This window comes from Dama dama, chromosome 12 (genome assembly GCF_033118175.1).
Source record: "Dama dama isolate Ldn47 chromosome 12, ASM3311817v1, whole genome shotgun sequence".
In the NCBI taxonomy this organism is placed as follows: domain Eukaryota; kingdom Metazoa; phylum Chordata; class Mammalia; order Artiodactyla; family Cervidae; genus Dama; species Dama dama.
In genome coordinates, this window is record NC_083692.1 from 35,504,200 (window position 1) to 35,635,209 (window position 131,010).

The 131,010-nt window shown below is 36.9% G+C and overlaps 3 protein-coding genes, 1 long non-coding RNA gene and 1 other non-coding gene across 5 annotated transcripts; 1 reads left to right on the forward strand and 4 right to left on the reverse strand.

The window, feature by feature from the left end:
• Positions 1–2,385: 2,385 nt before the first annotated feature.
• MAPK1IP1L (mitogen-activated protein kinase 1 interacting protein 1 like) lies at positions 2,386–15,359 on the reverse strand. The gene is made up of 4 exons (XM_061157006.1): positions 15,227–15,359; positions 9,131–9,152; positions 7,770–8,462; positions 2,386–6,783 (listed from the first exon to the last, which is right to left on the reverse strand). Exons 2-4 carry the CDS (start codon positions 9,146–9,148, stop codon positions 6,772–6,774), a joined length of 723 nt encoding a protein of 240 aa, XP_061012989.1. The 5' UTR covers positions 9,149–9,152; positions 15,227–15,359; the 3' UTR covers positions 2,386–6,771.
• Positions 15,360–18,015: 2,656 nt separating this feature from the next.
• SOCS4 (suppressor of cytokine signaling 4) lies at positions 18,016–36,219 on the reverse strand. Its single transcript, XM_061157007.1, has 2 exons — positions 35,901–36,219; positions 18,016–24,246 (listed from the first exon to the last, which is right to left on the reverse strand). Exon 2 carries the CDS (start codon positions 24,152–24,154, stop codon positions 22,832–22,834), a length of 1,323 nt encoding a protein of 440 aa, XP_061012990.1. The 5' UTR covers positions 24,155–24,246; positions 35,901–36,219; the 3' UTR covers positions 18,016–22,831.
• Positions 36,220–36,253: 34 nt separating this feature from the next.
• WDHD1 (WD repeat and HMG-box DNA binding protein 1) lies at positions 36,254–95,291 on the forward strand. Its single transcript, XM_061157008.1, has 26 exons — positions 36,254–36,356; positions 36,587–36,679; positions 44,263–44,374; positions 49,086–49,237; positions 50,250–50,361; positions 50,534–50,584; positions 51,611–51,706; positions 54,802–54,894; positions 55,698–55,804; positions 56,022–56,163; positions 59,070–59,280; positions 66,727–66,911; positions 68,245–68,429; positions 71,260–71,501; positions 73,050–73,187; positions 74,748–74,904; positions 78,513–78,627; positions 79,522–79,653; positions 81,732–81,955; positions 82,049–82,167; positions 82,351–82,407; positions 84,365–84,408; positions 84,842–85,012; positions 85,855–85,985; positions 88,297–88,435; positions 90,447–95,291. The coding sequence occupies exons 2-26, from the start codon at positions 36,603–36,605 to the stop codon at positions 90,642–90,644; spliced, it is 3,390 nt and encodes a 1,129-aa protein (XP_061012991.1). The 5' UTR covers positions 36,254–36,356; positions 36,587–36,602; the 3' UTR covers positions 90,645–95,291.
• On the reverse strand, positions 75,197–119,271 carry LOC133066196 (uncharacterized). Its single transcript, XR_009695102.1, has 4 exons — positions 119,179–119,271; positions 115,382–115,418; positions 93,624–93,750; positions 75,197–78,378 (listed from the first exon to the last, which is right to left on the reverse strand). It is a non-coding gene; the product is annotated as an uncharacterized LOC133066196 (long non-coding RNA).
• On the reverse strand, positions 77,279–77,385 carry LOC133067487 (U6 spliceosomal RNA). Its single transcript, XR_009695279.1, has one exon. It is a non-coding gene; the product is annotated as a U6 spliceosomal RNA (small nuclear RNA).
• Positions 119,272–131,010: the final 11,739 nt, after the last annotated feature.

Below are 131,010 nucleotides of genomic sequence, written 5' to 3' on the forward strand. Positions count from 1 at the left end.
ATTTTGGAAGCAGTGCTATAGTAAGGCAACCATGGCAGGCACATGTAAAATGGAGAAGCTGTTCTTAGGAAAGCAGCATTCTGCAGCAAAGTGGAACAGAGTAAAACCTTGCTATCAGTCACACCTAAGATTATACTTAGCTCCATGACATACCAGGTTAGGTGATCTCTACCTCTTAGCTGTAGTTTCATCATCTATAAAATAGAACTAAAAACTGACTTTTAGGTTTGTTGTAACTTAAATTCCAGGTGTTAAGAATTCAGTGGGCCAAAGTATATAAAATGTACATTAGAGCTATCGTTATCAGCTCCCAGGAAATGAACGTAGGACAATACATGAAGCTTAACTTGGCCTCTTTATCTAAAAAGTTAACCAGTTGAATGTCTTCCTAACCTCCCCATAGCTTTGGAATCTACTCAGTGGTGTCTTAAGGGGACAAGAACAGGTCAGGATGTCCACTGAAAAAGGCAGAGGTCTAGACTGATAATCAAGGAACTGCATATATAAAGGTATCTGGTACTGGGTATCTGAGCAAGGTATAATCTAGTGGACACTCAGTAAGTGTTGATGCCATTCTTATTAATTAGACCTTGGGTTTACTTAACCTCTTGTACAGATATCCTTACCCCTAAAAAAGGCTCTTTTAAATTTATCTACCTGTCTTACAAAGCAAAAACTTTTCTTGTGTGACACGACACTTTAAGCATAGCTTAGAAATCTAGATAGATTGAGATTCTACTGTAATCTGATCTCAGGTAATCTCAACTAGGAGATGCGAAGAGTTGACTCATTGGAAAAGACCCTGATGCTGGGAGGGGGCAGGAGGAGAAGGGGACGACAGAGGAGATGGCTGGATGGCATCACCAACTCGATGGACAGGAGTTTGAGTAAACTCCGGGAGCTGGTGATGGACAGGGAGGCCTGGTGTGCTGCGATTCATGGGGTTGCAGTCAGACACGACTGAGCGACTAAACTGAACTGAACTGAAAATAGCTTTAAAAATTTAAAAGCAGCCAAACTTTCTGTCCCCTCAAACACCTCATCTGTGTTATGAACCAAATTGTGCCCCCTTAATCCCCCCAATCCATGTTTAAGTCACAAGCTGCAATGTGATGGTATATGGAGATGGGACCTTTACAGTGGGATGAGTGTCCATTTAAGAGACAACTGAGAGCTTTCTTCTCTATGTGGGAGGAAACAGTGAGGAGCTGTTAGCCAGGAAGAGGCTCCCATCGAGGAACCGAATTAGCTGGCATCTTGATCACGGACTTCCTAATCTCCAGATCCGTAAGAATTTCTCTTGTTTGAGCCATCCAGTCGAGGATCCTTTGTTACAGCAGCCCCACTAACCCATAGTGGAATTGTGGAACCGCTTCAGGGAAAGCAGAGAGGAACTAAGCTGAACCTGCTGTGTCCTCTTCATTCCTGGAATCCCAGAGAATTAACAGAAAAACCTGCCCCCATGAGAATAATGTTCAGATGCTGTGGGAACAAACTCTAGGAGGAGGACCAAATTCTCTTCCGGTATTAGAATTCTATTGCACTGTCTTGTCTAAAGTGTGCTTATATTAATAGTTAGGATTCTACTTTGCTTTAGAGATCTGTTGCAAAGGCACTAGTGCTAAGTTTTAATATGGTGATAAAAAAAAAGAAACTGCTTGTCAGATATTCAGGCAAGAACGTGTTTGCCAAAGGAATGTCATTTCATGATGGGAGAACCTCCCAGCCCTGCTCCAGACTGGTCTTATATTTCACTACCTATTTCACAGCTCCACTTTAAGTGGGTACTTTTAGGAGATACAAGACATCAAATGCAAATTTTTTTTCTGGTCCAAAGCAAAAAGCAGAAATCCTTTTCAAAAATAGAATATACCACAAATTATTTCACTCATTTATAGCCCCACTCATACTGGGTTTCAAGAAATGCTAGCAAACCCCCTGTGGACAGAGAACAGCAACTATAGGCCAAATTTAACAATGTGGCCCTTACTGCAGGCACAGCAGTGTCTTTTGTAGAGGGAAGCAGGGGTGTGTGGCAGCAGGGAGGCAGAGAGGGAGGGCTCCCTGATTTCATGTGCACAGATATCCTGGTTACAAAGAACAGGCCAGCCTTAAGGGAGGAGAGGAGATCCTCAGAGGGACACTGTGTGGCTGAAAGATGGGCTTGTGGAGGAGGCATTGTTCCCAGGCAGCCTTAGAGAATGCAGGTCACGTGTGGGGGGGGGGGGCGGTCCCTCAGGCTGTTTTTCTTTCTCTCTTTATGACAACAAATTTGCAGTTAATTAGGCTCTGGACTTTTTCTGGGAAGCCCAGGATTGGGCCTAAAGATTAAGTGAAAAAAACTGTGAAACCATGAAAATACATTAAAAAAAAAGTTTTCAGGTATAATACACAAAAGCAAACAAGTTTATCTTAAAAAATATCAAGTATCACATCCATAGACTATCCCTAATTATAATTACGTCTTAAAGCAACATTTGTCTTTGTTTACAAATACAGCAGCAGGTGATAAAACCTAACATCTCCAACGGATTGCTTACAGTTTATAATACAAACAAATGTATATGTGGCAAATCACATTTTAGGCAGTTTAACTTAAAATGCATAGACAATTACATACATTAAGTTTGTCATTATTAAATCAATGAAAAAAATTACAATATCAAGGAAAAAATACAAAACCTTTTTTATAGAGCACACATGAGAAAGTCAAGTTTACTTAATGGCAACAAATCAGGATCTGCTGACCAGTGGCAGGCAGTGAAAGTGCCTTTATCCAGGGGGAAACTGAAGAGGCAAAACATCCCGTTACTTTGTGAGCTTGAATAGTTGCATCAACAAACACTACAGTCTTGAAAAGCATTTTTACTTGGAAAAAAAAAAAAAAAAAGGTATTCCATACTTTGTTCTTTAAATGCCCAAAGGCTAGTCCAAAACTTCCACCAACAGGAATACTAAAATGTTTATCCAGAGAAACTAATACTGGATGTACTCATCAAATCTGTAATGCCTCCCCCTACCTAGGCTATAAGCCTCTGAAGGGCATCCTCTTCAACTCTGTATCTCTGGCATCTGACAAAAGCACCTGGATTATGGACATTTAAGTGTCTGCTGAATGAATGCCGTCTTCAGAGGCTTTCTCTTGCCAGAAGCTTGCATGGCCATTTCTTTAATACCAATTATTTTATTGGCAATTTTTGTTTTACTTGGCAGAATTGTGAAATTAAAAAGAACAGTGCCTGTCCTCAACACTAAATATTGCTCTATTAAGATAAAATTATAGTCTTCCCTGAAAGCCACCCACCACTTTCTATGCATAGTACAGTGGATCAGTGTGATCCATCTGAATTAAGCCTTATGCTTTTCAAAAACTTGAACACTTGAAGGTCTGTGCTTAGGTTTAATTTCTAAGGTTTTTAAACCAGGCATTTTATAAATCTAGCATTAGATTATTCAGGGTGAGAAAGGAAGACACTGGCACGAATCTCTTAGAAGTGTAGGCAACTGACTGACTTGCAAGCTAGGCACAGTATTTTAACTGAAACTCTTGAGTAGAGCTATGTTGATCTACACAAAGGTCCAAAAGTTGTACATCTGAGTACAATAGGTAGCACTAATAACTGTGAGGTAAAAATACCAGGGGCAAAACCGACTTGTTTCCTAGAAAATATTCCAATATCCCATTGTAGCAGTGTGACAGACCACCCCCTGTGTTCTCTGCCCCTTTATTATCCTCTGTCCGTGGAATTCTCCAGGCAGGAATAATGGAATGGGTAGCCATTCCCTTTTCCAGGGGATCTTCCTGACCCAGGGATCGAATCTGCACTGCAGGCAGGTTCTTCACTGTCTGAGCCACCCTTATTCTTCTCTACTGAAAACAGTAAGCAGTAAAACTGACAAAGGAAGGAGGCCCTTTAGTAATTAAAAAATGCACTTATTCCTAAATAATCAATATATTACTTTACAGAAAACAGGGCTATGCAGTCAGAGCTGTAAACAGCCATCTTCAAAAGCATTAGGCCGAGTCTAGTAAGACAAGCCAAGGCATTGTAAGCACTCCTTTAAGGAGCCTTGATTTTTGAGGACTGTGTGTATGAGTGAGGACCCAAGGTCTGTATTTGAATTTCTGTCACCTTTAGGCTCAACAATTTCAATACCTAAGATCCTAACTCCAGACATACTATTCCTCAACACATCTCAACTATCTCCATCAAATCTGTCTTAAAATTTCTGCTCTGAAAGTCCAAATGCCAGCATATTTACTGCATACTCCCTTAAGGCCAAACATACTTTCTAACAAGCAGCCTGTTCCACAAACTAATCTTGGCCTAGCATAATTTGTTTTAAAAGTAACATTATTCCCTAGTAAAGACAAAAAACCTTCTTAGAGGCTTTCTTCCGTTTCGTCCTTGAAACAACTTCTGCTTTTCTTAACTCCACCCAAAACTGAACCCAAAAATACCTGCTGGCCCAGAGTACCCTTAAGAATTGAGATGTCCCTCCCCCAAGTGGAGAAATTCTATTTCCTTCAACTTTGATTCATTAAAAAAAATTTTGCCAAGTATCAGTTGGAAAACCCTTGAAAAACCAATTTGAAAATGGCAGTATCGTCTAGGGCACTCTGGGCAGTGTGGGTCGCAGCAGTTAATGTAAGGGGCAGTAGTTCCAAATCTTATATTCACGGCCCTTCAAATCCTTTAGCATAAGGTTTTCTCTCATAATAATAAACAGATTCCATGATTAGAGTCTCAAACTTGCTACCTCTTCTTCTTGTAGTCAAACATTATCCTCTCTAGTGTTAAATATTTTATCTACAGCCAGAGCTGTCAACTTATCCCAAGGTAGGACAACGAAAATAACCAAAAGGAGAGATCTTTGTTGCCATTTCACTTTTCCTATCATCCTTCCAAAATTAGCTAATATTATGATATTAATTGATAATTTAAGCTATGATATCTTCTAAGGCTACTGCCTTACAAATGGAAGGCTAGAACAGACTTCAAGAGTACTGTAGATAGCTGCCACTTGTCCCTGCAAAGAAGTGAAAGAAAAAGATTGTGCCACTATGAAAAAGCTAACATTCCCCAGTCTGAAAATACCTAAACAAATTAGTTTCAATTCTGAAAGCTTGAGTCTATCATTTACTTAAGGGAGGCCTAAATACTGACTGTTATTCTAGAAAGTTGACAATCTTGCTTTCTTAAAAGGAGGTAGCTAACAAACCATTAAACTGGCAGCATTTGGCATTCTTGACATTTTTAACTATAAGAGAGATAAAACCACCAAATCCTTTCTTTCTAAGCAAAAGAGCTCCTGCATAAATCTCTCATATACTGGTCAAGAAAGTCACAAATACATTTTAGTAACCTAATGGATACATTCAAAATTTCAAAATGTTATTGACAAGTAACAGCATCAGTTCTATCCCAAATCTAAAAATATGATTTAAAGATAAGGTGCCAAAAAGCTATTTTGAAGGTTACAAACAACACTTATTTTTAAGTAACACAGTTACACTACTTCAAACTCAATTGCAGAGATCTATACTTTATGATTATGCTCAGTGTTAAGAGCTAGAGAATAATTTTTGGGTGGCACTCATTCTTCTACCTATTTACCTGTCTTACTGTCAACAAATACAGAACTGAACTGTTAACCATAAGCACTTTACAAACAGATCCAGGAAAACTATGCGAGACACAATGACATAGCTTAACCAGACTCTGAAAGACATTAACATATTTCGATCACACTTCTACAAAGAACAGTCATGTCTGTATGACTGAGGTTCTCTAAACATAACTTCTGTGTTTGTGATAGACCCCTAGAGCGGGCCAGTTTTCAGTATCAGGGAGGAATTATGGGGTGTGCCCCTTCTAAAAAATTGAGGGAAAAGGGACTACAGGAAGGGCCCTATAGAAGAGTGTTTTGTGGGAATGCAAATTACTTGTTACTATGAAGTAGTCTGCAGGGTCTCCTCCAATTTAAGGTTCCAGATAAAGAAGGGAATTATTTCCTCCTTGAGCTCTTCCCAAAGCAATATGGACAGTTCCATCTATTCTAAAACAATACAAAGAGATCAGCAATTTTCTAAGAATATAATTTACATTTACATGCCAGCCTGCATTAAAAAGAAACAAGTGTCCACAAAGGGCATATTTTAGAGCTGTATGACCCCTCTGGCTAAAAATAAATCAGTGGAACTAAAAACGAAGGGAAAGTTTTTTCTAAAAGCTCAAGGATAAAAATGAACTCAACATCTGACAGTAATCACCAACAGTTTCAAAATATATACCCAAAATATAACCTCAGAAGGACCAGGTTTATTTATCCTGTAGAGAGAACAGCTCAAGATGTTGAGAAGCATCATTTGTTTAAATTATGACAATGTGATTGTTTTCAAAGTGTGTTTATTTAGGGGAAAAAGTGATTATGTAAGTGTTTAGTTTCATAATTTAAACAAATTGAAAAATTTGTTTTAAACAAATTGTAGCAAAGAGCTATTCAATATACGTAATTACTTTAACTTTCCATAAAAACCAAATAAAAATCACATTTGAATGATTTCCGTTTACATTTTTATCTGATTGTATCCATCAGATGTACTATACATCCAAGCACAAGAGGCAGACATCTTCTGAGAGGTGCAAGAGTTGTTCTTTCATGAATGCCCTCTAAGAATAGGGAAACAGCAATTTTTATATATGCATTCATGTGCATATATCTATGTACTTCAAAAAGCAAAGCGTCATCTCTTCATCCATTGTTAACTTAATGGTAAGACTGCAATAGAAAAAAGAAAAAGTAAACTTCTAGATTTTGTAAATGGAGTTTATTAACTCCTTGCTGTGACTTAAACTTATTGCTTAACAAATCCAAACAGCAAATCATCACTTATTCTGGCATACACTTAACTAAAATATTTAAAACCATATATATATATCTATATATGGCAAAAAGTTACACTCATGAAAAGAAGTTTCAGGGACACTTTATTAAGAATAAAAGGCTGTGATTAATCTGGCTGGAGATCTGATTAGTCCTTTAAGAATAAATAGATTTTGTTTTCCCCTATGGAGACTCTGACTTGGCTCAGTTCATAGGGGAACAAGGTGCTTTCCTACTTGGCCATACGCCCAAGACAGGGTCCTCAACCAGGACGTCAACCCTACTTCAGCCTGGCTGACAGTAGAGCACACAGCATTACATGTAACTGGCAATGCACAAGAGTGGTATAAGCTTGAGCTCAGTACTGTGAAGGATCTAACAAAACCCTGGCTGAGAAACACAACAGCTGCATGAAAGACGGGCAACGTTACACATTCACTGCTCTGGATTCTCTAAAAATCTACCTCTTGTGTCTGGCCAGACTGGCAGAGATGACTTTCATTGAACTTTGTGCTTTGGTTTGATGCTATTAAAACATTACTGAGAGAAGTTAAAAAAAAAGAAAAAAAAAAAAGTCCAATGAGACACATCTCTTGAATTTACTTCAAGGATGCTGTTGAGGATACTGCTTACTACATTACAAATTCTTTGAGGGATATTTGAGGAATTTTTGTGTTTTTAATATGAGGAATACTTGTGCTTTCATCCTTTTAAATGTTTTATCTAAAATTTATCTGAAGCTTGAAATTTACTCTTATTTTATATACACACCCCTTAAAAAAAAAAGGTTTAAAAGCTTTCTAATTGTCCATTCAAAACTGGAGACAGTTTTTCAGCGTATGGGACTATTACTGCATGTTAATAACAAATTAAACACTCACATGGGGGCCACCAGGCATCGGTGGAGCACCAGAAGGTCCTGAAGGCACTTGAAAAGGATTATTGGGAGTGGGATAGAGTCCTGGTGTGGGATACGATCCTGCAGGGGCAGGATACGGCGCTGGTGGTCCCCAGGCTCCTGGTGGCACAGTGCCCCACGGAACAGGTGGGGCTGCCCCTGGTGCCTGGGGAGGAGGAGGAGCGGGGTATGGCCCTGGAGACGGATATGGCATATTGGGGGTGGGATACTGCCCCCCCATTCCTGGTGCCCAGGGTCCAGAAGACATGGATCCCCATGGACCTAAAGGACCAGCTGCAGCTGGATCTGTGGGTGCACCATATGGTCTTGGAAGCTCAGGAAAGGGCATATTTGGTGTAGGATATGGCCCAGTGGGGCCAGGGCCTGGATAAGGACCCCCAGGTGGGGGGCACGAGGGTCCAGAAGGAGGAAAGGGAGCCGGGGGTCCCGGAGGCGGTCCGGTGGGAGGCACGGAGGGGTACATCCCTGTTGGCGTTGGTCCAAAAGGCACGGGGGAGGGTGTTGCACTTGGCGGGAGTCCAGATGGCACAGCAGGTGGAGCACTTGGGTTATTCCAGGGGTTGGAACCTGGCCAGCCTTGAGGAGGTTGGCCGGGTTTTGTATTGCTCACAGCAGAGGTTTTGGCAGGGGAGTTTTCAGGTAGCGCATCTGCCAACTGGAATACAAAACAAGCATGTCTTATTGATCTTATTCAGGGACAAGCAATGCCAAACACGATTATCAACCCATGAAGGATGGTAAGCTATAAGGTCAGGAATTCTTCAAAAGCCAAGCTGTTCCATTTAAAAACCACCTCATTTAATAAAAAATTTAGGAGTTTCCTTGAATATCAGCTTTACAATTCCAATTCCTCAGAGAACCTCAAGTTTTCTAAATACAACTGATCAACACAGTGTGAACTGAATCCTGGCTTCACCTCAAACAAGTGATACATCCTCTCTGAGCTTTGGTTTCCTCATTTTCAAAACAACAGTTTAGAGTTAACCTGAGGCCTCAACGAGATAACTCACTCAATGCACTTAACACAGTGCCTGGTATATAATTATCAATAAATGTTGGCTAAAATTAACACTATCAGGTTAAAACAAAACAGAAGCCTTTAAAAAATTATACTTAAAGATTCATAAAGAAAAGGCATTTTCAAATATTACAGCTAAATAAAGACAAATAATCCATCAAAATCACATGCTTAAAAAAACACACAAAAAATGAAGAATCACAAAAAGCATTTCTTTTAAATTGGAAGACTTAGGGCCCACAGTTAGGACCATGTCTTTTTTCTAAGAGCCGAAAAACTTATGAAGAATAAATGCATCAACTTACCGAAAATTCATCAGACATTTTCCTAAAAACAAAACCAAAACAAAACAAAAAGAAGAAGGAATATTTCAAAACCATATTATATTTTATATTCTTTAAGGAATTATGCATATATTATTTAAATGGAATCTTAATAATTTATAAAATGACTTTCTTCATGTAGGAAAAATCTCCATAATAGTTCATACACCTTGATAAACTTCATCCCTTTTTATTGGCTGTGCAGCATATAAAAATGATCCAAAATTTAGTTTGTACTCTCAAGTTGGTGGCTGTTCAGGCTGTTGCATTCTGAGTTTTTTAAAACGACAACACTGAACATCTCTAAACACCTATCTTTTTGAGTCTATTACCAGGAAAAAGCACTAGAAGTGAAATACACAGTCAACAGGTAAGGTCATCTAAAATCCATCTCAAACAGCCCGTTCCAATTGACACTACTTTTTTAAAAGCTCCTCTTCACCACTGGATGTTATTAAATTTATACATCATTTTCAATGACAGGTTAAAGATTGGCATCTTGTTTTAACTTACATCTGATTATTAATTAAGTGGAAAGTAGAGCATTATTTAAATTTTATACCCCATTTAGACTTCTTTTTCTGTGAATATGCTTGGACCACTTTCCTCAATTTTTATAACTCAAGTATAATTAACTCTCAATGAAATGCACGGATTAGTGCTCAGGTCAACAAGCTCTGAGAGTTGTGTATGCCCCTGTAGCCATCCAAGATACAGAACATTTCCCTTACACCATAAAATTTACTCACGCTATTTCCCAATCAATTCCTCTGCCACTCAGCAATCACTTTTTTAGTTTTCGCTTGCTCCTTGATTTCATATAAACAGAATACTACAGCATGTACTTTTTTGCCTTTGATTATTTTACTAATTAGTAGTACATCTTTTTTCTTTTTTAATGCTTTATAAGACATTAAGGGTATTAGATGAGACAAAATTCATCTACGCTTTCTAAGAGTACTTATACAGTTTAACTTGTTTAATCTTCTGTTTTTCTTTCAAATAATAATTACTGAGTAATCTATCTTTTCTTAACTGACCCAACAAGCTACCTTTACCACATTCTACAGCTGCTATTGATAACAAACACTGAGAATCCATCTACCATGCTAAGTGCTTTAGGTGCATAATCTCACAGATAGATGCAGATTCTATTAGCACTCCCAGTTTACAGCTGGAGAAAAGGAAGCTTAGCAAGTTAACTTGTTTCAAGTCACAGAGCTAGTGACAAACACCGAGATTCAAACCCAGGTATAGTCTGATTCCAAAACCACCAGGCCACAGAGCCTCCATCATCTCCCAAAGGTACTGTGAACTCTACTCTACTGATCCACAGTATAACATTCCATCTTATTAGGGCAGCTTTATACTTTTAAACAAATTTTACGACCTACTATTACTATTTTTTCAGGTTTTCCTGAATATTGTCATGCCTATTTTTTCTAAGTCACTTTACGAAAGAAACAAAAAATCCCAACAGCACAATGATCAAACCTAATTAAATTTACAGATTTAGAGGACATGTGATATATTTAAGATATAAAAATATTCTCATTTGAGAAACAAGGTATATCATCCTGGTTCCCATCATTGTCATTTAGTATCACTCAATAGTTTTTAAAAATCAAGACTCCTATACATTTTTTGTGAATTAGATTTCTAAATGGCAAACTTTTTTTCGTGGTTGTAAATTGGGTGTTCCATTATGTTTTCTAATTGACTGGTTGTTCATATACGGGAAGAGCTTTTTAAATTTTAGTGTATTACTTTTGTAAGCAGTGACATTACTGAATTATTTCTGAAAGTCTCTCAGTTGATTCTCTGGAATCGGCAGATAAAGAATTATGCCATTAGTGAAAAATAATTTTACCTTCTCTTTGCAATGTTTATACCTTTTTTCTCTTTTGCATAAGCTAGAATTTAAACAATGAAATTTTAAATAAGATAGTGCGAGCACAGTAGTCTTCCCAACTCTCCTGGTAATGCATATAATGTCTAAATATGATTCTTATTTTTAGTTTTGAGATTTTAAAAAATTACAGTAAGGAAGTTACTATTTATGCTTATTTTTGCTAGATTTGGTCCCCCCCCCTTTTTTTTGCTAGCTTAAAAAAAAAAAAACCACTGTATTTCTTCAGATTTTTTTGACATCTCATGAGTTGATTTCAGTTTTTTTCTCTGCCCCACGAATACACAATATAGTTATATATATGTTGTTTAATATTTAGCCATTTACAGAGTTTTAGTTCATGTGGTATGGTTATTATGAGGAATGATAAAGAAAATGAACAGGAAGCCTGCTGTCACAACAGCTATAACCTTGCTCTTAAATTCTTAAGATTAAAAAACACATCATGAATGTAGAGTAAATATATTTATTCATTCGTTTCCATGTTAAAGTTTTTTTTTTTTTCATGTTAAAGTTTTATACTAAAAAGTAACATCACACAATAGTAGATTCTTAGGACTAACACCTGAAAGAAAGTTTATCCATGCACAAGTTTAAAGTCTACCTAAATCTAACATTCTTTTCACACAGGGTGAGCTGTTTCGAAACAGAAAGTGGTTCTGTATCAAAGTTCACATTAATTCTGAAGCAAAAAACCTAACTAAGCAACCCATTCAATTTCACCTGGTCTTACAGTTCAGGTTTTTAGAATCACTCATTTCCTTCTTACTTTTTGAAAAACTATGGTTAATTAATCACAGCGTTACATTAAAATCTAACTCTGGCTTTCAAAAGTTTAAATTCAACATCAAATCCTGGAAGATAGAGGAGATAATAAAGCCTTGACCAAAGGGATTAGAAAGAGGTCACTTCCTGTTTTACAGCATTGCACTGTAAAGCAACCTGTTCTCCAAGCCCAAACAGTATTCATATTAATTGGAAGTATTCCAATTTACTATTTGGGGAATACTTTCACCATAAAGTAGTTAAAAAAATAGAGTTGGACATCAATCAGTACTCCAATCTAGAGTACAAATCCACTAGAGTGGACATCGAGACTTAAAAAAAACCTTCCAAAACATATGGATTATGCTAATTAAGATGAGTCCAATGTGACCTTGAACTACAAAAAAAAAAAGTTTATAATCAAGGAAGACTTTAACTTTTCATTTTGGAAAAATCTAAAGCTATCACTTCCAAAAGTTTACATTAACACTTTATGGCAATACACATCATGTGTAAATTAATCATTGTATTTTCTGAAGAGCAATTTTAAAACAAGAGTACATAATTTCTTTCAACTAGCATTAGAAACATAAAGCATTTCTGTAACACCTATGGCCTTTAGAATAAAAATAGTAATTCAATCATGGGGAAGTTTTAAAAAGTTGAACCCCATAAATTACTGGTGAGTACTGGACAAGGAATATTTCAAAGGGTCATCAAACTGTAGTAGGAGTCAAAAACAGTATGGGACTACACAGTTAGGAAACCTGGACACCAAATCTTTTGTCTGAATCTTTTGACAAAGACAGTTTTTAACCAGAGACCATTTTTCTCATTAGCAAAACAGTTACAATTCCTGACTACTTCAAAGATAAGTAAAATATCTAAAAATCTACAGTTATAAACAAGTAAGATATTTATTGAGAGTCACTAAGGGAAATCAGGATTTTTCCATTGACTTGTTCAGTATGGGGAAGGGATACTGGTAATATATTGTACTGAAAATATAAATTTTGAATAAGCATTTTTATGTGATAGTTTCTAGTATTGGGGTTTATTAGATACACTCTATTTTACATTTGGACAACTCAAGAAATTGGGGATCTGCATGTTTTTGAACAATTAAAATTACTTAAAAATATGTAATTAAAAAAAATAACTTTTCAACAAGCTCCTGTCAGTCCTATTTTCTACACTCATACTTATTGGAACGTAAGTGCCAGGTACTGCGTTGGGCCTTGGGGAAATGAATAGTGTTACATGGAATAAACACTTAACTGCCGTTCCCAGTCTGGTGGAGAACTACCATTTAAACAGCAGGCTACCTGGGGTAAGAGCAGGGCACTATGGGAGCACCTTGAAGAGCTCCTAAAAGTATCAAGGCAAGGATTATCAAGGGAGGAATCCTGAGGAGTCCTGTCTTTGCAGTGTGGGAGAACAAAAAGGTAGGTCCTAGGGAAAGGAGCAGTTAGTGATCTGTGGAATGTATAAGCAGCTCAGATTGGCTGCAATGTAAAAAGGGGAGGAATATGAAAGCTTCAACCAGAGAGTCTCTAGACCAAAGTTTGACCGTCTCAGAGACAGCTCACCTCAATGAATCTGTTACTTCAACTATAATAATGGGCCCTTAAGGTCAGGACTAAATGGGACTGGTAAATCAAGTGCCTATAATAAAAGTGCCTAGAAAATAAATAGATCATCTTCTCTCCCTCGGTGTACCGGCATATTGCAAGCCTGGGGAGAGGGGTCGGAGGAAGTTCAAGAAGGAGGGGACATATGTATATACCTATGGTTAGTACAGGCTGATTACGGCAAAAACCAACACAATATTGTAAGGCAATTATCCTTCCATTTAAAAAGCATTAAAAAAACATAGGCGTGCACACCAAAAATATTTCAAACTAGGTAATGCTGCAGTTCACTGGTGGGCTCTGGACAAGCCAAGCTGTGCAAACCTCAGAGGTGAAAGCAGACAGTAGTATCCACCTCACAGATTTGCTGTGAGACTTCACAGTAAACGTCCTGGTCACTGGCAGGTAGCAAAAACTCCACAGATGTCAGCTTTTACAAATTGCTGTGATAGGTTCGTAAATTTTTATCTGCAGTTCTCAATTCAGAAACCTTTAGAAATGAAAGAAGTGTTCCCATGTTTGACATAAAACTTACTTGGTGGCAAAACCTGACCTGAGGCTATTTGCAGTTTTTATTAATTCCTACCTATCGCTGCACAAATATTAATGCTGAATTGGGGACGCTGCCCCGACTCCAATGGTGTGATCTCTCATCTTTGCACCTTATCGTCTCTCTAAAATCTAAAGATAAAATTTCAAGATTTCTGAATTCCAAAACACACTGGTCCCAAGGATTTCAGTTAAGGGGCTGTCTCTGGGTCTCCGTTCTTCGTGGAGAGAGGAAAAGGGACACCCCAGTACACATAACTCAAGTTTCTGAAACAAACTAGCTTTGAATAGAAAGTTCAGACACTAGTATTGAGAAAAATTTCTATTCCTCCTGCCCAAAGAGCACTATTCCTAAACAAAGAACTTCTGAAAGACTTCTGAAGTGTACCTTCGCCTATAATGGAGGGTTCGTTTTCAAAACAAACTCACAGTCACCAAATGTACGAGAGTGTATTTCTTTAGTACCAACCCTACAAAATTTTTTTTTTCTTCTGTCAGGTGAGTGTGCTTCCATGCTTCAACATTACAATCCCCATTTATTAAAAGCACTACTCTCGGTTTTCAGAAGAAAACGGTCCAAAGCCATCAGGCGCTCCTAAATCCTAAAATAAGGCAGCATTACAGAACTCAACACTCCTCAGTTTGCCATGGATATTCATCTGAGTATCTGCTAGGAACTCCTCTAGAAAATGATGACCAAAAAAAAAAAAAAAAAAAGATGAGCAAAACCTCATACTGCGAATAATCTTAAACTAGCACCGAAGACTCCTGCAAGAATCTCAGCCTTCCTCTCCCTTTCATTAGAAATTAATGAGTGGGGGAGGGAGTCGGGGCCAAGGGGCGCGAGGCGAGCAGCCCTTCGGAGTCCAGCGAACAAAAGGAGTCCGGGATTAACCGGAGCGAACCGGCCTCCGAGCGGGTCGCGCCCGCCCGGGAAAGGGTGGGGGAGGGGCCAGGCCCGCTCCCGGCCCCGCCCCCCGAGCCAGGCCTGACGTCACCCGCCGAGAAACCCATCGGTACGACGTCACCCGCCCCCGACGCCTTCTCCTTGGGGGGCGAGCGGGCTGATTGCCCACAGCCAAAAGGAAAACCACGGGGAGAGACTCTTAGCCCCCGGCCTCCCCAAAGAGGCGTCTGAGGCACCTCCGTTACTGTCCCCGCGTCCCGCTTAGGCGGGCTCCCTCGATCTCCTCCATGACCCCGCTAGCGCCGAGGCAGCCTCACCCGACAAGATCCGAACTCGCAGCAAGATCTAGAAGCGACGATGGGTCGGAGAGAACTGGGCGCTGGAGAACCAAGAGTAGCCCGACCAACGGCAGCGGAGACGGAGACGGAGACGGGGGCGGCAGCAGCACCAGCAGCGCGCGGCTCCTCCTGGCGCCGGAACAGGAAGCGCCGTGCTCGGAACGCGCTGCCCCCACTCGGCTCCGCCTCCTCTCTGGTCGGCGGGGGCCCGGCCGCGCGCGCCCTCCACAGGGCCCCGGTGGCACTGCGGCCAAGCGGTCCACGGCTGCTCGGCTGTTTTTTCTCTTGGTGGGCGGGAGGAAAGCTCCCTGGTTTCCCGGAGTTCTGAGCAGTCTAGAGGAAACGGCAGTGGCGGGTTGCGTTCTGGGCAGCCTGGCGGAAATTGTCTCCTGGAGAGGCTTGAAAGCAAGTTCTGGATTCTCTACACTTGCGGTATTTAGAGTTAGGCCTCGAAGCTGGCTAGGTGTGAATGCCTTTTAACCCGGGGCACGGATCCGTTGGCCAAAATTGTGGAGGGCGAGAAGGCAATGGCACCCCACTCCAGTACTCTTGTCTGGAAAATCCCGTGGATGAAGGAGCCTGATGGGCTGCAGCCCATGGGATCGCTGAGTCAGACACGACTGAGCGACTTCACTTTCACTTTTCACTTTCATGCATTGGAGAAGGAAATGGCAGCCCACTCCAGTGTTCTTGCCTGGAGAATCCCAGGGATGGCGGAGCCTGGTGGGCTGCCGTCTATGGGGTCGCACAGAGTCGGACACGACTGAAGCGACTTAGCAGCAGCAGCAGCAAAGCAACAGTGCAGAAAAGTGAATACGTTTGCAAATGGCTAGACAAATTGATATTAACAAAAAGAATGGATATCTTTGCAGGTTTTTTCTGATCAGTATTTTTTTCTTCCCGTAGTTCAGTTTTAAATAAACCTTTACGTACCTCCTCTGTGACAGACCCAAAAGGTGATTGACACATGGCCCCGGCGGTCAGGAAATGTGCTAGCAATGAAGATGTCATAATTACGTGTTGTGCAAAATATACATATATGACACGTACATGTGTTTTAGTGTAAAAATTAAAACGTATGCAGTATTCTTAGATTTTATTTTCACTTGCTGTTAGTGGATTGGTGGGGTGGACGTTTTACTATTAGGTTCTTAAAAGACCTGAGTTTATTCCACAGCGCACGTAATTCCCATACTGAAAAATGAGCGATAGAGAAACTCCAAATATTAATACCTAAGCTTGTGGAAAGTGAAAGAGGAGAGTGAAAAAGTTGGCCTAAAACTCAACATTCAGAAAACTTAAGATCATGGCATCTGGTCCCATCAATTCATGGCGAATAGATGGGGAAACAGTGACAGGCTTTTTTTTTGGCTCCAAAATAACTGCAGATGGTGACTGCAGCCATAAAATTAAAAGACGCTTACTCCTTGGAAGGAAAGTTATGACCAACCTAGACAGCATGTTAAAAAGCAGAGACATTACTTTGTCAACAAAAGTCCCTCTAGTCAAGGCTATGATTTTTCCAGTAGTCATACATGGATGTGAGAGTTGGACTGTAAAGAAAGCTGAGTGCAGAATTGATGCTTTTGAACTGTGGTGTTGGAGAAGGCTCTTGAGAGTCTCTTGGACTGTAAGGAGTTCCAACCAGTCCATCCTAAAGGAGATCAGTCCTGGGTGTTCACTGGAAGGACTGATGTTGAAGCTGAAACTTCAATACTTTGGCCACCTAATGTGAATAGCTGACTCATTTGAAGAGATCTGATGCTGGGAGGGATTGGGGGCAGGACGAGAAGGGGACAACAGAGGATGGGATAGTTGGATGTCATCACTGACTCAATGGCCATGAGTTTGGGTAAACTCCGGGAGTTGGTGATGGACAGGGAGGCCTTGCATGCTGCAGTCCATGGGATCGTAGAGTCGGACACGACTGAGCGACTGAACTGAACTGAAGCCTGGGGAAGACATGTCTTTGGATACCGGCAGTGGTCTATGGAAAAGGATACTAGTGTGACCTACTTTATCTTCATAAGAGGCTGTGAATCAGCAGTGCCCTGTGGAGCCATAGGAAGTCAGAAGCAACAGTAAGTCATAAAAATAGTGCTAAAATAAGTTTTTGATATTTTGCTCATCATATGGGTCACTTTGCATTAATCCTGAATTTTAAATGTCACACCAAAAATTATTCTCATTACTGGGTTTATGGTCAAATTTATGCCCATATTTAAGTGCCTCACTCTAGTCCTGGTCATGTATATTAGAGTGACCAACAGCCTTCAGCTTGACCCATATTCCCAGTCAATAACTGAGCACAGTGGGAATTATCAAATTAGGCCATTCCTGTCCCATGTGGGCTCCAACAAGCAACCTGTTGGGAACTAAACCCACCGCCTGGCCTTTTCAGAACTGCATCGCCCACCCTACCCAGTGCTTCCTTCAGTTTCTTTTACAGATGTCAGACCTGCAATGTGGTATAAAGACTTCACCACCTCTCCCTGCTTTCCTTCTTATTCCTTGTGTGTGTGTGTGTAAGCAGAATTACAACCAATGGACCACCAGGGAAGTCCCAGTCGCCTTTATTTTTCAAAGGTGTCCATTGCCCTTCAATACATCTCTTGTACATTTAATCACATTTTGACATCTGTTTCTGGAAGACCTAAAAGGACACACTAAAACTGAAAGGAAAATGTAATACAGATTTAAAAATTTCTCTAAGGTGAACGTGTCAGGTAAGGATATACAGTAGTGTTTTGAAAACAGACTACAAAGCCTTTGGATTTTATATATGAGGTTTTAATTAATAAGAAATGAAAATGTATTCAGATCAATTTATTTGAACTCACATCCAAGAAGAAACATTCAACTTCAGGATTAGAAATAAAAAGGGAAACACTCTACTTCTTTTTAGGTAAGGGATGGATCATACACACCTGATTGATGAGTACTAATAGCTTTGTGAAGTTACTACTTAAACTCTGTATATTCAAGTATGTATCTAGTTCATACTTGGTTTATACAGAATTTACCCAATTCTAGCAAAGTCAGCATAATTTAAGTAAACCTCCTTGAGTTTTATACTCAAGTCTGAAAGCTTAAATTTGATTATAACTATGCCAAAAGTGATTATCTTTACTTCCTGCAAATGTAATCAACTTTTAAAATAACTTAGGCAAACATCAATTTTACATAAACCTTATTAAGTGTAGGAGGAAATTGCAACTGTTCATCTAACTGCAGAATCTAAACCATAAATTCAAATTGTACCATTATCTTTATTGTCAAATCAAGTCAAGGCCTTTATAGACTAAAAGAAATGAATGTGAATCTGCAGGGTTCTCTAAGGGGATACTTTGAAAACCTGTCATCACGTTAGTACTTAACAGCTGTACAGAAATATTTTCAAGTATGCTCCAAGGGTCACCTCTTTAACTAAAGAATTAACCTACAGGAAGTCAAGTGACATATATATTATCGTCTATATTTTATGTGCTAGGAAATTAAAGATATAGAATTGAGTAATGTATTCAAAATTAAAAAGTAAAAGACTGTCTTTATTTGAAATAGGAGTCATGTGCCTTAAATTCCTTGTCATTGGATTATATCCATTAGCCTACATTTTTATTTAGAAGCCATACAGTTACTTCCCTTTGTCTCCAGTATCTTCATGTGTTAATAGTACAGACTCTTGTAGTGTTGCTCATTTCTAGTAGACCATTAAAAGAGAAAAACCCCTTGTGCTTTCTGTCCATTCTTTAGAAGTAAAAATGGATGTAAAACTGTTTATGTAAAATGAAGACTGTAAACAATTTTTTTCCAAAGTAGAAACAATAATCTGCTTGACTTAAAATCTTTTATTCATTTGGGCATTAAATTACCTAACACACAATATACTTTACATTTTAACACTGTTGCCCTTGTGTTGCCTCAAGGAATGTTATATAATTAAGACTACTTCCTGTGAGATTTCCTCTGCCAAAATCAATGTATCATCTATCTGACTCTGATTATAGCTAAAAGTGACAAAAAAGATTTTTAATGACAACTGAGTCTGAGAGTTAGGTCTGAAGATTTTCGTTTCATAGGAAGGAAGCTCTCTATTACATGGATCTATAAAATGATCCAAATTTCAGAGAGACAGGAAGCTGACAACTTGATTTATCTTCTTAATGGCTTTGACTCATGAATAAATGATAATGGTTTTTCTTATAAAAAGAAATGGAATTTGTATAATGAAGAATCCTATTTGCCACATTTGCTCTACTTTTTAAAAAGGATTTCTAATTACTTAGACATTCTTTATATTATTTACAATAAGAAGTCAAAACTTTAACTGAAAGCCATTTTTTGACCACAGTTTGCCATTAGCTGAAATTCAGGAAAGAACACAAGTCTGATCACCAAATCAATAAATCTAGCCACAGGCTGACTAAAAGCTTCCTTTAATCTTCTTCCTATTAGGTCTTCCTTTAAATTAAACCATTCCATTAATTATTTAAGTGAATGGCACGGTTATAGAAAGATCAGATATAATTCTTTGTACAAAAATGCTCAGGTAACCTAAAAAAATCCATTCAGCATGTTTCAGGAAGTACAGTATGAATCAAGATGCTATAGCTTAAAAAAAGGGGAGGCGGGCTTGGGGGTCCTCTTGAAAGCTTCAGAGAGAATTAGAAAAATCAAGTTTATTTCCTGGTTAGTGCAGGATGATTCCCAAAGCGCATTTAAGTGTCTGGTCCAGACTAGCTATTAGCGATTAAGCAGTTCCCTTTCACTGTCAAGGCTTTCCCCTGAGGTGATGCCTAAATTCTTAATTTTAATATTTTATCTTGTTTCTTTTAGCCCCATCCTCTCACCAGTAAGCACTACATTTCCACCATGCTGAATGCTTTCTCGACTCTGAAATTTACACTTTTCAAATGCTCAGTGTTCAACTTAGCTACAAAATTTATATTTATACATCTCCCCACATTGTTCCTCTCAAAATTTATACTCATTTACTTACGCATAATTCCAGTAAGTATATTTTTAATGAGTTAAGTTTCTGAATGCTGAATACTCTTTCAAATGTGTCCTCAAAAGTCACTGAGAAAGACTTAACCTTTCTAAATTCCAGTCCCTTCATGCTCTAAACAATTCTTACTCTTCTTTTTCCTTCACGGTAATCAATTCCCTTCTCAAATCTTACATTTCTACCTTCCCGATTTCTTTTCACTGTAGCAAATACCAAAGGAAAAAATACAAACCGTTTCAGAGTAAATGAGTCTCTTTTCTGCTCTCATTTATTAGATCATCTACTTCAAGGCTATATAAATGGCAGTATTTTGAAAATGTTAATAGCTATCAATACCTTGAAGTTGAAAAAATAAGAAAGCCAGAGAAAATATATCACAAGCAACCAGTTTGAATATATGAAAGGCTACTTAGATCTTGATTTTCATATAAATACTAATTTTTACCATTATAAAAGACAGCGTATTTTCTTCTTTATAAAATTACCTTTAACAGAATATTCATTAGCTAATCATTCCTTAGGTTTTCTGTATTGATAAAAAGTTATCTTTAAAAGAAAAATATTTAAAACAATATTGTTTCATAGAAACAGAAAGTCTCAATATCAAATTCTGATAAAAAACTATAATTATGGGTAGAGTCTAACCATACTGTTAATTTTCTTCACCAAAGATGGATGTTTAGGAAGCGTTATATTGGTAAATAAGATGGCTTCTCAGTGATCTACAAAAGCGCCACAATAAAGATGAGGTAGTATGAGACTGTCCAACTTTTGTAAAAGGGAAATATCATCTTTAGAAGAGATATTTATCCTGACACTGATGTTGCTATCCTGAGCCTCATCACTGCTGAGAGGTGCTATTTTAGTAGCTAACCCTCACTGGAACCAAGACAATCTTGAGATCACTTGAGAAAAAAAGATGCTAGAAGATAATGGTAACAGAGATTTTCTTGTTCAATTTTGTGATAACTCCTAAAAACTTATTTTAAAACAATTAATTTTAAATGCCATCTTTATGTTAACAGCAGAACTGTAGGAAAGGGAAATGCTACTTCAACATAAAAGCAATACTTAAGAAACATCTATTCTAACTGGGAAATTTGAGTCAAATTTTTTTCAATCCAGGTAGAAACAGCTTCCTACTAGAGCTAAACTAGCATCAAGAGATCAATTTACTATATTAAAAATGCTAATTTGTACAAAGGGGTAGACAACTCACCAGAAAAAATAACTGTCTAGGAAATTTATTATTCATTGATTCTTTAAAAAAGAAAAGTTGAATAGGCTATCATCACATTTATCTTATTATATTGGGATAATGTTTTCTAAAAAATGCTTCTCTGTTCTTGAGATGCTAAACTTAAAATATTATACCAAAAAAAAAAAAATATTATACCCAGTGCTCAGTATTGTTCAGTATGGCATAAGCGATATAGCTCTCAAAATGTTTTCCTTTTTCTGAAGCCATACTGAAGATATGTTAGTTCTGAAAATAGGAATAGTTACCTGAAATCTGAAGATCAAAACCAGTATTAAGTTCCCTGAATACTGAGCTGCATGTTTACTTCTTGAATCTTTATTCAAGCTCAATTCAAAATAATGGAAAACTACTTAGGTCTCTTTGGTTACCAATGGAAATTTGTGGCTGTTTATAAACTGTGGCATCTCTCCAAAGTAACAGGTTCAGTTTCTAAAAAAGAGCTAAGCAGAAGCAACAGTTCACAAGTAAATACAGAAAAAAACCCCAATTGCTTTATTATTTAGTAATTACTAGTTACTAATAGTATTATCATTATTTTTAAAGCTTCCAGTGAGAAGGGAAGAATACTTATGTTCTGAAGATGGTAATGCTTCCAAGTCTGAGAGAAAGATCTATTCAAGGAATAATAAATGACCATGCCACATTACAGAAGAATAAATTCACCTCTAAGATATCATGTCCTCATTTGATTCTTACTGACCTGATTAATCAAATTTAGTAATTCAGCTTTACAATTAGTATTTAAAATGAAAACACATCAAGTTTGATTTTAAGCCGTTTTGTTAACTTTTAACATCCCTATTAGTAAATTACAACACACACAGCTTTACTGAAGGCTTTTAAAACAATGAAAGGATGATGTGGAAACTATATCTTATGTATAGGAATGCCAATGACATAGGTTAACAAAGCGTTTTATACGTTATATGTAGGAAAAGAAACAATTATTTTTAAAGAAAAGTATGAAATACAGATTATTTAAATGTGTTTGCAATGCCTACAAACTTCAAATATCCCTGGATCATATTTAAGTTATAATTAAGAAAAGAAAAAAATTAAGTATACAATCTACATGGTAAAAACAAAAACCAAACCTGGTCAAAAATATCCATTAACCCCCAGTGTGTAACAATTATTATTGTTCAACAATTACTGTATCCTAAGAAAAATAAACTGATCTGGAAGTAAAATTTAGGGCAGAGGTTTATTTTGGACTTCAACTGCCCTTGTAGAAAAATTCAAAGTGGTATAATAAGAAAAATAAAATATTAAATGAAAATACATATATAACCACTCCCTTATTCCTACCCTTTTTCTAGCATTGCTGTTCTGGTGCATCAATCCTGAGTACTCTAACTTTTGACTTATAGTGATATTCCTTCAGATATAATTTCATGGAAGAAGGAATTGGAAGGGCATCAATGCCATCGTAAGTTGTACAGTTACAAATAACTGTTCTGCATATATGCTGCAGGGAAAAGGGGAAAGTCCGAATTAAAGGAGTGGATAAAAGTGGTTCGAAGAACATACAGGCACTCGGGTCCTTATAATGCTCTAGGAGCCCAGTAATGTCAGGCGAATGGAAGACACAAGGATCATGTGCATCAAAGCTAAAGTTGTGATTCCACTGTTCAATTCTAGCGTGAAGAGAACGACTATAGCGTCTAAAACTAACGGAGAATAAATAGTCTTCCTGTGCTGAATCTCGCAGTAAAAATGTGCCCTCTGGTTTTCCTTCTAGTAGAGCTTCAGCTGCGTATTTATCCATAACGCCCCAGTAACATGGATTATTATTGATCTGAAGGAGGTCTGGTACAAGACAGTGGACATAATCAATCTGAGTATGGTACTTGGGAGGTGTTTCCAGTTGCAGGATTTCTTCATCAATTTCCCATTTGGGTTTGTTTCTTTTCCGGGAACTTGTGCAAAGTGTTATAATTTCATCATCTGAATCCATATCACTATCTTCTATGCTGTTATTTGAAGCCAGGTTCACTATAGAGTCAGTCCCAGGACCACCTCTACCTGAAGAATTGTTACTGGTTATGACACAGGGCTGAACACTGGTATGTGAGAAGCAGCTGACCTCTTCCATGTTTCTTCGTTGTTTCAGTTGACCATCCCTCAATTCGCTCTGAGACAAGTCTGTGCTTACCCATTCATCTGATTTGGGACTTATAGGAGCAGTGTGTCGTTTAATAAAATGCCACCTAAAGGCTAAATCTGATCGAGGTGGGAAAGGACACTTATCTAACATGAGTTCACTGATATGAATTTTTCTTTTAGATGGAAGCCCTGAAGAGTGCCGACTACTACAATTCTTTATTGGAAAACACTGCCCCACAGCATCTTGCAGTTTCTGTTTAAGAGATCGGCCTAAAAATCTATGCCCACAGGAATGATCTAAATCCAATTCGATAGATGAACAGCTGTGCTTCCTTTCTTGGCTCCTTAAAGGAACTTCACTTTTTTCTATAGCACTCACTGTTTCAGCATCTGAACAACTTTCACTCTTTTTTGACCAAGATAACTTCTTTCCACTCCACACATAACCATCCTTTCTGTCAGCACTTCGACTCCGGCTAGTTTTGGGCCTTACATCTACGTTTTTACTATTACTTTCACTATTTTCTGCCATTTTAACAAATTGTCCACAAATTCCAGTGTTATCAATGATGCTTTTTCTGTTTTTCCAGTAGAATGTTCCTTCTGGGTACTTTCTGGATGTATCTAAGGAAAAAAAAAAAGATCATTAATTGTCTGTCATTAACATTGCATAGTTTATATATCAAGTCCCAATTATAGACAAGATGAAAAGATGAAAAGGGATAATACACTTTTTTTTGTTTTTTTTAATTAATTTATTTTAATTGGAGGCTAATTACAATATTGTAGTGGTTTTTGCTATAGATAATTAATATACTTTTTTAAAAAGTACTGAAATGTTGGAAGGCAGTTCCAAGATATTTTGTTCTCATTTAAATAAACTACTTTACCATATACTAATAATTCCATAGTGCCACTGAGTCAAGAATCTGAGTTTCTTTCCCACAGCAAGTTGTCAATGTGAATCAAAAAAGTTAAGCATCCTGTCAGCCAAAATCAATGTCTGAAATGTGAACAATTTCTGGTTTATTTTTTAATTTCACAGCAGACCAGGGAATTCTTTGTCAGAGATGAGAAAACTATGAGCTGGTATTTAATGACCACTACCCTCCTTCTGGGTTCTATCCCTGGGTTGGGAAGATCCCTTGGGGAAGGGAAAGGCTACCCACTCCAGTATTCTGGCCTGGAGAATTCCATGGACTCTACAGTCCATGGGACTGCAAAGAGTCGGACATGACTGAGCAACTTTCACTTTCATCCTCTTCCTTGCAGGCTTCCTTAGTGGCTCAGTGGTAAAGAATCTTTCTGCAATGCAGGAGACATGGGTTCGATCCCTGGGTCAGGAAGATCCCCTGGAGAAGGAAATGGCAACCTGCTTCAGTATTCTTGCTGGGAAATCCCACAGACAGAGGAAGCTGGTGGACTATAGCCCACAGAATCACAAGAGTCAGACATGACTGACCTAGTGACTAAACAACAACAACCACCTTCCTTCTCTCTCGTTTTCTTTTCTACTGATTGAAAATGTGAACAATTTTAAGTTATAAAAGCTGTTAGGAATTTATTAAATAAATAATCAGCACTGAACAGTAGAAACGTCATGCAAGAATTCCCAACGTAATTTTTGTTATTTTACGCACACACATACACACACAAACTTATATTCTTCCTGATAATTTAAAAAAAACAAGCAGATAAAGTAAATGTTGAGAGCTACCAGAATCCATTTTCATAGCAGTAGAGTTTGAAATAAGCATCTGAAGTGGCAAATATGATTGGAATGTGCTTAAAGGTATGAACTAATGATACAGGCTTGCCACATAAAGTTGTTGTTGTTTAGTCGCTAAGTTGTGTCTTACTCTTTGCAACCCCATGGACTGTAGCCTGGCATGGTATTTTCCAGGCGAGAATACTGGAGTGGGTTGCCATTTTCTTCATCAGGGGATCTTCCTGACCCAGGGATTGAACCCACACCTCCTGCATTGGCAGGCAGATTCTTTACCACTGAGTCACCAGTGAAGCCCTTGCCATATAAAATACCTGATTACTAAACAAAGAATAGCATCAGGTGATTATACTTATTATTTTGATTTAGTGAGCTCACTGGTACATAATCATTTAAAATTCACAGAGAAAAAATATTTTAAAATCTAAACTTGAAAGAAACATCATAACTTAGTATACCAAATTATATTTAACAGTATGCTTTGGTTGTTCATTGACTACATTCCACTGAACAAAAATAAACAGGCAGAAGCTACAGAGTAGGCTGAAGAATATGAAGTCATTGATCAGAAGAGTCTCTTATTACTGGGAGCTTACACTTAACACTTTTCAAGGTTAAAAAAATTAAAATAGGAGCCCCAAGCATGTATTTTTTTGTTAATATTACATACTTTCAACTTTTTTACTTAGTGTGATAATGTGAAAAGTATATTATGTAAGATTTAAAATATCTAGTGTTTTTATTTACTTTAAAAATATCAAAAGAGCAGATTATTAATTCTAAGGTCAACTTTACTCCACTGCATATAAGCATGCTCATCTTCCTTTATTTGTTATCAGAGCTAATTCCACACCTCTGCTCTTGATGAGTCCCACCTTTACCAGGGTCTGCTTCCATTACTCTCTTCAAAAACAACCAAGTCTCCTATAAACTCTTCTAGTGATTCCAACACTTTCTGTAGTTATAATTGCTGCTATCCATATTAAATTTCTTAATGAATAGCTGATTTCCCCTCAAAAAGAAAATAGCTTTGGTTTTTTTCTAACTATAAAACAAATAATGATGCAGTTTAAAAATGGCTAAGTGAAAATCTTTTTGCTTCACCTTTCTCTCAGAAGTCAGTCCAAAACAAGGGAAAATGAGCAATAAAAACACAAATCTCATCTTCAATGAAACTATCACATATCTATAACCTGAGGGACAAAATATAAGGAGTGAAAACCAACAGAAGAGCAATGACTGACTCAGCAGTGCAGAGGTTGGTGACACCAGGCACTGAGGCAATGTTGATGAGAAGACAACAGAGCAGGCAAAGTCCAGGACACTCAGAGGCACCAGATTTTACAGAAAGTATGTATGGCGAACAGGTCAGAAAAATGGGGAAGCATTTTGAAAATCTGTGTTAGGGCAGATAGATCTCTCTGTTTCTTACTCTCATACTTAGAGGAGACAGGATTTTATTATTTGGAGAAATTGAACCAGAAAGGCTCAAAACTTTGGAAACCAGGCATTACTAGGAGAGATGGGAGGCCTGGGACTAAAATCAGAAAGTTCCCTGCTCCATTCTTTCATCCAGCTTCCAGAATTCCAGTGGTCAAACTTATACCTCCCTAACAGGAGACTGGACAATACTAAACTGGAGAAACAGAATAACCAAAGAGAAAAGATCTATAGATTCTGGTAACTGGAAATCCTCCAATAAAAAGCTGGAGGGCCACCCAGGCATTCTGTGAGGCTCATCCATCCATAAGCCATGACTACTTACACATACTTTCAGACAGCATTGTTGTGCTTCATTTACTCTAGATTATGACAGGTCACTAGACTTTTGAGGAAAGCCTTTAAAATAAACAAGTTACTAAAACACAAAGAACTTGGAGGAAAAAATTAACCATGAAAGTAATAAGAAATAAAATAGATTCTGTACTAGTCATATGACCTTAAAACCTCAGTCTATTCATCTGTAAAATGGAGACATTGATGATATATATTTCATTAGGTTGGTAGGAATTAAAAGAAATAAGGTATGTAAAATACATATGTAGCTCAGATTCCAAATGAAGCAAGTATACAATAAAGGTTAACATATTTCTTTAAAAAAAAAAAAAAAAAAGAAACAGATATTACATATGTTGTTTTATTATAGCATCCAAGACAGTTTTATAGAAATAGTTCATAAGTAAAGAAATCACTGAAATACCTGTCTCTAGCCCAATGCTAACTATAAATTTTATGAGCATATATAACTTTCAGGATGATAGCTAATCTTTCAAAATAAAAAAGGATTAATAAGCTAGACATAGCTAAAACTCAACAGATTATGAAGCTTAGAACAATTTGACATTTGCCACCAGAGAACCGACTTCCAGCCTCACTCAAAACAAGTTTAAATGCTAACATAACAGATTTACTTTGGCAAGGCTTACCAACCTGTACATAATAGGAGTAATCAATCAAGTATCTCTGGATTTTAGGTTAATTGTCCTTACATATACTAATGCTACAGGTATCCAAAAAATAAAGTGAAAAATACCATTGTCCTAGATGAATTTTCCATACACTTACCCGTACTTAAAGAGTTAATGCACAGAAAATCTTCTGACTGGTTATCTTTTGGTATCTAAGCATTATAGTCTTATATAAATTTTACATAGCTATTCTTTTGACAGAAGACTCAATTTGTGCTTCAGAAGTTCCACTTTTTATAAATTGTTATGGAAAAAGAAATATTTGGTAAAATATACCATATCAATGAGTTTCCCTTGTAGCTCAGCAGGTAGAGAATCTGCCTGCAGTGCAGGAGACCCAGGTTCGGCCCTTGGGTCGGGAAGATCCCCTGCAGAAGGAAATGGCAACCTACTCCAGTATCCTTGCCTAGAAAATCTCATGGACACAGGAGCCTAGTGGGCTGCAGTCCATGGGGTCGCAAAGAGTTGGGCACAACTGAGCGACTAACACTTCTTTACTTACTTACTTACCATATCGATATATTGGCCAGAATGTCACTTAATGTTATAGTCTGCAAAGTAGAAAGAAAATTTAACTTCTATTTATACTTGTCTAAAAATTAGAAAACTATTAATATTGAATATATGATTGGCAATGTTCCCATTACTCATTGTGAGATGGTTACTTGTCTGATGAGGTGTGGGGGGGGGGGGGAGTGGGAGCTCCAAAAAGCTAAGTACTTGATGACAACCCTCTCCATTTCTTTGTGCACTTTTAGTGGACCACAACTGCTTCCACATTATTGGAATACATTTGTGGATTATATCATCTTACATAAGAGACTCTGTACAATACTTTGTGAATACACATGGCCATGGAAATTCTATAACACAAAGTTTGCTAATTATCTCAGGGCAAAATTCCATCGCTCAGTCGTTTCCATGGACTGCATGGACCCCATGTGACCCCATGGACTGCAGCATACCAGGCTTCCCTGTCCTTCTCCATCTTCCGGAGCTTGCTCAAACTCATGTCCACCAAGTCAGTGATGCCATGCAACCATCGTGTCCTCTGTCGTCCCCTTCTCCTCCTGCCTTCAATCTTTCCCAGCATCAGGGTCTTTTCTAATGAGTTGGTTTTTTCTTGCATCAGGTGGCCAAGTAGTAGAGCTTTAGCTTCAGCATCAGTTCTTCCAATGAATATTCAGGACTGATTTCCTTTAGGAATGACTGGTTTGATCTCCTTGCAGTACAAGAGACTCCCAAGAGTCTTCTCCAACACCACAGTTCAAAAGCATCAATTCATCAGCGTTCAGCCTTCTTTGTGGTCCAACTCTCACATCCATACATGACTACTGGAAAAACCATAGCTTTGACTATATGCACTTTTGCTGGCAGAGTGATGGCTCTTCTTTTTAATACTCTGTCTAGGTTTGTCATAGTTTTTCTTCCAAGGAGCGTGTCTTTAATTTCATGGCTGCAGTCACCATTCGCAGTGATTTTGGAGCCCAAGAAAATACAGTCTGTCTCTGTTTGCACTGTTTCCCCATCTATATGCCAGAGACTGGACACCATATTATTTTTTTGAATACTGAGTTTTAAGCCAGCCTTTTCACTCTCTTCTTTCACCTTCATCAAGAGGCTCTTTAGTTCTAATTCTTTGCTTTCTGCCATAAGGGTGGTATCATCTGAGTACCTGAGGTTATTGATATTTCTCCCGGCAGTCTTGATTCTGGCTTGTGCTTCATCCAGCCCGGCATTTCGCATGATGTACTCTGCATATAAGTTAAATAAGCAGGGTGACAATACATAGCCTTGATACACGCCTTTCCCAATTTTGAATCAGTCTGTTGTTCCATGTCCGGTGCTAACTTGCTTCTTGACCTGCATACAGATTTCTCAGGAGGCACGTAAAGTGGTCTGGTATTCTCATCTCTTTAAGAATTTTCCACAGTTTATGGAGAAGGAAATGGCACTCCAGTATTCTTGCCTGGAAAAGTCCATGGACAAAGGAGCCTGGCGGGCTGCAGTCCATGGGGTTACATGACTGAGCATGTGTGCACGAGGGTGGAGGGAGGTGGGTTGGTAGCAATAAAGTGGTAGAACTAAAAAAAAAAAAAGGATTTTCCACAGTTTAGTTGCTAATATAAAGACAAGTTACATATTTTTCTTTTACAGAATGACAAGTGTTCTTAGTTTGATGACCTTTATTGGGATAATAAGCAGCTCTGAGAAGTTACTTAACAGATACATTAAGAAAAAAGGCAAAACAAAATATTTAACTGGCTATTCATGATTTAGGTAACATCAGAATTACTACTGAGAAAGTAACTGCTTGGAAAAAAAAAGGCTATGGAGAGATGTTTTTAGAAAAAGAAAATAATCAGAATTTCCTTCACTATTACATGATTTTGTTACAACAATGATAAAAATGTATCATATATAAACTCTTGCATCTTGACACTTAAACACATGGCAAAAGATCTAATCTCTTCTGAAAGTTGCATTAAACCAAAATTTAAAAATTAAATTACATTTTTCTCAATAAAAATAACATTATTAAATTTTAGTGAAAAAAATTTATTTTTAAAGACTAAAAATGAGTTTTAAAAAAATGTTTTGGTGTCTTACCTATACACATAAAGTCTGAATGTAAAAAAAAGTGTAAGGTTCTGAATCTGAATGAGTCCCCTCAACCCTATTATTAATAGTTGGAGTTTTACATAAACTTTGTAAAAATGAAGTAGAAAATGAGATACAAAATGAAGAAAAGAAGTGGCTTTACTACCATTTTTATGTAGTATAGAAATCAAAGATGATATCTTGAAAAATGTTGACAAATCAACAATCTTTGTTAGTTACTGCAAAGAAGCTTTTCTTTTTTTAAGAGAGTGAAAGAATCACTTGGGAGAAGGTTGCTTTGACTCTTGATTCAATAATTAATTTTTTAAGAAGGCATCTAAGTTACAATACCTTGGGGACTACACAGTGACATTTTTTAAATTATTATTTCTTAATGAGGAAGTGCCAAGTGTCTAAAGTAAGTTTATATAAAAGCCTTTTTCAAGAAATCAAGTTCCCAGATTCACTAGCCATTTGATCCCAGGTTCCACAATCAACTGCACAGATAGCGATAAAAGACTGAATATCCAAAGTGACCATCCTAGACTAACAACAGATTTAAATGACATTTAGTTAGTTTTCTTGAATAAGGCTGGAAAGATTTTAACTCAAATTTCCATTGAAAACTGTTTTAAAAGTCAGTAAATAAAGGGTTAAACCTCATTTATCTAGAAACTTCATTTGTATTCTCTATGATGTTAGATAACAGAGCATTACTGTATATATTCATTATTCATTGAACTACTATGTCCATAATGCTGATGTCTACTTAAGACCAGAATTCATGTAAGTATTAAATTTGACCTTATAAAGAATAATTTACTATACTATAAAGAATTCACAGATAAATTATTATTCTGGTAGTAATTTCCTTATTAAATCTATTATTCCAAAGTTTACCTGCTATTATGTGTCCCAAAACTCCTTGAATGCATTCTGATCATAGTCCATGATATTTAAATTGGATTCTGTGGGTCAGAGTCCTTGATATTTGATCATAGGCTAACATTTGAGTTGGATTCTAAGGAAACACTTAAGAGTCCACAAATGGAATATACTGGATAGTACACGACAGTTAAATTCCTCAGAATGTTAATCAAAAAACATGAAAAATGTTTTTTTCAAATGTTTGTTTAAGTGAGAAACATCTCTGAACTATAAAGTGTTTTTTTCTCATTACAAAAGCAATATAGGTTCATTTTCCAGTAAATATTTTAAAGTATCTCCTTTTCAATGCTAACAAGCCATGGCTCAAGGGACTCAACTGATTTGGAAAAAAAAAGAAAACAAAACACAAATAAACACACACACTGACTGGCACCACTATACCCTTTCTTCCCTTCTCCAAATGTTCTTCACTTAATTTCCTACATTTTGCCTATACCAGTGTTCCCCAATCTGAACTTCTATGTACACGTGCTAAAAGGTATTAATAGATGTTCTATAGAATTGGAAGTTTCATTATCAAACAAGTTTGGAAATCACTTCCCCATTGAAAGATTACCAAGCACACTTAGCAAAAGGTTCCAAGAGGTCCTTCAGTTAAGAAACCTGATTAGGCCACAGTTTCCTATATTTAAGTCAAAGAAAACCCTTTTTGTGGAACAAACTGTGGGAGAAACATTAACTTTGGCTAACATTAAAATGAATGTACATTATGGGTATGCAAGTTAAAGAGAAATATCTAGGACCTGTCACTGAAGAGGGTTAATGTAGGGTGAAGAGGGAACAGAAAACTAAGGGCTGGCACTACAACCGTAACAGAATTTTAGAAATCAGAATGTTCAAGATATTTGATTGTGACTCTCAGAGAATAAATTGGATTGTAGACATGTATTTTTTTCCTTTCAATTTATAATTTTTTAATTATAAAAATAATATATGCATATTATAAAATACATGAAACATTCAGAAAAGTTCAAAAGGGAGGTGAAAAGACTGTAATTCAATTACCTAGAAGAAATCAATTTAGACATTTAGCCAATTTCCTTGCAGTCTTTCTTCCTATGAGTGTAATTTGGTCTAAAGAGAAAGTTTTTAAGTTTTAAAGGTCCCTAAAAAATTAACAATCTAGTTTTTGACTATATCATATTTTAAAATGAAGCATGGTGCAGATGAAACAGCATGAGTTGCTAAATCATCAAACATGATCTAAAATTCAGACTTTGTCACTTATTAGCTGTCTCTCCTGATTTTTAAAATCTCATTCAGCTTCAGTGTTCACATTATTAAATCTGGATAATGCCAGCTGCCCCATGTTTTTACTGCCAGGGTTAAAATGTATGAAAATAGCATACATTGAGCTTACTGAGAATATGTATTACATTCTGCAATATGTTCTGTTTTCTCAGAACCTTCCATGTAGAATAAGCTAATTTCAAAAAATAAGAGCTAGGAAAGTGGCAATAAGGAAAAAGAATGAAAGGAAACACAGGCTACATAAAAGGCTAGACAATCCACACAAAAACATATCTCAAAAATCTGAGGCTGAGGATGCTTCACTATGTCTGAAACATCATAAAGCTCTATTACTCCTGATATTAAACATGCTCTTTTTAAAGAAGTTTTTAAGTTTCAAATTCTTGAAAAATATTATGGGTATAAATAATGAAACTTAATTATAAAAAAATCTGTAGTTTCTTACAAGCTTAGGAAATAAATCAATTTCAACAGAAATAGTAGGCAAAGTTTTTTTTTAACTGATCATAGATTCTTCTTTTCATGGCTTTATGATAATTACGTATGCTTACATTTAAGCCTAGGTAACAAGTTTTACATACAAACTAGTATAATGTTATTCTAGACTTAAAATTGCCTTCATATTCTGATAAAACTAAATTCTAAGTTTTATGGAAACAGTTATGACTTGGAGAGGCAGTCTGGCAGACTACTTGGATCAGAAGTAAAAGACCTGGGATCTATTTCTAGTTCTGACACATGGTTAGGTGTGTGACTTTTGACAACTCATCACCTTACTGAGCCTTGATATTTTTTCACTGATAAAACAATGATTATATCTGTTTTGTTGTGGTAAGGATCCACTGTCATTGTAACAACAGAGTAGTCAAAATACTAGCTGTCCTTAGCCAGTGGAATTGGGTAGGTTGAAAGTAGGTCTTTCACTGTATTCCCTTTAATACCTTAGAAAGTTTATACATATGCAAGTACTATTTACCCCCAAAATAAATTAAATAGGCTGACACTTTCAGAGATATAAACATCTTCAGATTTCTAAACTGCCTTTAATATTTTTTTACTCTGTTCTCAGTTTGGTTATTACTCCCTTCTTCTAACCGTCTTTCATAAGATTAATAATGTTTATATCTAACACATATTTTATTAAAAAGAATTTTAAACATTCCTCCCATAAGGCAATATTGATATGCCTCCTGGATAAACTAAGATTATGTGACATTATTACTTATGTAGGTAATACTGCCACAGTAGAATGGTAATATACTCATGTTTTCTTACTCTACTGTCCTTGAGAACAACAGTATTTGTGAGCCTAAGGGTAGTATGAATGGTCACCACAGAGCAAAGTTAACTAACCTTCACTGCAGTTGAAGCTGCGACCTTGGCATCATTTTCAGTGAGTTCATTTAGCTATCCACTCCTATGAGACGTGCACTGCTATGATAAATTCATTTGGAAAACTCTGACAGCCACATCAGTGGCAGACAGCACATTGGTTTCTTTTTAAAAATCTATATTATCTTAAATAACCAGGCAATTTTTACTAAGATTCAAGTTATACACATTTCATTACCACACTATTGTCTTGTATGTATTATCTGAATGTTTGTTTCCCTCAACAAGATCATGAATTAATTGAAGACATTAACATTTTTGTTTTTAAAATCTGACTGAAAAGTGGAAATGTGAAAACACTGGCAAAAGCAAGAATACACCTTTTAATGTTCAAAAAAATTTACTGGATAATGATTCAAACAACTCCATTTTGAATGAACCATTAAATGCCCACCCAAAGTACCCCATTAATAACACAAGACAAGTACTTTTATACATTCATGAGTATCTTCTATGTACTATAACAATTCTATGGAAATAGGTGTCATCTTCATTTTAGAGATGAGAAATCTGACATTCAGAAAAAGTAAAGAAGCATACTCAAGGTCACACAACGAGTAACTGTGAGAGTCAAAATTAAAATCTAGGTTTGTTCAGCTTTAAGGCCCAAGCTTATTCCATACATGTTAAATCTGTAAAAAAACAAAACAAAACATATACATATACACATTTTTCTTTAACCTATGAATCAAAGGGCTTGATTGCTAAGGCAGAGTTAAAGAGGAGAAGCGCAAACACCATTCATAGTTTTACAGTCACATGGTGTTACAGATTTTATAGTTAGGGCATTTTATAGCTACAAATCTTGTTCCAAATTTGCAGATTCTTCTGATGCTGAGCTCTGAAAAGTACTACACTGAAATCTCATGACGATATATTCGATATATTATCGGACTTCGTCTCGAACCCCACAGTTTATGCAATGATATTTACTTGGATTAAAAAAAAAAACTAGAGATCGGTCTATCTAAACAATGAAACATCTCCGGACAAAATTAAGTCACTCGGAAAGAATCATCTCAGGAATCTTTTGCTCTTGTGTAAAAACAATAGGTTGGTTATTTCCCCACAAATCCCAAGTTCTTTTCAGCCAATCACTCTTCATTCATGAACGAAACCTCAGTGTCTAGGAAGCCTATTTGGAGCCTTAGTACTTAAAGCAACACCTTACACAATGCCAAAACGGTAAGAACAATACCACGGTTTGTCTAAATGTGTTTGCAACTTTCCCCGATGAAACTAGACTGAAAAACAACGGGGAAAACTCTACAAGGGAAAAACGTTTCGCTTATGTCATAAACAAATTCCGACTGAGACTAGAAGGTGGGTACCACAAAAAAATATCAGTTGTGAAGGTTTTCATCAGAGATCGGTCTCCCAACATGGAGAACGTGAAGATCCAACCAAAGCATAAATTTAATGGCCAAGACCTTAGCAAAGATTGCAAGGATCCAATGAAGTATTCAACAATATACTTTAGCTCTTCTTTTAAAAGAAGATACAATATGCACTTCATTGAACTTTAGGTGGAGTCTGAATAGGGAAACACGAATTACTTCAAGGGATGTATGTACAATGTCCTATAGAACAAGCATTAATGTACAAGCCGCACCTCCAAGAATAGTGAACTGAGATTAGGTCTCCTCTCCTTTACCGCTATAGAAATGACAAGATGAAGGCGTCAAGGATGCCAAGATTAAAGGCTTGAGAAGGGTCACGTCTTCCTTTTCTTTAAAGAACAAGCCCAGACATTTCATTCTCTAGCCCGGTCCCAAGGAGGGGCTGGACCCTTCCAGGGACCCGGATATGGCTGCCAGTGAGGAGCGCCAGGAAAGCAGAAGCAGACCCCGCGAGGGCAAGGCCAAGCAGAAACCACCCTTCCCCCGACTCACCTCGCGGAACGCAGTTTAACAGGGGCTATCCTTGTAACTGCCGCCATCACCACCGCCATCACTCTGGGTATTCGCTGAGGTGGAGAAGGGAGGCCCAGACACTCCGGCACCTCCTGTAAGTCCTACGAGGCGAATATCGGTCTGCAAGTCCCCATCCTGCGGTGCCGGGTTCTCATCGCAGACATCGCACTCACCGCCTCCACCTGCTCCGCCGGCGCTGCCACCACTTCCGTGTTCGGCTCCCTCCCTTTCTTCCTCACTCCCCCAGCAACCGGCTTTTTCCCGAGCGGCGGGCGCGCCGCTGACGCCACCGCCCGGCGTCCCGGGTCTGGACCGCGCTGGGAGTGGGCGGACCGGCGCAGGCGCAGTGTGGGGCCACGCCGAGCGCGGGAAGCGTCCGGCGCCGGCGCTCGCCCCTCCTTGCCATTCCTCAGCTGTGGAGGTCCGGTCCTCTGGGTGAGTCGCCCCTCTCGCTGGCCTCGTCTGTACTGCCCATCGAAAACAAGCGTGTTGTCTTCCTGCCTATGTCGGACGGACCCTTCGTTATATCCTGTTTGCGCCCCTCGGGTGGGGGGAAAGGGGCTGCCGAGGGCGTGTCCCGCAGAAGACTGACCTACCTTCTTTACGATAAGCCCCCGGCTTTCCTGTCCTTTAAAATAATACTAACTTTTATAAAACATTTTCAGATAAGTAAAGGAAAAAATGCCTGCCACACAGAAGCCCATGAGATATGGACACACAGAGGGACACACAGATGTCTGTTTTGATGATTCTGGGAGGTAAGTTACTTTGAGAACCAAAAAGAAGGTTTCAGGTGTGAATATTACTTATTCTTCCATGTCATGTAACTAGTGCTGCATAAAATGGCTCATCCAGATAGAAATAAGGTTGAAATGCAAAATGGCACATGTGTTGTCCATAGATTTACTGTTTCATTCGGCCCAGCATGGTAGTTTTAGTATATCAAGAAAGCTAAGGAGTGTGAAATCTTACTTCCAGAGGAATTGGAAAGATACGAGCTTTCCTCCTCATTCCCCTTAATGCATCTCACATTATTGGGTATTTTGCCAGAATGCTAGCTGCCTGATTGTCAAATTTAGTGGTTAATTCAAAGTTTTTGGAGGGCCTTTTTTGATGTTCTTTGCTTTTTAAAATTGTTCAAAACTTTTTGATAGGATTTTTTTTCCCCCTAACTTATTTCCTCTGCTTGATTCCTAAATTGTGATATTTTCTCAGGATTATTCTAGGCCCTTCGAGGGGGTATAATCTATATTAACAGTCTACACTCCGAATAGAAAAGAGTTTTACTTGAGCGGAACTAAAGACTATATAGCCCAGGAGAGGCAGATTAAAGAAGCACTTGAATTGTGTTTTGTTGAGCTACAATATGAGGGAGACTTACAACAGCACAAATTGCAAAATTGCATGAGAAGTTTGTCAGAATTATGATTGGTGTGGGCAAGAAGTAAGAGTGCTTGTTAAGTAAGGATTAGTTGGTGTCCAGTATGATTGTATATACTAGGTTGTAGTTGGCAGCTGCTAGCTGATGCTGTTTTGAGAACAGCTGGTGGTATCCTTGAATCTGATACAGTTCAGAAAATTCAAATTCTCATCAATTCAGCAATGTATTTGAAACCATATCCACAATGGCCACCCAGCTCTAATTTGAATGCCTGAGTTACAATTAGTCCATTTTAACTTTTCAACATATTCTTTTCCTAATCGGTTAAAGCAGGTGTACAGTGTATGTTTGACAAGTCATAAGACAGGTTGATATAAGTAGCATAGAGTTTAAGTTAAATCATGTATAAGCCACAGTGATTTCCCCATACCTCACTGTGAATATCTCTTCCAGCTTCCCTTTTAGCTTTCTGAATTCCTATGCGGTACTCTCCAGTTGTGTGGCTTCTGCTGTCACTCCTTTATTGACTGATTCACTGAGAAAATATTGCATGTGTACTCCACTGGGGGCTAGAGATACAATAGTGCAAACGAAGCACAGTCTTTTCCCTCATTGACCTTAAAGTCTCTGTAGATTGACAGAAACAGAATACAAATTAATCGCAAAAAGTACATTTAGAATTACAGTTAGAGTTATTAAGTGATATGTGCAGTGATAAGCATATAGGAGGCCTAGTTTCAGAAGGGAGGGATCTCTGAGGAACTGCTTCTTGGGATGAGATCTGAAGACTGAGTAGGCATTAAGAAGGATAAAGAGGTGAATGATGGTGGCAGTGGGGTGGTGATATTGGCATTCCAGGCAGAGAGAACACTGAAAAGTTCCAATGGGGTTAATTCCACGGCTTTTTTGAAAGTCAAAGTGAAAGTTGCTCAGTCGTGTCTGACTCTTTGTGACCCCATGGACTATGCAGTCCATGGAATTCTCCAGGCCAGAATACTGTAGTGGGTAGCCTTTCCCTTCTCCAAGGGATCTTCCTAACCCAGGGATCGAACCCAGGTCTTCCGCATTGCAGGCAAATTCTTTATCAGCTGAGCCACAAGGGAAGCCCAAAAATACTAGAGTGGGTAGCCTTTCCCTTCTCCAGCATATCTTCCCAACCCAGGAATTGAACCGGGGTCTCTTGCTTTGCAGGTGGATTCAACTGAGCTAGCAGGGAAGCCCACCACATTTTTCTTAAAGGACTGAAAGAAAGCTAGCCATGCTAAAGTGTAGAGAGTGTTGCAGAGATTGATGAGAGTTGAATTTGTGAAGGTATTGAGTAGACATCCTGTTCAAGGCCTTCTGGGTGTTATTAAGGAATCTAATTTTTATCCAAAAATCAGTAGGAAGGTATTAAATATTTGAAGCAAAGAAATGTGATCTGTCTCATTTTTGAAAAGATATATACAGGATGAAATGGAAAAGGAGCAGGAGTGGATGCAGAGAGACTATTAGGAGATACCTGTATTAGTTCCATTGAGTGTGATGGAAGCTTGGACTAGAGTAGACATGGATATGGAAAAAAGAGAATGCATTCAGGAGATATTTAAAAGGTAAAATCATCAGAATGGATCAGATACTAAGGATGAAGGAGAGGGAAATGTTTGGGATAAACTGCGTTTCTGAATATTTGGGGAAGTAATTGGCTATTCAGAAATACGCAAAACATGTTTGAAATGGAGGTTGTGAAGTGGAGAGTGTGAGTTTGCATTTGAACCTAATTAGTGTAAGATTTCTTTGAGAAATTCAACTGGAGATTTAGTACTTTTGTGCTCAGTCCCTAAGTTGTGTCCAACTCTTTGAGACCCCATGGACTGTAACCTGCCAGGCTCCTCTATCCATGGAATTTTCCAGGTAAGAATATTGGAGTGGATTGCAGTTTCCTTTTCCAGGGGATCTTCCCTACCCAGGGATCAAGTCTGTGTCTCCTGCATCTCCTGCATTGACAGCTAGATTCTTAACCCCATTGCACCTGGCAGTTAGATAAATGGGTCTAAAGCTCAGAGAAGAAACTTGAGGTTGAGATAGAAATCTACATCTTTAGGTGATACCTTTTGGAATTCAGAATTGAGGTCCTGGCTAGAAATCTCAGTGTGGGGGTTGTCAATATGTAAATGATATTTAATGCTATGAACTTGGATGAGATCACCTTGGAAGGGAGTCTTTTTTTTAAATTATGAAAGTATGATAATACGTTTACAGCAGACTTGGAATATACAGAACAAAATAACATAGTTCCTCTATGTATTACAGTTATTTTTTTAGGTTAGATAAATTAAGATTTTTAGTTGGATTTCCAATATCAAACTCTCAAAAATTAATAGGATGAATAGACAGAAAAGTAGAAGTATGTAGTAGACCTGAAAAGCACTTTGAACCAATTCAACATAATTAAGATTTATACAATTTTCACACAACAGCAGGATACAAATTCTATTCAAGTTCACATAGACTGTAAACTGGAGACACTGGAACATATCCAGGGACGTAAAACGAGGTACAAAAATTACATGGTCTGAAGGTTTTGAAATCGTATAGAGTCTGTTCTCTTATCACTGTGGGATTATGTTAGAAGTCAGTATCAAAAGATATTTGAAAATAACCCACATATTTTCAAGTGCAGTGTGGCATTTACCAAGAGAGACCTTTGACTTAAGCCATTGAAAGCCTCAAAAAAGACTGAAAAAAACACATGAGGGTGATTGCAGAGAAGAAAGCATTGAAATGAGAAATTAATATCAAAGATACTTAAAAAATCCCATGTATTTGGAAATTGTCCACTTTTAAATGATGGGTGTATCTAAGAAGCTATAACAAGGAATATTAGAAAATATCTGTAACAGAATACAAATGAAAAGAGGATTTATCAGAATTTGTTGCATGTAGCTGAAGCTGCTCAATGCAACTAAATACAATGTAGAATCTTGAATAAAGCATGAAAACAAATAATGGACACCAGCATAAAATTTTGTGAAATTTAAACAAAATTTGTACTTTCTAATACTGTGTCACATGTTATTTAATTTTTTTTACAACATAGTATGTCTTTATATTCTCAGAATTGGATTAGAAGTTTCAAGCCTCATTCAGATTTTTTTTTAAAATCACAGATAATAAGCTTTCTAGACTTTTAGCACTAATACTGGATGCTAGAGTAAATGGAACTATATCAAAGTTTTGAGTGAATATAAATTAGAAATCTACCATTCTATACATACTTAGTCAAACAAGTGGAATCAAAATATCATAAATTTTTTAGTTAGGCAAAAATTCATAAGTTTTCTAATATATATATTATACATATATATATACATACATATAATATACATATATATATAGGTATACAAATACTACATTTGATAAAAGTTTGAGAAAGAACAACAAAAAGAGAAATTAGAAATCATATATTAACTGAAATGGGAGTACTGAATATGAATTAGAAAAAGTGAAGGATTGAGGTCCTGGCTGGAAATCTCAATGTGGGAGTTGACAATATATAAATGAGATTTAATGCTGTGAACTTGGATGAAATTATCTAGGGAGGGAGTGAATGTATTTTTTTCTTTTTAAGAGGTTGTAGGTCTAAGGCCTGGGCACTCCAGAATATTAGGATATCAAGTAGGAGAAGGAGTTACAGCTAAAGAGAATAAGAAGGGATTGCAAGGAAAGTAGAAAATCAAGAGACAAGAATGGTATCAGTAAGCCAAATAAATATTTTAAGACGGAGGAAGTACACTATGGCAAATTCTACTGGTGGGTCAAGTTGAGGGTATTTTTATTTGTTTTGTTTTTTAATGGAGTGGTAAGAATAAAAGCTTTGTTACAATGGATTTAGGAAAATAGAAAAGGATTGGAGTTTATGAGGATGACACTCAAAGAATGAGAGTAGTGGAATAGGAATGTGAAGTCAGGAAAGGTAATCTTTAAGGTGAGAAAGATTATAGCATATGTTTCAGTGGAGAGGAACCAAAAGAGGGTTAAGCCAATATTAGAATAAAAAGAGGGAGAATTGCTATAGTGATGTCTTTGAGTGGATGAGAGGAGCTATGGTATAGTAAAAAGCAGGAGAGATTGGCCAAAGATAGGCGCATGGTCAGTTTTATAGAGGAAAGGAGCACCTAGAATCAATGTGGAGAATGTGTGGATAATTTCTGTAGACTGTTTCTGTTTTCTCAGTGAGATAGGAGATAAAGTCATCAGTTGAGAATGGACAGGAGGTAGAGCTTTGAAGAAAGAGGAGTAGATATGAGATAGATGGTTAGTAGAGAGGGTAGGTTGAATGAACTAGGGAAATGTAATTGGATTACAGGGCAGCACTAAAGGCCTAATTCAAATTAATAGTTACGAATTTAAATTGGGATGAAATAATCTGGTTCTGTGTTTTCTCCAGTTCTGTTTAGCTCTGTAAGTGCAAATTTGTTAATAAGCAGTGAGTTGGATGTTTAACCACAGTTGGGTTTTTTTTGGGTAAATAGACAAAGTGAAAGTCAAAGGATTTATTTGAGTGTAACGCAAAGAATTCATTTTAGTGACAGTATGGATCTAAACCAGATTAGGAGGTATGTGAGAATTGGAGGGAATGAGAAACAGTGTAAAGGTACTTTCAGTAGATTGTAGATAGAATTGTAATAGAATTTTAAAATTATTGGAGTTAGGATATTAAGGGTATAAGGTGAAACAATAAGTGATTAAGATGCTTGAAACAGATTATGAACCAATTGCAGTGTTGATAAAGACAAGATCTAGACTGTGACCATTTGAGTCTGAGATAGGATGGAGGACAAGATCAAGTATCAGAAGGTTTCATCTACATGGATATTGAAAATATGGAATTGCAATAGGAATAGTGTTAGAGAATAACAAGGAGGCTTCTGCTAAAAATTGTTAGGGAACAAGGGATTTCTCTTGAAGAATTTGTAGGTGGTCTGATGACAGTTTCAGGCTTTTTTTTTTTTTTTTTTCTTGAGAGAGTAGGGTGTGGCAATAGAATGGACGGGGTAATAACATAGGGTCCCAGAGGGATGTAGAAAAGAAGTCAGCCACCACTTAAGAGGGCTGAAGAGGAAGCAGTGTTCTCAGAGGAGTGTTCAGAAAAAAGCTGATTTTGCTGGTTCCTGACCGTGAATCTCATGAGGCCCGCTGGAAGGGTTAGGAAGGGGTGGTTAGATTAGGGAAAGAGCCTTACTGTGGGAGAGAGGATAAAGGCGTGATAGAATTAGTCCTTTGCTTAAAAACTTACAGGGGATTTCTTCATTTATCATCTACCTAGGACACCTTTGAGAATGGGGAGAAGGGTTTCAAAGTAAAGTACAGTTTTTTAAATTAGTGATTGGCAGATTATTCTTTTTAATAGATCTGTAACATATTACTATTCAAAAACTATTTCAAGACAATTTTTTTGTAAAAAAATTTGTGACAAAACATAAAAAATTTTTTATCAGTTAACACCTATTGTCTTTGAAAAGAGGTGTTATGTTACATCAAGAAAGTGTTGGAAAGGGAGAGATGGATTATCAGTGGTTGTCTTGCAGATTTACCTACATGTTGAGGTTAGAACTCTATTCTTGGCACTTGTTACACCACGCACAAGATCATGGCAGAAACTGAAGGGGAAAAGAAGTCTGTCAAATTCACCAATTTTGACATAACTAGTACTAATGTGTTTTAAAGTGAAAAATTAGGACAAATTTTAATGCAACTAATATATTTTAAAGCAAAAAATTAGGATAAATGCCAAATCATCTGGGTGCATAAATCAAGAACGTCCAGGGCAAACTGAGACTTAGAGTCCTCTTATTTATTTCTTATAGAACCGAATCCAAACTCCTTACTCTCACCTTAAAGTCAATCTACTTTTTCCCCCCTCAATTTCCTGGCTGCCTGCTCCATGTAAACTCCCCTATGCTTTACTAGCTTCTTATTTTGATTCGTGTAGTAGTGTCTGTTTGAAACTGTCCTTTTTACCAATCTCAGCATATCCAGTCCTACCTGTCCTTTTCTTATGAACCCTTCTGACTTTCCAAGTGGAAATTAATTTTTTTCTTCTGAGCATCCATAGTTTTGTTTTTATTTTTGGCTGTGCTGGGTCTTCATTGCTGTGTGGGCTTTTCTCTGGTTGTTACTAATAGGGGCTACTCTCTAGTTGTGCACAGACTTCTCATTGTGGAGCCCTCTTGTTGAGGAGCATGGGCCTCAGTAGTTGCAGTATATGAACTCAGTAGTTGCTGTTCTGGGTTCTGGAGCACAGGCTTAGTAGTTGTAGCGTGTGGGCTTAGTTGCTCTGCTGCATGTGGGTTCTTCCTAGATCAGGGATCAAACCTGTGTCTCCCACATTGGCAGGTGGCTTCTTTACCACTGAGCCACCAGGGAAGCCCCCATCCATAGTTTTTTATATGGCTACTCTTTGTAATTTACCGTTTTATTTTTGTATTTTATTTACTGTTGTGTCTAGAGAAGACAAAACAAATGAATAACAGCACTCAGAAAACAAGATTTGAGAGACGACAGATAGCCACTTGAATAATCAGCTTTGGATAATTGAGCTCTTGCATTCATCCATTTATTCATTCAACATTTATCAAAGCTTCTGTCAGAGACTGCTTTGTGCTGTAGGCACAATGGTAATCAAAGTAGACCTGGCCCCTGTTGTTACAGAGAGATTACACATTTCACTTTTCATACATTATTGCAAATATCTAAAGAATTTTATGCCAAGGAGAAACTGTAGAGAACGTAAACTTAACATTTTATTTTACAGAATGAGAGGTTAACAGTCCTTGTTATCGAGGTTAATATATGTAAAATAAGGAAACATGTTGGCTAATACCTTGATTTTATTAAAAAAGAGATAAAGTAGCATTCCAAAAAAATTAATAAACCTAAAACTGGGTGACTTTTTTAATGAGTGTGTTTCCTTCACAGCTGTATTGTAACTTGTGGAAGTGATGGTGATGTGAGGATTTGGGAAGACTTGGATGATGATGACCCAAAGTCCATTAATGTTGGAGAAAAAGCATATTCATGTGCTTTAAAGGTATTAAAAACTATAGCTATTGATATGAAATGACACTGCCATGTGATGTTTGGATGAAAAATGTTTTTATAGAAGTTCTGAATGCAGATATATTTTTTATTTCTCTTATGAAATAATATTTAAAAATGTGTAATAATGCCATAATTTGCCTAAAATTTTTACAGGTAAAACCTGAGTGTTCTATAAAAAGTGATTAATGGATAGTGACAGTGAGCCAGTTAAAATATATGCAAGAAATTATACCTTATCTTTAAAGTTTTATTTTTTTTTTTCTTTAGAGTTTTAAATGTTCCTTTTTTCCTTTGAAAATTAACAATATATTTTCAAAATTTTAGCTTACTAATTCACGTAACTTGAGGAATTGTACTGGAAAAAAGGACTGTTTCATTAACTTTTTCAAGATATATACTTATGTCATATTTCTAATGTTTTATTTAAAGTAAATATGGGAATGAGATATAGGTTCCTTGGAGAATGGAGCTATGTTTTCAGAAGGACATTGCAAACTAAGTATCTGAGTTTTTATTTTTGATAAATTTTAAGTTAAGTATATTGTATTTGGATAGAAAAAAGAATTTTTCTATAGAATTCATGTATTTTTCAAACCTAGACTCATTAAGGTAGATGAGATGGTCTTAAATACTTTAGATATTCTTTTTTAAATAGTCACATAGGATAGAAAATGTCTTCCCAGGAGAAAAATATAAATGACTGTTGTACAATAAATATGAGCTAAATCATAGCAAGATTATGCTCAAAATCCTTCAAGCTAGGCTTCAGTATATGAACCGAGACCTTCCAGATGTATATAAGCTGGGTTTCAAAGAGGCAGAGGAGCCAGAGATCAAATTGCCAGCACTTGTTGGATCATGGAGAAAACAAGGGAGTTCAGAAAGGCATCTGCTTCTGCTTCATTGACTATGCTAAAGCCTTTGATTGTGGATAACAGCAATCTGGAAAATTCTTAAAGAGGTGGGAATACCGGACCACCTTACCTGTCTACTCAGGAACCTGTACGCAAGTCAAGAAGCAACAGTCAGAGCCAGATATGGAACAACTGACTGGTTCAAATTAGGAAAGGAGAATGACAAGCCTGTATATTGTCACCCTGCTTAAACTTCCATGAAGAGTATATCATGCGAAATGCTGGGCTGGATGAATCCCAAGCTGGAATCAAGATTGCTGGAAGAAATATCAGCAGCTTCAGATACGCAGATCATACAACTCTAATGGCAGAAAGTGAAGAGAAACTAAAGAGCTGCTTGATGAGCGTGATAGAGGAGATTGAAAAAACTGGCTTGAAACTAAACACTAGAAAACTTAAGGTCATGGCATCTGGTCCCATCACTTCATGAGAAATGGAAGTGGAAAAAGTGAAAGCAGTGACAGATTTTCTTTTCTTGGGCTCCAAAATCACTGCCATGGTGACTGCAGCCTAGAAATTAAAAGATGCTTTTGCTTGTAGAAGGAAAACTATGATAAACCTAAAGAGCATATTCAAAAGCAGAGGCATATAGTCAAAGGTCCATAGAGTCAAAGCTATGATTTTTCCAGTAGCCATGTACTGAAGTGAGAGTTGGACCATAAAGAAGACTGAACACAGAAGAACTGATGCTTTAAAATTATGGTCTGCAGAAGACTTGAGGGTCCCTTGGACTGCAAAGAGATCAAATCAGTCAATCCTAAAGGAAATCAATCCTGAATAGTCATTGGAAGAACTGATGCTGAAGCTAAAACTCCTATACTTTGGCCACCTGATGCAGAGAGTGGACTCATTGGAAGAGACCCTGATGCTGGGCAAGATTAACGACAAAAGGAGAAGGGGATGGCAGAGGATGAGATGGTTAAATAGCATCACGAAATCAGTGGACGTGAATTTGAGCAGTGCAAACTCTGGGAGATAGTGGAGGACAGAGAAGCCTGGCGTGCTGCAATCCATGGGGTCGCAAAGAATCAGACACAACTTAGGGATTGAGCATCAACATCATTCAGCCCATTAGAAGTCCCATGTTAAGTGCTAAAATGTTTGGCTTTAGGAATGGAATTTATAGTATAGGGTTAGCTGTATAGGGTTGGCCTCAGAGTTCATTCTGGTTTTCCATAATGAGACGAAACCAGTCCTGATGTGGTGAAGCCACAGAGTGCAGGCCATGTTCTACCCAGCTCATGGCTCCTGTGGGGAGAAGAATTCCCTCATGGAAATAACAGAAATCACTCAAGGCTTGTGGCAAAGAGAGTTTATTGAAAAGGAGCAGAGAAAGTTTCTGACACAGACATCAGAAGGGGGTAGAGAAAACACCCCTGTCATCAGTTTGAGCAGAGCGTTATATACTTTTAATTAGTCACTAACAATAGATCAAAAGACTGTTTCAAGGTTATAAAAGCTCTATTGGAGCTTTTTTCCCCCATAACATAATCCTGAGATAACACCAGCACAGGATTAGCTAGGGGGAATGTATTCCTACAACATGTCCTTGGGCGAGATATATTGTCACTGTGTAAGTCTTGAGGGAAAAACAGGTTCTCAGACAAGATATGCGGTTACCATTATAATTAATAACGTGGAGTTAAAAAAAAGAAGAAAAAAAATACTCATGAGCAAAATGTATTGTTTGTGGAGTCTGCATGACTAGATGGTTTAAGGCAGAAAAATATATAAAGAATGTTGGTCTCCTCCTCCTCCTTGAGGGTCCTTGGACTCCCTATCAACCTGCCTAAGCTTTAGCAGTCTCAATAACAACAGAAATAAAAGCCTGAATGAACTTTTTGGCCAATCCAATACTTCAATGAAAAGATGTTTCCAAATAGCCATGCAAAGTTGGCAATTTTACAATGTATTTCGTTTAAAGCATAATTGGTTATAAGGAAAATGTAATTAGGTGCTTTAATTGAGAACAAAGCAGGAAAAAAGTATCACCCTCCAAAATAGTAAAAGTGGGATGTATCAATGTATCTGTGAGTAGTTAACTATTGTTAATACTTGCCTAGTATTTTACATTGTCTTTTTTTTTCTGGGAAAATCAAAGCTCAGAGGAACGTCAAATGGCTAGTAAGGAACACAGTGGGCCCAAGTCATCCTTTACTGGGATTAGTTCCTCCCTAATGTGCCTAGGAAAAGAATAGTCTTGACCTGATCCAGAACACAGCTCTGATCCTTTGCATGGTTCCTTTTTTTTCTTTCATTTTTACTAGTTGACATTATATACTGGTAGTGAGTTGATTTCCTAGTAGATTTGTTTGAAAATGACTTCAAAGCAAGGCCTTTATTCCGGGCTTGCAAGGGAGTTAGTGTAGTTATGTATTTTAACATTTTCACATGAATAGAGGGCTAGTTAAAGTTGTGTTCAACAGCTACCAAGATTCTTTACTGGAGATAACTGAGGATGCCTAGTATTCTACTAAGAAATCTGTCTGCAAAGTAAAGAATAACCAGGTTGCAGAATTTCTGTCCATGCACATAAATAAATAGTTGGTGTTTTAACAGTTTGGCCAAAGAACACTTAGCACCACCAGTGTTGTGTTGAGTTGGTTATAGTTTTTTGTTGATTCTCTTATTGTTTTCACATTTAAATTATTGTTAGCTTATCTTCAACATTATCAATTTAGTTTTTTATGGGTTTTTAATTATGTACAGTAGTTGCAAACAGGCATAAACAGTATTTTTCACCAGTATTCCAGTAATTGAACTCAGAGGTGTTTATCACAGTTCAAATTTGAAGTATCTGTACTGTTGTTTGAACAGATGGATACATCTTCCCAAATACTGCTGTGTGGTAACTTCCCATTGTATTACCAGGTTCTTCTCCCATTAGAATGGGAGCAGTTGCTGCAGATAAGCTGAGAGGTCCTAAGTGGTGCAAATATGGCTAAGACCTATTGCTATAGGGTAAAGTATGTTCATTAACAAACTTGAGTAGTTTGTGTCTTTGGCAGTTGTTATTTAATATAAATTAATAAATTGACCATATGATATTTTAAATTGTATGTGGGGTTGGTAGACTATGTCTCGCCCATCAGGACTTAATTCTGCCTGGATAAGTAGTAAAAATTAAGGTGGTAGGGCAGATCCTTAACCTTTTATGATTCTTAGCTAAAAGCTCTGCACAACAACAGTGTTTGCTGATCATATTCGGATCCTAAAATTTTCTTATTTATTCAAGTGTTTTTATAATGTTAAATGAACACTGCACTTCCATTACAGGGGACCTGGGTTCAATGCCTGATTAGGGAACTAAGATCCCACTACTATGTGGCGTGCTTAAAAAAAATGGAGCAGTGAATTCTGCATTTAGACTTTACCCTGTTCCAAAAAGACATCTGATGTTTGTTTTCTGGAAACATAGGGCAATACTGATAGGGTGTCCATTGTGCTGTTCCCTCATTGAGACTAGCTATGTTTTCTTGTCAGAGTCTCTTTTTTTGTGACATTTGGGAATCCATAAAACACTATTTAATTATTTTTCTTGGCAGAAGTACAAGAAAAATCAGAGGCTAAAAGTTGGGCTGATGAAGGGGAATTAAATTTTCTAAAGACAGCATATAAGTTTCTCTCGCTAATAGCTATTTCAGAAAAGTTGTACATAGAGTGATTATTTTTCTTTTAACATGGATGACATTTGTAAATTTTTTGTTGTTTTTTACAGGATTTTTAACTCTTGAGGGACTCCCAATTAATTCATTTTTACCAGTGTTTCTTTTATTTTTCTTCTAGAATGGAAAATTGGTCACTGCAGTATCTAACAATACTATTCAAGTGCACACGTTTCCTGAAGGAGTTCCGGATGGAATATTGACTCGCTTCACCACAAATGCAAACCATGTGGTCTTTAATGGAGATGGTACAAAAATTGCTGCTGGATCTAGGTAAGGCTCTTTGGTATCAGAAAATGAAATGATATTAGGACAAAATGGCCTGCTTGATTGGATTCAGGCTAGCATTTTCAGGACTCTAGTCCTTCTTTGTTGTTTTTATTTAATTATTATATTTTAGTCTTTGTTTCCAATAAAGGTTTTTGATGATAAACTTGTGTTTCTTTGTGAATTGAGATATATTGCTTTGTTGACAGCCTGCTAAGTAAGTATTGGAAAAGACTGAGGAAACATGATAGTCGGATACAAAATTTTAAAAATTATTTTATATAGAACCTAGACTGTACAGTTAGGATTTTTGTTTCTCTTGATGCTTATTTGTTATAAGAAGAAAGTGTAATTGGTGAATTGCTGAGTTGGAGTAAAAGGCCTAGTGCTTTTTTTTTTTTTTTTTAAAGATTTACTTATTTATTTTTTGGCTATGGTGTCTTTGTTGCAGAACACTGGCTTTCTCTGGTTGTGGCAAGCGGGGGCAACTGTTTGTTGGGATGTGCGTACTTCTTGTTGTGGTGGTTTCTCTTGTCTCAGAGCATGGGCTCTAGGACGAGTGGGCTTTAGTATTTTCGGCGTAGGTAGTTGCGGCTTGAGGGCTTAGTTGCTGCACAGCATTTGGGATCTTTCCAGACCAGGGGTCAGACCAGTGTCCGTTGCATTGCAAGGCAGATTCTTAACCACTGGACCACCAGGGAGGGGCTGGCATAGTGCTTTTAAAAATGATTATTACTGTAATTAGATTAGCAAATAGTAGAAGCTTAAGATTTAACTAAGGAAGCCACTTACTAAAAGTGTTTGTATTTAACACATAGGAAACCTTGAGTTACGTTTTTATAGCATCTTTATAGAGTAAAACTAAAAGGTAAGTTATTAGATATCGGTGCCAGATTTCACATGTTGCTACAAAGAAATGACGGCATTTACTCTTGTGTTTTTGAAATATTTGGGTCATAGCTTTTGAGAGCCTTTTGCATGGACATTTATTGATATACATTACTCTTTTTGTTCTTAGTGACTTTCTAGTCAAAATTGTGGATGTGATGGATTGCAGCCAACAGAAAACATTTCGAGGACATGATGCCCCTGTTTTAAGTCTTTCCTTTGACCCTAAGGACATCTTTCTGGTGATCATTTTTTCCCCTCTTTTTGCATTTTTTGGTAAATTTATGTTTAAAGCTGTAAGAAGATTAGCATAAAATTTCATGCAATTGATAAAAGCCTGTTTATCAGTTGAACCAGTTTCCGTATAGTATTATGGCTCTAACTATAGAGAAATCTATTGTTTTATTCCTGCAGGCATCAGCTAGTTGTGACGGATCTGTCAAAGTGTGGCAAATTTCAGATCAGGTAAACTCATCAATTTGAATTTAAAACTGTTTGCCTATTTGGTTATATATTGGGTGTTACATAATGTATTATTGGGCCAAATTAGTAATTCTTTTCCTTCTTAGTTCGTTTCTTTTCAGTAGCATAAAATACTGGCTTTGTGATTGAATTCCACAGTAATCTATTCAAAAGTATATGTTGAAGACTAATTGATTTTGTACCCAATCACAATGAAATTGTAGATTTATATTTCATTTTTAGGTTTGGTAAGTCAGTAGGGGAAATTTGATCATTATATATTTACAAACTAATTGCCATATTTTGGTCCCTAGATGTTGGGGATTTGAAAATAAGGCATGGGCCACATTTGATTTCGAGAGTCACACAATTTATTCTAACCCAGCCTGGTAGTAGTTTTAAAAGAGGTATGAAGAAAGTGCTTTCTCGATTGGCAAAAGGAACAATTAATTCTTCCTGAGGCAATCAGAGAAGGCTTGGCATTTGTGGGGATGATGTGGCTGATGAGAAAAACATCCCCCACAGATATGCTTCAGCTCATAGCCACAGTCTCTTCCCTCATGTTTGAACTGTTTAAAAGAATTGACTTTGACAGCTTGACATTTTACAGTAGATCTCTCAAGTTTCTTTTTATAGTTACTTTAAGATTTTAATGTACTGGGGGTTTCTGTTTGTGTTTATTCAGTGAGTATATTGTTTGCTTATTCTACATAGGAAATACTCTTACTGAGTTAGTTATTTAAGACTTGTGCTCTTTATAATTCTGAAAAACTTAAAGGAACTTAGGTAAATTGAATACTGTATTATAATTAGGTTAAAGTGAATTAAGTTGCTTTTTTCTGAGCGATATATCAGTTTGAAGAAACCACTTATTAAATGTATTTAGTGCTGCTTATCTTTTTGGGAGAATTTTCATAAAGGGAAATAAATTTTTATTTTTCATTTTATTTTTCATTTTTATTTATTTAAAATGATTATTTTTCAGTCAGAAGACTTGGGTTTTCCTGTTTTGTTTTTTTTTTAAATCAGACATGTCCTATTAGTTGGCCAGTGCTACAAAAATGCAATGATGTGGTAAATGCAAAATCAATCTGCAGACTTGCTTGGCAGCCAAAAAGTGGGAAGGTGAGTGACTCTTATTTTTCAACCTTTGTTTTACTTGTATGTTTCAGTCCTTGTAGTCTTTGAGTGTAAGAATAGTTTTTTTAATTGTAACTATTTCATTTATTCTGTAAATTTTAGAGCTCAAAGCCAATTAATTATTATTGAAAAGTTTAAGAAACATTTCAACTTTTGTCTTTTTTTCTATTTTTTTTCCCTTTATTTTTCTAAATGAAACTGTGGAAACAGTCTTGTTATGTCAACTTTTACTACTAGTGTTTAACATTTTGGGGGTACTTGCTGATACAGTTAGACAGTGGAAGGATATAAGACATTTGAAAGAAGAGAAGGAGAATGTTTGTATACAAAAAAATGCTTGTATCCCAAGGAAATCAACTGAGGGAAAAATATTACTGATATGAAAATTCAATCAGGTAATTTGAAGCAAAATTAATATATGAAACCAGTAACAGTCCTGTATACAAACAGCAGCCATTTAGAAAATATGGCGGGAAAAGATAAAATAACTTGGAGTAAACTCCAAAAAATGTGTAAGAGCCAAATAAAGAGAAACATGCTACCCAGAAGAGTAAAAGAAAACTTTAGAAAAAAATTTATCCCATTCTTTTTTCTAAGTTACTTATTTATTGAGGAATAGGTGATTTATAATGTTATGTTAGTGTCAGATGTACAACATAATGATTCAGAATTTTTGTAGATTGTATTCCATTTAAAGTTACATAAAATATTGGCTGCATCCCCTGTGCAAGATATCCTTTTAGCTTATTTATTTTATAGAATATAGTTTGTGCTTCTTAATCTCTAGCCCCTCTTTTGCACTTTGCCTCTCTTCTCAGTGGTAACCACTAATTTGTTCTTTTTATCTGTGAGTCTTTTTTATTTATTCATTTTATTAACTCATTTTATTTTTTAGATTCCAACTGTAAGTAATAACATACAGTATTTGCCTTTCTCTGACTTATTTCACTAAGCATAATACCTCCAGGTTTATCCATGTTGTTGCAAATGAAAATATTTAGAAAAGTACATTAAAAAATATATCCCATTATTTGAAATGAATTTTTGATATTATGATATCAGTTATTACCTAAATTATTTATAGTCTTGAAAACATTCAATATAAAATATCAGTAAGATGTTTAGGGGGATCAAAGAACTTATTCTAAAGCCATATGGACAACTAAAATTTTTGTAAAAGAGAAGTGGTGAAATCTAGTTAAATCAAATATACAGTGTGCTATGGAAATTAAAAGTTTGCTGCTTACTCATGAATAGATAGGTATCTATTAAACAGAGGTAGATCAAGCATATGTGGGAATGTAGTATATTATAAAGGTGAAGAAAAGGAGATTTAATAAAGGTACAGGCAAAAGGCATAAATACCAGGAGGTGAGAACTTCTGAGAACCATCTTGGGGCCTTCCTATCACATGGTGAGTCTCATTATATAGATATTTGCTGTATTGTTTTTCAAATTCTCTGTGTATGTGAAAATTTTGAGAAAAAATTTATAAGTTCGATAATATAAAAAAATATTTCAGTGGCAAAGGACAAATGTAAACTGAGAGCTTGAAATGATATGATAGAGTTAATTTCTTTGATAGTCAAGAGTTCTTATAAATCAGTAAGATCCCAATAAAAAAATGAACAAGGACATTAGCAGACAGTGTATAGAAAAAGATACACAAATGGCTTTTACATATGAAAATACATGCAGCCTTTCATACTAAGGACTTCCCTAGTAGCTCAGACGGTAAAGAATGTATCTGCAATGCAGGAGACCTGGATTTAATCCCTGGGTTGGAAGATCTCCTGGAGAAGGGAGTGGCAACCCACTCCAATTCTTGCCTGGAAAATTCTACAGACAGAGGAGCCTGGTGGGCTGCAGTTCACGGGGTTCCAAAGAGTTGGACAGGATTGAGCAACTAACACTTGCTTTCATACTGAAAGAAATACAAATTGAAGCATGATCGTATGTTTTTCATTTGTCTGATGCTCAAACCTCAAAGGGTTGATATAAACTGTGTGGAAGAGGATGTGGCAGTTTTTATTGGAATGCATGACCAATAGAACTAGTTCTAGGCATATATTCTATAGATATATTTGCACATATGCACTATGTATCACATATGGCAAAAATGTCTTATCATTATTTGTAGTAGCAAAAGATTGTAAACATCCTAATTGTTCTTTAATAGAGAACTAGTTAAATTGTGGTATTTATTCCTGGGAGTGGAATACCCTGCAACTGTTAGAATGAGGCATATCTGTGTCTTCATAAGGAATAATCAATCTTTAGAAATACTAAAACATCAGGCTATCACGCTGTAGATATAGATAGTAGTAGAATGCTACTGTTTATTATTTCTATTTGCATATATGTACATAATGCATTCATGTATAGCCTGTGCTTAAGTTCTTTGCTTTTGGGAAGTAGAAATAGGATTAGGGATTAGAGAGACTTTTCAGTGTATACCGTTTTGTGTCATGTAAACTTTTATGAGTACATTCAGCATTAAAGTGATAGTTGAGAAATCTGGTATGTATTTTTCTTTGCTTATGAAACATTAAAATTTTAAAAACAAATAAAGCATTTTTTTGGTAAGTGTGAAAAGAATATGTCATTTTCTACTAATCTGTTTCTTTGGAAGAATATGTAGGAAGATAAGTTTCCTTTTTCTAAGATACACAAAAGTATTGTGGCTCCCTTCTCTCCTTCCAGCAAGTGAGATGAATTTTTAAAAAATTTTTTGTTTGGCCACATGTTGCGACCAAGTGTTAAACTTGAGCCCCCTGCAGTGGGAGCACACAGTCTTAACCACTGGACCACCAGGAAAGTCCAAGATGAATTTCTAGATCCAAAGTGCTTATATGCCTTAAGAAATGGTATTAAAAATACGAGTATTATAAATGCTTTGTTTTTCAGTACAAGCAGTTGAATCACCCATTCTTTGCTTATTAGGATTTTAAGTAACCTTCTGAGTTTGGTTACTTGCCAATTAAAATATAGCTTTGCTCTTATTTGGATGAATTTTCTGCTTTTTTTCCTGTTTAAACCTAATGTAAACTTTTACTTAAATCATTTATCTTTCCTAATAGTTACTGGCAGTTCCTGTGGACAAATCTGTTAAGTTATACAGAAGAGAAACTTGGAGTAACCAGTTTGATCTTTCAGATAATTTCATCTCTCAGGTAGGTTTTGTAAGTGATACTTTCAAGAGGCTAATGGGAATATTTACTGCATACTTTGCTTTAATACAATTACAGTTAAATATTGTTGGACATGGAGAATAATTCCATCTTCCGCCCCTCAGCCTTTCTTCAGTTAGCCAATAATTGGACAGTAGATAAGTCTTTGTTAGGTCCTATTTGACCATTCTCCCTTGTGAATTTTGATAAGAAAATCTTTTAATTTGTAAGAAGTCAAACGCCTAGCATAGTATTAGAATAGGTAACTCTCACATTATTAGTAGTAAGCATTTATTGTTAAAGTGAATTTCATTGAGACTTGTTTATTAGACCCTGGAATTTTAGAACAGGAAAGGTTGTTAAGTCTATGTCTCTCTCTCTCTCTCACCCCCTCACCCCTTTTTTTCTCATTCTACCCATTTTGAAGTTAGGAAATAGAGGCCCAGTAGGTCAGCAATTATGCTTCTTAGTATGACTCATTTCACTTCCTGGTTCTTCATCTTGATGACTGCTAAGAGGATAACTTGTGTTGTCTCTCCAGGATAAAAGCATTTCTTAGACTCTGTTTTTAAAATTGTACTAGTGTAATTTTCTGATGATAAACAAACTAGTAGCTGCTATTACTTTGTTAAATATTGCAGGAAAAGAACATTAAAAAATAAGTAAACTTTGTCTTGCCATTTGTATATCAGATTTAAATAAAAATTGGATATAATAAGGATTGTAAAATTTTGAATTTGGTAATAAGAGTTTTTTAGTTTCAAATTATATAAAATGGTTATTTATTCATTGTTTTTCTTTACTAGACACTGAATATAGTAACCTGGTCTCCTTGTGGACAGTATTTAGCTGCAGGGAGTATTAATGGTTTAATTATAATTTGGAATGTGGAAACCAAAAATTGCATCGAAAGGTATGATTAAGTAAATATTTTGTCTCTTTTTTGCTTATTTTTATTAGATTTTTGTTTGTTTTATTATTAAACATTTCAAATTTGTGATCATTAGATTGTTAAAATGCACACTAATAGATACGTTTGTCAGAACTTTGCTAAATAAAATTTACCTACAGAAATGGATAGCTTATGTTTTTCTTGACAAGGTTTTAAGAGCTTATGTTTTAATTTTTAGGGTGAAACATGAGAAAGGTTATGCAATTTGTGGCCTGTCATGGCATCCTACTTGTGGCCAAATAGCTTATACTGATGCAGAAGGAAATCTGGGACTCCTGGAGAATGTTTGTGACCCCAATGGAAAGATGTCAAACAGTAAGGTAATAAGTAATAGGGTCAAACAGTTTTTCTTCAGTCTTTCTGTGGTCATATGAATTTGGGAAGCACTGCAAAGTGTTACTTTCTTTGAAAATTATAATTTATGTTGTTAGAAGTTCAGTAATGCTGTATCACAGAACTGTTTAAACTTGTTTTATCCTAATGTTTCACAAATATATTTTCCTAAGGAACTTTTTTCCCTCCATACAATGTCCATTAATATTCCATGGCTCTCCAAGAAATGCCTTTGTGAAATACTGCTTTAGTATTCTTGTGTTCTAAGAATTTTTAGTTAAATGTTTTATAGATGAAAATTAGAGTTAATAGCTGTAATTTAGTTTAACCTAAAGTTTTTCTGTCCTGAATTAGCCTCAACTCTCAGAGCTTGTTTTATGTATGCTCGAATACCTGATACCTGAAAGCCCTACTAAAACTACTGAGTTTTATTTTCTTAGATTGATTTATTGATCTTTGGCTATGCTGGGTCATTTCTGCTTTCTCTAGTTGCAGCGAGTGGGGGCTGCCCTCCGGCTGTGGTGCATGGACTCTCGTGGTGGCGGATTCTGCTGCAGAGCGCAGGCTCTAGGAGCACAGGCTCAGTCGTTAGGGGTTTCTGGCTTAGTTGCCCCGTGGCAGGTGGGATCTTCCCAGACAGGAATCGAACCCAACCCAGCCCAATTGCACCCAGTCAGACCCAATCCAATTCTTAACCACTGGACCACCAGGTAAATCCTGACAATTTTTTAAGTGCACGATCTCATAAAGGAGATAGTTGAAATGATGATAGTAAAAAACTAAAAAATCTGGAAGTTGGAAAATAGAAGGACAATTAGAAACTAGATTGAACTTCTCAAAAAGCTGAGTCCTAAGACTGCAATGGGGGTCAGCTGAGGTGCCATTTAGCTTGCTTGACTTAGTCCCCAAAATTTGGAAATTAGTAGCCCTAGGTATGTAAAAGTGGAGCTGAAAACAGGAGGGTTGATTTAATAAGCAAGTAGATCCCTTCAGTCTCAGCAGCAGTGAGCACAGCTAGGTAATTGTCCTCCCTCACCCCTGTGTACATTTTGGCAGAAACCTGATTTGTTCTCTAAGTAAGGTTACACTGGGTGCAATTGAGTGGTGTTGGGTGAAGGGGAAATACTGTACTGAAAAAGAATAAATGAAAGTGTATATACTTGAACATTCAAATTTCCAGATTTCCAGCTCACTTTTCATACTTGGCTCCCAGAGCATTGTCAGCCAGTCTTACGCTTTTCAAGCAAGAGATTGGAAGATCTTTGGGGGAATCTGTGTAGGGAAAAAGACCAAAACAGAAGAATTTTTTTCTGAAGTATAGTTGACGTGCAGTATTATATAAGTTACAGGTATATAATATAGTGATTCCCAATTTTTAAAGGATGTATTCCATTTATGGTTTTTATAAAATATTGGCTATGTTCCCTGTGTTGTACAGCATATCCTTGTAGCTTATTTTTTCTTAGATAGCTTTATTGAAGTACAGTTGATAAAAAGTAAACTGCACATACTTGAAATGTAAATATTACTAGGTAAATGTTGAAGCCATAACTATAATCAAGATAGTGAACAAATCCATCTGTTTTTATGTTAAACCTGCAACACTGACTTTATGTATGTATAACATTGATAAAAACAAAAAGTAAATTGAGAAATAATTTTTAGTTCAACAAGGTCCTTTTGTGTAGCACAGGAAACCTGTGATAAACCTTAATGGAAAAGACTATGAAAAAGCGTACACATACGTATAACTGAATCAGCTGAAATTAACACTGTAAATCAACTGTACTCCAATAAAATTTTAAACAATTTGAAAAAAATTACAAAAATTTAGTTTGTCACTGCTTATAAAACCTTAGCCCTTCTATCTAGAGTTGTCGTCTCTCTCCTTTTTGCTTTTGTTCCTCACAGTACATATTTCTGTTACAACACCTCTAGCACTGAGTTGGCCCTCTCTGTAAGGAAAAGATTAAAATCCTCATTTTTGATAACAAGCAAATTTTTTCGCCAACTAGAGTATGTAAACATTTAGGACTATGGATAAAATAGTTACTATTTAATTATTCAGTCATATGAACTTAGAAATATTTTTCTTGTTCTCTCATTTTTTAAATATCAACTTTCCAGAACACATTTCTATGCATTTCCACCCAACAGATTTGTGATATAGTCCCTTTTAAATCCATTAATGGTGTTCTTACTAGACTTTTATTCCCAGCTATGTTTTTCCTTTGACTTAACATTGTATGGTTTTTATTCATTCTATATTAACAATTGTATATTTACAACATAACTGCTTACTGCTCACTTTTTAAAGTGATTTCAAAAATTTTTTACAGTGACATTCAGTACTTGCAATATATTCATATTCCTAGGAATCAATGATTAATGTTGAATTTAATTGCCACTTTTGTTTTTCTGTTGGTTCTGTTTACTGCTATAAGCATCAAAAAATTTCCAAAAATACCCCCAGAACAAGCTTTAACTGAGGTCATTTAAACATCTTACCTAAGCAGTATCTTGTTCAAAAGGAAAATAAATGAGAGAATATCTTATAGTGAGAGACTTTGTAAGGACTCATAGGTGACTTCTTTTCTGGGTAATGATTGTGAGGAATAAAATCTTGCTTTATATTTGGATATACACATGTATTTCTTTACGTGTCTGTCTTATACTTCCACCTTATCTATAGACTATAAGGCATTTAAAGTAAGGACTAGGTTTTTCATAATGTAAATAACAGTCCTCATAAATATATTTGCTAATTATTTTTACCAAGGCATTTGCTTACTCAGTAGAGTTTATAGGTACATGTTAAAAGGTTGCCTTTTGAGTAATTGTGTTTATCTAAATAGTTCACTAATACTTTCTTATTTGTATTAATTTGTTCAAGGTGTCTAGCAGAGTAGAGAAGGATTATAATGATCTTTTTGATGGAGATGATACAAGTAATGTCGGTGACTGTCTAAATGACAATGCAGTCAAAACCCACTCTTTTTCAAAAGGAATTGTAAATGATGAGGAAGATGATGATGACGTTATGCTGGCTTCAGGTCGTCCTAGACAGCGAAGTCACATCCTTGAAGATGATGAAAACTCAGTTGGTATGAGTTGACTTTGTGAATGTGATAATCCATCCTGTTGATCAATATTTTCCATTTTTTATTAAAACTCTTATTCAGAGTCAGTATTGAGTTGGTAAGTAGGGAGTACATCAAAGGCTGTATATTGTCACCCTGTTTATTTAACTTATATGCAGAGTGCATCATGAAAAATGCTGGACTGGATGAAGTACAAACTGGAATCAAGATTGCCATGAAAAATATCAATAACCTCAGATATGCAGATGACGCAACCCTTATGGCAGAAAGCGAAGAAGAACTAAAGAGCCTCTTGATGAAAGTGAAAGAAGAGAGTGAAAAAGTTGGCTTAAAGCTTAACATTCAGAAAACTAAGATCATGGCATCTGGTCCCATCACTCCATGGCAAATAGATGGGGAAACAATGGAAACAGTGAGAGACTTTTTTTGGGAGGGCTCCAAAATCATTGCAGATGGTGACTGCAGCCATGAAATTAAAAGATGCTTGCTCCTTGGAAGAAAGGTTATGAACAACCTAGACAGCATATTAAAAAGCAGAGACATTACTTTGCCAGCAAAGGTCTGTCTAGTCAAAGCTATGGTTTTTCCAGTAGTCATGTATGGAAGCAAGAGTTGGACTATAAAGAAAGCTGAGTGCCAAAGAATTGATGCTTTTGAACTATAGTGTTGGTGAAGACTCTTGAGAGTCCCTTGGACTGCAAGGAGATCCAACCAGTCCATCCTAAAGGAAATTAGTCCTGAGTATTCATTGGAAGGACTGATGCTGAAGCTGAAACTCCAATACTTTGGCCACTTGATGCAAAGAACTGACTTATTTGAAAAGACCCTGATGCTGGAAAAGATTGAAGGCAGGAGGAGAAGGGGACGACAGAGGATGAGATGGTTGGATGGCATCACCGACGCAATGGACATGAGTTTGAATAAATTCTGGGAGTTGGTGATGGACAGGGAGGGGTCCTGGCGTGCTGCAGTACATGGGGTCACAGAGTCGGATACGACTGAGCAACTGAACTGAACTGATGATTGAGTTGGTAAAATGTTGTTATGCTATTTTTTTGTTGTTGTTGTTATACTATTAAATACATATGTTGAAAAAGATTTCATCCTAAAAAAAAAATGATCTAAAGCTTCTGCTTTAGCAATCTAGAAAAAGAGGAAATTAAATCCCAAGCAAGCAGAAGGAAGGAAATAATAAAGAGCAGGCTAAAACATGGATAAACCTTGAAAACATTATACTAAGTGAAAGAAGCCAATCACAAAGCTATAAATTACATCATTCCATTCATGTAAAGTGTTCAGAACAGAGAAATCTGTGGAGACAGAAAGTGGTTGCATAAGGATGAATAGAGAAATAGTGATAGCTGAGAGGTACAGGGTTTCATTTTGAGGTGGTGAAAACATTTTAAAATTTGCTGATGGTTGCACATTTCTGTGAATATACCAAAAACCATGAAATTACACACTTTAAATGGATCAATTATATGGTATGTCAGTTATATCTCAATAAAGCTGTTAATTTTTTTTTTAAAGAGTAGAAGTCAATGAAGTTGACAACCAAAAGATATTTGTTGTTGTTCAGGCACTAAGTTGTGCCCAACTCTTTGTGACCTCATGGACTGCAGCATGCCAGGCTTCCTTGCCCTTCACTATCTCTTGGAGTTTGCTCAAACTCGACCATTGAGTCGATGATGCCATCTAACCATCTCATCCTCCGTCGCCCTCTTCTCCTGCCCTCAATCTTTCCCAGCATCATGATCTTTTCCAATGAGTTGGCGGTTCACATAAGGTGGCCAAGGTATTGGAGCTTCAGCTTCAGCAATAGTCCTTCCAATAAATAGTCAGTGTTGACTTCCTTGCTCTCCAAGGGACTGTCATGAAGTCTTCTCCAGCACCAAAAATTTGGAAGCATCAATTCTTTGGCACTTAGCTTTCTTTATGGTCCACCTCACACATCTGTACATGACTACTGGAAAAACCATAGCTTTGACTATACGCACCTTTGTCAGCAAAGTAATGTCTCTGCTTTTTAATATGCTGTCTAGGTTTGTTACAGCTTTTCTTCCAAGAAGCGAGCCTCTTTTCATTTTGTGGCTGTAGTCACTGTCCGCAGTGATTTTAGGGCCCAAGAAAATAAAATCTACCACTGTTCCTCCACTTTTTGCCCTTCTAGTAGCCATGAAGTAATGGGACCAGATGCCATGATCTTAAGTTTTTTGAATGTTGAGTTTTAAGCCAGTTTTTTCATTCTCTTCAGGAGGCTCTTTAGTTCCACTTGACTTGCTGCCTTAAGGGTGATGTCATCTGTATATCTGATGTTATTGATATTTCTCCCAGCCATCTTGATTCCAGCTTGTGCTTCTTCCAGTCCAGCATTTCGCATGATGTACTCTGCATATAAGTTAAATAAGCAGAGTAACAAAATACAGCCTTGACATACTCCTTTCCCAATTTGGAACCAGTCCATTGTTCTGTGTCTGGTTCTAACTGTTGCTTCTTGACCCACATGTATGTTTCTCAGGAGAGAGTTAAGGTGGTCTGGTATTCCCATCTCTTAAGAATTTTCCACAGTTAGTTGTGATCCTCACAGTCAAAGGCTTTAGCATACTCAATGAAGCAGAAGTAGATTTTTTGGAATTCTCTTGCTTTTTGTATGATCCAGCCGATGTTGGCAATTTGATCTCTGGTTCCTTTGACTTTTCTTTTTTTTTTTTCCCATTCTTTTTTTTTTTTTTTTTTTAGTTGGAGGCCAATCACTTCACAACATTTCAGTGGGTTTTGTCATACATTGATATGAATCAGCCATGGATTTACATGTATTCCCCATCCCGATCCCCACTCCCACCTCCCTCTCCACCCAATTCCTCTGGGTCTTCCCAGTGCACCAGGCCGGAGCACTTGTCTCATGCATCCCACCTGGGCTGGTGATCTGTTTCACCATAGATAGTATACATGCTGTTCTTTTGAAATATCCCACCCTCACCTTCTCCCACAGAGTTCAAAAGTCTGTTCTGTATTTCTGTGTCTCTTTTTCTGTTTTGCATATAGGGTTATCGTTACCATCTTTCTAAATTCCATATATATGTGTTAGTATGCTGTAATGTTCTTTATCTTTCTGGCTTACTTCACTCTGTATAAGGGGCTCCAGCTTCATCCATCTCATTAGGACTGGTTCAAATGAATTCTTTTTAATGGCTGAGTAATATTCCATGGTGTATATGTACCACAGCTTCCTTATCCATTCATCTGCTGATGGGCATCTAGGTTGCTTCCATGTCCTGGCTATTATAAACAGTGTTGCGATGAACACTGGGGTGCACGTGTCTCTTTCAGATCTGGTTTCCTCAGTGTGGATGCCCAGAAGTGGGATTGCTGGGTCATATGGCAGTTCTATTTCCAGTTTTTTAAGAAATCTCCACACTGTTTTCCATAGCGGCTGTACTAGTTGGCATTCCCACCAACAGTGTAAGAGGGTTCCCTTTTGTCCACACCCTCTCCAGCATTTATTGCTTGTAGACTTTTGGATAGCAGCCATCCTGACTGGCATGTAATGGTACCTCATTGTGGTTTTGATTTGCATTTCTCTAATAATGAGTGATGTTGAGCATCTTTTCATGTGTTTGTTAGCCATCTGTATGTCTTCTTTGGAGAAATGTCTGTTTAGTTCTTTGGCCCATTTTTTGATTGGGTCATTTATTTTTCTGGAATTGAGCTGCAGGAGTTGCTTGTATATTTTTGAGATTAATCCTTTGTCTGTTTCTTCATTTGCTATTATTTTCTCCCAATCTGAGGGCTGTCTTTTCACCTTACTTATAGTTTCCTTTGTAGTGCAAAAGCTTTTAAGTTTCATTAGGTCCCATTTGTTTAGTTTTGCTTTTATTTCCAATATTCTGGGAGGTGGGTCATAGAGGATCTTGCTGTGATTTATGTCAGAGAGTGTTTTGCCTATGTTCTCCTCTAGGAGTTTTATAGTTTCTGGTCTTACATTTAGATCTTTAATCCATTTTGAGTTTATTTTTGTGTATGGTGTTAGAAAGTGTTCTAGTTTCATTCTTTTACAAGTGGTTGACCAGTTTTCCCAGCACCACTTGTTAAAGAGGTTGTCTTTTTTCCATTGTATATCCTTGCCTCCTTTGTCAAAGATAAGGTGTCCATAGGTTCGTGGATTTCTCTCTGGGCTTTCTATTCTGTTCCATTGATCTATATTTCTGTCTTTGTGCCAGTACCATACTGTCTTGATGACTGTGGCTTTGTAGTAGAGTCTGAAGTCAGGCAGGTTGATTCCTCCAGTTCCATTCTTCTTTCTCAAGATTACTTTGGCTATTCGAGGTTTTTTGTATTTCCATACAAATTGTGAAATTATTTGGTCTAGTTCTGTGAAAAATACCGTTGGTAGCTTGATAGGGATTGCATTGAATCTATAGATTGCTTTGGGTAGAATAGCCATTTTGACAATATTGATTCTTCCAATCCATGAACATGGTATGTTTCTCCATCTGTTTGTGTCCTCTTTGATTTCTTTCATCAGTGTTTTATAGTTTTCTATGTATAGGTCTTTTGTTTCTTTAGGTAGATATACTCCTAAGTATTTTATTCTTTTTGTTGCAATGGTGAATGGTATTGTTTCCTTAATTTCTCTTTCTGTTTTTTCATTGTTAGTATATAGGAATGCAAGGGATTTCTGTGTGTTAATTTTATATCCTGCAACTTTACTATATTCATTGATTAGCTCTAGTAATTTTCTGGTAGAGTCTTTAGGGTTTTCTATGTAGAGGATCATGTCATCTGCAAACAGTGAGATTTTCACTTCTTCTTTTCCTATCTGGATTCCTTTTACTTCTTTTTCTGCTCTGATTGCTGTGGCCAAAACTTCCAACACTATGTTGAATAGTAGTGGTGAGAGTGGGCACCCTTGTCTTGTTCCTGATTTCAGGGGAAATGCTTTCAATTTTTCACCATTGAGGGTGATGCTTCCTTTGACTTTTCTAAATCCAGTTTGTACATCTGCAGGTTCTCAGTTCACGTACTGTTCAAGTCTAGCTTGAAGGATTTTGAGCTTTACTTTGCTAGCATTAAACCAAAAGCTAATTTTTTGAAAAGGTCAATAAAACTGATAAATCTCTATCCTGATTGATCAAGAAAGAAAGACTCAAATGAGTGATAGAAGTAATGAAGGGGTATCATCATCATGTATCCCATAGACCTTCACTACCCAATATGATGGCCATTAGCCCCTTGTGGCTATCAAGCACTGAAAATGTGACTAGTTGAGATATGTTATGATTATTAAATGTGACAAGATTTTGAAGACAGTACAAAAAAGAGAATGTAAAATAACTGGCCATTTTTTACATTGAGTACTTGTTGAAATTATATTTTAAGTACAGTATGTTATCAAAATTAATTACCTGTATCTTTTTACTATTTAAAATATGGCTGCTAGAAAATCTTAAATTACATTTGTAGCTCACGTTATATTTCTCTAAGATAGCACTGCTATTAATAACAAATGTTTAGTAACTGAATATTATGAACAACTTTGCTTATAAATTCAACATCTTAGATGAAATGGACAGATTCTTTTTTTTTTGTACCTGTTTTTGGCTATGCTGAGTCTTGTTGCTGAGAGGGCTTTTCTTTAGTTGTGGTGAGTGGGGGCTATTCTCTAGTTGCAGTCAGGGCTTCTCATTGTAGTGGCTTCTCTTGTTGCAGAGCATGGGCTATAGGGCATGCTGGCTTCGGTAGTTGAGGCCTGTGGGCTCAGTAGCTGCAGTTCCTGGGCTCTAGAGCACAGGCTGAATGGTTGTGGTGCATAGGCTTAGTTGCCCTGCAGCATGTGGGATCTTGCCAGATCAGGGATTGAACCTGTTTCTCCTGCATCAGCAAGCAAATTCTTTACCACTGGTCCACCAGGGAAGCCAGAAATGGACACTTCTTTGACAGGCACAAACTACCAAGCTAACTCAAGAAATAGGTGACCTGAATAGTTTGGTATCTGTTTAAGATATTGAGATTATAATTAAGAACCTTTAAATAAATGAGTATTACAACTTATATGCTAAAATGAACACATTTGAACATCACCAAGTAAAATGCCAATGTTCATGGTAAATTGTGCTACATTTAAAGCATGTAGGATTTATAGTATAGCACTCCTCAGATGTTTGGTCTCAGGAACTCATTACATTCTTAAACTTTTTGAGGATCCCAAAGAAAATCATTTGCCGAGTTACGTTTACTGTTACTTGCTATGTTAGAAATTAAAACTGAGAAATTTTTAAAATATTCACTTTAACAACAAACTCATTATATGTAAACATAAATAATACTTTTTATGAAAATAAAACAACTAGTTAGAAAAGTGGTGTTACTTTACCCTTTTGCAAATCTTATCATAGAAGACAGCTGAATTCCCTCACATGCCTCGACTCAGTCTACTGCCATACATTAGTTTTGTTTGAAGTATGTGAAGAAAATTTAGCCTCACACAATATATTATTTGAAAAGGGAGAAGTATTTTTCATAGTCTGTTGAAATAGCTACAGAGATTCCTCTTTGATGCTTTACCAAAACGCAGCAAATGATAGTTTCTTAAAGATTACTTGCAATGTGGAATCGGAAAACTTTCTGGTGAACTTTTCAGCTCTCTTATTATGTTAAAATCTATTGGTCTAACTTGAGCTCTGAATGGATCTTTTACCATGTTTGATCCTGTCACATATGCATTGGTAGTTTGGAAAATGCTGGTTTATTGAGCTTTGCAGACCTTCTTATTACTGGCACGTTATCCAGAATATTTGTTAGTATCATCACCAATCTCATCAGAAGTTTTTAAATATTACAGAGCAGTCAAGTTCATGGTGGCAGATACAGGTTTTTCATTATTCTGATTTTCACTTGAAAGCTCAAAGTTTATCGTTAACAACAAATTCTGTCAGTTATTTTTCTTAAATGACCAGCTCACTTCATTTTTAAGAAGACGTTTACCACATTCCTGAGTTGGTATAACTAGTTTATCTGGCATTCTTTCAGGTAAAAATGCTGTTACATGAAAAAATTAGTTCAGCTTACAGCTCAACAGATGCTTTTTTTTTTTTTGAGACAGTCATCCCAATTCTGTATACACATTTCCCATTTTAACACAGAGAACATTTTTTAAAAGTCTATGCAAAACTCAGAATTTAATAAAATTAATATTTTTACTATTTTTACTGCAATTGGTTAACAGTACACTAACTGCTAATATAGATCGGTGCCACTAACTTACATCATGCTAAGGTACCAACAGTTTAACTGAAGTTTGAACTGTTACCACAGATATTAACACAGTGAAAGAGGCAAATAGCATGTTAGTATTATTAAATATGGTTGGACAACGTTAGTAGATTTCATAATACTTTTCCAAGATAGCTGGTATTTATGATTCTCTAATTATAATCCTTTGTTTTCTAGATGTTACAATGCTAAAAATTGGTTCTAGTCTTTTCAAAGAAGAGGAAGATGATCAGGGAGGCAGCATGCACAGTCTACCAGTTGTAACATCCCAGAGGCCATTTTATGATGGTCCTATGCCAACTCCCCGGCAAAAGCCATTCCAGTCAGGTTCTACACCCTTGCATCTCACTCACAGATTCATGGTAAGCTGCAGGTCTACATGTAACTTTAAAGTAGTTTTATCTCACTTTAACATTTTATCTCATTATGGTTAATTTTGTTTGGTCAAAAATATTTTTTAAAAACCTTCATTAATTGACCTGGAGTACTTTGGTTGTTTATAATTTTGTGGTTGGTTTATTTTATGGTTAACAAACAGTTTTAATCTTATTTCAACCTAATTTTTGAAAATTGAGTTAAAATTCTGCTTCACAAAATGACATATAATGAACATAAGTAAATGTGACTGTATATCTTGCAGTATCTCTTGACTACGCTTCCAACTTTTACTTCTCATGTTAGTTTTATATAGAAGATTGTACTGATTCTAAAAGACTACTTAGAAGGTGTTTTTTAGAAAGTAAAATATAGTATCAGCAGATGATAAGTACTGTAAAAAAATGGTCTGCCCCTTTTACCCATGCCACCGGAATTTTTGCTCCACAAGTATAGAGATTTTTCTGTTTTGTTTATTGATAGCACTTTGTTCTAAGTATAGCACAGTAGGCATTCAATATATATTTATGGATAAACAACTATATTAACTTTTTGTCTTAAGTTTAAGAGCTAAAAAAGTTTAATATGTTTATTTGTTGACTGCTTGAGTTTTTCCACTGAGGACTTTGACAGTTGTTCTTTTTGAATGGTATGTTCCTGGCATAAATTTATAGATAAATATTAAAGGTGATGTTTTATTTAAAAAGAAAAACTTTTTATTGTCTCATCAGTAATTATCATCAAGTGATAGATCTTAATTTTTCTAGTACTGTCAAGTACTTTATATTAATAGTTATATTTGTGGTAGAATAAAGGAAACACTAGGGCTTAGGGGGAGCCAGTAGTGTACATGAATGGAATACAGGTTTTCAAATGGTATCAATTTATGCTGCCTTATAATGTATATATTTATGCCATGACTACAAACCAGTTGGTTGGACCAAAAAAGTATGTGGTCATTTATAAGCATATTTGTAAATAAATAAACTTTTGAAATGTTTCTTTTGAGGAATTTAATGGTTCAACTATTCAAAGGCCAATTGTAAAATATTTTCTTATGAAAGTAATATACTTTAAAAAATATTAAGTAAAATACTACATTTTCTAATAAGTAAGTATGTATGTACCTTCTCATGAGGAAAAGAATAGTTAGTAATTGTTGCTCTAATGCTCAAGTAACTACTGTTACCTGAAAGTGGCTGCTTCCATAACTTAATCCCTCATACAGACTACATTATTTGTTAATTTGTAGTATTTTAGCCTGCTGATTCTAAGAACTTTAATCTTTCTCACCTGTATTTAACCTTAACATGTTTGTAGGTGTGGAACTCTATTGGAATTATTCGCTGCTATAATGATGAGCAAGACAATGCCATAGATGTGGAATTCCATGATACCTCTATACACCATGCAACACACTTATCAAACACTTTGAATTACACAGTAGCAGATCTTTCCCATGAAGCTGTTTTGTTGGCATGTGAAAGCACTGATGAACTAGCAAGGTAAATTCAAGATTTTTAGGAGAACTTCATTACTGTTGAACTGTTAGATTCAAATATTGAAATTTAGTACATAAAGTTGTAAGACAAAAAACAAAATTATAAATCTTTTGTAGTATGGAATTTCAGAAAGAAGAGTTTAGTGCCAATATAGTACACCTATACTACCTCAGAACATATGTGTGATTTTGCCTGATTGTCACCTTCTTTCATAAGAGTAATATACATGTTAATTGTAAACAAGCAAGTTTTAAGTTGTACAGAATTTTTAGAAAATGAAAATTGCCTGAAGAATTCTTCTCTCAAATATAATTACTTTTAACAATTAACAGTTAATCTAATTCCAGCCTTGGACAATTGCTGATCTGGGTTTTGTCACTGTAGATTAGATTTGCGACTTCTCTTTTAAGAAAGGGAGGAGGGAACACACTGAAAAGTTTTGTAAGTAACATTTGTCTTTTTGACTTAATATACTTCAGACTTCTTAGATATGTTAGTAGGTAGGTAGGTAGGTAGGGTAGGTAGGTAGATAGAGACAAGAAAATTAAGTTGGAAAAGCAATGGATGCAGAATCTGTATTTTTTTAAAAGAAGAAAGTATTTTATTCAGCTTTGTTATTTCAGCCAGCTTGCCCTCTCCTGTTAATTTTTTCAGCTGATCACGGTGCTTATTATACATTTGATCATAGATTTTACTAACTCCCAGGTGATTTGAAATTAAAATCCTTCTGACTGATACACTAGCTCCTTGCTGCTCAATGTATGGTCCACCGACTATGGGCATGGTCACCTGGAAGCATGTTGAAAACACAGAATCCCAGACCCAACTCCATACCTTCTGAGTTAGAATCTGCATTTTAACAAGATCCTCAGGTGGAAGAGTATGCATTAAAGCCTGAGAAATACTAGATTGGGTCATTTTAATATTTTAATTGATTTCCTAATTTATGCAATGTAAAATCAACTCAGTACTTTATTTTTGAATTAAATCAGTTTACTAAAATAAATCACTGTTGACTCAGTGTCTAACTCAGAATATCTTACATAATTAAAACATTTATTTCCATGTGCAGTTTTTTTTAATTGAAATATAGTTGTTTTACAGTATTGTGTTTCTGCTGTATAGCAAAGTGATTCAGTTATATATGCATTCTTTTTTATATTCTTTCCATTATGGTTTATCATAGAATATTGAATATAGTTCCCTGTGCTATTCATTTGGACCTCATTGTTCATCCAGTCCTATATATATACTAGTTTGCAACTGCTAACCCCAGACTCACAATCCATCCCCTCCCTGCTCCCCCCGCAGTTCTTCCTTCCCCCTTGGCCCCATGTGCAATTTTGATTTCAGATTGTTAGGATTGTTATGATTTCCTGATTGATGATTGTTCTTCTTCTTGTTTTCCTAGATATATTATTTCACAGTCTTAGACAATATTATCCTTTTATTTTGTTTTTAATTTTTTAGTATTTTATTGAAGCATAGTTGATTACAATGCTGCATTAATTTCTGCTGCATAGCAGTGATTTAGTTGTACATACATATTCTTTTCCATTATAGTTTATCACTGGATATTGAATATAGTGCCCTCTGCTATACGGTAGGAACTTGGTTACCCACCCTATATATACATTAGTTTGCATCTGCTAATTCTGAACTCCTTTCCCCCCTCCCCACTTGGCAACTACAAGTCTGTTCTCTATGTCTGTGAGTCTGTTTCTGTTTTGTAGATATGTTCATTTTTATCAGGGCTTCCCACTCCAGTATTCTTGCCTGGAGAATTCCATGGACAGAGGAACCTGTTGGGCTGCAGTCCATGGAGTCACAGAGTCGGACACGGCTAAGTGACTGACCCCTCACCTCATTTCTGTCATATTTTAGATTCCACATATAAGTGATATTATATGGTATTTTGTCTTTTTCTGATTTACTTAGGTTAATTTTTTTGGCTATGCCTGTGTGGCGTGTGGCATCTTAGTTCCTTGATCTGGGATTGAACCCACACCCTTGGCAGTGAAAGCAAGGGGTCCTAACCACTGGTCTGCCAGGGAATAATGCTCATCCCCCTTTATTTTAAATTTGAATTTAAAATTACTATTCAGGAAATCAGTATTGCCTCTGATTCTAAATACTGTGACATCTACATTCTGTTTAAGTTTCATAACAACTTACATGTATATATAGATGCAAAACTAAAAAGACTGGAAGCACAAATCAAATTGTTAGCAGTGGTTGGTAATCTCGCTGGTGTGATAATATTTAAGTTTTTTTTTTCTTTTTCTCTTTATTCTCCCATATTAAAGGTTTTGTTTTTGTCTTTGGCAGTGAGAGGACTCTTGCCGATCATTTTGATGCTTCTTTTCTTTTTAAAAATATGGTCATGATTTTTGTGTGTGTGTGTAACCTTGGATCATGTTCTGCTGATTTTATCCTGGGTTTTTTTCCATTCAACATGTTGTGAGCATTTTCCTGTATCTTTAAATATTCTTTAATAACATGACTGTTAATAGTTTTAGCATAGTACATTTTAAGGATATTTCATAATTACTTTATTAAAGCCATTTTATTTATAAACAGCCTTTTTTGTGTGTTTTTTATATGGCATATAAAGATGCCGTTATTTGTGTATAATAGAAAAATAAACTATTTTATTTTGTTATTGTTAGCTTATCAAAAATAAACTATTTGATTTTGTTTTATTTGTTATACTAGAAAAATAAACTATTTGACTTTGTTTTGTTACTTGATTTTGTTTGAGTATCATCAGTTTTATATATATATAATATCAAATGTGAAAGTTTGATTGTTTTTGTCTTGTTTTAATTTTTAGCAAGCTTCACTGCCTGCATCTTAGTTCTTGGGATTCAAGCAAAGAGTGGATAGTAGACATGCCTCCAAATGAAGATATTGAAGCCATCTGTCTTGGTCAGGGATGGGCTGCTGCTGCCACTAGCTCCTTGCTTCTTCGCTTGTTTACCATTGGAGGTGTTCAAAAAGAGGTCTTCAGTCTCCCTGGGCCTATTGTGTCAATGGCTGGACATGGAGAACAGCTTGTCATTGTTTATCACAGAGGTAGATTTTTTTCTAGTATTTTATATTCTTTTGTATTCTTCATATTCTGTCTTCAGTACCCATCATTGTGCTAAGACTGGTTTTAATAGGTTACTGATCTGGATTGATTTTATGACTCACAAGTCAAAAAATACAGTTTGAGAAACTACCCTGGGTTATCTCATTAAGACCCATGGCTTTAGTACATCTATGTGTTCATGACTTGTAAGTTAGTATCATCAACCCTACTCCCTTCTTGTATCTCTAGACTTACATATCCAATTGTCGACTTGAAATCTCTATGTAGAGTTTTGATATGTGCCTCAAACTTAACTTGGTCACAGTAAAGCTTCTGGGCTTTTTTTTTCCCCTCCGAACTTGCTGCTTTGTTTTTTGATCTTGATAAATGGCGTACTACCAATCTAGCTACTCAAGGCAGAAATGTAAGAGTTATCTCTGATTATTCTCTTCCCTCACACCCCTAGCATCACTTGTGTCAGCAAAGTCATATCATCATGTCAGTGCATACAAGACATTCCACATCTCCTAAACCTAAACTAAAACCTAAACTAAACTAAACTAAAACCTAAACTAAAACCTCAGTCCAAATGAGACATCGTCTCTTAGGTGTTACAATAACCTTCTAACTAGCTTCTCATCTTTAATTCTTACTGGTAATTTTTTAAAAACATGAATCCAGTCACTTCCCTCCTCTCCACAGATTCCTCTGATGATTTTCTGTTGCTTTAGAATAAAACTCAAACTTGTCACAAGTGGCAAAGTCCTACATGATCTGACCTTTGCCTGCCTCTTCAGCCTCATTTCTTCCTACGTTTTCTCTTGTCAGTGATTCTGGCCCTACTGACTTCTTTGTGTTCTTCAGAATCACCATATTTGTTCCATTAGGCCCTTTTCATGAACTGTCCCCTATCTACTATAGTGCTCCTTCTCTTACCATTTGGATGGCCAGCTCCAACTTGCAAATCATATCTTAGTTTAAATTTCACTTTTTCCAAAGGCCACCTTTGTCCAATTTAAAGTAGCCATTCGGTCTGACCCTCTGTATCACACTAGTATTTTAATCCTCAATGATGACACTTAGTATTTTCTTTCTTTTTTAAATTAGTTTTTCCTCTCCTACCTGAATATGAATTTCATGAGAACACTGACTTTGTCTTGTTTACATTGTGGCCTCGGTACCTGGTACAAAGAAAGCTCTCTGTAAATACTTTTTGAGTATTACAGTTATATTCTTAAGAATTACCACCTTTTGAATATTTACAGTTATATTCTTGAGAATTACCACTTATAAATCTCAATTCTTGAGTATTACCACATACATTACCACTTTATATAAAGTTCTAGTTTATGTAACATACTGGTCTCATCCCTGATTGGTGCCTCAGATAAATAGATTATCTATAAAAAGTACTGCTAATTAATCTAGGAATTTATCACAAAATAACCTAAATTCACAGAAAATAATTTAGATTAATTATTTTAACTATAATTTAGCATTATAGCTAAATAACCTTTGATACCTGACTTATATTTACATTTTCTCACTAGGTACAGGATTTGATGGGGATCAGTGCCTTGGAGTTCAACTGCTAGAGCTAGGGAAGAAGAAAAAACAAATTTTGCATGGTGATCCTCTTCCTCTTACAAGGAAATCCTACCTTGTATGGGTTGGATTTTCAGCTGAAGGCAAGATAAATTTATTTGTATTAAAGATATTTTTCAAGAAGAAAATTGTTTCATTATTTTATTTCTAATTAATTTGTTTAAAGAGAACTTGTCTGTATTTTATGTTTAAATTTCTTTATTTTAATATGTTAACAGAACTGAAAACTAGGATTTCCAGGCAAGGTAGCCACTGTTTTATGTACAAGATGTCTTCTGATTAGAAAATTTAACTAAGAGGGAAATAAATTTTCCTGAAAGTTTATTAGCTAGCAAAGAGGAGATACAAGTACCTGTTCAAGTTTTGGCTTTTCTAGCAGAGTCTATGTGAAAATCAGGAATTTTCTATTGCTGCATTGTTCACTACAGTAACCACCAGCCAAATGTGGCTGCTGAGCACTTGAAAAGTGTCTAATCTGAGTTGAGATGTGCTATAACTATAAAATACTTCCCAAATTTGGAAGACTTAGTATGAAAAAAAGGATGTAAAAAATTTCAGTAATTCTTTTATGTTGATTACATGTTAAAATTATAGTATTGGATATTAGATTTAATAACATATATTATTAAAATTACCTTCACTTTGTCCACCTTTTCTCATGTGGCACTAAGAAATTAAAAATTATATTTGTGGCTCACATATTTCTACTGAACAGTGTCCTGTTGCAGACTCAGTAGTGGGTTATGACAGATGTTTGAAGGACACTAAGGTATGCCTTATTTTAAGGCACCTGTTAACCCTGTCTTCTGGCTTAAATATTTTTATTCTTGGTGATTCATCATTGGAAACTCCAGTTTGTTTTTAAAAATCCAACCATTTCTGAATGTGTTTTCTGTTGAGATATTAGTCACTTATGCTTTAATAATGTGACCATTAATAACTTCCATTCTTATCAGTTTGTTTTTTTTTCTTCCATTACCTATCAGATCTAGATCCTGAGGAAACTGCTAGTAAGAGGGGTGTGAAGTCTCAGATTAAAAAAAGGATAATTGGGAAATTTACCATGCATTGCCTGAAATGGGGGCAGAGTAGGTGGGGAAACAGGGATGCTTACTTGTTCCCTAGGTAAGTTTAGGAACAGAGCAGTGGGGAGCTGTTGGGAACAGAACAGTGAGGAGACCAGGAGAGAGGGGGAGGAAGAATACTAAAGACACATTTCTCTATATCATCACCTTGCATCAGGTTTTGCTCATTTTTCCAAGTCTCTCTTGACTAAGGAATCAGATTCAAGTTTTAACTTCTTTCCTGAAATTGACTTTTAAAAAAAACTGCTGTATTCCAGCAGGTGGCGTAGTTTTCACTGAATTCATCAGGGTTTTTTTTTTTCCCCCTCTAAATTTTAGTCATATCACTTGCAGATTTTTTTTCCTTTTGTGTTCAGTTAAGTCTTACTCTGTGGTTAATGAAATGTTATGGGAAATAATCTTGGATTATTTTCCCTTTTGGTTTTTTTGGAGTGGGTGTTTGTTTTTGTTTTGAATTGAAGGTTCACACAGTGAACACACAGTGTTTTTGAGAAAAAGATTTATTTAACAAATACATAGATATGATTTCAGGTGATTTGTTTTTCTGTTGATATATAGGTACCCCATGTTATGTGGATTCAGAAGGCATTGTTCGAATGCTTAACAGAGGACTTGGTAATACATGGACTCCTGTATGTAACACAAGAGAACACTGTAAAGGAAAATCTGATCACTACTGGGTGGTTGGTATCCATGAAAATCCCCAGCAACTGAGGTGGGCTATTAGAAAATGCTTAGTTGACTCTTTTTAAAAGTACTTTGAAATTCTTTGTATTGTGCCTATCCTGTCAACTTAGTTCATTTATTTGTTTTCCCTAGTCAGTAAATTAAGAATTTCTTTATATTCACTATGAAGTTTTCAACCAATTGCTTGACTTAGAGCTTATTGAACAAAATAGAAACGAAGGGACTTCCCTGGTGGTCAGTGGTTAAGACTCTGAGCTCCCAGTGCAGGGGACACAGGTTCAACCTTAGGTCAGGGAGCTAAGATCCTGCAAGCCAAGCCATATCACTCAGCCAAAAAAAAAAAAAAAAAAAAAGAGAAACTAAGTTTATTAGCGTGACTAGCGTCATTTCCCCCAGAGAGAGGGGATTTCTGGGTAAATATGGCATTTCATGTTTTCTTACAGCCTTTTATTTTAAACCTTGATTTAGAATTGAGTATGTAATTTAGTTACTTTTTGAGGTTTTTGACTTAATTATTGTTATAAGGGATTCCCAGGAGGCTCAGTGATAAAGAATCTGCATGTAATGCAGGAGACTCGGGTTTGATCCCTGGGTTGGGAAGATCCGCTAGAGAAGGAAATGGCAACTTATTCCAGTATTCTTGCCTGGGAAATCCCATGGACAGAAGAGCCTGGTGAAACAACAGCACTGTAACATTGTTACAGGGTGTGGGCTAGTAGAAATTTAGTCCTTGACTGCAAGTGTTGAATTTTCAGTACATATTATCTCTATTCAGTATTGTGTTGAGTATTTACCTCTTTTTAATGCACTTGGACATAAAACTTTTTTCTGCAAGTTGTGTTCATTTAACAAACATATGTTAAAAGTACTGACTGTAAAAAAAAAAAAAAAAAGTACTGACTGTATGTTCTGTGCCCCATGAAGATAAATATGCCAGCTCCCTTGAAGGGTTGGCTGGTAAAATCATTATCTTCTCCTGAGTCTATGTTCTAAATGAGTTAAATCGCCTCCAAAGCGAAGAGTCCCTTACAACACAGAAGACAAGCGAACTCACTGACTTTTGGAAACTTAGTCTGGACATCGCCCCCAGTTTTCTCCAGGTTGATGTTTTTCAACTGTTTAATATAAGAGAACAAAGTTTTGACTTATTTGAAAAGAAATTGAAATAATTTTGTTCCTTGGTAAGTGTGGTTTATTTTTTCATATTTTATTCTTATTGAGTTAGCCACAGTTTCTAGGAAACTCATTCATTGTAGGCAGAACCCATCAAGGCAGCAGTTAGTTGAGTTTGTTTTTTCCTTTTCTTCCATGAAAGAGATATCTAACAGAGAAAAGATCTTTTTATTTCAAGTCTTTAAAGTTAAGAAAAGGATAAGAAATGTGAATTGGTGCTCTACTTTAATGTAAATGTGGTTTTAAAGAAACTATTAGTAAAATCCTAATCAGTTTTTCTTTATGATAATTGCTTACTATGACTAAATCAATGAAGTATTAAAGTTGTAAAGTGTTTTTAAACAAGAGAGTCTGTCACTTTGTAGAGAAAAGAGTGTTAAGGCAATTAAGATTATTCCCCATGTTCCTCCTAATTTTGTTAATGTACATTATATATTTATGTAGTTGGACTTGTTCTTTCTCAATGCAAATATTCTGTCTTCCATTTTGCACGACTAAAATGGTTTTGTGTATGGGTGCATAATAGAATTGCTACAAGAGATTTTCAGACCCTAAGTATTCACATTGCCACCTGATACATTTCACCTGTGTGGTGAAAACCACTGATTTATATGAAATTATGAAAGAGGAGGAAGAATAAAGAAAATGAGATTTATGATAAAAAATATTGGAACTCTAAAAACATTTGTTTTAATTGTATAGTCACAAAAAGAAGAAAAAGGAGTATTTAAATCTTACGGGGACAGGGGCACTATGTAGTTTGAAAAATATTCCTGGGTATTGCTACTTATTGATTTTTTAACTACCCTACTGGATATTTGATAATATTAGAAGATATTTATGAAAAAAATTTAAACCCAAAGCCCTAATTTTTACTTAGTATTTCCCTTCAAGAAAGTCATGACTTAAAGCCCTGATTAAAAGGCTGTATTTTAAATAAATGGGATGGCTTTTGGTAAGTATAGAACAAGGTACTAGTTTTTTAAATAACTTCATGAGCATTAGAATATTTGTGTATGGTACTTAGAGTGTGCAGTTATGTTTTTCCATTTATTTTTATTAGTTGGAGGCTAATTACTTTACAATATTGTAGTGGTTTTTGTCATACATTGACTTGAATTAGCCATGGATTTACATGTATTCCCCATCCTGATCCACCCGCTCCCTCTGGGTCTTCCCAGTGCACCAGGCCTGAGCACTTGTCTCATGCATCCAACCTGGGCTGGTGAAAAAATATGGAACACTTCACGAATTTGCGTGTGATCCTTGCGCAGGGGCCATGCTAATCTTCTCTGTGTCGTTCCAATTTTAGTATATGTGCCGCCGAAGCGAGCACTATGTTTTTCTTATAATTTGGAGTGCACACATTACAAGAGTATTCTACATATATAAATCACTATGATGAATGAATATTTTTTAATTCATAAATTACATAAGAACTCATCCTGATGGGCATATATGAGTGCCTTACATATCTAGTCAGAAGAGTCCTTGCCAGCTGAACTGTTAACATATAAGGCGTAGCAGAGCAGATAGACAGACACTGTGGCTGTTTGGTAATGCTAGTGCATCTCCTGCTTCACTGTCACTCATCTCTAATAATAGACACTTAACCTGTACTGGACATTTCATCATCTTTTTCTCTTATATGACACTTTCTACCCATAGTACCAAGTATTTCCAAACTGAAGAATGAAAGTGAATATGCTTTATCACCTTTTTATCTTAGGGTAATCTGTTTTATAATATGGATCCTGTGACAAGTATTTATGCCACAGTTTCTATATTTTGAAAGTGGGCATTTTGCTAAGGAAAATCTGAAAGGAGCTGATTTCTTTCACTTAGTGATTGTTCATTTAGTAAAGCTGATGTGGGGAGGGATTTTTGCAGCAATTGAAATATGTAGAGCGATAGTTTTTATAGTTAATCAGGCCTGAAGTATTTTTTTGTTTATTATAATATTTATTTATTTATTTCGTGATGTCAACTCTTAATTATGGCACATGTGATCTTCAGACTTCTTTGCATTATGCAGGATTAGTGGCAGCATGTGGGGTCTAATTCCCTGACCAGGGATTGAATCCATGCATTGGGAGCACAGAGTTTTAGCCACTGGACCACCGGTTGTTGTTCAGTCCCTCAGTTGTGTCTGACTCTTTGCAACCCCCTGTAGGACACCAGCCTTTCCTGTCCTTCACCATCTCCTGGAGCTCGCTCAAACTCATGTCCATTGGAGTCAGTGATGCCATCTGACCGTTTCATCCTGTTGTCCCCTTCTCCTCCTGCCTTCAGTCTTTCCCAGCATCAGGGTCTTTTCCAGTGAAGTTCCCTAAAGTAGTTTTTTAAAAGAGAAATTTGGAATAATGTTATTCCAAGTTACTAACTTTTGGAATATTTATAATGTAGCAGTTCTTATGATATTTTTGAAAAGTTTTTATGGGGAGACTCTTTCTTTTCTGACAGGTGTATTCCTTGCAAAGGTTCTCGATTTCCTCCCACTCTTCCACGCCCTGCTGTAGCTGTTTTGTCCTTTAAGCTTCCTTACTGTCAGACTGCCACAGAGAAAGGACAGATGGAGGTATGTATGCACAAATCTTACCTTGACACTCAATTTGATGCTACCTGCCTATAACACAGGCATTTAAACTTATTCTGATGACTTTTGTTCTGTATTTCTTACTTTATAATTAAATAATAGCAGTAGCTGGGAGGGAGGAGGTCTTGTGAACCCCAGGGTACCCAGTTGCCATCCCTGCTTCCAGGGACTTTGTCCAAGAGGTAAATGGGTATGACCATTAGGGCCTCACTAGGTAAGGCACTCACTCTCAGGCTTGGACAAGTTGTTGAGAGGATGTGCCTCCTTGAATTTTGTACCCTAGGCACCAGGCTTGCCTCATTTTAGTCCTAGCCCTGTGTCATTGATATCTTGCAATTAGTTATTCTAAACAAGAAACAAATCATCTTATACAAATCTAGTTTACCAAGTTCTCTGAGCATTAACTGTGATAACTAAGAATCTTTAAAATGCTTTGCAGTTGACCCTTGAAGAACATGGGCTTGAACTGTGGGGGTCCATTTGTACATGGGTTTTTTCAATAGTAAATACTACAGTACTACATGATCCAAGGTTGGTTGAATCTGAGGATATTGAACCTCCGATTATGGAGCAACAGCATATAAGGAGGGCTGACTATAAATTACATGCAGATTTTCAACTCCACAGAGGGTAGGTGCTTTTGCCTGCTACATTGTTCAAGAGCCTCTGTATTCCACCCCGTGTTTTTTTTTTTTTAAGTATAGAAGATAAAGTCAAACCATAGTATTACATAATAATTTGAATTGCAAAATAAACTGTAGAAAGGAATGTTTCAGAAAATATTTTATTCAGAAACTGCTATCATACAGTAAATCTTTAACTCTTGCCTGATAGTCAGCTGATAGTTGACTCTAAGCAGTTGTTCCACTTTTGCAGGAACAGTATTGGCGTTCAGTTATATTTCACAACCACCTTGATTATTTAGCAAAAAATGGTTATGAATATGAAGAGAGCACTAAAAATCAAGCAACAAAAGAACAACAGGAACTTTTAATGAAAATGCTTGCGGTGAGTAAAATAAAGACAGTGGGGAAATTTTTTTCTCTAGGTTGAATTTCTTAATGATATGTGAATTAGCAGGTTCCACAACCTAGAATTCTTAAGCTGTATCTGGTGGTATTGGTATTTTTCTCCCTTAAAAATACCAGTTTCCCAGTTGATGTTGCAGTTAGAATATTTAAGATATTACGTTGTATCTCAGAACACAGGAAGAAATAAACTGTTTTGGTGCTGCCTCCCTTTTTATTTTTGCCCACTGGTCTGTATTGTAACAGGCCTTGTAGGTAATTTGGATGCTTGTTCATAAAGTTTGAGAACTGGCTCAGCTCCTGCTCTTAATCATATGCAACAGATAAAGTTTGAGTGTAGACTTTTAGATCTCCAAGGCTGAATGAGCAGTCTAAAGAACTTTGATCAGGCTTTTAGAATGCCTGTCTTCTGTTATCCTCTTAGGCAATTGTGTGTGGTAAAAGTTTGTAGCCAGTGATCACGTTTTGTATCCTGGATATTTAAGTACATTTATCTTTAAAGATAAAGTAACTTTTTGAAAGATAAAGTTCTTTAGTTTGTGTTCTCGTTCCAGGTTGGTTTATGAAGAGGAATATAATGTAATTTCTTCTCTGCTCATCTTGCACTAGACTGTAAGCCCCTTGAGGGCCGTGACCATGTCTTGTTCTCTGCCATTTATCGGGCACTGATAGTGTCTAATACACAGGAGACCTCAGTATTTCCTCAGAGAGTCAACGGCCCAGACTTTTTGTTTCATTTTAAAGTTGAGAAAAAAAGAGTTCTGAGGGAAAAGTGATATCTAAGTCCATAGAACTGTTTGTAACTTCAGTCTCCAAAAGGTGGTATTCACTACTGTCACCTCTATGCAACACGGCCTTGAGTTTAGTATTAAAGAAATTTAATCAGTTTACTGTAGAGAAAGTTTTGTTCCATTTACAAAGTCCCATTTGTATACCACCATGAACTAGTAACCTTTTTTTTTTCCTATAACACAGGTAAGGAAACCTGTTTGAGTTATTCATGCTTTAGTCCTAGAGGAGCTTTTACCCTGGAGTACAGTGTTCCTCAGCAGGGTGGTCATAGCACTCTGTCAGTTCTTTAGTATTCCTGTCCCCTGGCACATGCCCATAGTTCCACCTAGTTACTAGGAAACTATACTACTTTCATTTCCAAATGCCTCCTGAGGTAGCGTACCACCCAGACTGAGAGGTACTATTTATAGATAAGTGATTCTGGAAAACTTGAGAAGGATGTGCAAGTAAATATCTAAAGCGTCTGTGCTAATGAATCAGATTTGACATGTCTAAGTAACAAAATAATACTTCCATGAGTTGTGAGACTTTTAGTTGTCTTCAAAGTATTCATTTTCCTCATGTTGTAAATACTTCAGTTGCCTCACCTTGAGTTGTCAAAATTTATACCAGAAGAAAGTCCGTGTTCTGTGAGAGATGATAAATAAGTGTTCCATTTTATATTGCGAGTATAAAAAATATAGCAAGAAAAAGGAGGTTATTTGCTAATTTAGAAATTGTATAACTGTTTCTAGTAGTTAGAGATCATAGACAATCATACTTAGAAAGCTAATGGGTAAATCTACTTGTCCACCCAGATTCGCTTAGTAGCTTTTGTGTGCCACTTCTGGACAAAGTAATAACAAATAAATCATTTACAATCTATTCTTTCTTTCAATTTGCTACCCTATTTGGTGACTATAAGTGGCGGAATGGGCAGGAAAACAAATTTAGGAAAACCATTTTTAAATTTTAAATAAATCTCTTACTCTTCTTGCAATTTATAATTTGAAATGTTATGTCATATTTCATTATTGATTGTAAAAGTCACTTAGGAAAAAATGCTGCCAATTAACTGACTCACCATCAATTGTAAGATGCTTCCAACTTCAAGAGATATTAAAATGTGTAAAAATGTGCATCTTAAAATCAGAGATACAGTCTCAAGAAAACTGTTTTCTCTGTTCTACTAGTAGTATCTTTCTTTTATTTTTCAAAAAGTTTTACTTAACATAATTTGATTTCCACCATCACCCCCCCACCCCCGCCCGCCCTTTTTTCTTTTAGCTTTCCTGTAAACTGGAGCGGGAATTTCGTTGTGTGGAACTTGCTGGTCTAATGACTCAAAATGCTGTGAATTTAGCCATTAAGTATGCTTCTCGTTCTCGGAGATTAATATTGGCCCAAAGACTTAGTGACCTGGCTGTAGAGAAGGCAGCAGAATTGGCAGCCACCCAAGCTGAGGAAGAGGAAGAGGAAGAAGAGGATTTCAGGAAAAAGTTGAATGCTGGGTAAGAAATATTCAGTTGTTTGAGTTTTACCATCCTGAAATATTGACTTGGTCTTTTCATTGCTCTTTACTGAATAATATTACTACTTTTTAGTTATAGTAATACTTCTACAGAGTGGAGTCAGCCAAGGCTCAGAAATCAAGTTGAAGAAGATACAGAGGATAATGGAGAAGCTGATGATACAGAAGAAAGACCAAAAATACACAAACATGGTAAAATAAATTTTTAAGACAGTTTAAAGATGATAAGTGTCATGTGTGTGACTTCCCTCATTTTACTTGGCTGAGGGAAATTGAATACCCATACGTTTTCAAGGTGTCTTTTTGTCTGATTGTTGATTACAGAGGATTCCTTTATATTCCCATTTACACTGTATTGTTTTAATTATGCTATAGGAGAAAACCCATTTTTCAAAAGTACAGATTCCTCTGATATGCCAGCTATTAAGTCAGGTAAGACATTTTTGATTTTGTTAATATCAAGGAAATTTTGAAGTAGTCCTTAAAGTGATACATCTACTCAAATATCCCTTACTCTTCAGGGCCTATTTTGTTGTAGTTGTTATTTTCAATCAGAAATGTTAGTGAAACTGTGTTCATTTAACAGATACTTACTAAATGCCTGTTGTGTGTCAGATATTTGACTAGAGGGAAGATACAGAAGTCAAGTGGATATGCATATTTGATCCCTGCATAAACCTTATACCAGTTGGCTTTTAAAAGTATATACATATATTATTCTGATTTTGAAAATATGCTTTTGCATGTGTACAGATTATTAAAAGGGCATATAACAGATGACTGTAATCTAGTCAGTGGTAGGGGATAGTTGGGACCCCAAGGAAGGCCTCATGGAATGTTTAAAGCAGAGATCTAAAGAGGAATGAGGCAGTCAGGCAAAGGTAGATGGGAGCAGAAGAGAATCATGTGGGCTTAAGGAACAGCATGTATGAAGATTGAAGAGTGATTCATATAAGACAGGGGGCAAAGAGAAATTGGTGCTGGATGGTTTTGGAGCAGTGAACAGGAACCAAACCATGCAGATCCATGTAGGCCATGGTAAGGATTTTGATCTTTATTTTGAGGGTGCTGGGAGGCTGTTGCAGGTTTTAATCAGGAGCATGGTATGGCACATGTGCAGAGGAGGGTTGTGTATAAGGAGACTACTGGTGTGGTCCCAAGTGAGACTGAATAGTGACCTAGACTGGGGTGGTGGTGATTGATGAAGAAAGGGAGGAACTGAAGAGACATTTCTGAAGATAATGTAGAGGGTATGGAAGTTCAGGGTGTGGAGAATGGCTATCAGTTTCTGACTTGAGTACTTGAGTGAGTGATGGTGCCATTTACTGAGTCAGGAGTAGGGAAATGTATCTTTAGATAGGAGGAGAATGAAATTACTGTGGGCTGTTTGGGTCAAGAGTTCGGGAAAGTAGTATCTCTGGGATGCAGATATAGAAGTTAAGATTGTTGACATGAGTATAGCAATTTAAACCATAGGTATGTGTAAGTGAGCACTGGGGAGGATCAAAGTGAGGAGAAAAATGAGCTTAGGCTTAGGGAAGCCCCAACATTTAAACCTCAGGTAGAGGAAGAGGAGGAGGAGGAATCATCAAAAGAAAATGAGAACAGAGAGGAAGGAGGTAAGCCAGAGAATGCATTATCTCAGAAGTCAATGGGGAGATACTCTCAAAAAGAAAGGAACCCTCAGCTGTGTGGAATGCTGTTGAGAGGTCAAATAAGGTGTTGGCTGAAAAAGATCCACCAGTTTGGGCTACATAGAGTTTATTGAGTTCTTAGCAAGAATAGATCCTGCAGGACGGTAGGGCTAGAAGCCATGTTGTGGTTGGAGGAGCATACAAATAGTGAGGGAATGGGAATAGCTGTGTAGACAACTCTTGAGAAATTTGACTGTTTAGGGGATGTCAGAGAAAATTATATGAGGGGTGAGGGGTGTGTGTGGCAGAGAATGTGTTCGTTTTCTGTTTGTTTCTTTAAGTTAGGAAACTTAAGGAGCCAATAAAGAAGGAAAAGTCAAAGATGATGCATTTAGCCATTGATCCAGTTTCTTGAAAAGCAGGAGGGGTGGAATCTAGAGCACTTGTAGAGGAATTATTAACTAGCTAAAATAAGACACCATTCTTCCCTGGTAATGTGAGAAAAGAGTAGATCTCTACATACTGTGTTTGTGTTAATATATTGCTTAGTGGCAACTTGGGATAGCTCTCATCATCTAATAGCTTTTATTTCATCTTAACAGTAGGAAGGAGGTCACACATAGTTATTAATAGTTTTAAAATGGCAAAGTACAGTGTTTTCATATAATACAGATTAAAATATTCATTATTATTGTAGAAGTCAAAAGTCTTCTGAGTTTTACAACTATTAAGTGAGGGTTTCTTTCTTATGAAAGGTGCAGTTACCTCTAGCAGCCAAGGACGAATAAACCCCTTCAAGGTAAACTCTTTCCAGTGATGGTTTCTATTACTTAGATACATTTCCATGTAGAGAGATATTTCCAAACTACCAGATGACCCTCCCCAGACTTAGAGGCATTAAAGACTGCAACAGATTAAATTTTAAAATATTTAAGTAAGTAAATATTTTAAAAGGAAAATGAAAGAAGCACTGTTCATACTTGGACTAAGAATTTTATTTTCTACATATCTCCTAAGAACCTACAGTTTTGAAAGGTACTCCCTATTTTTCTTGGGGATGTGGTATTTGGGAATATGTGCATCAGTCTTAATTTGGATTATACCAAATGTATTCTGTTCCAAAGGTTAGACTACAATGCAAACTTAATAGAAATTTAAAGGAAAAACAAATCTCTTGGGATTTTTTTTCTTCTTTAAGCTTTATGAAATGCTAATACTGGTTTGCTCTTTAGGTATCAGGCAATTTCAAAGAGCCAGCCATTTCAGTGAATTCAGGACGTTCAACTAATATTTTAGACAGTATGAACAAATCATCCAAGAAATCTACTGCACTTAATCGAGCTACAGATAATGAAAAGTCTCCAGTTATAAAGCCCTTGATTCCAAAGCCAAAATCTAAGCAGGTATGATTTCAACTGCCCCCATCTACAGTAAACAGCTCGTGGTCTGTTTGTCTTACTTTAGTTTTGTTCACTTTGTCAGGTATGAGACAGGAGGCTCCGGTTGTTATAGCTGTATAGTGTAGTGAGAGCAGTGGTTCTCAATTCTTGTTTTGCTTTGGAATCACTTTTTTAAAGTATTAATACTTTAAATCATATTATACAGCTGCCACATATGTAAGAAAGTATTAAAAATGCTCCCAGTTAAGCCAGTGATTTTTGAAAGCCATGTGTATTAGCATTTGTTTAGAAGAGACTCAGAGAGCCCCAATCATTCCTGCCTCCTGGTCCTCATGACCTTGTGCAGCCGCTCCCCTCATGTGTGATGGGATTACCCAGTAACTATGACAATGTGACAATATGACAATGTGATGAGATGTCACTTCCATGATTGTATTACTATTAATATATAGACCCAGGACAAGGACTCAGGCATCTGTCTATATTCTTTTCATTTCCCAGATGGTTCTGATGCCTGTCCCTGTTTAATGATAGCTAGCTTAGTAGCTGGCCCTGTCTTTCGTGTTGTTTTCTGAGTTTTCCTCCCAGATTTTGTCCTAGTTTTGGTAATTTCATCCCAGGTTTGTCATCAGTAAAGTAGGTAAGCTAATTTGAGGTATAGTTTTTTGGAAGTTTTGTATGCATGTGTATAAATATTTACTTTCAACAGAAAACCTTAAGACTTAACATGTTAGTGTAAGAATTCTAAGTAATAATAGATATTTTTCCACATTTTTCCAAATTTGCTCATAATGTATAGAATCATGCTAGATTTTGTTGCAGTATTCATGTGTTTGTTTTCACAGGCATCTGCAGCATCCTTTTTCCAGAAAAGAACTTCCCAAGCTGATAGGACTGAGGAAGTAAAAGAAGAAAATCCTAAAAATTCATCATCTGAAACCCCAGCTGTGTGTCCTCAAAACACTGAAAACCAAAGGTCAGTACATAGAGAAATTTAGTATTCTCAAGATGCAGTATTCCAATAAAAGGCAGGTAGAAGTAGCAATACAAAATTATGTGGCCCTGTTATTCATTAATATAAATAATACATTGGCATAGGTAGTGGGCATTCTGAAATCATGTAATTTTAGGGAAGCCACAAATATTGATTAGTATCTATTTACATTACTTATTAAAGTATGCTTTGATAAACTATCTGTGTTTTAAATTGTGGACACATTTTACTGGGGTACTATATTTTTTAATTAGTTCATTTTTCATTTGTTTTTAAATAATATAGTTACACGGGAGAAACACAGTCAAAAGATACAAAAAGATATGTGATGAAGAGTAAATCTGTTTCGTATCCATTCAGTTCTCTGTGCACAAATACTCACTGCACAGATTTCTTCTGTAGCCTTCTAGAAGTATTCTATGCATTTTTTTTAGTTTACAGAAATGATAGTATGCACATTGTTCTGTGCCTTAATTTTTTCACTTAAGAACAGGTTTTGCAGATCATTTCTTATTACTACATGAAGAGTTTCTTTAATCTTTTTACATGCATTGAATGGCTGTACCATAATTTGTTTAGTTCTCTGAAAGTGGACAAAAAGTCTTTGCTGGTCTTTTGCTGGTACAAATAGTAGTACAATTAATAACTTTATATGAATATTATATACATATAGTTGTAAGATGGATTTCTGTAGGGTTCAAGCTAATATACACTTATAATTTTTGAAAGATACTGCAAAATTGCTCTGCGTGGATGTTTGTATCATTTTATACAACCCCAGAAATACGAGAGTCCCTGTTTGTCCACCAACTCATTATGTTACCAAATTTCTTGATCTCTTGTATGCTAGATTTATTTGAAATACATCAGCTATATTGAAAAAGTCACCATTTCATTCTTTAAAATTTATTTATTTTTGGCTGCGGTGGGTCTTTGTTGTGGTGCATGGGCTTCTTGTTGCAGTAGGCTCTAGAGCGTGTGGGCTTTAGCGGTTGCAGTGCATGGGTGGGCTCAGTAATTGCAGTTGTCCAGCAGCATGTGGAATCTTCCCTGAGCAGGGATTGAATCTGAATCCCCTGTATTGATAGGATTCTTAAACACTGGACCACCAGAAAAGTCCCACCATTTCATTCTTAACTTTATGTTATCTCATGTAACTGGTATCTCACGTTCAGTTCAGTTGCTCAGTCATGTCCGACTCTTTGCAACCCCATGGACTGCAGCAAGCCAGGCCTCCCTCTCCATAGCCAACTCCCAGAGTTTACTCAAACTCATGTCCATTGAGTTGGTGATGCCATCAACCATCTCCTCCTCTGTTGTCCCCTTCTGCCTTCAATCTTTCTCAGCATCAGGGTCTTTTCAAATGAGTCAGTTCTTTGCACCAGGTGGCCAAAGTATTGGAGCTTCAGCTTCAGCATCAGTCCTTCCAATGAATATTCAGGGCCAATTTCCTTTAGGATTGACTGGTTGGATCTCCTGGTAGTCCAAGGGACTCTCAAGAGTCTTCTCCAAAAGCATCAATTCTTCAGCGCTCAGCTTTCTTTATAGTCCAACTCTCACATCTCATATTAACAAATTTAATTTGAGGGGGTAGCTGTAGTTTTAATTTTTTTTATTTTGTCCTGAATTTAATTTAGCTATTAAACAGTGAAATTTTTATTTAAGAAGATTCAATTTTTTATACTTTCAACAGCCTATACAGAAGAAAAATGATCAGTAAATGTTAAATATTTGCATTAAATCTTCAGGTGTGACCTAAAATACAGTTTGTGTCAGAACTAAAATCTAGTAACATTGACATATGTGCTGTGTCCATGCTTTACATAATGGTACAAGAACTGACCCAGGCTCCAAGGTCAGCTGTGCTAGCAGGAGAAAGGAGCTTGAGAGAAATCATGAAGATTTCAAATAGCTGGTTTAGGGAATGGAGAAAGGCTACCAAGAATTCATGGAAGGGTTTTATTGGACTAGAGGGTCTAAGGAAGATTGGAGACCTTGAGCCTGTCAATATTCATTAAAGAGATCACAGGTTCTGTGCTTGGAAAATACAAATGTGAATAATCCCTTTGAATTGATCTTACAAAGGATTTCTTTCAACTCATTATTCCTGCAGTCTCTAGGCAGTTTTAAGTAATGTGTAATTATGAATATTAACAAGTATAATTAATTGTGTCTGTCTTACATTATATATAGGTATGCAAAGACTAATGGTTAATTACTAACCTGAAGAATAATAAAGCACTCCAGAACTGTCTTAAGTATAAAAATTTTTTTTGCATAATTGCTATTTTAGGCCTAAGACCGGGTTCCAGATGTGGCTGGAAGAAAACAGAAGTAATATTTTGTCTGACAATCCTGACTTTTCAGATGAAGCAGACATAATAAAAGAAGGAATGGTTCGATTTAAAGTACTGTCAGCTGAAGAAAGGAAGGTGAGAATAATTGTGCTGAGATTGAGACTTTAGTGAATTCCTGGCTTTTAAATTTCTTATAGAAAATGCTTTTTTTCTGTGTTTAAAATTAAATACACTCAAACTCTTGGTGGACAGGAGATGCAACAAACAAAATGTCAGTTTTGACATCTAGATCTATATAATAATTATTTAGTGTTTTTTTTTTTTTAGTGTTGATGGTTAATTTTTTGGCAGATATAATACCTACATCTGTATAAGTTTCTGCATATTGTAAGTTAGGGGAATAGCTCAAGAAAAAGCACATTACTTTTAAGTTAGAATCAAATAAAATTAGTAAGTAAAACAAATTAATTCACATTTCTGGATAACTGTTTTAGAGTCCTTGTAAGCAGAATTTCTTAAAATACTATTTACTTACACATTGAATACTAAATGAGAATACTGCTTTGGGAGGAAACAATCAGTGTTCTGTTCTAGCCTTTCATGTGGAAATTAGGACAGGTGACTTGTACCTATCTATCGCTTCTTAGGTCATTTTTCTGCTATGTAGAAAAAAGTCTAGGAGCAGCTTTCTTTTACAAGGGGAAGGAATGTGTGTGTTGTATCAAATCTCAGACTTACCTTCCCCAGGGATGACAAGCGTGCAGCAGTGGGTGCCTTGTGACATAGATACTTAACCTTGATAAACTGGTTTTACAAATAAAGGTATTGCAAAATGAGGAAACTAGAAACTAGTCTAACCACCTCTAACCTTCTTTAGAATCTCATTAGCATCTTTGTGTTTCTCATTTTTTTGTGAGCATTTATAAAAGAATAAAAATTCTAAAGTATTAGATAAAATGGCATCTGAATGAATAAGACCATAAGCTGAAACTGTCAGCTTATGCAGGAAAAGAGGAAGAGACATGGCAAAACTTGTGGTCATGTTTTTGAATACTTAAAATGTAATCAGGGAGAAGGAAATGGCAACCCACTCCAGTATTCTTGCCTGGAAAAGTTCATGGACAGAGGAGCCTGGCGGGCTGCAGTCCATGGGGTTACATGACTGAGCATGTGTGCACGAGGGTGGAGGGAGATGGGCTGGTAGCAATAAAGTGCGAGAACTAAAAAAAAAACAACAATGTAATCAGTATTTTTAGTGTAAACCTTAAACGTTTCTTAAATCCAGTCTGTTAATGTGAAAGATTCTACAGCTCACATGTACCCTTTTCAACAGTAATGACTGGGAAGGAAAATAAAGTAGGAGGAGGAGGAACTGTTAAAGATTAAAAGAGGCTTAAGAAATAAATGGAATGAGTGAACCTTGTTAGGTTCTCGCTTAGTGAATAGAAACCAACCCCAAAAGAACATATATATAATATTTCTGATGTGACAGAGTGATGGGGGTGAAGATCAGAGTACTGATTGCCAGGGGTTGGGGCGTGGGAGAGGAATAGGGCAGGGCAACATGAGGGGTACTCGGGCTTGTGGAAATGTTCTGTATCCTGAATGTGGTGGTAAATACACAGCCTACAGGAGAATTACACACATACACACACAAATGAGTTGAAATAAAAAGGGGGTTTTATCTATGTCAGTATCCTAGCTGTAATAGTACACTATAGTTTTGCGAGATGCAGCCATTGAGGGAAACTGAGTAAAGGGGACAGGGGGCCTTTCTGTATTATTTCCTACAACTGCATGGAATCTCTGATACGACTGAATCTCTAATAATCTCAAAATAAAAGGTTTCTTTTTTAAACAGTACCTGCAGTTATAGTGTTTTGCTCTTAATATGGTTAAATACAAGCAGAGTTTAGATTGAAATGTCATAGAGTTAGAATGTAAATTTTTTAATGTGCCCTGCAATTAAATAATAAACAATGTATTTTTTAAAAAAATGATAACTCTAATGATTAGCTTCATAATTCAAGTGCTAATTATGCTGCTTTACTTAAAGAAATGTTTCCTGAAAAGGTAAAGAAATCATTTCCTTCCTATTTATTTGTTATTTCCTAAAAATCTTTTCTCTTCAAATATTTTTACAAAGGCATGGGCTGCCAAGGCCAAAGGAGGAACTGCAAGTGATGGAGCTGAAGAAAAGAAGCGAAAACGTGTGGTTGATGAAAGTCAGGAAACTGAAAACCAGGAAGAAAAAATGAAGAATTTGAATTTACCTAAAAAGCAAAAACCTTTAGATCTTTCTGCGAATCAGAAACTGTCAGCTTTTGCATTTAAGCAGGAATAGAGTAAGGAGGTAAATTTAGAACTTAGGAAAGTAATGGATTTTTGATGAATCTAGACCTTTAAAAAAATCTGTAGGAAAAAAAAAAAAAAAAAAAATCTGTAGGAAACTCTGTAAGTATTTTTAAAAGAGTTTAAAGATTGCTGTTTGTCTTTATAAGATAATTCAGTAATTATATTGGTATAGGTAGCGGGGCATCTGTAAAAACTATCATCTCTGCAGATTGCTCTGCCCCCAAATGGAGGGCTGTTCAGAAGCATGACCATGGCCACTGACTGGTGGCCACTGTCATGTCCCTTTGCAAGCTGGATTGATCTTGTTTCTTACCTTCAAAATCATCAAAGCCAAGGTTTTAAAACCTCTGAGCATTGAAGCACCTTCTAGAGTGTTCCTTGATTGGTAACTATCATATATTGGCAAGTACCACAGAAGTCCTCTTCCAAAATGTGTTACTATAGACCGCTCTTATGTCTATACTGGACCCAGGGGACCATATTTTTTTTCACATGGACCCTAAACATGTAAATAATTTTGTAGATGAGACCTTTGTTTTGGAAATTTCTTCATATATTAATTTTATCTGTTTGTATTGCCTGTTTTTTAAAAATAAAACTTTTACATTTTTATATTTAGCTTAATATGGCCTTCACATTGTATTTCCATGAAATGGAAGTGTTCCTAGAAAATATATTTTATGTTTATTACCATAATTTTCACTACCCCCTTCTTGTTTTTGTTGTTCAGTCATTAAGTCACGTCCAACTCTGCGACCCCAAGGACTGCAGCACACCAATCTCCTTTGTCCTCCACTATCTCCCAAAGTTTGCTCAAATTCATGTCCAGAGGATGAGATGCTGTCTAACCATCTCATCATCTGTCATCCCCTTCTCCTCCTGCCTTCAATCTTTCCCAACATCAGGGTCTTTTCCAGTGAGTTGGCTCTTCGCATCAGGTGGCCAAAGTATTGGAGCTTCAGCTTCAGCAGCACTCCTCCCAATGAATATTCAGGGTTGATTTCTTTTAGACTTGACTGGTTTGATCTCATTGTAGTCCAAGGGATTCCCAGGAGTCTTCTCCAGCACCATAGTTTGAAAGCGTCAACTCTTTGGTGTTCAGCCTTCCGTATGGCGCAGCTTTCACCTCCATACATGACTACTGGAAAAACCATAGCTTTGACTATACCAACCTTTGTCAGCAAAGTGATGTCTCTGCTTTTTAATATGTTGTCTAGGTTTGTCATAGCTTTTCTTTCAAGGAGCAAGCATCTTTTAATTTCTTGGTTGCACCCATGGTTCGGAGTGATTTTTGAGCCCAAGAAAAAAAATCTGTCACTGCTTCCACTTTTCCCCTTTGTATTTGCTATGAAGTGATGGGACCAGATGCTATGATCTTAGTTTTTTGAATATTGAGTTTTAAGCCAGCTTTTTCACTCTCCTCTTTCACCCTCATCTAGAGACTCTTTAGTTCCTCTTCACTTTCTGCCGTTAGAGTGGTATCATTGGCAAATCTGAGGTTGTTGATATTTCTCCTGGCAAGCTTGATTTCAGTTGGTGATTCATTCAGTCTGACATTTTGCATGATGTACTCTGCATAGAAGTTAAATAAGCAGCATGACAACATACAGCTTTGTTGTACTCATCTCCCAATTTTGAACCAGTCAGTTGTTCCACGTAAGGTTCTAACTGTTGCTTCTTAACCCACATACTGGCTTCTCAGGAGACAGGTAAGGTGGTCTGGTACTCCCTCTCTTTAAGAATTTTTCCACAGTTGGTTGTGCTCCACATAGTCAGGGCTTTAATGTAGTCAGTAAGGCAGAAGTAGATGTTTTTATGGAACTCCCCAGCTTTCTCTGTGATATAACGAATGTTGGCAAGCAATTTGATCTTTGGTTCCTCTGCCTTTCCTGAACCTAGCTTATACATCTAGAAGTTCTCAGTTCACATACTGCTGAAACCCATCTTGAAGGATTTTGAGCATAACTGTGCTAGTGTGTGAAATGAGTGCAATTTGGTCGGTATTGCCTTTCTTTGGGATTGAAATGAAAACTGACCTTTTCCAGTTCTGTGGCCACTGCTGGGTTTTCCATATTTGTGGACATTGAGTACAGCCCTTGTAGGATTTTAAATAGCTCAGCTGGAATTCCATCACCTCCACACTAGCTTTGTTCATAGTAATGTTTCTTAAGGCTCACTTGACTTCACACTCTAGGATATCCCACTATAGGTGAGTGACCACACCATTGTGGTTATCTTTTTGGCACAGTTCTTCTGTGTATTCTTGCCACCTCTGGATCTCTTTTGCTTCTGTAAGGTTCTTCCCGTTTCTGTCCTTTATCATGTCCATCCTTGCATGAAATGTTCCCTTGTTATCTCCAGTTTTCTTGAAGAGATCTCTAGTCTTTCCCATTCTATTGTTTTCCTGTATTTCTTTGCATTGTTCATTTAAGAACGACTTCTTATCTCTCCTTGCTATTCTCTGGAAGAACTCTGCATTCAGTTAGGTATATCTTCCCTTTCTCTCTTGCCTTTGGCGTCTCTTCTTTGCTCAGCTATTTGTAAATCCTCTTCAGACAACCACTTTGCTTTCTTGCATTTCTTTTTCTTTGGGATGGTTTTGGTCACTGCCTCCTGTATGGTGTTACAACGTGAAGTGAAAGTGAAGTCGCTCAGTCGTGTCCAACTCTTTGCAACCCCATGGACTGTAGCCTACCAGGTTCCTCCATCCATGGGATTTTCCAGGCAAGAATACTGGAGTGGGTTGCCATTTCCTTCTCCAGGAGATCTTCCCAACCGAGGGATTGAACCCGGGTCTCCCGCATTGTAGACAGGTGCTTTACCGTCTGAGCCACCAGGGAAGCTCATTTGTAAGTGTTACAAACCTCCATCCATAGTACTTCAGGCACTCTGTTTACCAAATCGAATCCCTTGAATCTGTCCATCACCTCCACTGTATAAATCATAAAGGATTTGATCTAGGTCATACCTGAATGGCTAGTGGGTTTCCCTACTTTCTTCAATTTGAGCCTGAATTTTGCAGTGAGGTGCTCAGGATCTGAGCCATAGTCAGCTCCAGGTCTTGTTTTCGCTGTGTAGAGCCTCTCCATCTTTGGCTGCAAAGAATATGAAAGAAAGTGAAAGTGTTAGTCTCTCAGTCGTGTCTGACTTTTTGCGACCCTGTGGACTGTATTAGCCCACCAAGCTTCTCTGTCCATGGAATTCTCCAGGTTGGAGTGGGTTGCCATTTCCTTCTCCAGGGGATCTTGCCAACCCAGGGAATCTAGCCCAGGTCTCCCACATTGCAGACAGTTTCTTTACCATCTGAGCCACCTAATTTCAGTATTGACCATCTGGTGATATCTGTGTAGAGTCGTCTCTTGGGTTATTGGAAAAGAGTGCTATGACCAGCATGTTCTCTTGACAAAACTCTGTTAGCCCTTGCTGTGCTTCATTTTGTACTCCAACGCCAAAGTTGCCTGTTATTCTGGGTATCTCTTGATTTCCTACTTTTGCATCCCTATCCCCTATAATGAAAATAACATTTTTTTGGTGTTAGTTCTAGAAGGTCTTGTAGGTTTTCATACAACTGGTCAACTTCAGCTCCTTTGGACACCTTCTGACCTGGGGGACTTATCTTCTGGTGTCACATCTTTTTGCCTTTTCATACTGTCCATGAGGTTCTTGTGGCAAGAATACTGGAGTGGGTTGCCATTTCCTCCTCCTGGAGACCATGTTTTGTCAGAACTTTTCACTGTGACCTGTCTGTCTTGGGTAGCCCTGTACAACATGGCTCATAGCTTCATTGAATTATGCCAGCCCCTTCACCCTCATCCTGTTACACATTAAACACACAGAGGTATTGAAGATACTATTTGATAATATTGAAGCCCAGCATATGCTCCTGGTAAATTACTCTGGTTATCAGCATCAGCAGTGCTTTATTGAGCAAATCTTTGAAGCCTTGATAAGAAAGTAATTGAAGAATGAGGAAGTGTTTAACTCCTCTTTTGTTTTGAACAAGATTTAATTAAGTAGTTCATACATTTTTTTTTGGTTAGTATTCTAAGCAGGGCTTAATACAAATGAGCCACTTTATGAGGGACAGTACAGGGGAACTCTGGGGTAGGAGGATAGTAATAAAACCAAGTGATTGAAAATTGAGGGTATTTATAGGTTGGAAGGGACAAACTTATGTTGAAATTTTAGATGTATAGTAGCCACAGGATGGTCCTTGTCTCATGATTAAGGTTGGGACAGAGCATTTCTGATTTCTTTATTTAGGAGCTGGTATTGAGAGGCATTGCAACACAGAGGTTAGGAGCACAGATTTCAAAGCCAAACAGAATACCTGAGTTCAAAGGCTCACTGTAATTCCTACCAGCTAAAAAACCTTGGGCAAGTCGTAGCCTTTGTCCATTCGTCTGTAAAATGGGTATATTAATAATACATAATTTAAAGGTTGTTAAGAGAATTAAACAAGGTAAAAGCACTTACCTGGTACATTGTAGTGTTTTATATACGTATCAGCTATTGTTACTATGTTGTTGGCTAGTTAATCTTGCTTTGTCATTAAGTTTGATTATGAGTTAATTATGTATGAATTAATGTTGGTTTCAAGATGCTGAAGTAAAAATTTTTTATGTTACTTTGGAAAGCATGCTTATAGATAGGTATTGTGTTTTTACTTCTCCAACTTGCTTATTATCACAGTGTGTAATACTTAAGGCTATAATCCTTGAGTGTTATATTTCAAATCCATGCGAACCTGATGATATCAAGAATTCGCAAAAAGTTTTTTTCTTTTTTTGTTGTTTTTTTGGGCGATACCGCATGGCATGCAGGATCTTAGTTCCCCAACCAGGGTTTGAACCTGTGCCCCCTGCAGTGAAAGTGTTGAGACTTAACCACTGGACAGCCAGGGACGTCCCTGTAAAAAGTTGATCTGCATTTGTTTGGTTGAAGGACAGTTTTTGTATTGACCTAGTTTAACTTACAAATCCTGAATATTCATTGGAAGGACTGATGCTGAAGCTGAAGCTCCAATACTTTGGCCACCTGATGCGAAGAACTGACTCGTTGGAAAAGACCCTGATGTTGGGAAAGATTGAAGGCAGGAGAAGAGGATGACAGGATGAGATGGTTGGATGGTATCACCGACTCCATGGACATGAGTTTGAGCAATTTTTGGGAGTTGGTGATGGACAGGGAAGCTTGGCTTGCCGCAGTCCATGTGGTCGCAAAGAGTCAGACATGACTGAGAGACTGAACTGACAACTGAACTTAAAAATCAGAACTCATAAACAAAGAAATATCATTCCTATTTCTTTTCTATATAATATTAAACTTCTTTTAAGGAAAAAATCTTTGTTCAGAGAATTGGAACTTAATGGTAGCAAAATGCAAATGGAAATAAATATATTAGCCGTCATCATGATATCAGTACTGTTGCCTATTTTGAGCTTATGTGCTACAGAAAGTGGTCTTATGCTCAATTTCATTCTTCAGTAGAAAAAACTTCTCAAAGAGCTTATTTTACAACTTTATATTTAAAAGGTCATCTTCTAATTATCCCAGAGAGCAAGTGAGTGAGTCCTGGGTTATGCCTGCCAACTGTGGGGACAGTGGTAATCTACAACCACTCTAAATGCAGCAGCCTGAGGTAAGCCTCTGTCACTGCCATGGAACAGATTCCTTTAGACAAAAGGATGAGACCCATCTATGTAGAAAGCATCTTACTCAGTGACTGATTGTCTTATGGGCCTTTTTTATTTTCTAGCTATTTTGTAATGGAAGTATGTAATTTTTCCCCAGGTGTTTATTTTTAAATTTTTTAAACCTACAGAAAATTTCAAAGAGTACAGCAAACATACACATACCCTTTATCTAGATAGACTTATTGTTGACATTTTGCCATAAATGCTTTGTAAAACAGGGTTTTTCCTGAACCATTTGAAATATGTAACATGACACTTCACCCCTTGGTACTTCAATATGTATCCCATAAGTAATAAAGACATTCTACATAAGCACAATATCATTATTATAACAAATTTAACAGAAGAATATTATTGCCTAACAGGTATTTCATACTAAAATTTCACCCAAAGTGCCCATTAGGCTTTCCCCCCTCAGATCTAGGCTCAAACAAAGGCATTGCATTGTATTTAGTTATTAGCAGTACATACTTTCTAATAAAGAGTGAGGAAGAACATCACTCCCAATCCTAATACCCACAGATGACCACTGGTAAAATGTGTATGTCATTAGGTTTTTTTTTCTGTATGTATATTCTTTTTTTTATTGTTTCACATAGGTGTGCAGTCCAAATTCATGCTCAACAGGGCGTTAAAGGAAAAATACAACAGCCCAAGCCTACAGTTTAAAGTGCAGCCTTTTGCTGGTGGTATTCCTGTAATTGAAACCAGTTTCTGCTTACTCAGGAACTGTCATAAAGAGCAAAAAGTGATGGAGTAGAAAGTAAACATAGTGGAGTCAGAAAGCCAAAAGTTGGTTCTTTGAAAGACTGATACATTAGAAAAAAATCAGACAAGATAAATCATTATATAAAGAGAAGAACATAAGTAATATTAGAATTGAAAAGGAAATTATAAACTACAAAAACTACAGATTTGCCTAAAGTTAGGAAGCTTGGGGACTTACCTGGTAGTGCAGTGGATTAAGAATCCACCTGCCAGTATATAAAATTAACACACAGAAATCCCTTGCATTCCTCTACACTATCAATGAGAAAACAGAAATTAAGGAAACAATTCCATTCACTATTGCAATGAAGAGAATAAAATACTTAGGGATAAATCTACCTAAAGAAACAAAAGACTTATATATAGAAAACTATAAAACACTGATGAAAGAAATCAAAGATGACACAAATAGATGGAGAAATGTACCATGTTCATGGATTGGAAGAATCAATATAGTGAAAATGAGTATACTACCCAAAGCAATCTATAGATTCAATGCAATCCCTATCAAGCTACCAACAGTATTTTTCACAGAACTAGGACAAATAATTTCACAATTTGTATTGTGAAAAACAATACAAAAACCTCGAATAGCCAAAGCAATCTTGAGAAAGAAGAATGGAACTGGAGGAATCAACCTGCCTGGCTTCTGACTATACTACAAAGCTATAATCATCAAGACAGTATGGTACTGGCACAAAGACAGAAATATAGATCAATGGAACAAAATAGAAAGCCCAGAGATAAATCCACACATCTATGGACACCTTATCTTTGACAAAGGAGGCAAGAATATACAATGGAGAAAAGACAATCTCTTTTAACAAGTGGTGCTGAGAAAACTGGTCAACCACTTCTAAAAGAATGAAACTAAAACACTTTCTAACACCATACACAAAAATAAAATGGAATAAAGATCTAAACCTAAGACCAGAAACTATAAAACTCCCAGAGGAAAACATAGGCAAAACACTCTGACATAAATCACAGCAGGATCCTCTATGACCCACCTCCTAGAGTAATGGAAATAAAAGCAAAAATAAACAAATGGGACCTAATTAAACTGAAAAGCTTTTGCACAATGAAGGAAACTATAAGCAAGGTGAAAAGACAGCCTTCAGAATGGAAGAAAGTAATAGCAAACGAAGCAACTGACAAAGAATCTCAGAAATATACAAGCAGCTCCTGCAGCTCAATTCCAGAAAAATAAACGACCCAATCAAAAAATGGGCCAAAGAACTAAACAGACATTTCTCCAAAGAAGACATACAGATGGCTAACAAACACATGAAAAGATGCTAAACATCACTCATTATCAGAGAAATGCAAATCAAAACCATAATGAGGTACCGTCTCATGCCAGTCTGAATGGCTGCTATCAAAAAGTCTACAAGCAGTAAATGCTGGAGAGGGTGTGGAGAAAAGGGAACCCTCCTACACTGTTAGTGGGAATGCAAACTAGTACAGCCACTATGGAGAACAGTGTGGAGATTCCTTAAACAACTGGAAATAGAACTGCCATGTGACCCAGCCATCCCACTGCTGGGCATACACAGAAACCAGAATTGAATGTTCATTGCAGCACTGTTTACAATAGCCAGTACATGGAAGCAACCTAGATGCCCATTGGCAGACAAATGGATAAGAAAGCTGTGGTACATATACACAATGGAATATTACTCAGCCATTGAAAAGAATGCATTTGAATCAGTTCTAATGATGTGGATGAAACTGGAGCCTATTATACAGAGAAAAAGTAAGTCAGAAATAAAAACACCAGTACAGTATATTAACACATATATATGGAATTTAGAAAGATGGTAACAATGACCCTGCATGCGAGACAGCAAAAGAGACACAGATGTATAGAACAGTGTTTTGGACTCTGTGGGAGAAGGCAAGGGGGAGATGATTTGAGAGAATGGCATTGAAACATGTATATTATCATATGTGAAACAGATCTCCAGTCCAGGTTCAATGCATGGGACAGGGTGCTCAGGGCTGGTGCACTGGGATGACCCTGAGGGATGGGATGGGGAGGGAGGTGGAAGGGGGGTTCAGGATGGGGAACACGTGTACACCCATGACTGATTCATGTCAATGTATGGCAGAAACCACTACAATATTGTAAAGTAATTAGCCTCCAATTAAAATAAACAATTAAAAAAAAAGAATCCACCTGCCAATGCAGGGGACATTGGTTCGATACCTGGTTTGGGAAGATTCCACAGGCCAGCTGCAGAGCAACTAAGCCCATAAGCCACTGAGCGCATGCTCTGGAGCCTGAGAGCCACAACTACTGAGCCTGCATTCTGCAGTTACTGAAGCCCTCGTTCCTAGAGCCTGTGTTCCACAAGAGAGGCCACTGCAATGGAAAGCCCATGCACCACAATGAAAAGTAGCCCCTGCTCGCTGCAACTAGGAAAAACCCACGGAAGGCAAAGAAGACCCATCACAGCCAAAAATAAGTAAAAATAAGAGGCTTATGATGGTCAGTTTTATGTGTTAACTGACTAGGCTACCATTGTTAATCAAATACTAACCTATATGTTGCTATGAAGGTATTTTTATAGAGTGTTCTAAAGTTCATGACCAGTTGACTTTAATAGATTATCCTAGATAGTCTGTGTGGGCCAGATTCAATAAGTTGAAAGGCCTTAAGAGCAGAACTGAGGCTTCCCTGAAAAAGAAGAAGAAACCACACCTGTAGAAAGCAGCTTCTGTTCATGCCTGAGTTTTTCAGGCTGCTTTTCCCTAAGGTCTACCCTATGATTTAGGGTTTTAGTCCTGTCTTCCAGCCTTCACAATCATCTAAATCAATTCTTGCAATAAATTTCAATATATGTCTCCTACTGGTTCTGTTTCTCTGGTTGAATACTGACTAATTCAAGACTTTTAAATAGCTTTATGACTAGAAAGTGGAAAATTCTGATGAACAAGTTTCTATAAATAAGACCAAAATACTTAGGCATAAACTTAACATATGTGAATTATGTCTGCAAAGTTGTTATTTAAAAAAATTGAATCAAGTTACAAACTTTCAATTGCAAAATAAATGAGTGGTGGGTATGAAATGTTCAGCATGAATATAGTCAATAACTATGTAACATCTTTGGTGACAGATTGTAACTAAACATGATCATTTGGAAATTTATAGAAATATCAAATCAGTACATTGTGTTAACAGGAGCTAACAGTATTACGAGTCAGTTGTACTTCAAAACAAACTTATAGAAAAAGAGATCAGATTTGTGGTTTCCAGAGGCAGGGGTAGAGGGGAGGGGAATTGGATGAAGATAGTCAAAAGGTATTAATACAAATTTCCAGCCCTTGGATAAGTACTAGAGATGTGTCTCAAAGTGTTGGACATGACTCAGCAACTGAACAACAGCAACAGTGCACAATATGATATAATTAACACTGTTGTATGTGACATATGAAAGTTAAGACAGTAAATCCGAGTTCTCATCACAAGAAAAATATTTAATTTCTTTTATTTTGTATCTATATAAGATGATGGATATTCACTGAACTTACTGTGATAATTACTCCATGCTGTATGTGAGTCAAATCATTATGTTTTACACCTTAAATTTACACAGTACTGTTCATCAGTTATATCTCAGTAAAACTGGAAGAAAAAAAAACTGACTCAAAGAAATAGAAAATCTAAATTATCTATAACCAATTTAAAAAGTTAGTCTATATTTTAAATACTTCTCTGAAAGAAAGCACCCGATTGGGTGAATTTAAAAGTCAAGCTCTATCACAATCAAGTAAAAGTTACAACCATATATTATTGATATAGCAGCTGTCATTAACCTTGATATCAAAAGCTGACAAGATTAGTTTTAAAAAGGAAAATTGTAAACAAATCTCATTCATGAACATAGAAGAATCCCAAGTAAAAATTTTAGTTGGCCAGATCCAACTTTGTGGTTATAAAGATACTATTTAGTTATCCCATTGACTTGATTGCAAGAGTACAACATTGGTCTAGCATTAGAAAGTTAGCTAATGTTGATTAAAGGACAAAATTAAAGTGTCTTGCATAAAAGCATGTATGTTGTTTAACTGTGTTTGTGCCATTCTGGTTTTTTCTGACACTTTTTGGAATTAACTTTGTATTTTACTGAACTGTTTCACTCAAGGGCTTGTAAACACACTAATGTATTCTTATAATGAGGGTAATAATATAAGCATAAATTTAAACTAATGCCAACAAAAATTTAAATTAATGCCAAACTTTTTAAAAAGAGAAGAATGCTGTTGTTCTTTTAAATGTAAATTGTATTTCACTTACTAGAACTCTCTCTTCGGTTTTGCCCAGGTATATTTTTCTGTCAGATTGTATGTGTATTGTAATTGTATTGTAGATACTTGTTGATCTCTCCAAGAGACCCAGGTTTTCAAGGGAAGGACCCATGTTGGTGGGGTGATTGGCATAGTCGATACCGTATAATCTTTGGAACTTGGTAGGCTTAGGATTTATATATTGTCTCCACCACTGCAGCTATGTGAGTCTGGGAACCACTTAACCTCTGCGATTCTGTTCCCTGTGGTGGTTGTAATAGAAATGACAGCGATTTTCTGCTCAGACCTCCTCAGAGAACCTCACAGGCCACATTCCCAGAAGGATAGCCACTTATCACTTGGTATCACTTCTCCAGACCACACCGCACCAGAGATACACAACTGACCCCAATATTCAGTGATCCCATCTCTCTTCCTGAAATTTGGAGTGTGGACATCAATGCAGAATCAGTTAATCTGAGGAACCGAGCTTCACAGGTATGTAAAAGCATGTGCGGTAGCCATAGCAGGGGAAAGCTAAAGTTGTGGGGAAGCAGAGAAACAAATGAGCAGAGGAAAACCCTTTTGCTTCTCTAGTGAAAACAGACAAGTGGGGCAAAAATGAAAAACAAACAGATGTTGTCAGGTCATCATTATCTCAGATGCTTTTGTGACCCTGATAACAGAAACCCTAGAGAAAGAATGCTGAAGAGTAGCACTCTAATTCTTAAAGAATGCTGTAGAGCAGATTAATGGCAAATAAAGTATTCAATGAAAGTTGAAACCTGCCTCCCACAGAGTGCTGTTCCTCTCTGAAGACAGATGGTTTGGAATTGATATAGTTGGTTTTTCTAAAGAGGGAGGAGTATTAATGTGGTTCAATGAGATAGAGACTCTTCATGACATCATTTCACCCTCAAATGTTATAGCAGCTGATTAAAAATAGTAGCTTGGCATATCTAGAATATATAAGGAACTCGCAAACTCAGCATTAAAGACAAATGTAATCCAATTAGAAATGAACAGAAGACATAAACACACATTTCCCTAAGAAATGTTTTTCCTAAGAGGATATACAGAAAGCAAACACATGAAAGGAATTTCAAGAGCATTAGCTATTAGAGAAATACAAATTGAAACTATAGTGAGATTTCACTGCACACCTATCAGAACAGCAAAGTGAAATATAATGATAACACCAAATGCAAGTAAGGATGCAGAGAAACTGGGATCAATCGTATTGCTGGGGGGAATGGGAAATTATACACTCACTCGAGAAAATAGTTTGATAGTTCCTTTCAAAACTAAAAGGAGCTTAACTACATGACCTGAATGGCCCTTTTAAGCACTTATCCCAGAGAAATGAAGACTTATTTTTGCATGGGAAATAACTTGTACATGACTGTCATAACAGCTTTATTTTTAATAGCACCAAACTGGCAACTACCCACATGTCCCTCAGTGACTAAATAATCTCTAGCACTTTCATACCATGCATGGCATACTATCCAGCAATAAAAAGGAACAAATTACTGATACAAGCAACAATTAGGATTAACTTCAAGAAATTTGAGCTGACTGAAACAAAGCCAATCTCAAAAGGATATTTTGATGCCATTCCACTTCATGATTCCATTTATACAATATACATGAAATAATACAGAGACAGAAAATGTATTAGTGGTTGCCAGGGTTAAAGATGGGGAGGGGGGGATGTGGCTATATAGGAGTGAAAAGAGCAAGTCTTAAGGTGATGTACAATTAAGTATCTTGATTACAGTGGTGGTTTCACAAGGATTTACTTGTGATAAGATTGCATAGAGGTACACACACACACAAATAAGTCTGTGCTGGTGAAATCTGAATAAGTGTTATAGATTATTTCAGTGTCAATTTCTTGGTTTTGATATTCTATTAATATCACTTTGTAAGATAGTACAACTGGGAGGGGTTATGTCTGAGGATGTCCTACAACTAGAAATGAAAAACTTTAATGAGGCATCTGTACCTAATGGAAGAGACTTCGTATCCCTGACCCCCAACAGGGATATAAGCTCTTTAAGAGCAGACACAGGTTTTTGTATATTGTCAAAGCCTGACACAGTGCCTCTCCTAAACAAGATAATCAATATGTTTTTCTTGTCAACACTAATGAAGGATTCTGAGCTCACAGTTGAGAAACCTGAATGTTTATTTGTATGTTGCTGCTGCTGCTAAGTCACTTGAGTTGTGTCTGACCCTGTGTGACTCCATACAGCAGTCCACCAGGTTCCTCTGTCCCTGGGGTTCTCCAGGCAAGAATACTGGAGTGGGTTGCCATTTCCTTCTCCAATGCATGAGAGTGAAAAGTGAAAGTGAAGTCACTCAGTCATGTCCGACTCTTCATGACCCCATGAACTGTAGCCTACCAGGTTCCTCCATCTGTGGGTTTCCAGGCAAGAGTACTGGAGTGAGTTGCCATTTCCTTCTCCAGTTTGTTTGTATAGTTATCAGTATACCAAGAAAAGTGCTCATTAGCGTTTTGAAGTCATTTTATGATTAATTTGCAGAATAAAGTGGTAATAAGAAAAAAACAACTTTATTTGAAATGTTCACAAGAATTTGAACATGTCTTCAACTCATTGACACACAAACAATAAAAAAGATTAAAGAGTATCATCATACATCATTTTGGCAAAACAAGATGGTCCAAGTTCTTGTCCCAAAATATTGCATAGTGACATGTTTCCTGTCAAATGACTAACTGGATGAAAATACCACATTTCTTTTGTGTCCTTGGGAATATGTAGGTCACTTATCAATTCTTGAGTTTTGAGAAGATTCATCTACAGTATATTCATCTAAAAGCTCATAACCTGACCAATTTTGCCATCATTAACAGAGTCTAAGAGTGCTGCTACCTGCCTCTTTGCATTTATCTTCTGATTCATCTAATAACTTTGAAACATCTTCCTCTATCAATTTCCTTTTATTTGCCACTATGAATGGAAAATGAAAAATTCTGAATTCTCAACTTGTTCTATGAAATCTTGAAGCAAACCATAAAGATAGTCCCTCCAAGTCTTCTTTTATTCCTTCTGGAAAATGAAGGCAATACTTTGGGCACTATGATAAGAAAACTGCAGGATAATATATTTTTTAAAGACAGTGCATTATCTTTTAAGTGATGGCATCATTTTCCATTTTTTGTATAACTTTTTTTTTTTCATTTTTTGTATAACTTAATTCTTTTAAAAATATAGCTAGGATAAATTGGTGTATGATGAGTTCCCTAAGTGATGAAGTGGCAAAATATGAAATAAGAAAAATAAGATCAGTAAAATCCCATAATGTATCTTAGATTTATAAAAGTGTCAGTGGCCCATATGGTAATAAATTTTATTTTTAAAAATTCTATATTCCCTTCATTTTTTGGGAAGACCTCTAAGAAGGAAAAAGTCATAAAATAGTACTCCATACAGAGAGTTAGAACTGCCCCAAAAGAAAATTTAAAAACTAGTTTCAGGTCCAGCAGAGCCTGATGTTATTCCATGGGTTAATGATGAGTTATTGCTGACTCGCTTTGGATAATGAGGTTACAGGGACAGACACTGTTGGTTGCCCACCGAAAGGCCTTCCCCTCTTTTTACTTAGTTTAATGGAACCCTCATTTTGCTTTGTAACAGCAACAATGGATGTAAGCCATTCTTCTTTGCCAGCAGTTGGTCTTTGGGTGGCTGTGTTTTAGCCAATGAAATAAGAGAAATTGCCTGGGGTGGAGGTAGGTGAGCTTCTTAGAAAGTCTTCCTCGCTGACAAAGAGGAGGAGGTGGTTTTGGCTTCACTTTCCCTGCTGTGTTTGAACACTTTATGCTCAGAGCGACAGCAGCCATCTGTGTCTGGGAGGGCAGACGCTGACAACACGCTGAGCATGACTAACGAGAGAGTCGGGAAGAGCCTGAGCCCTTGATGACATTACAGAGTCCCTGAGCCATCCCTACAATGTCATCTCCAGGACTCTGGTTAAGTGAAACAATAATCGTCTGCATTGTTTAAGCAGGTGGTTCTCATCCTTGGCTGCATTTGAGAATGATTCCTCTCAATGCCCATGTCCACACCCCAGACCATTGAAATCAGATTTCACCAGGTGAGGAGTCAGGTTTCCTAGGTGATTCTAATATGCAGCCGTTTTGAGAACCACCGGTTCAGGCCACTTTTAGTTGGGTATTCCATTTCTGGCAGGAAAAGAAATCCTACATGATGCAGTTTCTCATTGAAAACATTTATTTCAGTCAGATAAAACTCAGATTCTCCAAATGGTGAAAAGATCAGAACCAGTTTGTTTTCTCATCAGTTTTAGTTCATCCATCTGTGAAACATTCACAACATTGCAGTTAATTTCCACAAATACTTGGATGACTGGCTGGGACAATGTACAGTAGCAGTCGTGATGCTAAAAATAAAAATACTCTCAGGACAACAAAGAAACGTGGCTTTATACAATTCTGTTAAGCTGTTTCATTCTCTTTGTCTTTACTGTAATTTCCAATTTGCTTTTTTAATGCTGGTGTTTTCTGGCAGAATGGCGGCGTGATAAGTCTGCCTGGAAGACAGGTGTGTCGTACAGACAGCAATGTCTCTGAGTTTCTTAGGTGTAAAGTCATCAACTGAAACCAAGTCCCCCTAAGACCGAATTCCTCTGAGGAGTTTACGGTTAACTTCTCTATCCTAAACTGATCCCTGTCTTGTCCCCTCTGACCTCAATCCCATGCTGACTGAAGTTTATAATCAAACCAGAGTCAAGGGACTAAAATTGCTGCTGTTGATAACATTGTTAATATGCTAAAATGGCCATTGTCAACTTATCACTGACATACAGACTCAGATTTTCTCTAGGGCAGGATGAGCTAGCAGAACCCCCCGCCCCCCGGTCATGGACCACCAGACCAGAGGCTCAAAACTGTAGGCATCCTGACTCTCAAAACTATGATTAAGAAATATCACACACACACAAAAAAGAAATATCACAAAAGAAAGACAAATATTATATGATATCATTTATATGTGGAGTCCTAAAACATGATACAAATGAACTTATTTACAAAACAAATATAGACTCACAGACATAAAACAATAATCTCTGGTTACCGAAGGGGATGGAAGGGTGATAGATAAATTGGGAGTTTAAGATTAACAATACACGTTACTGTATATAAAATGAATAAACAACAGGACCTACTGTATAGCACAGGAAACTATAATTGCTAACTTGTAATAACCTACAATGGAAAAGAATCTGAAAAATAATATGTATGTATAACTGAATCACTTTGCTGTACACTTGAAACTGACATAACATTGTAAGTTAACTATACTTCAATTTTTTTAAAAAATGGAGAGAAATGTCACAAGATGACACTTAGCCCCAGCTTCTTTGTTCTTCCCATTAAACCACCCCCCTAACTCAAAGAGCAAGTGACAGTGGATTTGAGGCTTGTCTCCACTCACTTGTCTGGCGCCCTACAATAAACCCTTACCTGTTGCAAACACCTGCTATCTATTTGGTTTTCTGCGCTGCAGGCAAACAATCCCTTGCTCAGTTATGCAACCAAGGAGCATCAGGAGACTCCCATGTAAGGAGCTGCCCTATCAAAGCCGTAACCATCCATCATCCCCTCTCACATCTGTGTACTTACAGAGAGAACAGCTGTAAAACACAACCAAGCAAACAAAACAAAAGGAGGGCATGGTAACATTTTCTAATACTCTAGTGTTTTAAGACCTGTGTCTGAAAACTGTCAAATCGCTTGCTGAATTACTGACCACCCATTTTTTTTTTCCTTTGCCTCTAGAGATCCCGTTAAATAATGGAGAAGGAGTGAAAATAAAAAATAAACAGACCCAAACAATTGAGGATGAACTGAAAGGAATAAGGGACATCCATGCATCAGAGGATTCAGTACGTTTAGGAGGACAGGAAAAAGAGAATGCCGCCCAACGAACAAGGCAAGGAAACTATAGTCCAGGCCCGCTCTTTTCCTCATTGGCACACTATAGGATATATCATTAAACTGCAGATTAGGGCTCAGATCTAGGGTGGGGTGAGAGGTTTTGTGTCTCTGAAAAACTCCTAGGTGATGTTACTGAGGCTGTTCTGGCCTGTGGACCACCTGTTGAGTAAATAACAGGGGAGAAGATATAAGGAGGGGCTACATAGCCTAGAAGAGGCACAGTCTGCCCTGGGGAAGCTGAGCGGGATTTTGGATTGGGGCAGGAGTGAGATGTGGGGCTGGAGCCAAGGAGACCAAGTGTAAGTATGTATTGAAAACCCATTACCACTGGGTTCAGACAGGTAACAGGAAGAAAGCTAGTATGGTGACCCCCTAGCCCATGGCTGCAGAATTCAAACCCGGAGTTACCCAGTCTTATACTTTTCAATAGAAGACAGAAATCTAGAATTTGTGCAAAATCTGAATTTGTTTCATCCTTGGCAAGTAATTAAATTGGAAGGTTGTTCTAAGGAAAGTGAGCAGATTTCCTAGGGCAAACCAAAGCAGTGAGTTCTGGTACTGGGGGTAGGGGTGAAGGGGGTTAAGGGGAGTGGGAGGGTAGGGGTTGATGTTCCTACATGTTCACAGAGACTGAGAAGGGAAGAGTAAGCCAGAGACAAAACACAGATGCCAGGACAATGACTGATCAGGTAGCAGCCAGGAGTTGGGAAATCACAAAGATACAACTCAGGGATTTGGTGGAGGTAAAAGGTGGAATCCCCCTTGGTTTGACACGGGAATCTTCTCCACTGAGAGACAGGTGGTCATGATCTGGCCTTGTGGAGAAGGACTCTTGAGTGTGCTTCCTGGTCATGGAAACATCAATTCTTGTCAGTTTCCCACTTTGTACGATGAACTCATAGACAAATTATGGACATTTGAATGATGCTTCTAGAACAGAATGAAAATGTTGGAAATCACCAATGTAAAAGTAAAGGTAAAGTGTTTAGGTGAAGGGAAGAGGGTAAGGAATTAGTTCACTTAATATCCTCTGCTTACCAAGCTGGGGGTCAGTTGGCATTCTTTGGTGGCTGGAGCCAAAGTTGAGACTTAAGTATGTTGTTGAAGATACAGAGGTGACTAGTATAAGAATTAAGAATAATATTACTAAGAGAAAGAAGGAGTAAATGAGTTAAATTCTTTTCTTTGTGGTACGAAGTTAAAACTAAATGTCTGAGTTGACTAGTATGAAATAGCAGTAGAAGTATATTGTTTTGAGATGTGTGGGTTTGGAAAAACCCAAAGCAAAAAGGATTTCTTAAAAGATACTGCCTCTGACAAGCAGAGCTGAGGGTGGACCTGTAGCTTTCCACATCATTTCTATTTGGTTTTTGGACTATACGTGTGTATCACTTTGATTAATTATATAAATGTCTATCTATATTATAGAGATATATTTTGAAAACATACACTGAGTAGTAAATTAAGGACAAATAGCACAGAGAACATCTCAGTTCACATGAAGGAAGTGGCTGTAAAGACAACGTGTTGAACTCATGCACAGTATTGAGTGACTCAAAGCTAAGAGAGAAGGAGTAAGCATGGTAAAATGTTCACAATTAGGGGATCTTGCAGAAGGCACATGGGAAATTTTATGCTATTTTTAAAATTTTCTTTAAATCTAAAATGATATTTAAGTGTTTTAAGAAACACTGAAAATCAGGTAGTTTTTCTTCCTCTTTCTAATATAAGGCATTTCAGAATCTTTGAAAAATAGCTTACAGGAAATTCCAAATGTGAGTTCCAAATCATGAAATTGTGTTTGGAATAACATCCAGACAGTTGAAGGCTAAAGTAAAATAACAGGTTCTGTACTTTGCAGGAAAGCATCCTGTGTTATCTGGTGGAGCTTCAAGATTTGCTTGGCAGCTGAGAGGAGCAGGGCGGGTAGGCTTAGCTGGAGGCACCAGCTGACCAGAGTAGGGACCTGCGGTGACGCTGCGCTGTGGTCTGTGGCTCTGCTGGAGACAGAGCTGCCAGCTCAACACTGCTGGATCAGGAGATAACATAATCCATTGATTGTACTACTTACATTTCTTCAGCTGCCCCTTACACACTGGGCAAGATCATAACCTAATTTGACCTCTGTTAGTAGAAGTCCAACTGCTCCTTTTCCGTTTTTTTTTACTGGAAATGAATCTTGTTTAAAGTATACATTTATCAACAGCATTTATTGATTGCTTAGCATATGAGAGCCCTGATCTCATAGCTTCTTGAACTGGCTCTCTTATGATCCCCATTTTATGGATAAAGAGGCTAAGTTTAGAAGTTAAATAATTTACATAAGATCACATTGTTTGTATTGGGTTGACTAAAAAGTTTTATATTTTCCATAACATCTAATGGAATACTTTAGATTTTTATGTATAAGTACAGAATAAGAAAAACTACTTTACTAGCAAATAGTAATTTATTTATCTATACATGGTACAAATTGAAGACCCTGGCAAATATTTTTAAGTGATTGTCTGTGAGTGATAGTCAGTGACAAAGTAGGAGAAAGAGGAGATTTTATCATATTAACTGGGTAGTAAGCCAGTTTTTTTAAATAGCTATGAAAATGCTGTAACATGCAAAAGAAAAAAGCAATTTGCCAATGGAATATAACAGTGTAAAATAAAACAACCATTTGTACAAAAGAAAACTATTAAAAAGAAATATAGCAAATTGATAACATTGTAGTGAAATTAGGGAATATTTTAATTCTATCAAAAATAATTGTCATTATTTTTCAAATAAAAAACCTATACATCATTATTAAAAATATGTTTGCTGAGCAATCACAAAAATCTACTTAGTGAATATCAAAGTAAATGTCTTGCCTGCAGAGATTCAAAAAACATAATTTTTTTTTTTTAAATCAGACTTGGAACGATAAAGGGAATTTAAAGTGAATAATATTTACACTTAAAACATGGAAACTTCATATACTGTTTGCTAAATGGTTTAGCAATAACTTGACTTTTGTTTTGCTTTAAATGTACTTGCCAGCCTGCTCCCAGTGGAAAAAGAGAGAAAATGTCAGGGTAGACCTTGTACAAGAAAATCAGATTATTTTTTTGGGCCGCTCCTGATCCTCAACAATAATTGTTGAAGATTCACTGAGGGAATACTCCTTTCTTTCTGGTCAGAAAACCCTAGGAATAAATCTCTTCTGCTCTGTTTGCTGGGCACAAAAATACCCACCCAACAGCTTTCAAAGAGACTTTAGTGGCCTCAGCTGATGGTTCTTTGCTCAATGTAAAATCCCAAGAGAAAGATGGTGTATAAACATAACCTTTGCTCATTTCCCTCTAGCCAACATAGTTCTAATATTTATAGAAGGTTTCAAGGAGCCACTTGATGCAAGAGCCAGGTGACCATAATGACAGAGGAAATTCACCTGAATTGGTTCAAGATGTGTGTTGCTGGGAAACTATGTCCAGGGGCAAATAATCATATTGATTCCCAGGAAATGATGACACTAAGTGAGTTAATAGACAGGTGCAGGCACACAAACACCATTTAGGCTCTTTTTTTTCCTTAGAAAGATAAAAGGTTTGATCTTATTTTGTGTTAAAGCTGATGGAAGATTTTGAGGACAAAGAGGAATAAGGAATGATTATTTACTATAATTACCATATTAATAATAATGGTTACTTAGGGTACTTTTGCAAGGTCGTTTGCATACATTATTTCTAATTCTCAAAATGACTTTCCCCTTTTTGCAAATGAGGAGATTGCAGCCCAGAAAGATTATGTCCCCAAGGTCACACAGGAAAGGGTAGAATTCAGATTTGGAATCCAGGTCTGTCAGACTTTATCCCGGACTATTTTTACCATGCCTGCCAAATGATTATTTCTTTGTGGTCAGAGGAAAATATTAAAATAAACATCAATAAACTACTTTGAGGACCCAAAAGAATGTTGAACATAGCTTTAAATTTTGCTTATGGAAATTGAATTGGATGTATGTTTGCCAGTGAAGGTTTTTTCCTGATGTTTTCCTGATAATAGGAAGGGAAAATATTTTGGGTCCCAATTAGATTTCATGTGTGTAGAGGGTAGGATCACATCTCTCTTGTGTCCTTGATGACCATCGCAAAATGGGAGCAGATGGGAATCGCCCAGCTTCCAAAGTTGAAGTCAGCTAGGTGTCACTTGGAGGTCCCTTAGGCCATCTGAGTTTCATCTACATATAAGGAAAACAGTCCCCATGTTGCAGAAGTGTGTAAGGGATTTGAATTTTCCTTCACAATACTGAAGGCAGAAATCACATTGTTTTCTAAATCAGATTTAATCTGACTTCAACTCCTACTTGTCAAGGTGGGGCCCTCTTCTCTTGGAGGACCACACCAGAATAGAGGGTTGGGGGGTGGTGTTTGAGCGGATGTGGAAAATAGAGCTAGGTCTTTGTTTCTCAGTCCACCTGATTGCCACTGAGATGCTTGTTGTTGAAGCTGTCTGGGTCACCCTTAGGGAGGCTGCTTCATGCCTTCTCTTCCGGTCAGAGTGGTAATCTGACTCTGCTCCCTCCAGGACTGCAGCTCTTGATGGCCAGATTTTGGGTGGCTGGAAATAGCACTGTTGAGGATGCGCCTACCATTCAGAGAAATCCCTCCCTAAACTCCTCTTACCCAGTCCAGGCAGAGTTTCCCAATGCAATTGGGTCCATTACTACTGCATCACATGATTTCAGAGGTGCACTGAGACACAGACATTTTGTTTTTTAAGGGTTATATATTTACTTAATGTTTATTAACAATTTGAGCTAATATATCAGGCCCATGATATGTATCTCCCTTTACACATAACTTTAAGTAAAAATGTGAGTTAATATTAAGTGCATAATAATAACACCACCAGAAAGAGCAGATATTGCAAAAATCTTGCAGGGCTCTGGGGATGCCTGAGGTATGGAAAACATTTGTCTTGGCACAGAGCTGTTCAATAGAAATATCACATGAGCCACAGATTCAAGCCCCCTATATAATTTAAATTTTTCTAGTAGCCACATTAAAAAAGAAACAAGTTCCATTAATTTTAATAATATATTTCATTCAACCCAATATATAATCATTTCAACATGTAATCAATATAAAAATGATTGATGAAGGGACTTTGCTGTGGTCCAGTAGTTAAGAATTCTTGCTTCCATCGTAGGGGGCACAGGTTCAATCCCTGGTCGGGGAACTAAGATCTTACATGCTGTGTGGCTTGATCAAAAAGTAATAAAATAAAATAAATTACTGATGACATAGTTTACATTTTAATACTAAATTTTGAAACCCAGTGTGTATTTTGTACTTAATAGCATTTGTTTCTAAATACGGTTTTTCAGACTAGCCATATTTCAGGTGCTCAAGGAGCACATTGGTTAGTAGCTACTGCCCAGCACAGGTTGAGGGGAGGTGAGGTTATATTCTGCCACTTAAGCTTCCAAATTCTACAGAGGTTATTACCAAATATTTTTGCTCTAGTACCTCCAAAAGAATTTCAGAAATCTATCTGTCCCTCTACCTTTTGCCTTGGATCATTGTTTTTCCTTTTCCATTGGAAACTTCTACCGTTTTAACTTTGGATCATCAAAAATGCAAGAGTTCCAGAAAAACATCTCTTTCTGCTTTATTGTCTATGCCAAAGATTTTGACTATGTGGATCACAACAGACTGTGTAAAATTCTTAAAGAGATGGGAATACCAGACCACCTTACCTGCCTCTTGAGAAATCTGTATGCAGGTCAAGAAGCAACAGTTAGAACTGGACATGGAACAACAGATTGGTTCCAAATTGAGAAAGGAGTATGTCAAGGCTATATATTGTCACCCTGCTTATTTAACTTATATCCAGAGTACATCATGAGAAATGCTGGGCTAGATGAAGCACAAGCTGGAATCAAGATTGCCATAAGAAATACCAATAACCTCAGATATGCAGATGACGCCACCCTTAAGGCAAAAAATGAAAAGGAACTAAAAAGCCTCTTGATGAAAGTGAAAGAAGAGAGGGGAAAAGCTTGCTTAAAACTCAACATTCAAAAAATGAAGATCATGGCATCCTGTCCCATCACTTCATAGCAAATAGATGGGGAAACAATGGAAACAGTGACAGACTTCATTTTCTTGGACTCCAAAATCAGTGCAGATGGTGACTGCAGCCATGAAATTAAAAGACGCTTGATCCCTTGGAAGAAAAGTTATGACCAACCTAGGCAGCATATTAAGAAGCAGAGACATTGCCAACAAAGCTCTGTATAGTCAAAGCTATGGTTTTTCCAGTAGTCATGTATGGACATGAGAGTTGGACTATAAAGAAAGATGAGCACTGAAGAATTGATGCTTTTGAACTGTGGTGTTGGAGAAGACTCTTGAGAGTCCCTTGGACTGCAAGGAGAGCCAACAAGTCCGTACTAAAGGAAATCAGTCCTGAATATTCATTGGAAGGATTGATGCTGAAGCACTGAAACTCCAATGCTTTGGCCACCTGATGAGAAGAACTGACTCCTTGGAAAAGACCCTGATGCTGGGAAAGACTGAAGGCAGTAGGAGAAGGGGATGACAGAGGATGAGATGGTTGGATGGCATCACCAACTCGAAGGACATGAGTTTGAGCAAGCTCTGGGAGATGGTGAAGGACAGGGAAGCCTGGAGTACTGCAGTCCATGGAGTTGCAAAGAGTTGGACATGACTGAACGATTGAACTGACTCACCTTTTCCCTGCCTCACACACACATTGTTAGACTGATTACTAAAAGTTTTATAAGCATAAATAGTTGTAAAGGATATATTTGCAGTGTATTTTAAACATGAACTTTAAAATATAACCACAGCAGCATTCTGAGAGTAATCAATGGAGTATAAAAATTAAGTACATTGCTACCACCATTCAGTAATACAAATATTGAATAAGCTCTTCCTTTTCTTCATCTTTTTCTTAAACTTTTATTTCCATTTCTGTTCCTTCTACTGAACTTTATTCAGTATTCATATTTGAAAGTCTCTTGTTTGCCCCTGCCAAGCCTCTGTACAAAAAGAATTTAAGTATAAATTTAAATTAACAAAATATTTCCTATGACCATAAGCCTCCAAATGTTTTTCAAGTTATTCTGGATTGAATTATCTCTCCATGAAGTAATGTATCACAACAAAATTAAAAATGTGGTAAGTGTTAATAGTATAATTTTTTTGAAATCTATTTCTTAATGACAGAATTGGTCCCCCACCTTCTCATAGTTCATGTAGCCATGGATGAATATTATTTATTGCTAAATGAAACAAGATTCAGAATCCATTCCAATTTTTATCTTTATAAGCACTGAAGAGGGGAGTAGCAAGAGTTGTTTTAAGAACACTAGATTATTTACTTTGCCTCCAAGTTATATATGAAAAATCACATAATGAACTATCACAAATTAAGTGATATATTAACTGACCCTCTTTTTGTTTTTTTTCCTTTCATTTTTGATGAAAACAAATAATTGAAAGCACTTTACTTGCAAAAATTATTAGTTATTCATTGTCTCCACACAGATGTCAACACTCTGGACTGCCCCTTTTACAGAGTACCTGGGGCCATGTATCAGGGGCACGTATGGGGACGCCAATACAACTTACCTTCTTTTGGTCAAATCAGAGCAGGACAGTTGCAGAAGGGGAGGTGGGCAAGGAGACCTGCCATTAGATCACTATTTACAAAAGTACTGTTGGGCATTGATGACAGGGAAATGGGCGTGCATTCTACTGGAAACTGGTTTGCTGAGATCTTGGGGCAAGGTGGCAGGTAGTAGACAAACGGTGTGTGAATGAAAGTGTGAAAGTCAAGGTGAGCATCTAGGCTCATGGTTGTCAATTCTCAGTCTTACAGATAACTGAAGTCAGAAAAGAGAAGTTGCTAACTTGATCCTCTACTTTTCCATGGTGGCTCAAATGATGGTTTGGTCCGGTTGGGGCTTCTGGTACTCACCTGACAAATGTCAGAACAAAAACCAGCTTCTTCCTCTCTAAAATGAGAATAACAATCCTTACCTCTTAAAGGTTCAGGGAAGCTTCCATGACACTGTGTACATAAAGTGCTGTTCCCCACTAAATTTCTCTGGTTCCTTTCCCCAGTGACCACCCCTTTTTCTTTATTTAAACTTGACATCTTATGTCAGCTGATAACAGAGATCACATCCTACTTTTTCATTGGCTAAACCCAATGAAGCTAATTTTCAGACATTATTTAAACATGCATTTTCCTGTGAGCATACCTGCTCTTTGCTTTCGAAGCAGACATCATCTCTGCATTCCAGAATCACTTGCTATTACAAACATCCTTTGAAAGAGTCTAGGACAAAGGCCATTAGTGCTTCTGGTAGTGAAATGGGCAGAAATCTGAGCAATGTAGGGGGAGAATGGTATCCCAACACTTACATGAAATTCTGCAGGAGGCAAGACATTTATGGTAGAAAAAATTAAAACAGTGTTTTCCTTTGTTGTGTGTTTAAGGGGGCGGACAGGCAGGTTCAGGGCAGGGAACTTTCTGAGGTAGTGGTAATGCTCTATATTTTGATAGGATTTTTAGTTACATGGGTGCCTGCCCTTGTCAAAACTCAGTGAAAGTACATTTAAGATTTGTGCATTTCATTGTAGATAAATTTTATAACAAAAGAAAAAAGTATAAAATATTGAATTCTATTAATGATATGCATGCTGAAGTACTTAGAAGGGATGTATATTGTCTGTACCTTGCTTTGAAAAGTATGCACAGTAAGCTGGATTAATGGATTGATGAGGGCATGCTAAATAGATGGATAGCTATGTATGAAGCAAGTATAGGAAAATATTAATGGTAGAATCTAACTGGTATGTATACAGGTGTTGGCTGTAAAATTCTTTCAGCTTTACTGTTTGATACTGCTGAAACTTTTTATAATTTAAATATTGAAGAAAAAATAAAGACATGTTTTGCTACTCCATAACTGTCTCTTTTTTATTGCCAACAATTAGATGTTTTAGTTTAATTTTGGCACATCAAAATGCATAATCTGGGAAACTTGAATGGATGGAGAGCAATTAGGAGTCAAGAGTAAGTATATTTCAGGTTATTATTCCATATCCCATTTTATTGACTTCTCCAACTGCTGACATGCAAATAAATGCAGACTCAAATCAATAAAATCCTGTACCTAAACTGATAGGAAAATTGGGACAGTGAAAGAAAATTAAGAAAATAAAAACTTTATCATCATCACCCTGCTATGAGCATTGGGGTGCATGAATCTTTATGAATTAGTGTTTTTATTTTCTTTGGATACATACCCAGGCATGGAATGGCTGGACCATATGGTAGTTCTATTTTTAGTTTTTTAAGGAACCTCCATATTGTTTTTCATAGTGGCTGCTCCAATTTACATTCCCACCAACAGTGTACAAGGGCTCCCTTTTCTCTACATTTTTGCCAATATTTGTTATTTGTGTTCTTTTGATGGTAGCTGTTCTGATATGTGCGGAATAATATCTCATGTGGTTTCGATTTGCATTTTCTTGATGACTAGTGGTGTTGAGTATCTTTTCACATGCCTGTTAGCCATATGTATGTTTTCTTTGGAAAAAATGTCTATTTAGGTCTTCCAACCATTTTTTAATTAGGTTGTTTGGGGTTTTTTTTTATATTGAGTTGTATGAGTTGTTTATATAGTTTGGATATTAACCCCTTACTGATCATATCATTTGCAAATATTTTCTCCCATTTGGGAGGTTGTCTTTACATTTTGTTGATGGTTACCTTTACTGTGCAAAAGCTTTTAGGTTTGATTAGTTCCCATTTGTTTATTTTTACTTTTGTTTCCTTTACTTTAGGAGACAGAACCCCCCAAATATTACTGTGATTTATGTCATAAATTGTATTCTGTGTTTTCTTCCAGGAGTTTTATGGTTTCTGGTCTTCCATTTAGGTCTTTAATCCATTTTGAGTTTATTTTTTGTATATGGTATTAGAGAATGTTCTAATTTCATTCTTCTACTATAGCTGTCCAGTTTTCCCACCACTACTTATTAAAGATTATCTTTTCTCCATTGTATGTTCTTGCCTCTTTTGTCATAGATTTATTGGCCAACATGTGTGAGTTTAATTCTGTTCCATTGATCTGTGTCTATTTCTGTGTCAGTACAATACTGTTTCGATTATTGTATCTTTGTTATATTCCTTAATTTTAGGGAGCATGAAACATCTAGCTCTGTTCCTCTTTCTCAAGATAGCTTTGGTGAGTGAATGTATTTTAATATTAAAGGTAAGCTGGTGCAAAACTAGAATTTGATTTTCTTTTTGTTAAGAGGAACAGAGTTTTCTTAGAATATTGATCTACTTTTGATAACAGATTGTAAATTTTTTTTTACCTTTTAAATAATCTGCTTTCTGTATTTGCCTTTGAAGATTTTTAATTGTCACTTTGATTACACAAATAAATTTTGTTTCACAGTGACCTATGATCCTATTTAACCAAGTGTTTAAAAAAATTTTATATCTTTGACAAACTTTCTGCAATTAAACTCTATATTGAAGTCCTTTTGACCTCTAGCTAACTTTGAGATGTTTCAGAGGGCCCTGAAATATCTCAAAGAACAATATTAAACTAACTAGTCTTGTTTATTAATAGTATGTTAAATTACATGGGAAGAGTTGTAAAAGGATGTTCATAAAACTTCTTATATCATGTGGATAAATGTTTTTAATATAAATATTCTAGAAACTACATGAAATTTGTAAAATTTAGATAAGTGAAGTGAAAGTTGCTCAGTTGTGTCCAACTCTTTGCGACCCCATGGACTGTAGTCCATGGAATTTTCCAGTCCAGAATACTGGAGTGGGTAACCTTTCCCTTCTCCAGGGCATCTTCCCAACCCAGGGATGGAACCCAGGTCTCCCGCATTGTAGGCAGATTCTTTACCAGCTGAGCCACCACGGAAGCCCCAAATTTAGATATGTCCTGATATAATATTGTCAGTCACAATTCTAGTTATTAACTTAAAATGTCACAGAAATAACAAAATTTCTTTGTCAATTGCATTGTGATCAGATCTTTAACCATGCCATTTTAAGTCTTTTGTCATTTATAAATGGTTATTGTTTCACTCTGATGCTTTTGCAAAAATGCTTCATCTTCAAGAAGGTTCACAGAAGGGACTTTTTGACACTTATATTTTTCTGATAACTTTCAGATCATACCACTGAATTAGGCAAGGAATTACAGAACTCTAATGAAAAACTTGATGGTTCCATAAAATTACTAAAAGAAGATCAAGATTAAACAATAAGAATTAATCACATGGGACTAAATAAACTGATAAATGTGATTATAATGTGTATGACTTTTTGTCTGAAATGGTACTGTTTTAAAAATTTTTTGTTTTCCAGATATAAGGAAACATTTCCTCTTACACTATGATTTATACCAATTTATTAAATTATATTTGTAAGCAAAATCGAAACATTTATCATTTTCCTCCCTACCTGATCCCTCCAAATTTGGAAACTCTTAGTAAATATTCTTATCCTCAGGGCAATATAGTTATTAATATAAGTTCAGTAAAAATCTGTCTTCTTTATTACAAGAAGACACAATTGAAAACATTGGCTATAAACATTACCATGGTTTTGACTGAAACGTCAATCAAATATGACAAGACAGTTTTAAGGAATGAAGGTTGACTTTATGGAGCCATAAATCCCCTCGAAAAAAGAGCCTGGTACCTTGCTTACAGGAATCCCAGAAGCCTTACCAGATAGATGAATAAAGGATGCTAGTTCCTGGCAGATGCAGGTACTTCGGGATATTTGGAGGACCTCAAGAAGAGAGGAATTCATCCAAACCTATAAGTGGTACAGACAAGTCTTATTGCATGTTCTTGGAATGGCCACCTGGTCTCAAGAACCATTTAAAAGTTCAATTTAGAGATTCCTTATGAAATGTACTGGCAAAGCAGATTCAAAGGAACCTCTATAGTCAATTGCTATTCTTGCTAAACGTATATAAATAAGCAGGCCAAGTTTAATGAGACTAAACTTATTTTGCAAATAAGTCTTAATTTGGCTATCTTTGGTAGAACTCAGGGTGATCTGAAGGAGAAAAAGTGTGTTTCAGCAGGAACTATACTAGACACTTGTGGATATTAGATTCTAGTTGCCAATCGACTTTAAAGTTTTCTTTTTCTATAAACTGTACTGCACCCTAAATTCTTCTGGATTCCTCAAAAATTTGACTACAACACTTAAAGTAACATTTCCAATTTTCCTCCCACTTTTGACTCAGAATCGTTAAGAACTAAAGCTGCCCATTTCTGAAGCCCTTTGAAGCTGAATAACTTGATATAAACTTGATAGAGATCACCACAACAGCACATGCTTATGCAATCTTCATGCTTGATGCTGTGTAAGCCACTCAGAAGGTTTACCTGAACACCTGATGACATCATCAGAGACATTTTAACCTGCAGAAGATGCTTCAGCTTTGACATTCAGAAATTTTCTCAACTGACAGTCCCAGGTTCAGAAACTGGTTTATAATTTGCTCCAATCATTGACCTTTGTTTTTCTTTTGTCTCCATGGAAATGCCTCTTATTAAATATCTGACCATTTGTACTTTATTGGCCTAACTTTGAGAGCCCACCTATGTCACTGCCTCCTGCAGTGAATTTAACTAGACTCCCCTAGCTACCGGACTAAGAGACCAGTTTAATGAGATGCCACAATCCATCAATTTAGCTTTTGGATCGTGAAACTTCCTAAAAGAACTTTTCCCTCCCTAAAATGTCTCTTTGACATATGGGTTATTCTGAGCTGGAAACCATCAAGGCCCATAAGACTGGAAGAAACTGTGACCTTCCCCCTAACTGTGTGAAGAATTTATTTATTTATTTTTTGACACAAAATATCTTATTTATTGTCAATTTCTGCAAAGACACATTTAAGCAACAAAATATACATTTGTCAACCTTTTAGAATTCGTTTTATACATTAACAAATACAATGTGCTACCATAGCAATAAATTAAGTGTACACTATTTACATTACATAGGCAGTTGGGGGTGGGGGTGGGGGTCTACAAATCACCTCCTCTGAAAGAGGAAAGATAGAAAAGTCATCATCACATGGATCATCATCTCCAAGCTACACTTTGCAGGTTCTAGCACACAGAGGAATCTCTCTGTGTGAAGAATTTAGATGGAAGGCCTGTCACAGGAATAGAGCTCTCGTCAGAGAATATCTGCAATTAATCTGAGCTGAGTGCTGGGGAAATTCTTAGAGATCAGAGTCCACTCTGTGTCCTGTTGTCTCTGCAGGCCCAGCAAACATTTGTTTACCAAACAATTGCTTTTCTACCTCCATGTGAATTGCCTTTGAAATCCCAAACCACCACTCCCAACATCCTGTATTTAAGATGAGGGTTTCAGCCATTTTGATAACTTACTCAGATTTTCTGGGTCTCTCTCATATATGCATGTTATTAAAATTTTGTTTAATTTTCTCCTATTTACCTATCTTATGTCAATTTAATTCTTAGACTAGCCAGAAGAACCTAGAAGGACAGAGGAAAATTTCTTCCTCCTCAACAATGCCAAACTGCATTCTTTCTCTACATTATTGTTAAGCAATTCATATTATGCAAATGAAATGTGGAGAAATTATTAGGGCTTTGGATTGTTAAATTAATTAAGCAGAAAGGTTATTAGACTGAGGTGGCTATAATGCCTTAGCAGCCTAAGTAAGCAACCCAAATTCTAACCTGAAAATGCCTCAAGGTTAAGAAATCAAAACCTAAAGACAGCCATTCACACACAGCCAGCCATGTGATGTGCTGTACTGTGTCATGTCCGACCCTTTGTGACCCTATGGACTGGAGCCCGCCAGGCTCCTCTGTCCATGAGGATTCCCCACCCAAGAATACTGGAGTGGGTTGCCATGTCCTTCTCCAGGGTATCTTCCCATCCCAGGGATCGAACCCAGGTCTTCCGCACTGCAGATGGATTCTTAACCAGCTGAGCCGCCAGGGAAGCCCATGAATACTGGAGTGGGTAGCCTGTCCCTTCTCTAGGGGGACTTCCCGACCCAGGAGTTGAACCAGGGTCTCCTGCATTGCAGGTGCATTCTTTACCAGGAGAGCTACCAGAGAAGCCCAGAGAAGAAGCTAGTCTTTGCCAATAAGACAGTGGCTTAAGCTATAACCAATTAAATAACTTTCTTGCTTTGATTATGTGACTTCTCTATAAAAGTCTTTACACTGACTCCTTTCTGTGGCACACCCAAACCACTTCTAGTCTAGTGCTTCCCAATTGGAATTGATTTACTCAGATAAACTTGAAATTTTAATGTGCCTCAGATTATCTTCTAACATGGGCTTCACAGGTGGCTCAGTGGTAAAGAATGCAAGATGTGGAGATGTGGAGACACAGGTTCAGTCCCTGAGGGTGAAGATCCCTTGGAGGAGGAAAATGGCAACCCACTCTAGTATTCTTGCCTGGGAAATCTCATGGACAGAGGAGTCTGGTGGGCCACAGTTCACAGAGTCGCAAAATAGCTGGACACGACTTAGCAACTAAATAGTAGCAAAAAGTCTTTTAACACGACAAATTCAATCTGTACGTTTTTGGTTGAGAGTTTCTTTTGTGGACTAAGCTTTTCCATGGATAGTAAATAATACAGAACTTCAACAAATAGCTAAAAATTGGTTGAGAAAGCTTTGGGATTTTTGAGATAACATATGTAGTAGAGGGAAAATGTTAGAGTTAATACAGAACTCTTTTTGGGGGGAAATTATCTACAATAAGAAAAATAGTTTTGGGGAGTAGAAAGTACATGAACATTAGGACTGAGCTAGGCTGAGGTCTGGAGTAGATAGATTAACTAATTCGCAGAATAAATAGACAGGAATGGGATGGCTGAGGTGGTGGGCAAACAGAGCTAACCTTGAGAAGAGTGGAAGTTGCAGGAGAATGACAGTGTTTGGAGGGAGATGGGAGCTCGAGTTGGAGTGAAGAGGAATGTGGCCAAAGGTTGTCTGCTGTTATCCATTGTGTTTAGGTTTAACTTCCTACAATCCAGACCCCTAAAGAGCAATGGTTGTAAATGCACAAAAGATGAGTTTCCTCTCTTGTAAAAGCCCTGAGGTAGATAGCCCAGAACTCCTGTGGTTGCTCTACAAGTATCAGGGATCAGATTCCTTCCACTTTCTGATCTGTCATCATTCGTGTACATTTTGAAAGTTGCCTCTTAGTTCAAGATGTCTGTAGGAGTGCCAGTCATCACCTCTGAATTCCAGGAAAGGGAAGAGGAAATGGCAGAAGGGCTTGCCCCAGCTGTCTGTCCCTTTTAATTAGTCTTACCATCCATCCAACAACTTCTGTTTGCATTCTTTAGCCAGAACTACTAAGCCATATTTCTTGGTTGGAGAAAGATACAGAGAAAAATTTCATAAAAAATAAGAAATCATGAATAATGAGAATCCATTTCCTGGTCTTTATACTGATCTTCTGTTCACATTTAAGCGCCATTAAAAAGGAAGGATTGAGACTTCCCTGGTGGTCCAGTGGTTAAGACACTGAGCTTCCACTTTGCGGGAGGGGGGAATGGGTTTGATCTCTGGTCGGGGAACCAAGGGGCTTCCCAAATGGTACTAGTGGTAAACAATCTGCCTGGCAATGCAGGAGACGTGGGTTCAATTCTTGGGTCAGGAAGATCCCCTGGAGTAGGAAATGGCAACCCGCTCTAGTGTTCTTGCCTGGCCCTCTGTTGGGCTACAATCCATGGGGTTGCAAAAGAGTCCAACATGACTGAACAACTGAGTAAGTAGCCAAGTGGGAAACCAAGATCCTGTATATTGCATGGCATAGCCAAAAAAAAAAACAAAACAAAACACAAATTCTTGAGTTGGATCCTTAAAAAGAAAAAAAAAAAAGGATTAAGTTGTAAGAAGAAACTACTCAACAACTTCCTGCTTGATGATTACTTAATCATTTTTAAGATGAAGATCAAATGTCCTCTTCTCTATAAAGCCCTTTCCTAACTCACCCAGTACCTTAAATTACTTCTTCCTCTGTATTCAAAAATATTTCTCACTTCTTTAGCTGTATTTATTTTAATTTTTTTAGCTGTATTTATTACACTATTTTGTAATGCGAGTTATACATCTGTCTCCTTTAGTAGGTGAGAAGATCCTAATCCTATTACTGTTTGTACTTCTCCAACACCTAACATTATACTTGGCACAGACTAGACAACAAACGTCACTTGAGAATGAAAGTAAGAAAGAAAGCAGAAAGGTAGTTGTAGATAAAAACTCAGAAACTCTGAGAAAAGTAACAGGATAACATATCTTAAGTGTAACCAGTATAACCAACTATCCCAATTTGATCAGAAATGAGGGGTTTTCTGCAATTCCAGGACTTCAGGGTTAAAACTGGAAAGGTCCTAAGGAAACAAGGATGGTTGTTGCCTTATACTAGAATCTGGTTGTCAGCTTTAGAGATTCAAACCCTGAATCACGCAAGAAAAAACCCAGAAAGTCAAGGAGAGCAGCAAGATCGTTTCTCTAATCGTGGTAAATGGAGCCCTTGACAGCTACAGAAGGGAATTGGAGGCTTTGTGAGGCTAGAAGTCATCAGGAAGGGGTCCAATTACAGGAAAGATTCAGAGTTATTTATTCAGTGTGGGATTTCCCCTCTTCAACCCAGAGTTATACAGTAGTAATGGATGTCAATTAAAGATAGGGGAGTCAGGAAAATCATGCAGGATACTAACCTAATATGAGTGACATTTACATTTCTTTAGGTCTGGCTCTGACTGTATTAATTAGAATTTGTAATTAATCAGAAGTTGTATTAATTAGAATTAATTAATAGGCTCTGCTGCCCATAAGAGAGGTCCAAAGTACCAGTGACTGGGCCGGCATCATTGTCTATCATGGTTTGTCTAGGACTACCTATCACAAAGTCCAACCTAATTATTTAATCAATCTGTACACTGTTTACTTTTCTGGAGCAAAGCATAATAAATTGGCAGATAAGTAACAGTAAAACCAACAAAAGCAGGATCCTCATTTATGTACATTCTGAAGTGAGACAAAGATAGAATGGTAAGATTTTCCCATTTAGTTATTCAACAAATTTCTATTAAAATAGTTTTCATATGCTGGATACCATGCAAAGTATTTGGAATCATTCCTCTCATTTATATGCCATAAGTAGAATGCACTCTATAATATAAAATGCAAAAGAAAATATAAAGGATCATTCTTCGTACCCAGTAAGTGCTCTGGGGGTGACAGAGCTGGTCTAGAATGACTCAACAATACTATCAACCAACCAGGCTCCATCTCTCTTCCTATTCACAGTTTGACCAAATACTGTGCCTTGCTGAAACAGGGACTTCTCCAGCCTCCAGTAGGTGGATCTTTAAAGCCCTCTGTGCAGTTTCCCATTTTGCTTGCAGCATTCCACTGCAGGTCAGGAATTGTGTTTGGCTTCTAAGGACAGGGACTCAAAACACCAGCTGCTCAATAAACTGCTTCACTTTTCTCAAGGAATGACAAACTGGGGTGAGGTGGTCCAGGGCTGGAACAGAGGTTTTGCTCTGTAACTGGGGACTTAGAATCTTCCTCTCTTTCTGCCCAGCTGTCCTGAGCATGTGCTTGTGGTCTGCTGGGCACTTGATGCCTAATCCACTTCTAGCATGGCCTCTGCATTCCTAGCAAGAGGAAGAAGGTGAAGGGAAGGAGGCATGTGTTAGCTGAGCACCTGTCTGCACCCTTTCAAAGGCCTTTCCCAGAAGTGCCATCTAGCAACTAAAAAACTCACTAAACACAACTATGTTACATGAGCACTGCAACTGCAGGAAATTGGAAATTTTTAGCCAAGTCCAGGCACACTGCCTCTCTGAATTAAATTGGAGTTAACGTCAGTGAAAATAAGAAGGGGAGAAAGAATATTGGGTTGGGTCCATTGACAGAGGAATGGATAAAGAAGATGTGGTACATATGGAATATTACTCAGACAGTAAAAAGAATGAAGCAATGCCATTTGGAGCAACATGGATGGATCTGCATGCTCATTCACTTCAGTCGTGTTTGATTCTTTGTGATCCCATGGACTGTGGCCCACCAGACTCCTCTATCCATGGGGTTCTTCAGGCAAGAATACTGGAGTGGGTTGCCAAGGTTGTCATACTGAGTAAAGCAGGTCAGACAGAGAAGGAGAAATATTGTATGACATCCCTTCTATGCAGAATCTAGAAAGAAATGATATAAATGAACTTATCTACAAAATAGAAATAGACTCAGAGATTAGAGAATGAAATTATCATTGTGGTGGAAGGGGGAAAGGATGAGGGGAAGGGATAGTTTGGAATCAACACATATACACTGCTATATTTAAAACGGATAAGCAACAAGGTCCTACTGTATAGCATAGGGAACTTCTCAGTGTTATGTGGCAGCCTGGATGGGTGGAGAGCTTGGGGGGAAATGGATACATGCATATATCTACCTGAAATTGTCACAACATTATAAATCGGCTATACTCCAATACAAAACAAAAACTTTTTTTAAAAAAAGAATATTTGGTAGGCATTTAGCAGTCGCTGGCAGATACCAATGGTCCACCCAGTCCCAGGCTTCATCACACTATATGGCACCTCTCTGATGGGTGACTGGCTTCTAAGATGTAGTCCTGCAAAGGACCAACCACGGTCTTGAAAACATCAGATCCTTACAGTTTCTCATATATCTTCCCAGACACCTCTTCTGGTAATAAAGATATTTTCAATTTATATAGAATTCTTTCTCTGGTTATTTAACAAGTTAGTGGGATTTAAAAATGTATTAAAAATTGCTTCAGACCCATCACTGTCATGAATGATGGCAGTGGAAATATTTGGAAATATATTAGGAAATATTTGCCAGAAGCCAAACATTTGAACAGCTCTAAGTATGGCATCAGAAAAGCTACAATTACATTCAGGAAAGAACTGCATGATGTGTGACATTAAAATTCAGTTCCTCAGGCAGCTGAGAGGGAGATACATTCAATAACAACAGAGCTTCCAAGAACTGCTAAGATCACACAGAATTCGCAACACCTTTTATTTATTTTTCATTGACAGTTAAATTACCACTTGAAAGCATTTGCTGACTAGAAAACAAATCCTCTACTTGGATAAACTAGGTGTCCTCCAGAAATAGCTCCCACACTAATTGATAGAGGGGAACAGAGGGAAGGCATGAACCGTGGAAATGCATGACTGGATGTACTACCTCGCCACAGACACAGCTGGGTTAGAGACGGCGCTCTTTGCAGATAAATGGTGATCAGTGTCCAGATCATCTTTGTCTCAGCCGACAAAGCGCCACTCCAGTGTTCTCATCATACATGAATTTGACAGCCTTCCTTATTGAACTATGCCATTTCACAAGGCCTGGTTGGGAGCTCAACAAATAGGCATTTAATAGGAAATTATATTCAACAAAATGCATTGTCTAAAGTATAATTCTGTGCTTCCATGATCAGGGGTTGCACAAAGTGTGCTAAAAAAGATACCAAACTCACAATGTTTACAATGCAGTTTTACCTCACTTAGCACAATCTATTGCTGAAAAGCTTGAAGCAAATCATATTCTTATGGATTTACATTATAATTTCAGAAATATTTTATTTCAACTTATGATTTTCAGTTAATAAGAGAAAACACTAAATTTTTTCTGGTCTGTACTTAGGCTCCCCTAAGTAAATTAGCACTTAAACTCATTTCCAATTCCAATTCTATAAGTAGAGTAGTATTTTTGTATTTTAAACACTTTTGCCATTAACAATGGCTAACATTTATCATTAGTTCTTATGTCTCTAGTACTATTGCAAAATTCTCTACATAGATTATCTCAAACTCTCTCACAAGTCTAAGAGGAATGTCCTATTATCATCATACTCATTTTATGGATGAGGAAACTGAGGCTTAAAGAAGTCAGGAAATATGCCCATGGTCACCATGCTGATAACCAATGGAGCTAAAAGCATGAACCCAGAGAGAGTGATAGGTTGTTTCTTAACCACTACATGAGATGGCCCTTACTTTTTCTAATTTGTGAGCTTACCCAGTTTTACTTTTTAAGTGGCAGTTGACAGGGAAGCCTGGCGTGCTGCAGTCCATGGGGTTGCAAAGAGTCAGACACGACTGAGCGACTGAACAACAAAAAAACAAGTCTCTAGAATTCTTCCAAAACCAAAGGGGGAAAAAAAGCACATATGTCTTAGAGATAGTGACATCAAAGAACTTGAATGAATGAATGTAAGCGCCTTGAGGGCAGGGAGTTTTTGTTTGTTCACTGTTGTATTCCCTATGCCTTACGCAGACCTTCACTGAATATTTGTTGAATGTTATGTGTGATGCCTAACCCTGATGACATCACAGGGCCAATCCCCTTCCATGACACTAAAACCCCTCTCTGAAATTCATTAACTCTGCCAGAGCAGATGACAACTTTAATTTTTGTTAACCTTTAAAACCATAAATATTTTGTAGGTGATTGACCAAAAAGGACAAACGCTTGACTCTGGAAATGACCGAAATTCTGAAAGACTCAGTTCAAAGTGAAAGCATTTGGACAATTAATCCACCTGCCAATGAAGGAGATGTGGGTTCAATCCCCTGGGTCAGGAAGACCCCCTGGAGAAGGAAATGACAACTTACTCCAGTATTTGTGCCTGGAAAGCTCCATGGACAAGGAACCTGACAGGTAACACTCCACAGGGTCGCAGAGTCGAATATGACTGAGTGACTGAACATGTGGCATGAAATTTTAAATTTCTCCTTCTTGGCTTGGATTTTCCATCTCAGTGTTCACCTCTGGTTTGGGAATCCAGTATAGAACAGGGGAAATTATCTCCAGGGAGTCTTCTATCAGTGCCTACCAATATAGACAAGGTCAGATTGGAATACGGATGTCCAGAGGCTTGTGTTTTACAGCGGGTGTGCAGGTGGTCCAGAACCAGGGCAGTGACTGGAGAAAGAGATCCCAGGACTAAAGCTGCACTCTCAGCCCCCATCATCAAGCAGACTGAAGAATGCTTCACATTCAGCTCTCTCTCTGAATTCTCCCAAAGACACCTCAGGGTGTGACAGCTTTTGTTGCTTGACTTTCTTTTTATAGCTTATTAGGAAACAGAAACTTGGATTCTGTCCTCTCTGACCTTATTTCCTATGCTTCAGTTAACATGTAGCACACCCAGAGAAGAAACATGGCTAAAATAGTCTTCAGTATTTTAAATCAGTGACATTTGCCTGATTGCTGACTGTGGGCATCAGGATCCAATCTCCAGTTGGGGCTTATGCTATAGTTGCGCCTTTTTTTTTTCCTCTTTTCTGGCCACACTGCATGGCTTGGGGGACCTTAGTTCCCCTACCAGAGACTGAACTCAGGCTGGGTACGGAGTCCCAACCACTGAACTGCCAGGGAATTCCCGTATACTTGGGACTTTAAAATGATTTATGCCCGAATCTACCCAGTATAATGAGGACTATATACAGTTTATTGAATCAGTAGCTATGAATACCATGCAGTGGCATCTCAATGTGAATTTCCGATTCCTCACTACAAGTTGGTTGAAACCCTTTGCCAAATGGCATCCTACCAGAAATGTTATTTTTAACAGAAACATTTAAATTCATTTTATTTAAATGTAATAGGAAAAAAGGGGATCTGAAGGAATCTATTTTGAAAAATCTGTATTAGTAAAGATTCTCCAGAGAAACAAAACCAATAGGATATAAATATATATACAAGAAGAGATTTATTATAGGATTTGGCTCAGATGGTTGTGGTGGCTGAGAAGTCCCATGATCTGGCATCTACAAGCTGGAAGACCAGGAAAGTCGTGTGCTGTCATTCAGCCTGAGTCCAAAGTCTTGGGAATAGGGGTGGAGTGAGGGGGTGGCTGATGGTGTAAGCCATGATCTGAGTTGGAAAGCCCACTGAGAACCATGGTTCTTGAGTGATGACTGATGTCCAGGGCAGAGGAAGATATATCTCTCAGCTCAAGCAGAGCGAGTGAATTTGCCTTCGCCCTGTCTTTCTGTTCTCTTCAGGCTCTCAAGGAACTGGACGATTCCCACTCATAATCTCTTCTAGAAACGCCCTCCCATTCATGCCCAGAAATGTTTCACCAGATATTTGGGCATCCCTTAACCCAGTCAGGGCTTCCCTGGTGGCTCAGGCAGTAAAGCGTCTGCCTGTAATGCAGGAGACTCAGGTTTGATCCCTGGGTCAGGAAGGTCCCCTGGAGAAGGAAGTGGCAACCCACTCCAGTACTCTTGCCCAGAAAATCCCATGGATGGAGGAGGCTGGTAGGCTACAGTCCATGGGGTCACAAAGAGTTGGACACGACTGGGAAACTTTACTTTACTTAACCCAGTCAAGTTGACACAAATCTTTTTTCCACTCCCAGTAATATTTCTTTAACAATTCCTGTGAAGTTAAAAAAAAATTCTAAACACCATGATGATTTTTTTTTAATTTTGATTTTTTTTTACTACTATGTTTCACTTTAAATAATATTATTGACTTCATTTTAAGAAGGATGAAGACTGTGCCTATCTCCTTTTGGTTGGTTGTATTATTTTTCTTATGTTGTCCAGGTTCATACAGTTCATGTTTTTCTGTTTGTAATGATATCAAAAGTTATTTAGTACTGGTTTTATACCTTAGCATTGTTATAGGCTATGTTAGTATTGCACTTCATTTTTACAGTTGAATAATATTCCAGTGCATGTATATATCACATCACACTTTGTTTATTCATTCATCAGTTGATAAACATTTGGGTTGTTTCCACTTTTTGGTATTATGAATGCTGGTGCTATAAGCATTCATGTACAGGTTTCTGCACTTGATCTTAGTCAAAAGGCCAAGAAGTGATGTGTACAGGGTTTTTGATGGACATAGATTTTTATTACTCTTGGGTTTATACCTGCAGTAGAAGAGCTGGGCTATATGAGAACTCTATCCGTAACCATTTAAGGAACTGCCAGACTGTTTCTAAAGTAGCTGAACTATTTTATATTCCTACCAGAAGTGTATAAAGATTCCAATTTCTTCAATTCTCAGAAACAGTTGCTATTACCTATCTTTTTGAATATAGCCATCCTAGTGGGTGTAAGGTAGTAGTCAACCATACTTAAATTTTAATTTCCTTGATGGCTAATGATATTGAGCATCTTTTCTTGTGCTTATTGGCCACACATGTGTATTTTCTTTGGAGAAATGTCTATCCAAATCTTTTGCTCATTTTAAAATTAGGTTATTGGTCCTTCAATTATTAAGTCAGTAAGACGTCTTTTTTTTTTTTTTAGTAAGACGTCTTATATATTCTAGATACTATTCTAGATATATGCTTTAGTCAGATATATGATTTGCAAATATTTTCTCCCAATCTGTGGGTTGTTTTTTCCCCTCTCTTGATAGTGTCTTTTGAAATACAACAATCTTACTTTTGGTAAAGTTTTTAATTTTGGTAAAGTCTAATTTATCTTTTCTTTTGTTGCTTCCACTTTTGGTGTCATTTCTAATAAA

Bases quoted from the DNA above. Each gene is read 5' to 3' on its own strand.
- SOCS4 (XM_061157007.1), bottom strand. From the start codon at position 24,154: ATGGCAGAAAATAGTGAAAGTAATAGTAAAAACGTAGATGTAAGGCCC.
- WDHD1 (XM_061157008.1), top strand. From the start codon at position 36,603: ATGCCTGCCACACAGAAGCCCATGAGATATGGACACACAGAGGGACAC. The intron at 44,375-49,085 runs GTATTAAAAACT...TTTTTCTTCTAG, and splicing joins CATATTCATGTGCTTTAAAG to AATGGAAAATTGGTCACTGC. The intron at 50,585-51,610 runs GTAAACTCATCA...TTTTTAAATCAG, and splicing joins TGTGGCAAATTTCAGATCAG to ACATGTCCTATTAGTTGGCC.